Source organism: Gastrolobium bilobum, unplaced genomic scaffold, assembly GCF_033153095.1.
Source record: "Gastrolobium bilobum isolate Gb01-03AN ecotype WA unplaced genomic scaffold, APGP_CSIRO_Gbil_v1 utg909, whole genome shotgun sequence".
NCBI lineage: Eukaryota > Viridiplantae > Streptophyta > Magnoliopsida > Fabales > Fabaceae > Gastrolobium > Gastrolobium bilobum.
Genome location: NW_026895707.1, coordinates 355786 through 484590, shown reverse-complemented (window position 1 = coordinate 484590; position 128805 = coordinate 355786). Strand labels below are relative to the sequence as shown.

The 128805-nt window shown below is 33.3% G+C and overlaps 11 protein-coding genes and 1 non-coding gene across 16 annotated transcripts; 5 read left to right on the top strand and 7 right to left on the bottom strand.

The window, feature by feature from the left end:
* Positions 1-12636: 12636 nt before the first annotated feature.
* LOC133292736 (probable acyl-activating enzyme 6) lies at positions 12637-14331 on the bottom strand. Its single transcript, XM_061491182.1, has one exon. It carries the CDS (start codon positions 14329-14331, stop codon positions 12637-12639), a length of 1695 nt encoding a protein of 564 aa, XP_061347166.1.
* Positions 14332-21749: 7418 nt separating this feature from the next.
* Positions 21750-23765, bottom strand: LOC133292464 (2-methylpropanoate--CoA ligase CCL4-like). The gene has a single exon (XM_061490875.1). The coding sequence runs from the start codon at positions 23678-23680 to the stop codon at positions 22022-22024; it is 1659 nt and encodes a 552-aa protein (XP_061346859.1). The 5' UTR covers positions 23681-23765; the 3' UTR covers positions 21750-22021.
* A 16418-nt stretch (positions 23766-40183) lies between these two features.
* LOC133293072 (protein LEAD-SENSITIVE 1-like) lies at positions 40184-43091 on the bottom strand. The gene is made up of 2 exons (XM_061491595.1): positions 42940-43091; positions 40184-41035 (listed from the first exon to the last, which is right to left on the bottom strand). The coding sequence occupies exons 1-2, from the start codon at positions 43031-43033 to the stop codon at positions 40365-40367; spliced, it is 765 nt and encodes a 254-aa protein (XP_061347579.1). The 5' UTR covers positions 43034-43091; the 3' UTR covers positions 40184-40364.
* A 7816-nt stretch (positions 43092-50907) lies between these two features.
* Positions 50908-51779, top strand: LOC133293507 (uncharacterized). The gene has a single exon (XM_061492085.1). It carries the CDS (start codon positions 51011-51013, stop codon positions 51443-51445), a length of 435 nt encoding a protein of 144 aa, XP_061348069.1. The 5' UTR covers positions 50908-51010; the 3' UTR covers positions 51446-51779.
* Positions 51780-52925: 1146 nt separating this feature from the next.
* On the bottom strand, positions 52926-64009 carry LOC133293434 (auxin response factor 8-like). 4 transcript variants are annotated; one of them, XM_061492004.1, is made up of 15 exons: positions 63656-64009; positions 63333-63511; positions 62996-63111; positions 62723-62821; positions 62570-62626; positions 62321-62476; positions 62160-62244; positions 58271-58361; positions 58010-58174; positions 57802-57924; positions 57155-57230; positions 55996-56143; positions 54043-55049; positions 53764-53954; positions 52926-53580 (listed from the first exon to the last, which is right to left on the bottom strand). In XM_061492004.1, exons 2-15 carry the CDS (start codon positions 63373-63375, stop codon positions 53403-53405), a joined length of 2535 nt encoding a protein of 844 aa, XP_061347988.1. In that variant the 5' UTR covers positions 63376-63511; positions 63656-64009; the 3' UTR covers positions 52926-53402. The 4 variants fall into 4 exon arrangements, with proteins under 4 accessions (XP_061347988.1, XP_061347991.1, XP_061347999.1 ...); XM_061492007.1 differs by having other exon boundaries at positions 62996-63108; positions 63333-64009; XM_061492015.1 differs by lacking the exons at positions 62996-63111; positions 63333-63511; positions 63656-64009 and having other exon boundaries at positions 62719-62771.
* A 12587-nt stretch (positions 64010-76596) lies between these two features.
* On the top strand, positions 76597-76678 carry TRNAS-AGA (transfer RNA serine (anticodon AGA)). The gene has a single exon. It is a non-coding gene; the product is annotated as a tRNA-Ser (tRNA).
* Positions 76679-82378: 5700 nt separating this feature from the next.
* LOC133293515 (helicase sen1-like) lies at positions 82379-85858 on the bottom strand. Its single transcript, XM_061492091.1, has 6 exons — positions 85775-85858; positions 85023-85580; positions 83510-84793; positions 83081-83405; positions 82683-82941; positions 82379-82619 (listed from the first exon to the last, which is right to left on the bottom strand). The coding sequence occupies exons 1-6, from the start codon at positions 85856-85858 to the stop codon at positions 82379-82381; spliced, it is 2751 nt and encodes a 916-aa protein (XP_061348075.1).
* Positions 85859-87308: 1450 nt separating this feature from the next.
* LOC133292729 (beta-glucosidase 13-like) lies at positions 87309-90263 on the top strand. The gene is made up of 6 exons (XM_061491170.1): positions 87309-87328; positions 88944-89130; positions 89443-89558; positions 89707-89921; positions 89981-90051; positions 90198-90263. Exons 1-6 carry the CDS (start codon positions 87309-87311, stop codon positions 90261-90263), a joined length of 675 nt encoding a protein of 224 aa, XP_061347154.1.
* Positions 90264-97842: 7579 nt separating this feature from the next.
* Positions 97843-101534, bottom strand: LOC133292722 (helicase SEN1-like). Its single transcript, XM_061491157.1, has 6 exons — positions 101421-101534; positions 100483-101037; positions 99002-100252; positions 98595-98919; positions 98193-98451; positions 97843-98083 (listed from the first exon to the last, which is right to left on the bottom strand). Exons 1-6 carry the CDS (start codon positions 101532-101534, stop codon positions 97843-97845), a joined length of 2745 nt encoding a protein of 914 aa, XP_061347141.1.
* A 13060-nt stretch (positions 101535-114594) lies between these two features.
* LOC133293328 (uncharacterized) lies at positions 114595-115918 on the top strand. Its single transcript, XM_061491877.1, has 4 exons — positions 114595-114796; positions 114894-114969; positions 115111-115283; positions 115462-115918. Exons 1-4 carry the CDS (start codon positions 114681-114683, stop codon positions 115547-115549), a joined length of 453 nt encoding a protein of 150 aa, XP_061347861.1. The 5' UTR covers positions 114595-114680; the 3' UTR covers positions 115550-115918.
* Positions 115919-122799: 6881 nt separating this feature from the next.
* LOC133293383 (uncharacterized) lies at positions 122800-124093 on the top strand. 2 transcript variants are annotated; one of them, XM_061491962.1, is made up of 4 exons: positions 122800-123000; positions 123098-123173; positions 123327-123499; positions 123712-124093. In XM_061491962.1, the coding sequence occupies exons 1-4, from the start codon at positions 122885-122887 to the stop codon at positions 123797-123799; spliced, it is 453 nt and encodes a 150-aa protein (XP_061347946.1). In that variant the 5' UTR covers positions 122800-122884; the 3' UTR covers positions 123800-124093. The 2 variants fall into 2 exon arrangements, with proteins under 2 accessions (XP_061347946.1, XP_061347942.1); XM_061491958.1 differs by having other exon boundaries at positions 123056-123173.
* Positions 124094-124987: 894 nt separating this feature from the next.
* On the bottom strand, positions 124988-128440 carry LOC133292997 (CASP-like protein 2A2). The gene is made up of 3 exons (XM_061491510.1): positions 128019-128440; positions 127390-127507; positions 124988-125514 (listed from the first exon to the last, which is right to left on the bottom strand). The coding sequence occupies exons 1-3, from the start codon at positions 128339-128341 to the stop codon at positions 125242-125244; spliced, it is 714 nt and encodes a 237-aa protein (XP_061347494.1). The 5' UTR covers positions 128342-128440; the 3' UTR covers positions 124988-125241.
* Positions 128441-128805: the final 365 nt, after the last annotated feature.

Genomic DNA, 128805 nt, shown 5'->3' with positions numbered 1-128805 from the left:
TTGGGCACTCACATAATTGAACTTTAGTCATTTCAGTTAAAGACTACACATTCTTTTATATCTATCTATGCAAAAGCCCACAAAGGTTTGAGTATATTTTTTCGAAGAACCCACAAAAGTTTGGGTAGAACCCACAATTGTTTGGGTATATTTTAAAAAAAACTCACATAGGTCTAGGCTTATGTTTATTATTTATGTTATTATTTTCTTATTATAAATATCTTTTGTGAGAATGATATTTTTCAGTATTGATTTTAGTTCAAAAATTTTAATATTGAGATTTATCTCACTTGCGTTTATGTTTATGCTAACATTTTCAGAAAGTAAGCATATCAATATGTGTAGCTTTAGAATAGGATAAAACACTGGATAATGACTTTGAAGACTTAATCAAGTAACTGATAGAATAAAAGCGTTTATTTTCAGTTAAATGATGATGTAATATAGTCCATTTCAGATGTAACAGTCAACTTGACTTTTGTTTCATGTATAATTTTAAGAATATTTTGTTATATGCCTTATTTAATATATGCTGCGTTAGAATGTGATATTTCATTAAAATAAAATAAGAACTAAAAAGTAATGTGATATCATCTATATTAGTCAATAATAGGGAATGTTACAGTATTGCAAAGTAATTTTTGTCTATAAGGTAGATATTTGGAAGAATTAGGGTGGCTCTCCACAAATTGGCTTGATACACCAAGTTTTGTCATTTTTTTAGGTAAGTTCACTTATTTTCTCTTTTAGTTAATAATTTCTTACTTTTGAATATTTTTGTGCTCTTTGTTTGTTTTATTAGAAATTTTCTTATATAGTTTAGAAACTTAATTAAGGATTAAATTAGACGTGACGACTTATTAATCTCATAGTTTTTTGGATCATTTTAGTTGTGACAACTTGATGATTCAAAATACATTTTAATAAAATTTATATTAATATAATGACATCAAAATTAATTTATGTATAAATGAGTAATTTAGCTGTGACAGCTTGATGATCTAAAATTTATATATATCTATCATAAATTGTAATGGTACCATTAATAACATTAAAATCATTTTATTCTGAGGTTGATTTAACTGCGACGACTTGTCAATCCCGCACATACTTTATTTGAGTCGTTTTGGCTGAGACAACTTGATGATTCGATTTTCCCAAGTTTAAAGAAATTTCATAAAAAGTGAGATTATTTCAAAACGTTATAAAAATAAAAATTAACATATATTTTTAAAGAACGACATAGCTTTAAATTTCTCATTGCACCAGAGGATATGCCGGAGCGAGATTTTTCCTATCAAGCCAAAAATAAATTTTAATAATTTAATTTTCCTTCTTCCAAAATAATCATATTTTTTTTTACGAGATAAAGTAAATAATTTTGATAGCTATTAATAATTTGCATAATTAATTAAAGATAACTGTTTTTAAACTGATGTATTGAATGTGCAGTGAGAATAAATTTCCACCCGCGAAAGGAAACTGAGTCTAATAACTACACTTTGTGCTATGAGGATGCCAGACGACATCTAAGCTGCAATGGGTGAAACTCTGTTCAAGCTCAGCTCGGTAGAAATTGGAGAGTCGTCCTGAAAAAGGATATAAGCCTTGAATGGCGAAGAAGAAAGAAACAATGAAACCCTGGCCATAGAGCTGGACCTATTAGACAAGGAGAAAGTTATGGTACATTGCCGAGATATAGTAACCAAGCAATTGATTGCGACCAAGTACAATAGAAAAGTCAGGCCAAGGTCGTTTGAGAAAGGCAACTTGGTACTCAGAAGAACGGATATCAAAAATAAAAATGCCAAAGACGAAAAGCTAGCTACGAATTAAAAAGGACCTTACCGAATAAAGGAAAAATTTGGAGCATACATCTTAGAAACCATGGAAAAAAAAGCATAGCAAAAGAATCTAGAATCCTGACAAGTTGAAGCAATATTACAGCTAAGCTGCAACCAAAGAGCGCACTGTTATTTTTATCGTACTTAGGCGGTTTTTTGCTTTTTACAAGGACAAATTAAAAGTCGACTATCTCAACAAGTTCATGTTAAATTTTCTCTTTTTCAAATAAACGAGGAACTACTCACTAAATTTCTCATTTGCAATGTCAGCTAATATGCTGGCTTAGGAAGCCACCACGAACGAAACTAAAATTAAGATGTGTTTGATATATATATTAAAATTTATAAGATTTGTTTGATGTAGATCAGATTTAGATTTATATTTGTAAGGACCCGAAATTTAAAAAATTAAAACAAAGAAGTCGCCACCAGTTTTATTTACTTTGAAAAAAATTGAAAAACCTTTTATTGCAAACTGTAACACCCCGTATATATCCGGTAATGTTATCATACTATCGTATTAAGCAGCGCTTAATTAAAAATGCGGAATATCTTTTTCTTTTCGATTATGATGTCATTATCATTACCAACTTGCTTATTAATCAATTAATAAAACATCGCCCGTATGTAATTGCAATAAAACAGCTAACTGAAATACCTCCACATAGATAATAAAAGTATGTCTCTAGAAATCACGGAACTACCGCAAGTAGGCCGGACCAACTAGCAGGTTATACAACTCCAATCTAAAGGTACTAACATAAAGTGTTATAGACAATCTTCATGCTCACTCAAATAAGGCAACAAGCCCAACATCAGTCTCAACAACAACATAATCATAAATAGCGGGAAACATAAACAACATCCAAATCCAATCATTGCAACAATACAACATAATATCATAATCAGCTAAGCTCTGGCCTCCTGCCGCCAGAGGCATCAGTCACCATACTACCTGAACCTGAAATAAGCATTCCCCAAACGTGGGGTGAGATCTCTAAATAAGAAATCTCAGTAAGACAAGGAGTCTTCAAGGATCTTCCACCCCAAGCTCACTTACATGTGCAATATAAGTTTAAAAGCAGTTCATCAATATCATTTCTAAAACAGTGCAATGCAGCAGATAATAATGTCATGTGTGTCAATTCTATTCTACTGGCCAGAGAAATGCAGGATTTATATACGCCAAATACCCACACATAGTGCAAGACGCTACTTGCATTCACCCCGGATCACCATATCGTATGACGCCACATACTCAGGCTTACCGTCAAGATGAAACAACACATGCATATTAAAAGCCATTACACATAAAGCTCAACAGCATTTCGAATATTCAAAGCATGTAACACAAGGACTCAGCCCCAAACCTTGACTCAAACCAGCTCCCACAACTCATAAGATAGGACCTCAACCTCCCAAGACACTCACCCAAGTGTTTACTTAACCAAAGAGAAGAAGAAATGGAGCAAAGGTGGCAACTTGGCTCACAAATGGAGAAGAAAGGATGACAAAAGGGTGGCTGACTTCAAGCTCAGCAACACTCACCTAGAGAAAATAGTGGCACCTAGGGTTTAATGCCCACTAAGGCTTATATAGGCGGTTAAGTCACTTAACACACAATATTAACTTTAATTGCTACGCTTAGCATTTTAATCCCAAACTTTGGAATCTGAAACTACACATTTTTCCAAGAATTATCATATTTTTCTTATAATTTTCGGAGCACCTTTTCGGTACGCGCTTTTCAAAGCCAGTACCGGTTTCTAGCACCAGTTCTCATTATTTGGACATGAAACTCGTTTTGCAAGTCCTAAATATTATTCTAGTAATTATCATGCACTTATTATAATTTTTCGGGATACTCTTTCGGTACGCATTTATACTGACTAGCAGAATCAGTATCTGCACTTTTCTTCCGAAAAGCGACTTTCAGCATTATTACTCACTTACTATAATTATTAAAGTCTCATAATAATTGTTAAGGTCAATTATGGAATCATTTCCTAATTTTTCATAATTAATTAATTAAAATTCCTTAATTAACGGTGCGGGTTCTTACACAAACTGGTCTTTAAAATTATAGATCAAAAGTTCGAGAGTCTAATTATGCGCAAGGAAGGGTGAAACTTAATCTCACTGCACCCCTGACACATCCGTTTTAAAATGGTTACATTAAATTAATTGTGCGAATTATTAATAGGCTTTTAGAAATATTTGCTTTTTCCCATAAAATATAAATGTGATTAAGAAGAGAAATAATTTATTGAACTTTATTTTAGCTTGACAGAAAGAGTTCTGCGCCGACGTATCTTCAGGTGCAGTGAGGAATTCAAAGTTACGTCGTTTTTAAAAAATATTTGTGTGTTTTATTGATTTTAATTTTGGAAAAAATCATTTGATTATATTCGATGTTCCTAGATCACCAAGTTGTCCCAATCAAAATGATCCGAGCAAGATGTAAGATTAACAAGCTGTCTCAACTCAGCTAATCCGTAATTTTAAAATTATAATTTTATTATGAGTTATGGATCACAAGCTGTCGCAGCCAAAATGACCCAAAACACAAAAACTTCGGCTAACAAGTCGTCACAACTCAGTTGACTCCCATTTTATTTATAGATAAATTCTTCTTCTTTATTCTTAATGTTCTAAATTAATCCAAAATCAATAAAAAATTAAGATTATTTGTTTATTATTACTAAGATATTTTAAAATCATCAGACTGCTACAATCGAAATCACTGGCGGACCCACGTTGGGTCACATTATTATTTATCTCTTAGTTCAATATTTATAGTAGGAGTAAATATCATTTTAAGTCCTTAACAAAAAATATGGTCTCCATTTTAGTCCCTTACTAAAAATTAGTCTCGAGGAGGTTTATAAGAAATTCAAAGTTGATCAATTTAATTAAAACCGTGGTCCCTCACAAATTCAAAAAAGACTTATATTAGTTTCAAAAAGACTAAAATAGGTCCACTTTAAATTTCATAGGGACCAGGTGACTATTTTTTTTTTATAATGGACTAAAGTGGGGACGAATTTTTTGTTAGGGACCAAAAATGATATTTATTCTTATATTAGTTAGCAACGTACGAAGATAATTAAAACAACGTAGCAACTCAAATTGATTAAAGAGAAAACTTATTCTTCCTTCCCTATCACATACTTATTTTCATGATTTCTTCCTCCTTTGTTATGAAAACAACTAGATTATGAGTGAGTTCAAGTGTTAATTTAAACTTTTTTTACAAAAATAAAAATTCGGGGGCAACCCACTAAATGTATGGACATAATTTTTTTTTTCTGAGTACGCCACTGGTCAAAATAATTCCATAATTAACGAAATTAACAAGCTGTTACAACTCAGCTAATCCTTCTTTTCACTACAAATATATCTCGTGTTTTGTTTTCGTGATCGACTACATGATTGATAATTAAATAATAATAAAATTATAAATCAGATTGCCTAATCGCATAAATACATTGTCACACCACAACCTCTTTTAATCAAATCTTTTTTTTTTATACGGAACATTTAATAAATTTTTCAACACTTAAAGCTTTTGATAATTCCATAAGAATATTGCACTCTAAGTGATTTTATCCCATATCACAAGACAACAAAAACGTAAAAAAAATAAAAATAAAAAAATCATGCTCCAACACCAATATGTGGACAGATTTCATCTTGAATAAGGACAACAAACTATAAGGTACAATATTCAAAATGATTGGTTCAAGGTCAATGATACATCACAGGTGTTTAACCAAATGAATTAAAAAAACGATTTATCTTTCCACGTTGCACGATTTAATCCATACATTTCAATCCAATACAAATCATTCTATCCACAGTATGAGACAAGATATTATAAACATTAAGATCAAAGCTCTAAACAAGGGGAGTTCTATCAAGCTTTCCGTCGAATAGGAAGTGGGCAATAATGGGTGCGAAGACCATATTGAAAATCGAATGGAACTACGCAGACTCAAGGAACAGCATACAAATGGTCACCATAATCAGTACACATTATTTTCAAGAGCTCAGTTTTCTTATCATGATAAAAATCTCAAGATGGAAGATAAAGAAAGATAAATACCGAATGGAACTTTCAACAGCTTTAATTCCAACAGTGATGGCTTTTATTCCTCTCTTCGACAGCTCCACTTGACAATAAATCCCACTAAAACTTATGAATTTGGTAAGGAGCCCAGATTTGTTTTTTTTTTTTTACCTTTCCATGTGTATTTCTTTTTTGTATCACAATCTCTTTTTTCGTTTCCTTCCTGGCACTCCACTCTCCCTTTGATGTTTTCTTTTTTGGACTTGAAGTTAGCTAACCGAAAAAAACTCCTCCTTCTTCTCCAAACTCCATTTTAGTGCACTGCTCCTCTGTTAAGATTGTGATTAGAGAATAATATTAGTTAGATATAACTTTATTCTTATCTTTCTTTTTCTGTTGTAACAAACCACGTGAAGTAGTGGTGCCTTTTTCTTTGGTTCAATTTGTTACAGTTTGTTGTGAGATTCTTTTTGCATTTCACTCTCTTATGTATATATATCAGAGATACCTTCTGTAATCAACAAAATGAATATACAGTTTTTAATTCTTTCTTCTAATATGGTATCAAGAGCGTCTAGGTTCTTTCCATTTTTTCTCCGATTTTTTGCCATGGCCAAGGGCCAGCAACCTCCGAAACCCACCACCACAAATCCGGTTGAGGACACAAACAGTCCATATTTTCTGCACAATGCCGATCATCCAGGTCTTGTGCTTGTCACTCATCTTCTCACTGGAACGAACTACCACACATGGAACAGAGCTATGTCCATGGCTCTCACTGCTAAGAACAAATACCAATTCGTTGATGGATCTCTTCCTCAACCAGAGTCAGATGATTTACTTTCTTCTTTTTGGATTCGATGCAACAACATGGTCACTTCTTGGTTATTGAATTCCATTGCTCGTGAGATTGCTGATAGTCTCCTATATATACCCACTGCAGCAGGGATCTGGGTGGATCTCAAGGAACGCTTTCAGCAAGGGAATGGTCCCAGGATTTTTCAGTTGAAATCCCAAATCACCACACTCACTCAAGGAGCTCTTGATGTGAACACCTATTATACACGATTAAAGACACTATGGGATGAGTTAAAGGAATTTGAACCTCTGCCTTCCTGCACTTGTGGTGGATTGAAGGCTTGGACTCTGTACAGAGAACAGGAACGTTCCCTTCAATTTCTAATGGGTCTTAATGACTCCTTCTCCTCTACATGAGCACAGATCTTGCTTATGGACCCATTACCATCTCTTGGTAGGGTTTTCTCACTTGTTGTGCAAGAAGAACGTCAGAGAAACATTCATTGCCACAATTCAGTTGGGTTCCCTTCATCTATGCCTACTGTCAACGCCACTCAGATGCCGGGAAAACCTCGCTGTCCATTTTGCACTCATTGTTCCATGACAGGGCACACCATCGAAAAATGCTTCCGCCTTCATGGATACCCACCTGGTTTCAAGGGAAGGATGAAGAACAATCCTGGTCAGGGGAATACTAGTCCCATTTCGGGCCACAACTACACTGCTTCTGTTTCAGCAGATGGGCCATTTTCTACTTGTGGTCCAATAGGCCCAAACCCAAATCTCACCCCAAATCAAGTCTCTCAACTCCTAGCATTGCTCCACTCTTCAGGCACTACTTCACCAGCCCATAACACCGTGTCAATGTCTCCATCTCACACAACTCACATATCTTCCACCTTCGTTGAGTCACCTCCAGTAGATTCCGCTTCTGTCTCCTCTGTTGCACACGTGTCCGGTGAGTCACCTTCATTTTCTTCTTCAGCCTGGATCTTAGATACAGGTGCAACACATCATGTATGTTGCGACCTCAAGCAATTTCTTTCCTCTTCTCCTATTAATGATTTCTTTGTCAATCTACCCAACGATACTTCTATTTCAGTGCCACGATTGGGTTCTGTCCGCATTTCTCCCAATTTAATTTTACCATCCGTGTTGTATGTGCCAGATTTTACATATAATCTTTTATCTGTCAGTTGTTTGACATCTGTCTTCAAACTCAATATCTCTTTTTCATCCTCTTCGTGTGTTTTGCAGGATCTTACCACGGGCCACACGATTGGGACGGCTGAGAGACAAGGTAATTTGTATGTCCTACATGCCGTCTCCAATGGTCCTGAAGCACAGGTCTCATCCACAAAATTATCCTCTCTCTGGCACATGCGTTTGGGTCATCCCTCTTTTTCCCGTTTACATGTTTTACAGCATATGTTGCATCTGTCTTCAATTCCAAACACCTTTTGTAATGTGTGTCCTTTGTCTAAACAGAGGCGTTTGCCTTTTGTTTCAAATAATAACATGAGTTCTTCACCTTTTGATTTGGTTCATTTGGATATATGGGGTCCTTTTTCACCTGTCTCTGTTGATGGTTTTCGTTATTTCTTAACCATTGTTGATGATTGCAACAGGTATACTTGGCTTTATTTCTTACGATCCAAATCTGATGTTTTACAAATTTTTCCTGAGTTTCATACTATGATTAACACTCAGTTCCATGTGAATATTAAGGCTGTCCGGTCTGATAATGCTCCGGAATTTAATTTCTCTGAATTTTTCAAAATGAAAGGTATTATGTCTTATCATTCCTGTGTTGATAGGCCCCAGCAAAATGCTGTGGTAGAACGTAAGCATCAACACTTGCTTAATGTGGCAAGGTCTCTCCAATTCCAGTCAAATGTACCTTTTGGTTACTGGGCAGACTGTGTACAAACGGCTGTGTATTTAATCAACCGCTTGCCATCTACATTGTTGACTGACAAATCCCCTTTTGAGGTGCTGATGGGGAAGCCTCCTTCCTATTCACATCTTCGGACATTTGGGTGTCTATGTTATGTATCTACATTGCCTCGTGATCGTCACAAATTTTCTCACGAGCTTTTCCTGGTGTGTTTCTTGGATATCCGCAAGGATACAAAGCCTACAAGGTGTTGAATGTGGCAACCAACAAAGTCTTCATATCAAGGGATGTTGTTTTTCATGAGCATGAGTTCCCTTTCAAGCATCTACCTGATTCTTCTCCTACTGTATTTGATGATTCTGTTTTGCCTATGCAAGTACCTTCCACCCTTCCTATCATGGACGTGACTTCTGCATTGCCTTCACAGCCACTTGTTACTCGCAGAACCTCCACTAGAGATGTTCATCCTCTTTCTCATTTAAGAGACTATCATTGCTACTCTGTACCATCTTCTACACAGCATCCTCTTGAGTCTGTTCTCTCAAGTTCTCGCCTCTCTGCTTCTTATGCATCTTTCATTGGCTCGGTCACATTACATCCAGAGCCCTCCTCTTTCTATGAAGCTGTTAAAGTTCCCTCATGGCAGCAAGCAATGCAATTGGAGATTAATGCTTTGGAAACAAATGGAACTTGGTCTCTTGTTCCATTGCCACCTAATAAAAGGGCCATCGGTTGCAAATGGGTCTACAAAGTAAAGCTTCATGCAGATGGTACCCTGGAACGTTATAAAGCTCGTTTAGTGGCTCAAGGTTTCAATCAACAAGAGGGAGTGGATTTTTTTGATACATTCTCTCCAGTAGCAAAAGTAACATTTGTTCGTTTATTGCTTGCTTTGGCCTCCTTGCGTGGCTGGTCCCTTACTCATTTAGACATCAATAACGCTTTTCTCCATGGTGAGTTAACTGAAGAAGTGTACATGGTTCCACCTCTCGGTTATCTCCATGAGGGGGAGCCTGCATCATCAAATATGGTTTGTAAGTTACATAAGTCCTTGTATGGACTTAAACAGGCATCAAGGCAGTGGTTCCATAAATTTTCTCAGGTTTTAATTACTCATGGTTTCAAACAATCCATTGGAGATTCTTCTCTCTTTGTTAAGAACAAAAGCGGATGTTTTCTTGCTGTTTTGGTGTATGTAGATGACATCATAGTGGCTGGAAATAATGATTCAGAAGTGCAGCAACTGAAAGATTACTTGAACAATCAATTTAAATTGAAAGACCTTGGTGATTTGAAGTATTTCCTTGGATTAGAAGTTGAACGTTCATGCAAAGGGATTTCCATTTGCCAAAGAGGATATGCACTACAGATTTTAAAAGATGCTGGAGTTACTGGTTGTAAATCCAAAGCTACTCCAATGGAACCAAATATCAAGTTGTCTCAAGAGGAGGGTGACTTGTTAGATGATCCAGTTTCTTACAGGAGACTAATTGGACGGTTGTTATTCTTAACCATTAGTAGACCAGATTTGTCATATGCTGTAAATAAACTTAGCCAGTTTCTTGCTCATCCGAGGGTACCACATCTTCATGCAGTTCATAGGTTACTGCAATATGTCAAAGGGACAGTTGGACAAGGCATTTTTTACCCTACTTCTGGACAATTGAAGTTAAGAGCTTTTTCTGACTCATATTGGGGATCATGCACAGACACTAGAAGATCAATTACTGGTTTTTGTGTTTTTATAGGAGACTCATTGATAAGTTGGAAGTCAAAGAAACAACCAACAGTGGCTAGATCATCAGCTGAGGCCGAGTATAGAGCAATGGCTAATGTGACATGTGAATTAATTTGGCTACGATCTCTTTTGCTTGATTTTGGCATACTGCATCAAGAACCTTGCTTGATTTTTTGTGATAATCAAGCAGCCCTACACATTGCAGAAAATTCAGTTTTTCATGAGAGGACTAAACACATAGAGATAGATTGTCACTTGGTTAGAGAAAAGGTATCAAAAGGGGAGGTAAAGGTGATGTATATTCCTTCTCAGCTGCAGCAGGCAGATTTGCTTACCAAGCCATTATTTCCTGGACAATTTCAAACATTGCTTGACAAGATGGGAGTGTTGAATATACACTCTCCATCTTGAGGGGGAGTGTTAAGATTGTGATTAGAGAATAATATTAGTTAGATATAGCTTTATTCTTATCTTTCTTTTTCTGTTGTAACAAACCACGTGAAGTAGTGGTGCCTTTTTCTTTGGTTCAATTTGTTACAGTTTGTTAGGAGATTCTTTTTGCATTTCACTCTCTTATGTATATATATCAGAGATACCTTCTGTAATCAACATAATGAATATACAGTTTTTAATTCTTTCTTCTAATAGCTTCTATGTATCCATCTCTGAACCATTCTTATTTTGTCTACCTGATATCTTACTTTTCAGCAAAGTATGCAACGTACACCAGTGAAGTAGCTTTGTGCCCAAAACGTAAGCCAGTGGAGAACTCTTTTGCAGTGGCGGTCTCTTGTGCAGAGCTTTTCCTCTTGAAACGACAATATGACTAGCTTAGGAAAAGAGAGAAATGTAGTTGCTCTGCTCACGATGCAAGTAATAGTTAGGGGTAGTTTTCTTCTTTTGTTCATTTTTTATTTTTTATTTTATTATTTAATTACTACTTTTATTTTTTTATTTTTTATTTTTAAAATAGGAGTTCACAATAAAAAATATGTTTTTTTTAAGGTAGTGTTTGGTTCGGGAGAAATTTTTTTTTACTAGGAAAATGTAATTGATAGGGAAATTGTTGGAAAGTGAGTTTGGTAGGAAAATGTAAATAAAGTTGTTTGGTTGACCCAAATATTACCAGAAAAATTTATTTAAATATGCAAAATCTATGTTCGAGAGAAACTTTGCACCTGTTTTTTCACTTCCCCAGTTATCTCAAAATACCACATTTCAAGTGGTATTCTGTAACAATGAATTTCATCCAAAAATCAACATAAAAGTCATTTTTCCATCTATCCTATTTGCCTAGTATTTCTTGAAAAAACCTGAACCAAACATGTTATTTTTCAATATCCACTTATACTTTTTCATCAATCCCAAAATAAACCTTCAACAAAACACTACCTAAGAGATCTGGGACAAAATCCGGTGTTCACAATATTTATAATCAAATCGGTCAAATGATATATAAAACTACCCAATTAGGTCAACTCAGTCGGCCCACTGTGGATGGGTTGACCTTTAAAGTGAGCAAACCCAATCCGGATCACTTTAGTAGTAATCTAAAAATTATTAATCCGATTCAAACCACTTAAGCGAATGGATTAAATGAGTTGGCCTATCTTAATTTTTAAAAATAATAATAAAATGTTAAAAGAGCAGAAAAATATCAAAAAAACAAAAGAATGTAGAAAAAATACCATACTTTAAATGAAATAGATGGGAGTGGATATTCTCGTGTGTTAGTTAAATAATTATATTATATGAGAAGATTCTAATTATTTATGGGCAAATTAATAATGATAAAAAATAAGAGAAAAAAATATATTAGAATATAAAATAATAAAGTTTTGACAATTGATTTATCTATAAAAGATTAATTTTTTCACATGATATGATCGTGATAAAGGAGATCCAGGAAAATGGATCATTCCGTGTAACTATGTGTTACTTAACATGAGAGATTTAATGTGCTGACCAAAATATCACGTTTCAATTCGTAAAACATGGTTTAAACCCATTTGTGAGCCAAAAATGAGAGAGAAATATTCTTGGTTGAAACACAAGTAACCACCAATTTAATAGCTGCAAATTAAAGTCTTTCTTTCTCTATAAACAAAGGGTTTATCATCTATTATTTAATGTGATCATAAAAAGTTTTTTACATACACAATATTTTGTAGGACCCGCAGCAAAAAAAAAACTTCAGCAAAAACAAATCTATATACCATAACACAATCACTTTTAATACAAGATAACTCTTAACTCTTGTATAAACAAAACAATATATAGTTGATCATTATTACGTGCGACTAGGTGGTGGTGTTGGCGGTGGCAAAGACCCCATAGCTTGGGCATCCGTTCTAAGTATATTTTTCCGAACCTTCCCCGTGGAAGTCCTCGGCAGCTCCTCCATAAACACCACCGTCTTCGGGACCATAAAATGTGGCAACCTCTCCCTACAAAACTCCATCAGCTCCTTCTCCGAAGGCTTCTTCGTCAACCCAGTACCACCCTTCAAGGTCACAAACGCACACGGCGTCTCCCCCCAGAAATGATCTGGCCTCGCCACCACAGCCACCTCGTTAACCGCAGGGTGAGTATACAGCACCGCCTCAACCTCCACGCTGCTGAGGTTCTCTCCGCCACTTATTATGACGTCTTTAGACCTATCCTTGATCTCCAAATACCCATCCTGGTGCATCACCCCAACGTCCCCCGTGTAGAACCACCCATTCCCTCTTCTCATGCACTTTGACGTCGCTTCTTCGTCTTTCAGGTAACCCAGCATCACGCACCCTCCTCTCACCACTATCTCGCCCACCGTTGATCCGTCCCGCTTCACGCTCAATCCTGACTCAGCCTCCACCACGTCCACCTCCGTCACTCCCACCGTCCTCACTCCCTGCCTCGCCTTCAGCCTCGCCCTCTCCCTCGCCGGAAACTCATTCCACTCCCTCTTCCACGTGCACGACACTATCACACCGCACGTCTCCGTCATCCCGTACCCGTGGCTCACCACCAAACCCAGCGACTCTGCCCGGGACAGAACCGTCGCCGGAGGAGGCGAACCGCCAGTCAGGACGTGAACCGGGTTCTTAAGCGGTTCTGTTCTGTCGAAGCTCGTTAGCATGTTGAGCACCACAGGCGCAGCGCACATGTGGGTTACCCCGTGCGATTCAATCAGGCGGAAGATCGTCTGGGCGTCGATCCTACGCGCGCAAACGTTGGTTCCACCGACGGCAGCGATTCCCCACGGGAAGCTCCATCCGTTAGAGTGGAACATGGGCAGAGTCCACAGGTAAACCGGCTGTTTCGGCACGGACCAGTCAATCAAGGAATCAAGGGCCACGATGAAGGTTCCTCTGTGGCAATGCACCACGCCTTTGGGAGACGACGTCGTACCTGAAGTGTAGTTTAAAGTTATTGGGTCCCACTCGGAGTTGGGTCTGACCCACTTGAAGCCAGGATCGCCCTTGCTCATGAGACCCTCGTAGGAGTCCAGGAACTCAACGGCTGGGAAAAGGTCTTGGTGCACCGCGACCGCATCATCGGTGATGAGGACGAGATGGGGACGCGAGGTGGTGTTTGGCGGGAAGGAGGAGAGGGCGTTGAGGATGAGAGAGAGGGAGAGAACGTCGACGAACACGAGCTTGGATTCGCTGTGGAGGAGGAGGACGGAGAGGGTGCGGTGGTCGAGGCGGAGGTTGAGGTTGTTGAGGGTGGCGCCGGTCATGGGGACGGCGAAGTGGAGCTCGTACATGGGGGGAGTGTTTGGGGAGAGTACGGAAACGACGTCGCCCCTGCGGATGCCGAGGGAGGAGAGGGAGGAGGCGAGTTGGAGGCATCGACGGTGGGTTTGGGACCAGGTGAAGGAGGTGCTGTTGTAGAGAATAGAATGGGAATCACCGTAGACAACAGCAGCTCTGTCCAAGAAGCTGAGTGGGGTGAGTGGTGGCGAGTTAGCAGAGTTTGGGCATAGGTTGAGCTGATCCATCGTCCGTCAATAACACAAAACTGTGCAGCCTATGGAATGATCCGTCTGTTTATTAAATAAACATGGGGATGGGATACACACGCACCACTACATATCCGTACATCACCACATGTGCAAGAGAAGAAGAGAAGAGTGTGTATCATTATATAAAATTGTGTCATTTTAAATGAGAGAAAACGATAGATAAAGAAGAAGAGAAAATAGACAGAAAAATATAAAGGTGTAAATCTCACCTCTTTATGAAAATGAAAAAAATATAAATTGTGTCATTTAAAAAGATAAACACTTTTCTTACCACAAGCTAAATGGTAAACCTCATGTCTTGATATTTTTTTCTGGCTGTGTGAAGTACAATTGAAATTCATGCAAAGAGAGATATTGTTGGATGTGAAGCATATAGCAGAGCAGTAAATTCACTAGATTGTGTGGTTAGTTATTAATGGAGCACCACTTTATGACACTGCAGTTTGAGTGGTTGTGTTACTGAGAACCAACAAATATTACTCGCCTCTGTTGTAAGTAGTTTTTTTCACCAATAACTTTTTTTCTCTTTAATTTTTTTGAAATACTATTATCATATTACATGAGATTACTTTTTCGTATGACGTACAAAAATTAAGGGAGACCTATCATTAAAAAGTAAAAAAAAATAAAAAAATGTAATTTTCGAAGTGAAATACTATGAAATAATAATTTCTTTTTTTGGGCTACCGTTTTAGTAAAGGTAGGTGTCGCAGGCATTTAAGGGCGAAGACTATATGTCCATCGTGTACCAAAAAAAAAAAAAAAGACTCTATGTCCATTGTCCAATCAGTAAAATATTTTCAGTGTTAAGAGTATCTTTATGCATTCTCTACTATATATATATATATATATATATATATAGGGAAATCATTATCTCCATCTACATGAGATAAGAATTTTTTCCTACACAAATTCGTTTTCCGTGCCAATTAATTTTTCTTTTCTTTTTTAATTTAAAATGTGGGACCCACATTTAACTTATCTCTACTTTTTTTCTCTCCTACTATCCTACAACATAAGAAAATATGCACCCATATATATATATATATATATATATATATATATTATTTTTATTTTTATGATCATTTTTTTAAAATTAATATTTTTATCTATTATATATAAATAAAAATATGTGAGACTCATTTTATTATTTTCTCTTTTTTTACTTCACATGAATTCCACATACTTTTATATATATATAATAGATAAAATTATCTCTTATTACATTGAAAACAATAATACCTTATTTTATTTTTCTATTTTTCCTTTCTTTAACAACTCATTTTGGCATAATATATTCCTTCTTCAGAAACTGCATTATTCTAACCTCGTCAAATTAATCGAATTCTCTGAACCCACCACATGGTAGTGCACCACAGGAAATAAATCCTTGTTAAATTTACAATTTTTTTCGTGTATTCTTATCCCGCGTCAAAATTTTATCTCTATTTTTTAATTATATAAATATTTACAAATAAATTTAGTATTTATTGTTTGACAAAATATCATAAAATTTTATTTATTTATTTAATATCTAACAAAGATAATAAGTACAAAAAATTTACATAAAAAAATTATATAAAATTTTAACACGAACAAATTGTTCTTCATACATAATATAAGTTTGTATTCCATGGAACATCTCCTTCTCTGGCTTGGTTCCTTTTCCATCATCTCCTGGTCCATAGCATTAACTTCTTTCACCCCTCCTTTTGGCTTCTTCATATTATGAGCTCGTTGGGATGATTTTTAAAAAACATAATCTTTTATTGGTTTTTTTTATAATGACTTTTTATAAAAGTTAAAATTATTTTACACTTGGATGAAATACATAAAAAATATTTTTAAATAAAAAAATATTTGTAGGTTAAATTAGTAAATATTTTTTATATATAGAGTTATTAAAATACTGTTGACGAAAATAAAAAATCCCAAAATAGCTTTTTTTAAATAAATAAAAATTCTTTCATAAAAAAAGCCCATCCAAAAATCTTCCTCCTATGTGTCACCGGCACTACCAGCCCCCCTCAATGCCCTCATAAGTAGTTTTCACCTATAACTTTTTCTATCTTTTATTTTTTGGGCTCCTGTTTTAGTAAGGGTAGGTGTCGCAAGTATTTGAGGGCGAAGACTCTGTCCAAATCACGAAAATATTTCCGGTGATAAGAGAGTATTAAATATTCAGTGCATCTTTTTTTGGTAATCTATATTCAATGCATATTTACTAAATATAAAAGAAAATAATATATTTTATATATATATCTATGTCTTTATAATTATTTTCTGTCATATTCTTTTTTTTTTAATAACAGAGTACTCCCATACCACACAAAATGGTACGAGAGTAACAAAAAATCCATCCGATAAGTAGGAGAAGAAAGTGTTGCGAGAAGTTTTTTTTTTTTTTTTCACTCAACAGTTGACGCTGAGTAAAATCTGGTATTAACAATCATATATTTGTTCGATCTGTTGAAATATATAGTCTCACATTGCTCTTGTGTGAGGGGACGTGTTGAGATATATAGTCCCACATTGATTGAATGAGCAACTAATATGGCCTTTATAAGGCCTTCGGCACTCCCACCCCTTGAGCTAGCTTTTGGGGTGGTGACCTCAAGTTCTTAATATGGTATCAGAACCTCACCGTCCCCCGCTTTAAAAAGTGGAATTAAAATAAATAAATAAAACACAAAAAAGGTAAACCAAAAATAAGCATGTGCAATTTTCACCCTTCTAACCTAAAGGGCTCTTGCGTGATGGGACGTGTTGAGATATATAATCTCACATTGCTCTTGCGTGAGGGGACGTGTTGGGACGTGTTGAGATATATAATCTCACATTGCTCTTGCGTGAGGGGACGTGTTGAGATATATAATCTCACATTGATTGGATGGGCAACTAATATAACCTTTATAAGACTTTGAGCACTCTCACCCCTTGAGCTAGCTTTTGGAGTAGTCACCTCAAGTTCTTAACATTTTCATCTCATTAAGAAAATGTTTAACTCATGTGCAAGGGACATTTCCGTTTTGATTATCTCTACTATATTTTCATATTAAGGTAGGAAGCGGTAACCTACGAACCAATAATTCCAATCAAAACAAATTAGGTAGGGCAGCTTGTCTTGACTCTTTTTAGAGTTCTTTGATCTCACTTCTCCCTGTTCGACACCAAGCCCCACCCCATAGTTGTACGAGTGACACACGCATCGGATGGTGGTGCAATCCACTCATTTCCCAGTTTAAAAACAAAATTAGGTGGATTTTATTAATGTACTTCAACTGTCCGATGATGATAATTGAGAAGAATCGAGAATTTTTTTTTTATAGGCAAAAGTGGCAAAGCCCCAAGAATCGAGAATATCTTAATACTGGGTAACTCTTAATGACAATAATAAAATTATAAGATGATGATGAAAGAGAAAGGGGGTGTGTGTGTGTTCAACAGTCAAGGTAATTTTCCAATTAAACACTAACAACTCATGATATATTAGATTGCTACCTCTTTTTGTAATGGAGAGATGTATTTATAGGTCATATTTAGCATTTAATGTGATGAGACTAGCATTTAATAATTAATATGACGAGGGAGAGTGAGATGAGATAATTTTATTGTTGTCGGTTTGTCACTGCATGAATCTGGGACCATAATTAAATTGTCACTTAGCTAAAATATTATCATAATATCATAACCCAATTTTTTTTACCAAAGTGCTATGTCATCAGTCTCGCTATGTAACGTGGCAAATTAAGATTGACCACGTGGCAGCATCTCGTTGGCACGTAACTAGCTGAGCTGTGCAGCGACTCTGCGTGACAACCCATATGTGACACGTGTCACACTACGGTAAACCCAAGTAAGTTAAATTATTTTATAATTATCATTTGTTAATTTTAGGAGTGTTAATTACTTTAATTTATTATAAATTAAAATATGCTAATTACAACAACTTGTAACGGCTAAAAAATTTAATATCATTGAGTACTGTTAAAGAATTAAATTAAATTAATGTTTGTTAATTATTTTATTTTAGTTTAGTGTATATTAATTTAAACTAATTTAAAATAATTAATTAGTTATTTTTAGGGGTTTTAACTAAATTCATTTAATTTAATTTATGTCTGTTAATTAATTTAAATTAATATAGGACTATTAATTTAATTTAGGTTATGTAAGTTAAATTATTTTCGACTTTTAAGGTATTTAATATAAGTTATGAGTGTTAATGAATTTAGTGAAATTTATCTTTGTTAATTAATGTAGTTTAAATTTGTATAATTTAATTTAAATTATTTTACAATTATCATTTGTTAATCTTTAGTAGTGTTAATTATATTAATTTATTAAAAATTAAAATATGCTAATTACAACTACTTGTAACAGTTAAAAAATTTAATATCATTGAGTACTGTTAAAGAATTAAATTAAATTAATGTTTGTTAATCATCTTATTTTAGTTTAGTGTATATTAATTTAAACTAATTTAGAATAATTAATTAGTTATTTTTAGAGGTTTAACTAAATTTATTTAATTTAATTTATGTGTGTTAATTAATTTAAATTAATATAGGACTATTACTTTAATTTAGGTTATGTAAGTTAAATTATTTTAGGCCTTTAAGGTATTTAATATAAGTTATGAGTGCTAATGAATTTAGTGAATTTTATCTTTGTTGATTAATGTAGTTTAAATTTGTATAATTTAATTTAAATTATTTTACAATTATCATTTGTTAATTATATTAATTTATATTATTTAAATACACGCAGACTAGCTATGCAGAATCGGTAGCTTTACACTTAAACTAGCTATGCAGCATAGCTAGTTTAACAAGTGCTACGTAACCAGTTATGTTGTGTAGCGAGTTACACACGTGTCAGCCACGGTGGCAACGGTTGTCTGTCACCTAGACTCGCTGCACTGCGCAGTTAGTTACGTGGCTAACGAAGTGTTGTCATATAGCAAATCCTAACTTGCCTTGTGTTGTAGTGAGACTACTGACGTGACACTTTGATAAAAGGGTTTTATAAGAGTTATGTTGTAGGAAAAGTGATTGTGTAATGTTATAGAGATTCGTTTTGCGTGCCTTAATTTTTTATTTATTTTTTTGTTTTAAAAAGTGTGGGCCCCACAAAATGTTATGAAGGTAGGAAAATTTGTTGTGTTATGTTAAAGGATAAAATGAAAACCCTTGATAAAATATTTCAAGATCATACCATTTTGATAATAATTTGTATAAACAGTAACAATTTAATCGTTGTCCCATCAACCTGAGATTGAAAGGAAAAAATACCAAGAGAAATGACCCGTGACGCGTGGACTAGATCATTGGGCCTAAGTTTAGGATCAGTCATTTTAATAGTACTGTTTATGGACAATTAATTGGCATATGCACATATACACAAATTATTTTATGCGTATTTTCAAAGTGATAAACTTTTGAGAAATTGTGACCTCTATGTGAGGGATATACATTATTGTTATTTAAAATCTTTTTGGGCACAAATAGAATAGTTATATTTTGTTTCCGTCATCCCGCGATAAAAATATCATTGTCAACATTTTTTTTTATTTTTTTTTTTAAACTCTCATAGACCCGCATTTTTTTTTAGTGTAGAAAAAAGATTTCCTCTTTCGGTAACATAACAAATATTTTCTCCTTTATATAATAAAAGCGTACGGGGGATGCTTCTTCTCGTTATTCTTCTCTATTTAAATAACGAGGTAGGATATTCATATTATTAAAAAAATTTACAACTATTTTACTATTGCTCTGATCACCATTGGATTAGAGAAAAAGTTGAAAGAATATTCTACCTCTTAAACAAATGCATTTAAGATTGGGATGACTTAAGATAAGCATATTCTTTCATGCTTGTGTACTAGTTGTGCTCGACAAAAAAATTAATTTATTATTTTTTTAATAAAAATTTACGAAAATGTAGTCGTTTTGAAATTAATTACGAAAATATAGCAGTCAAACACGTCCACATGGGGACGTGTTCCAGTAAAGAAACACGCCCATGTGGGGCATGACCTAAGCGTGAGTCACGCCCACATGGGGCGTGGCCAAGTTGGAGAGAGACACACCCCATCTGGGCGTGTTTCACCGGGTGTTGCCACGTGTCACAAAAGTCAATAATTTGATCGTAAAACTTTGAAAGTCCATAACTTTTGACTCGGGTATCCGAATTAGGTAATTTTTTTTTGATTTCACATAACTTTTCGAGATCTACGTAATGACACCTCATTTGGCATATTTTGTCTCTCACAAAAAAAATTGAATTTACAACAATAATACCATAATTATTAAAAATGACATGACTTTGTTACCTTATAATTATTATTAAAAATAATCTAACATTTTTATAATCATGAACAAAAACTTAAAAATCAAAATAAAACAAAAAGCACTCACTTAACTTTTTAATATAAATTATTCGATATTCAGTCACCGACAGATGTTAACCGAATAAAGTTATAAATTTCATAAAATTCTTCATTCAAATTTCTAATATATATCTCAATAACATACATAATTAACCTTATCATAACTTACCATAATCATAAAGATCTTTATTATGAATGTTTCTAATCATAACAGTGGTTTTCTGCTTATTAATTTGAGTTTAAACGTTCTTATGGTATCATTATTGTAAATTCATTTTTTTTTGTGAGAGAAGAAATATACCAAATGATGTGTCATTACGCAGATCTCGAAAAGTTATATGAAATTAAAAAAAAAATTACCTAATTCGTACCCGAGTCAAAAGTTATGGACTTCTAAAGTTTTACGATCAAATTGTTGACTTTTGTGACACGTGGCAACACTTGGTGAAACAAGCTCAGATATGGGGGTGTCTCTCTCCAACCAGTCACGCCCCTATGGGACATGTTTCACTTCTATATTTTCGTAATTAATTTCAAAACGACTATTTATTCGTGATTTTTTTATTAAAAAAGAAATAAATTAATTTTTTTTTGCCACTTATGTTGCATCATTTATCTTTCAAAATGTCATTGTCAAATGAACAGAGTAAATATGTGAAAAAATTTCCTAGCTTTTCAGGAGGAAAAGGACTTGAAAACAATTCTACCAGAAAGATAAGAGGGAAACTCAACTTTTTTTTTTACCCTTGCTTACGAAAATAAATACAAATTAAAATCAGAATTATATTCTGTACCAAAAAATAATTCAGTCAACTTCAACAATTTATTTTTAATAAGTACCCGCTTAAGTTAATTAATTTTCATCTATACCTTTCTAAATAAAATTAAACAAATAATGTAATTGCAAAGCCACCATCAAATAAAGATGATAAATTAAATGGAAAAGATAGTTACAAAGATATTTTAAAATCAGAAATTGCATAAACAAGAAAGGAGCTGTTAATCGGAAGAGGAAAAATAAGAGAAGTAAATAATTGTAGTGGGATGGTATAAAAGTAAATAATCTAGGTTCTTATTCTGTAAGTAGAATTTATTGAAGGAGATACACAGTCAAGTCAACAATATAAAATGATATGTTATTATATTAGTTAATAAATTCAACAATTAATATCATTGAGTGTGATGGGTTTCGGACTCTCTAATTTTTCATAGTTAGATAACGATATGGATTTTGGACTGACGAGAGTTGACGTTGACTGTTTGAATGAGTTTCACTCACATACGACTGTGACTGTGGGAGAGCGGTCCCATGTCCTTTGCAATTTGCCTGAGCAAAAATTTCTGAATTTTGCCCGTAGATGTCTTGGGAAGTTCATCCTTGAAAACCACCGTCTTAGGAACCATATAACGGGGCATGTTCTCCTTGCAAAACTCCATGATGTCCTTCTCACTCGGTTTATCCTTCAATCCAACCTTCAAGCTCACGAAAGCACACGGCGTCTCACCCCAGAACTCATCGGCTCTCGCCACCACCGCCGCCTCGTTCACCGCCGGATGCCCATACAGCACCGACTCAACCTCGATGCTGCTCAGGTTCTCACCACCACTAATAATAACGTCCTTGGACCTGTCCTTAATCTCAAGGTACCCATCCTCATGCATAACCCCAACATCACCCGTGTAGAACCACCCGTTCTTGAAGCAATTCGCTGTTCCCTCAGGGTCCTTCAGGTAACCCAGCATGAGGCACCCACCTTTCATGACCACCTCCCCAAGTGTTGCGCCGTCGCTCTTCACGCTCTCCCCGGACTCACCCACCGCGTCCACCTCCGTCATCCCAACCGTCCTCACCCCCTGCCGCGCCTTCAGCTTCGCCCTCTCCGTCGCAGGCAGCCGGTTCCACTTATCCTTCCACGCACACGACACCACCAATCCCCCCGTCTCCGTCAGCCCGTAACCGTGGCTCACCACGAACCCCAGGGATTCCGTCCGGAACAGAACCGTAGCCGGCGGAGGTGCTCCGGCGGTGAGGATATGGACAGGTCTCCGGAGCGGTTTGTTGTCGGGGGAGTTGGTTAGCATGTTGAGAACCACCGGAGCGCAACACATGTGAGTGACGCGGTGGCGCTTGATGAGATCGTACACGATTCCAGCGTCGAATTTGCGGACACAGATGTTGGTGCCACCCACGGCCGCGATCCCCCACGGAAAGCTCCACCCGTTAGCGTGGAACATAGGGAGCGTCCAGAGGTAAATTGGTTGCTTCGGAACCGACCAATCAATCAGCGTATCAACGGTGATGATGAAGGCTCCCCTGTGGCAGTGCACGACGCCCTTTGGGGACGACGTCGTCCCTGACGTGTAGTTGAGTAACATCGGGTCCCACTCGCTGTTAGGCTGGACCCACTTGAACTCGGGATCACGATCGCCCTTCTTCATCAGCCCCTCGTACGTGTCCGCGAAATCAAAGTCATCAACCTCAGCCTCAACTGTATCATCCGTGATAAGGATGAGGAGTGGGCGTTGACTCCGGGAAGGGAACAAGGATAAGGCTTCGAGGACGAGATCGCGTGAGGCGCAGTCCACGAAGATGAGCCTGGACTCGGCGTGGCGGAAGATGACGGAGATGGTGCGGGCGTCGAGGCGGGTGTTGATGTTGTTGAGGGTGGCGCCGGCGAAGGGGACGGCGAAGTGGAGCTCGTACATGGCGGGGATGTTGGGGGCGACGACGGAGACGACGTGGCCTTGACGGATGCCGAGGGAGGAGAGGGCGGAGGCGAGGTGGAGGCATCGTCGACGGGTTTGGGACCAGGTGTAGGTGGTGTGGTTGTAGATGATGGAAGGAGTGTCGCCGTAAACGGTGGCTGCTCTGTCCAAGAAGCCAAGTGGGGTGAGAGGGGATGAGTTTGCAGGACTTGGCTTCAGTTGTTCCATTGGTCTCACTCACAACGAAAAACGAAGACTACGCACACCACTGTGTCGTGATTGAATAATATATCATAAATAGTGATTGGAGATAAGAGAGAGTAGCTGGCACGAAATGGGAGCAACTTATTGTATGTCATTTTTCTATGCAGGTTCCTCTGTCGTGTTCCTATCATGACTCACGATCGACATTTTTCTATCCAAGTTCCTCGAATATAATAGTAGAATACTATATTAACACATTTTTAAATATATTTTATTGAAAATAGATTATTTCACGTTAAATAATACACGACATGATAACGTGAGAAGTTTATAATCATAAATTAAATCGATGGTAATAATTTTATAACTACTTATTTTACTACATTTTTTTTATTGTCATTAATTCACTTTTGTATAATTACGATTTTTTCATATAATCATGTCATGCTTTATTTAACACGATAAAATTTACTTCTTATTTTATCACCTTGGATTTTTTTTCTTTTATATGGATTGCTTAGTGAGTGTTTGACTTGTCTTATTTTTATCTTCTATTTTTTTTTTCTAAACAGAAGTTTAGTTAAATATATTTTTTTTTATAAAAACTCCAATCAAACACGGACTTCAGAAACCCCCAATATTAACACCACACCCGTAATTCTTTAACTGTCAGAAAGGAATTATTTTTTCACGCAAAAAGTAAAGGAGAGGAAATTCAACCAAGGGAGGAGAGAGAAAGAAAAGGGGAAAAAAATTTATTTTATTTCGCAAATATCTACCGCTGGATGAGATTATAATCGAACGGTATTGAAAGGGTAGACAAAATATGAGTAGGCAAAATAACTTATCCCATTATAAAATGAGTGTTTTTTTATAATGAAAAAAAAAGCAAAAACTAAAAGCTCTTAATAAGAGTTTTTTTTTTTTTAAGATATAAGCTAGTTTTTATGAGTCTTCATATTTATTGTATAATTTTATCCTCATTTCAAATTTGTATTTATAATTTTTTCTATCCTAATAATTTATCCTAATAATAAATTATTTTATCTTCCCTCTTTTTTAAACCATCAAAATAATTTTATATAATTATCAAACAATTTTTTTTTAAGCTTTTTATTTTTTAACTTTAGTTTAAAATTAGCTTTTGTTTACCAAAAAAAATAAAAAAAATTAGCTTTTAACTTATAAAAAATATATGTCAAACAAGCTTTTAATGCTTTAATGTGCCTTCTTTGAATGACAATCTGGGATCACATTTGGTAAAACTATCATTTTATCACCATTTGACATATATTTTAGGGTTCATGTTTTCTTACGTTGCAGTATAACGTGAGAGAAAAAAAGCAGAAACAAATCGGTTTCACACTTTATAAAAAAAATGTGAAACAAGTTAGTGTTGGAGATGTTACACCAAGTATTAATGTTGATGTTGAAGATCCAATTTCCTTCTCTCTTTTGCAACCGTTAGCTTTTTAGATCAGTGATGTCAGGCAATGGGGTAAATTTGTTGTTGCACCATAGACCCCATCGACCCATGCGAGTGCTAGTACTCAAGTTGAACTTCTAACATGGGAGGAGGCCTCCTCATCCAAATAGAATCAGATTAGTGTGGGAGATGTTACGCCAGGTATTAACGTTGATGTTGAAGACCCAGTTTCTTCCTTCTCCTTTCCACCTGGTTGATTCTGAGATGATGTTAGGCCTGTAGGAAATCTTAGATTTATGCGGAAGCGGTTTAGGACCCAGTACATTGGTATGCTTACCGAATCATCCTTGTTTCACAATTACCTCTCGGTGCGCAGGTCTCGTGTAGAATCTTCCCTTGTAGGATTCCTCCTCACGAACAGCTCACCTCAGCGCCGCAACACGAACAACCTCCTTGAAGCTGGACTGTGGCAGATCTTCCAGACTATCTCTCGAGGAGGATGAGATGGTTGTGTGGGCAACCGTTCAGATGATGAACGTCTGCCTCTTGGGGTTTGTTTCTGATGATCTGTTCACCTTGGAGGCACAAGAGGAGAAAACTATGAATATATACGCTTAGGTCTTAGACATAACTCAACCCTAAGCCTCATGGGCTCAAGTTTCACTGAAGCCCAATAGGACTTTAGTGACCAAAAGAGCATATATCCAACAAGGCCATGGGATAATTTTGCTATTGTACCATTGACCCCATCGACCTATGAGAGTCAAGTTGATCTTCTAATAAGGGAGTGAGCCTCCTCGTCATCACAGAATCAGGTTAGTGTTGGAGATGTTACACCACGTATTAATGTACGGGTGTTAGTGATGTCACAAATCATGTTCAAGATTAAGATAAATATCCTGATGAGGAGTTTATTGAAATTGATATTCGAACGGGGAAGATTATTCATTACTAGCTCGTTTTTTAAAGGGTAGACTTTTTTTTACATTGACAAGCTTGAATGTAGGATATAAATAGACCAGATGATTGTGTCTTGCTGTATGTAAGACACAAATAATAAAGTAATAAGATTGTTGTTAATTGCATTTCATCAAAATATTCATTTTTACAAGTCTGTGTTACATTGTCGTTTCTTCGATAGTTAATTGCATTTCATCAAAATATTCATTTTTAAAGTAATAAGATTGTTGTTATTTTAACAAATAATAAATATTTATTTAAAATTTAAAATATAATTAAATTAGTAAAGAAAGTACAAATTATATGTATATATACATATAGGTTATTATACCTACCTTTTTTTTTTCTGCTTACATTTGCTTACCACTCTAAAATATCGTTAAATCAGAATCTCAAGAGGAGAGAGAAAGATAAAGATTAGTTAAGATTCTGATCTAATGATATTTTAGAGTGGTAGGCAAAGGTAGACAGAAAAAATGATAGGCAGAAAACCTATCCCATATACATATATGAAATTTTCATGTGATTTTCATGAACATTTTTATATGATCTTTATGAACATTATTTCATGTGATGTTAATGAAAATTTATTTCATGTGATCTTTATGAATTAATTTTTTTATCTTTTATATTAAATTGGTTTGGCCTATAAACTTTAGTTTGCAACTTGGTAGGCCTTACGGGTCGTATTAAGTCTTTAATAGGCTAATAGGTCAGTATAGGCTCTAAATATTTTACGTAGATTTAGGCTATCAAAGCCAAAGTCTGGCCTAACTTGGCCCATTTATACCCTTAGACGTGACCTGTGAAGAATATCAACATAGAGGGACAACAAACGTCACAATTAAAAAGAAACATGGAACAATCGGCGATAAAATGTCTAAAATCATTTAAATGACATTATATCCATTGGGGGTGTCAATATAGGTTATGACACGTGGGTCGACCCGCGTCACGACACGAAAATTCGTGTTCGTGTTGACCCGTATTTTTATTTAATTATTTTTCTATTATTTTTTTAAAAAAATAATTTTGAACCATTTTTTTTACAATTTTTTGTCAATTGCCATTTTGACCCCTATTTTGCGTGTTATTCGTGTTGTGTCGTGTCAACCCGCAAAAAATCTATGTCGTGTCAGTGTTGAAGATTTTGACACGAATAAAAATTTGTGTCGTGTTAGTGTTGATGTATTTGTGTCGTGTCAACCCGTTTTGACACCACTAATATCCACATAAATCATTTAATCAATGTTTAGATATTTTAAAATTTTTAAAAATACAAAATAAACAAAGAAGTTGTTAATGAATATTACAAGAAATTTCTATACTCCATGTATAGACATCTATCTTCATTGATTTTTCTTTTTAACAGTTTTCACTGATTAATAGCCAAAATTCCCATTCATGTTGTGAAATCAAATACAAATATCACCAAGAAACAATTCAATTCCATTATCAATAGAAACTGTAGCTCTACATTAAAATAATTTAAAAAAAAAAAGATAAACGTAAAACAACACTCCATTTTACAATAGAAATAAAATGAATAAATACAACTACACAAAAAAATGTTGTAAATAAAAAAATGGAGCATAGATTTCACTCATGTTAAAAACACCCAATAAACAATTATGGTCAGCAAAGACAAAGAATTTCTCTTTTACAAGGTTCAAAAATATAAATCAATTTTTTCCCCGAGCGGACAATATAATTACCCATGCATATTCCAATAACATGTATTCATAAATTTTTGAAAAAGGAACAAAACATCATACCTTGTCGCAGAATGGCTGGGTTTTGGGTGGTCAGTGCGAACAAGAAAAAAAAGGTTAGAAGAAAATCCTAATTGGAAAAAGATGAAAGAAGAAGAAGAAGAAATTAAGAAGAAAACAATATGTTATATGGTCATACAGGCAAAGCAACTCCAAATCTTCGTCTGTTACCATTGTTAAAATTTTAGTTAGTGCCAACTTACAATTTTAGTTATGGCCCAATTATAATTACTTATATAATTATATATAATACAAACAGAGAAAAAAAATCATACAAGCATTTTTTATTTTTTTAAAACATAAATTTTTTAAATATATATGTATAAACCAATATAATAATTTTAAATTAAAAGATAAAAAATTAGACACTCCATTGTTGAAGTTAAATGTGGTAATTGAAAAGATCATTCATTACTTAATTGAAAAAAATGCGGCGATATACTTTTACGGTTTGCATTAGTTTTTACGAGAGAGACAAATCGATTTCTTTTTTACCCCGAGCATCGCACGGGTAATACACAAATATATATATATATATATATATATATATATATATATATATGACTTTAATATTTCTACAGTGAATGTAGATAAGTTATCTACATTCTCTCCCAAAATGACACCATTTTGGATTGAAAGATTAAAAAATTAAAATGTGAAAGACTATTATAACCCTGACATAAATTATAATTACAAAATACATTGATTTCCGTTTCAAAACGACATCATTTTAAACTCAATGTAGATAATTTATCTACATTGACTGCAGAAAAAATGAACCTTATATATATATATATATATATATATATATATATATATATATATATAGGAAAATAGTGACATGTTCTTTCTTTTAGAAATTAATCAACGACAAAAATTTTGATCTTTTTTCTCAGTGCATTACAGTTATGTACTAGTAGAATATAAATAGACAAGATGATTTTTATCCTCTGTGCATCGCACGAGTAATGCATGAGAGTGCTAGTACTCAAGTTGATCTTCTTATAGGGGAGGAGACCTCTTCATCCTCACAGAATCAGGTTAGTGTTGGAGATGATACACCAGGTATTAAAGTTGATGTTGAAGACCCAGTTTCCTACTTCTCCTTTCCACCCGTTGATTTTGAGATCAGTGATCTTGTTGGGAATGGAACGAGGGAGCCCGAAACCCTTTGCAAAGGGTACATCCACCACTGGGTTAAATGACAAACCATAATAAGTGGGCCGACACCACATCTCAACCCAAAACCTTAAGGCTGTAGGTTTATGGGTCTTTTTGCACTTATATAGTTATCACTTGGTCTATGTCTAGTCGTTGTGGTACTTTCTTATAACTCATACGTGAATACTTCCAACATCTTCCCCTCAAGTGTGAGACCCAATATCATGCTCCCCCTTAAGGGCAACTTCTGCGGAAGTCTTTTTTCTTTAAGTATTGGAGTCACACTAAGCCTTCTACGGAGGCCTTGAAACATCACCATCTCTAAATACCTGGCCCAGCACCTTTGGCTCTGATACCACTGTTGGGAATGGAACGAGGGAGCCCGAAACCCTTTGCAAAGGGTACATCCACCAATGGGTTAAATGACAAACCATAATAAGTGGGCCGACACCACATCTCAACCCAAAACCTTAAGGCTGTAGGTTTATGGGTCTTTTTGCACTTATATAGTTATCACTTGGTCTATGTCTAGTCGTTGTGGTACTTTCTTATAACTCATACTTGAATACTTCCAACAGATCTTAAGCGATGGGGTAATTTTGCTTTTGTTCCATCGATCCATGAGAGTGCTAGTACTCAAATTGATATTCGAACAGGAGAGGAGGCCTCCTCATCCTCACAGAATCAGGTCAGTGTTGGAGATGTTACACCAGGTATTAATGTACCGGGTGTGAGTGATGTCACAAATCATGTTCAAGATGAAGACGAATATCATGATGAGGAGTTTATTGAAATCGATATTCGAACAGGGGAGGTTATTCATTACTAGCTCATTCTTCATTGAAAGAAAGGGTAGACTTTTGTTTACATTGACAAGCTTGAATATCTATATCTATTCTAAAAAATAAGAAATGACATTTTTATACTATAAAAGAAAATTAATGAAAATTTCAATTTAATAATATAATACAAAAAGAGAAAAAAAATACAAGTATTTTTTATTTTTTTTAAACATAAACATTTTAAATATATATGTATAACAAATATAATAATTTTAAATTAAAAGATAAAAAATTAAACACTGCATTGTTGAAGTTAAATGTGGTAATTCAAAAGATCATTCATTATCGTAATTGAAAAAAATGCGGCGATATACTTTTACGGTTTGCATTAATTTTTATGAGACAGACAAGTCGATTTCTTTTTTACCCCTTGCATCGCACGGGTAATACACTAATATATATATATATATATATATATATATATATATATATATATATATATGGCATTAATATTTCTACAGTGAATGTAGATAAGTTGTCTACATTCTCTCCCAAATCGACATCATTTTGGATTGAAAGATTAAAAAACTATAATGTGAAAGACTATTATAACCCTGACATAAATTATAATTACAAAAATAACTTGATTTTTGCTCCAAAACGACGTCATTTTAAACTCAACGTAGATATCTACATCGACTGCAGAAAAATAAACCCTATATATATATATATATATATATATATAAAAGAAAATAGTGACATGTTCTTTCTTTTAGAAATTAAGCAACGACGATCACCGAATTTTTTTTCCTCCGTGCATAGCACGAGTAATGCACTAGTAGGATATAAGTAGACAAGATGATCTTTTTCCTTCGTGCATCACACGAGTAATGCATGAGAGTGCTAGTACTCAAGTTGATCTTCTTACAGGGGAGGAGACCTCTTCATCCTCACAGAATCAGGTTAGTGTTGGAGATGATACACCAGGTATTAAAGTTGATTTTGAAGACCCAGTTTCCTCCTTTTCCTTTCCACCCGTTGACTTTGAGATCAGTGATGTTAGGCGATGGGGTAATTTTGCTTTTGTACCATCGACCCATGAGAGTGCTAGTACTCAAATTGATCTTCTAACAGGGGAGGAGGCCTCCTCATCCTCACAGAATGAGGTCAGTGTTGGAGATGCTACACCAGGTATTAATGTACCGGGTGTCAGTGATGTCACGAATCATGTTCAAGATGAAGTCAAATATCCTGAAGAGGAGTTTATTGAAATCGATATTCGAACAGGAAAGGTTATTCATTACTAGCTCGTTCTTCATTGAATGAAAGGGTAGACTTTTGTTTACATTGACAAGCTTGAATATCTATATCTATTCTAAAATATAAGATATGGCATTGTACTGTTAGTGGTACATAGATGTCTCCCGTGAGGGTAAGTATGTTGATATAAGGGGTGTCCATAGTGGCAATGGTAGAGACCAAGCACTAGTGGAGCTTCCCATGGTGCATAAAGGGGGTGTGTGGAAGTGGCTAAGGTGGCTCTCCATGGTTACAGCCGTAGAGGCTGAGTGGAGAAGAAGAGGTCCCTTCCCTCAATGTGAGATGGGGTATTTAGAGCAAGAACCCTAGCCTACCTAGCCAGCCTAGCCTTTTCAGGCTAGGCATGCTGAACCCCTGCCCTTGTGCAGGGGCAGCTGGTGTGCATGGGGAAGAGGGGGCATCCTATGATGCCTTCTAGAAGGTGGGCTTTGAGAGGTAGGGCCCATCTGGTGGGCCTCATGTAAGTTGTATCCAGAACAGGAGCCCCCCAGCTTGGTAGCTTTGCGAAGCAAGGGTGCCAAGATGTATGGCAGCTCAAGCTGGTTGCTTGTAGTGTGCAATGTTCTAAGAAGGATATAATGTAACCGATCGTTAATACGTCGACCTTCATGCGTTGTTTACTTGTTGTCGTCGAGTATGAATTGTCTGATTGGCGATGCTTGAGTACTTCAAGAGAATCTTCTATTATGACCAGCGATAATGTGCTGAACTTTTGTTGTCTTCAAAGATGTGTTCTGTTGTTGAGGAAGGTCTTCAAATGTTGTTGAAGTGGTAATAATTTTAATTGTAAGTGTAAGCTGGCGAGCTCATGTTGAATCAAATAGCCTGAAGATGTTGACAACTGGAATAAGAATGTCTTGATGATCTAATAAAATAAAGTCAACAGGATTGCAGATCCGAACTTCGTGAGATAAATAAAGTAGTAGATGAGATCTTCTGGAGAGGATGATGTGTTCCAAAATAGAGAGTCATGATTCTCATGATAAATAAATATACTCCCTTCTTCAGAAATTAAACTTGCTGGTGACAAATAATGTCGTAGATAAAAGCTCCTGGAGAGAATAATGCGTTCCAAGAGAGAAAGAGGTTGGTAGTCTTCATAAATGATAAATGTGTATATTCCTTTCTTTAACAACAAAGCTCGGCGATATGAATGTATAATAAGTAATGCCCAGTGACTTGGGTCTTTGATGTCTGGTTGCTCAAATATGTTGCTCCCTGATCATGTTTAATAACTGAAATAAAGATGTCTTGACTGTCTGACAATAATGAAATAATGTGGTAGATGAAAGCTTTTGAGGAGGATAATTGTTCCAAGAGAGATGTGATGAAGATCCTGACGATAAATATATATGCTCCTTTCTTCAGAAATAAAACTCGCTGATGACAAATAATGTAGCGGATGAAAGCTTCTCGAGAAGAGAATGTGTTCCAAAAGAGAAAGAGACTGGGATTCTTCATAGATGATAAATATGTATATTCCTTTCTCTAACAACAAAGCACGGCGATATGAACGTATAATAAATAATGCCCAGTGACTTGGGTCTTTGATGTCTGGTTGCTCCAATTTAAATCCTGCAACAACTGGTATAGTAGTGTATGAATGGCGATAAAAATGTGCCTAGGTGGGGCGTTGGCCAGGCGCCGGCCATCTAGGACTTTTGCCGAGGGGTAGCACATCTCGGACTTTATTAACCGATGGTGAGAACCATCTCGGCCTTCATAGTGTACCGGGGGTGAGAACCGTCCCGACCTTCGTAATTACCGGGGGTGAGAACCGTCCCGGCCTTCATAGTATACCGGGGGTGAGAACCGTCCCGGCCTTCGTAATTACCGGGGGTGAGAACCGTCCCGGCCTTCATAGTAATTACCGGGGGTGAGAACCGTCCCAGCCTTCGTAGATTGTTTAAGAAATTCATATGGAATTTATAATCATATGAAATTTATAAAGATGCGGTAGAATAGAAACATATATATGCTAGTGAAGATATGTTGTTGCCTGGTGTTGAAAATAAAACCTGACCATGTGAGCGTCGTTGGGCACTTGGCATACAAGTGTTGGTTGTATAGCTTTGAATATGTTTGTTGATGAATGTCGACCTTCATGTTAGCGGGATGAAAATACTGGTCTCCCTGTTGGCGAGATGAGAGCTTGGTCTCCATGTTGGGAGAGCTGAAATGCTGGCCTCCCTGTTGGGCGTGATGAAATGCTGGTCTCCCTGTTGGGCGTGATGAAATGCTGGTCTCCCTGTTGGGCGTGATGAAATGCTGACCTCCCTGTTGGGCGCGATGAAATGCTGGACTCCCTGTTGGGCGTGATGAAATGCTGACCTCCCTGTTAGGCGTGATGAAATGCTGGTCTCCCTGTTGGGCGTGATGGAAAGCTGGACTCCCTGTTGGGCGTGATGGAAAGTTGGACTCCCTGTTGGGCGTGATGAAAAGCTGACCTCCCTGTTAGTGTTGGAGATGATACACCAGGTATTAAAGTTGATTTTGAAGACCCAGTTTCCTTCTTTTCCTTTCCACCAGTTGATTTTGAGATCAGTGATGTTAGGCGATGGGGTAATTTTTCTTTTGTACCATCGTCCCATGAGAGTGCTAGTACTCAAATTGATCTTCTAACAGGGGAGGAGGCCTCCTTATCCTCACAGAATGAGGTCAGTGTTGGAGATGTTACACCAGGTATTAATGTACTGGGTGTCAGTGATGTCACGAATCATGTTCAAGATGAAGACGAATATCCTGACGAGGAGTTTATTGAAATCGACATTCAAACAGGGAAGGTTATTCATTATTAGATCGTTCTTCATTGAATGAAAGGGTAGACTTTTGTTTACATTGACAAGCTTGAATATCTATATCTATTCTAAAAAATAAGATATGGCGTTTTTATACTATAAAAGAAAATAAATTAAAATTTTATTTTAAAAATATAATGCAAAAAGAGAAAAAAAATTCATACAAGTATTTTTTTTTTTAAATATAAACATTTTAAATATATATGTATAACCAATATAATAATTTTAAATTAAAAGATAAAAAATTAAACACTGCACTGTTGAAGTTAAATGTGGTAATTCAAAAGATCATTCATTATCTTAAATGAAAAAAATGCGGCGATATAATTTTACAGTTTGCATTAATTTTTACGATACAGACAAATCGAATTCTTTTTTACCCTGTGTATTATATATGTTATCTACATTTTATTGCACGGGTAATACAATAATATCTTAATATTTCTATAGTGAATGTAGATAAGTTATCTACATTCTCTCCCAAAACGACGTCATTTTGGATTGAACGATTAAAAAACTATAATGTAAAAGACTATTATAAACCTGACATAAGCTATAATTACAAAAATAACTTGATTTTTGCCCCAAAATGACTTCATTTTAAACTCAATGTAGATAACTTATCTACATCGACTGCAGAAAAATGAACCTATATATATATATATATATAAGAAAATAGTGACATGTTCTTTCTTTTAGAAATTAATCAACCACGGTCACCGACAAATTTTTTGATTTTTTTCCTCCGTGCATTGCACGAGTAATGCACTAGTAGGATATAAATAGACAAGATGATCTTTTTCCTCCGAGCATCGCATAAGTAATGCATGAGAGTGCTAGTACTCAAGTTGATCTTCTAACAGGGGATGAGACCTCTTCATCCTCACAGAATCAGGTTAGTGTTGGAGATGATACACCAGGTATTAAAGTTGATGTTGAAGACCCAGTCTCCTCCTTCTCCTTTCCACCCGTTGATTTTGATATCAGTGATGTTAGGCGATGGGCTAATTTTGCTTTTGTGCCATCGACCCATGAGAGTGCTAGTACTCAAATTGATCTTCTAACAGTGGAGGAGGCTTCCTCATCCTTACAGAATGAGGTCAGTGTTGGAGATGTTACACCAGGCATTAATGTACCGGGTGTCAGTGATGTCAAGAATCATGTTCAAGATGAAGGCGAATATCCTGATGAGGAGTTTATTGAAATCGATTTTCGAACAGGGTTATTCATTACTAGCTCGTTCTTCATCGAATTAAAGGGTAGACTTTTGTTTACATTGACAAGCTTGAATATCTATATATATTCTAAAAAATAAGATATGTCCTTTTTATACTATAAAAGAAAATAAATTAAAATTTTAATTTAAAAATATAATACAAAAAGAGAAAAAAATTCATACAAGTATTTTTTATTTTTTTAAACATAAATATTTTAAATATATATGTATAACCAATATAATAATTTTAAATTAAAAGATAAAAAATTAAACACTGCATTGTTGAAGTTAAATGTGGTAATTCAAAAGATCATTCATTATCTTAATTGAAAAAAATGCGGCGATATACTTTTACGGTTTGCATTAATTTATACGAAACAGACAAATCGATCACGGGTAATACGCTAATATATATATATATACATATATGTATATATATATATATGTATATATATATATATAAAAGAAAATAGTGACACATTCTTTCTTTTAGAAATTATTCTACGACGGTCACCGACAAAAAAATTGATCTTTTTTTTCCGTGCATCGCACGAGTAATGCACTAGTAGAATATAAATAGACAGGATGATCGTGTCCTGTTATATGTAACCCAAGCAGGATTATAGAAACAGTTTTGATCCGTTGTGGTTTCTATCCCCCATTTATTTTCGTTTTTACAAGTCTATGTTATATTGTCGTTTCTTCGATAGTTAATTGCATTTCATCAAAATACTCTAATTGTCGAATTTTGTTTTCCCTTCTTATATGCACAACTTCTACTTTTAAATCGTTTCTCTTCTCTACTTTGTTTACCGGCTTGTCTGATGGAATTTTCTCATTTTTTTTACTGTTGGTTATGCTATCACCAATTTGCATCCTTCACTTGCTTGTTTGAACTAGGCTTTTTTACTTATTTTCTTTCTTGGTTCTGAAATGTAAAGTATGTTGTAACATTCTATTCATTCATTTATTTATTTTTGAGTTATACACGAGTTCACCCAAAAAGGTGCTACTTTTTATAATAGACAGCATAGCGAAAATCACAAACAAAGAAATATGAAGTATTAAGCTGTATATAACTCATTAGAAAAATAAATTCTTTTAAGTAATGAAGTCACATTCTTTTATTTACTTTGGAGCTTCAAACAAAGCTTGATCAAAATATGAACAAAATACTCTGTCTTGTCTCTCCCACTAAAGTGTCACTGTTCGAAAAAAAAAAACATTAAAATGTCACGTCAACAGTAAATTTTGCTAAAATGTCACGCGACATATTTCGCTACACTGTGTAGCGAAATATGTGTGCGAAAAATTTGCTACACGGTGTAGCGAAATATGTCGCGTCAGAATGCACAGAACTAAAAATGTCACGTGTCAGACATGGAGAATTTTGTTACACCGTGTAGCGAAATTCTCCCTGTCTGACACGTGACATTTTTGATTCTGACGTAGCATATTTCGCTACACCGTATAGCGAATTATTTGTACACATATTTTGTTACACAATGTAACAAAATATGCCGCGTGATATTTTAACAAAATTTATTGTTGACGTGATATTTTAGTGTTTTTTTTTCCGAACAGTGACACTTTAACCACTGTCCAAGAAACTGAATATCTGGCAAAACATATTGGCCCTCACGCATTGAATTCCAATGTCGACTGCAACCTTCCACGTTCTTGTACAATCCCACATCTGCCTCCATTAAAGTTTTGAAATGTCTTTTTTCTTCATAGAGTTTATGAAATTTTTTATATCTTCTTAAAACATCAATATAACGAGAAAGAAAAAGGTTTTATTATTGTTTTTAGATACTATTTTCATCGAATAAGTTCATAGTTTTATATATTTTAAATTTTTTTATAATTTAAAAATAATAATTTATACTTATAATTTTTTTTCTCACCTTCTCTTGCAACCAATTTTATTATTGTTAAATAAAAAATAAATCATCACTTAAAAAAATCAAGTAAGAGAGCTAGATATTTTATTTTGATTTAACCATAACAAAATTAATAATAACAATAGGTGGTAAGAAAAGAAGATAATAAATATAACTTTCATTTTAAAAATTGTTTAGTTGATGTTTTAAGAAAATTTAATAATTTTTTATAATTTGCGGGCATGTTTCAGGTTCTAGACCCATCAAGGCAAATGAAATTTTTAAAACTAACCAATTAATTGACTCATCGTTGTATATAAATATAAAATGTTTGGCGCACAAATTTATCTAATTATTTAAGAGAAGAATTACGTTTTTTTTTTTTACAATTTTTACAATCTCAACTATGTATTCCAGTAAATACACTGGGAGTATATAATTGAAATTGTAAACAACAAAAGTTGTAAGCTTTGCCCCATTATTTAATATAAAATGATACCTAACGTATTTATTTAGTTTACACAAATTAGTAAATAAGAATTTCTCTTAATAGACTATATCTTTATATATTACATAAATTATTATATTACATATGTAAATAAAAATTATTTAATCTTTTGAACAAACTTGGATTCATATTTGAAAATACTAATTTCATTATACTGAAGAAATCAAAACAATTATTAAGTATCTTATGCATGAAATCTAAAATATATAAATTAAAAATAGGTATTTGAATTTTAAGAATTGAAATTAAATAAATAAATATATCCTTCATTAAAAAATACTGTGAATTAAATCATTTAAAAAAATATACTTTAGTTGATGTATATACCACCACTGAATAGTAGGGAAATGAGATAGATAGAGAAATGATTGGAAAGATAGATAAAGTGAAATAGGTAGAAAAATGTAAAAAAAAAGTTGTTTGGTGGGGAAAAACTTTACTGGGAAAATTAGATAGCTTTATGAAATCAACAGTGCATTAAAAGTCAGATAACCGGTTTTCCGAAAAATCTAACTTTCAAATTGGGTTTCTAAACAGTGCAGATATTTATGTTTCTCATAAATCCAGACAAATTGGATTGATGGGTTTTTGGTGAAAAACATTGAAACAAACATGTTGTTTCTAAAAGTCATACTTGAGAAAGATAAATATCCACTGAAAAGCTCCCAACCAAACACCACTTGAGCTGACCGGAAGAAATCCGGATTTCTACTAAAAAAAAAGTTTACAACTTCAAGAAACCTCTTCCCCGTACCATGAGTCTATCATGAGTCTACCATAGCACAGAGAAAGCAAGGTGGGACTGGGAGATGCAAAACGAGAATTTGTGTGTGACAGTCACGCGAAGCAGTGTTCACGTCAAATTTTATAAACATATTTTCAACAAATTTAAGCGTGTCGTGCGGAACTCTGTCACTCAAACTGGGATTCGATCGTTTACTTTTTTTTGGGACAGTGGCCAAAGCGTCACTGTTGCAAAAAAAAAAAAAAAAATAATAAAATGTCACGTCAACAGTAAATTTTGTCATAATGTCACGTGACATATTTTGTTACACTGTGTAGCAAAATACGTGTGCAAATAATTCGCTACACGGTGTAGCGAAATATACCACGTCAGAACCAAAAATGCCACGTGTTAAACAGGGAAAATTTTGTTTCGCTATATAGTGTAGCGAAATTCTTCATGTCTGACACGTGGCATTTTTGGTTCTGTGCATTCTGACGCGGCATATTTCGCTACACCGTGTAGCGAATTATTTGCACACATATTTTGTTACACAGTGTAGCGAAATATGTCACATGATATTTTGGTAAAATTTACTGTTGACGTGACATTTTGATATTTTTTTTGCCAACAGTGTCACTTTGGCCGGTGTTCCACTTTTTTTTCTTTTGTACAGATCGTTTACTTTCTTTCTTTAGATTCTGAGAGATAATACAACATGTTCGATAATATAAGAGATCATTTACTTTCTTATATTATAATATAAATAATAAGCAAAAGCTTACGTTTGCTGGAGGTAGAGAAGAATTTTGAATTCTGATTTTGTTTGAGTAACCTAAAGTAAGATTATTTTTTTCATTTTAATTTAAGTGATATTTCTGAGAAATTACTTAGTGTTACTTATTAAAATTGATTTTGTAATGTTGAATATGTAAGGATTTTATTTATTTTGGTAAAAACTTGCCCTTCTTGTATTGGTTGTGACTGGATCTTATATTGAGATGATTTTATTCATCAATAGACAAATCAACACTTGTTTTTTCATTTTTTTTTTAATTTTGTATCATAATGTTGTTTTCATTACTGTTGATATGCTTATGAACAGTAATCTTTCTATTTATTTTTTTTTGAAAACACTAACATACTAATTTCACACACTAATCTTTCTCTGAATCTGCTCATTTGCGGGAGGCAACTTTATATCTCTGGCCAAGTATCGATGCAATCCACATGGAAAGTGTGCTTACAATTGGGAAGCAACCTCACCATTTCTTCATCCTCCAGAGCACTCAAGCACACGGCACATGCCATCACAGAGCAGTGACGGAGCCCTGTGTTGGGTGGTTCCCTGGATCAGTCACGACTCATGAGCATGAGCCATGGTGAGCACGCAGATGATGATTCCTTTTTCTGCTTAACACGAACATGTTTGGCAGCCACAAGAGCTAATTGAATATATACTCAATTAAGAGTTAATATTATATTGAATTAAAATCTTTCGTGCTTGAGATTATAATATTTTATATCATTCTATGATTTTCTTTACGCATTTTGTAGCATCAGTTAAATTATCAATGAAACCGTTGCCCTTAAATAACCAATCACATTCTTTTCATCCTTAACCTTGTCAATTGCTGCAAATTGGGATTATTATTATTATTATTATTATTATTAGGATATACTATAAAATATGCTAGTCTATGTAACGTTTTGCAGAAAGAAAGAAAAAATTATGGCATGCTTCTTGCAGACGTGGCGTGTTACTACACCTTCTCTGTGAAAGGCAAATTTCCTTTCAATATTTCATTTTGCACATCATGCAATGTTTCCAGACCAAGAATGCACCTGTGTTGAGTTGCTCTATTCAATTGAGAACAATGTTGTTACGGTTAAGGGAATGTAATTTGGGTCCCAATCATTGCACCAGACGTTACAGTTGGGAGTGTTGTTTGATAACAGAAATTAGCTATGTGGCCAATCCAAGCTTTATATATCAACTAGGTAGCATGCAGAGAACTGCTGCGGGTTACCAAATATTCAAATGACAGTATCGTTTAAATTAATAGAAAACAGCATACATAGTAGGAAGGAGATGAATGGAACTTCATTCAAGAAAGAAGGAATTAACAAACATTACATTAATCAAGCTTAACCAACTCTAATCTTCCTTGGGCATATCAGCTATCTTCTCTGGTTCATCTAAGGCAGGTGAAGATATGAGTCTTTCCACTGGAACTTTAGACACATCACGACGTACTCCAATATCAGAAACCAATCGGCTAACACAGTACATGCCATAACCAACCAATGCTAAACCACTAAAACTGGTGGTCAGAAAGCGAAGCGGTGTAGAAACTACGGCACTAGCAGCAGCCAAGTACGATGTCGCTTGCCCACTCCTGCCTACACTGATGCTTGTGAATACAAGCAGACCTGTTTTGCAGTAAATTGCAAAATCTTCACAGTTATTCTTGAAAAGATTGTAGCCACCAAATCCATTTTCCAGAAGAAACGAAGCACGGCGAAGAACATCTTCAGTTGGATCAGAAGGAGCAAGTGTGCAGGTACCTCCTCGAGTTTTGGCTAGAAAAAATGCAGGTGAGACACCATACTCAAAGAGGTATAGATTACCACCATAAAGAAAACAATCCAAACAGGAAGAGATGACACCATCAGTCCTACTTTGGTCACCACATCTCGGGCATGGATTGTCATTATCATGAGAGGGAGATGAACTGAAAATGAGACGGTCCAACACAGTTCCTGTTCCAATTTCATGGCCTGCTCCCCTGGTAAAGTGGATCACCATTCCATCACCCACGTATATTCCTGGTGTTGTGCACGAAGGCAGTTGAAAAAAACCAAGATATCAATTTCACTACCAATACCATACATAAAATAACACAGACTATAGGTTCAGAGTCTAATTAAAACTGAAGTCTCCAAATCTCATATATGGAAGAGAACTAAAGCATGCAAAAAGATCAATGGCATCTTACTATACATGAATCTGGCCAAAATGCTTATTAATCCTAGAATTCTTGTGAATGATATTTTTCTGGTCCTGAGGTTCTCTTTATGCACAAAGAGTTTTAGTTAGTTTTGCTTTACTTCCCCCTGCCCAAAACGTGCCACATGCACACACACACACAAAGATTGCCAGCCTATAGTTTCTCACCCCTATGAATCAGTCCTTTGACAAAAAATTAACTGACCTTGCAAAGCATTCAACCTCAACATTATCTCTCCTCATTGATGTTTAATATTATTCCTTAATGTCAATAGGTTACAAAATCCATGTCGCTAGAAGGGTTAATTTCCAAAATAATTAAATATCAAATACCACGTTGGATTGCATTAATGTCTAAAAGTTCAAGTATTTAATTTGTATGATATGTTTGTTCATATTTAGAAGTCTTGAAAATCCTATTACCCAATAGTTCCATACTTCCATTACATTTAAGGAACAACAGCACAATAAAACTACAAGCACTGAAAGTTTTCACCCACAACTGATCATACCAATCAATAAGTCACACACAGTTCATCTAAATACATCCAGGAACCGTGACATTTATTATAAAGAATCCACAAGATTGCCTTCAGAGTCCAAGGTTTATTTTGTTTAAATACCAAATTGCAAGCCACATCCAAGTGGCCTCTAGGAGAAAACTAAGACAGTAGACAATTAATTGCATAGGAGTTAAACTTTCTAAACCATGGGACATAACTGGAATGGAAGGCTTTCTTTAAAGAGATAATGGGCCAAACATACAGACTTAAAAAATAAACACGAGCACTAGGGCCTAGGCAAAAAACAGAGTTGGTGGGTTTTTGCATTAGCTTTTTCCTATGGTTAAAGCAGAGATTTTATTCCAGCTTCATAGGTGCTCAATCGTGATTCGTGAACAATGATAAGTGCCATCAGTGGTGGAGTCAGGGAGGGCTTAGGAGGGCCTATCGCCTGGCTAGGAGGGGTGGTTGTCCCCCTCAATTTCAACAAATCTTTTTGTCCTAGCTTACATTCAGATTTAAAAAACTTGAAAGTAGTGTAGCATAAGTCCCCCCCCCCCTTTGGTCCTTATTATTCCTCATGTATGAAAGAAAACTTGGAGATTTCTTCAAATCTGGGAGCATCGACCCAGTATCAGATTGGCCGGTCTAATTTAGTATGAATTTTGCTTTCGTCGCCCCTCTCACAAAATTTTCTAGCTCTGCGATTGAGTGGCATCAAACACTGTAATTTTGGGAACCAACTCTCTCCCACTAAAATTTGGTGAAATTTACACATTCGAACATATAAGCATTGTTGTTATCCCTTTACATCTCTCATGGTTTGATTTATGACCAATTTCTCTTGATTCAGGAACGATGTTTAGCAAATAATTAAGTGACTAAACTTGATCCAACACATGACCTTTGTGCATCTTTCTAAACTGAATAAATCTCAACCCCACATCCATTTGAAACTTTCTAATACAATAACAGAAGCATGAAAACAAAACGAAACAGTTATTACCACTACAAACTGACTTAAAAAACATGTATTGGGACTCAAAGATGATGACGGAGAGGAAATAAAAACAAGATCCGAACCTGAAAATGAATGATTTGCAAGAACAAAGGAAAAAAAATCCCAAAATATGTGGTGTAAAAGCAAATACAAGAACAATGAATGAACAGCAAGAAAGAGAAACCATAAAAAGATGATAAATTTAAAAAGAAGAAAAGACCGTGATGTGCGTAGATGTAAGCCTCCCTCCAGGAATAAATGTGATCACCGGGCTTCAGATGTTCCCGATCGATCTTATTGGAAAGCAATCCCATTTCTCTCTCTCTCTCTGAAGTCTGAACCCAAGCACAATGGAAATGGCTTCCTTTGAGTTCAAGGTATAAAAGCGAAGAGACTCTCAGATTATTCTTCTGATATATGCTATTGCGATGGCATTCCTCCGCTTCCACCCTGTCACTTTCAAATATTTAAGAAATTATTAATTATTTTACGGGAAGGATCCTTTTAAAGTGAAATTAAAAATCAAATCTTAATAGTTATTTTTGTGAATATAAATTATAATTTATTGAATCATATTTATTAATTTATAATAAATTATAACTATTAAATTGATGAAAATTAATTGTTAAGATTTAATATCAATTTTTTTTATTTGACAACAATATCAAATGACTCTGTCCCTTAATTTAAAATTTTATTAACTAGAATAAAATAAAATAAATATAGTATTGTATAATTAAGTAAATTACTATGTCCTCCTATTGTATATTTGCAAATAAAATTATCAGTTACGATTTCAAAAATATTATTTATTTTAGAGTTGAAGAGATAGTTTTATCTAACATGAAAAATACTTTTCCATTTTTTAAAATGTAAAAATATTTAATGATTTTAAGAATTTTTGAAAAATGTTTAAAAAAATTCAATATTTTCTTCTGAACCACTTATCCCATTATGATTTTTTTAATTACTTTTTCTTTATCCATACTCATCTGTATCACCGTTATAAACATAACTAATCTATTTATTTTATCTTTGAAAAAAAAAAAGCTAACGACAAAAAATAAAAAAAAATAAGATACAATATGTTGAAAACTTACAACATTTACATAAAAGATTAAAAGTAGAAGAAAATGAAAATAGAAGAAAAAATAATAAATATGTCTAAATCAAGAAGAAGAAAATTGATGGAGAAAAAAAGGAAAAGAAAAATAAGACCACATATATTAAAAACTTACAACAATGATAGAAAAGACTAAAAATTTAAAAATTAAAATAATCTTAATAAAAAAGAAGACAAAAAAAAAGAAACCACTATTGAAATTTTCCAATATCTTTGGTCTTAATTTTTCTCTATTTTTTTTATCCTCAAATTATTTTCTTTGTTTTGATTTAGATATATTTGTTCTTTGTTTATTCTTTTTTTTTTTCACTTTTAATCTTTTCTATCACTGTTAAAAGAAATAAGAAAAAATAATATAAATAAGAAATAGAAAGAAAAAAAATAATTTAGTAAATTTATAATATATTCGATTTCATTTTTTCTTCTATTTTTTATTTTTTTTATTTAGACATATTTGATCTTATTTTTTCTTCAATTTTTTTGGTAGAATTTTTTCTTTTATTTTTTTTCTCAAATTTTTGTCTTCATTCTATTTTCTTTTTTATTTATACTCTTTTTATTTTTATTTTTACTTTTACTTTTAGCTTTTGTTACTATTGCAAGTTTTCAACATATTTGGTATTTTCTTTTACTTAATTAATTTTTTTATTTATACATATTTGATATTTTTTATGGGTTTAAAGTTTCTAAAATTACTTTAGATAATTTTACTTAATGTTCACCAAAATAAACACATAAAAGTGTGTGAAGTTCATGTTTTCTTTCTTCTCTTCATATGGGTCCACATGGACCCCACATACTTTTTTTTATGTATTTTGGTGAATATGAGATAAAGTTATCTAAAATAACTTTAAAAACTTTAAACTAATTTTTTATTCCATTTTTTTTTAATTTTAGTCTTTTATATAAGTGGTGTACGTGTCTAACATATTTGATCTTATTTTTCTTTTATTTTTTCTCAATTTCTTTCTTCTTTTAAAAAGAGTAAAATACATAGATGAATTTGGATAAAAAAAATCATAGGGGTTACGTGATTGAAAAAACGTGGAATAAGTGATTTAAAGCAAAATTATAGAAAGACTTTTAAACTTTTCCCTTAATTTTTTATAGTTTGTTTTATTAAACTTTTCTTCTTTTTTATAGTTTGGTGATAATTGTTTTTGGGTTGGTTATATTGTCTACTTCTTTAAATTTTTTTACCCTTCTTATTTTTTTTTCATCATTAGATTAAATTCAAATAAACCCAAACACAATAAATTAAAAAAAATATATCTACACATATGGTTTTGACAAATATTATATCTTTGTTTCTCTTTTAATATTTTGCTTATGTCTTCTGTTCTCTCCCCTTGTATCTTTATCTTATATTGATTTGGTTTCTTTCTCTCATTCTCTATCCTTATCATATTTTTTGTGCAGCAACATCCCTTTCCCTCAGATAAATTTATGTAACACTTCTAATATATAAAATTAAAATATTATTTTAATAAAGTTAGAAGCTGGTAAATATGTATAGACTGTGAGGTAAAAATAATATAACTATATCTGATTGCCACTTTTTGGACAAAAATTTACTTGATTGCAACGCCTGAATTTTTTTTTCTCAAAATGCCACATCACAATCTCGCTGGTCTGACAAGCGGGAATGAATTAGACACGTGTCAGCGTCTGAATGGTCAACCATTCTCGCTGGACTGCCCAGCTAGAATGACAGAATGCTGACACGTGGCAAAAGTACAGACATCCAGAGAATGCCTGTACTTTTGCCACGTGTCAGCATTCTGTCATTCTAGCTGGGCAGCCCAGCGAGAATGGTTGACCATTCAGACGCTAACACGTGTCCAATCCATTCTCGCTTGTCAGACCAGCGGGATTGTGACGTGGTATTTTGGCAAAAAAAATTTCAGGCGTGGCAATCAGGTAAACTTTTATTAAATGAGTGGCACAATGGTCAATGTCCCCGATAGATTTAGGTGGGTGCAATGATCTAAAGGTGTAAAGGAGAGTAAAGGAAGGAAGGAGAAGAACACGATACTGTTGATGGAAAGTTGTTTATCAAGATAAATCGTTTAGGGTTAGTTTGGAGCACCTGATAAAGAGGATATGATATGATAACTTATCATATCCTACTTTTATCTCTTGTTTGGTGGGTCAATAGGATATGATTAGCTTATCCTATTGTCTCATTTTATCCTATCCAATACATGGTTTCTTATTCTATGAGAGGAGCTGAGTTAGGATTCAATAGGATAGGATACCAATATTATTAATAACTGTGGCTAAAGAAGAGCTAAATTAATAAAGTTTTCATACATAATTAGCCACATTATTTTACTGTGGCAAACTATATAATTTAACCACATTTATAAAGTGGCTAAATTAATAATAACTGTGGCTAAAGAAGAGCTATCACACTCAGTCAAAATGTAGCTAAATTATTGCAACGCCACTTTTAACTAGGGGTATTCATCAACCGATCCAAACCGATTCAAACCGCGATAACCGAACCGAAAAACCGAGAACCGAATAAACCGAAAACTGAAAAACCGAGAACCGAATAAAAACCGCAAATTTTAATTGGATTGGATCGGTTTTCGGATGGGTTGATGAAAACCGATCCAATCCAATATATTAATTCCCCTCTACCTACTTGGGTCTTTCCTCCCATCATAGCCCAAAATTTTTTAAACTCAAGACCTATTAACCCATCAACTAAACCCAAGAAAAAACCTAGTCACATCTCATCAACAAAAATTTATTTGTGTAAAGCTTCATATCTCATTGCCAAAAAAAAAAACTATATTATCATTTACTTTTCTGTTTAATTTTTTTTTTACAAAGCCTATAATACAAAAAATGTTATTTGCACAATAACCATAAAACAAATTTTAAGATTTTCAAAAAACCGAAAACCGATCCAATCCAAACCGAAAAAAATTGGATTGGATCGGATCGGATTTGAAAAAAAATCCAAACCGAATGGATGATGGCATGATCAAACCGAAGAGATTGGATCAAATGATTTTTTCTTCCAAAACCGATCCAATCCAGACCGCGAACACCCCTACTTTTAACCACATTTAATCAAAATGTGGTAAAATTTGTTAGCCACATTTTTTATTAATGTTTGCCACGTTTCTGAATGTGGCTAAATAACACTTTTTTTGTAGTGAAATGTAATCTTATGATAATCTATATTATTGTAAAAGTGATATGAAACTTTAAGTTATATTTCTTTTTGGGTATAACTTAGAGCCTAGAGGTATCCTCATTCAATCTCTTGCGGTCACCTTGTTTTTGGAGTACGACCCTGAAGGCTCACCTCATTGAAACAATGAGTGCATTGAACTTCGCCATTGAAAGAATGATGAGATTAATCTCTCATTCGAAGAGAGAGGCACCTCCTCTGGTCCCAAAAATTTTACAAAAATTTATTTGAGATAAGGTTTAAATCCCTGTCTCAAAAAAACTCTTATAAGCTCAGCTGCCAACTGAGCTACTTTTAGAGGTTTAAGTTATATCTTTTAGATCATATGATAAATAACAAGTTAAGAAATCAGCTGACCACAATTCAAGAAAAAGTTACGGGTCAAAATAAACACTTAAATTACAAAATGTCCGTTTGAAACAAAAATATCATTAATTGAATTCTTCACAAAAAAAAAAATCATTAATCGAATTTAATATTAATTTTCAAATAAGTAAATTTCATTTCGAGCCTAAATCTTATTTAATAATGTTTCTTAATAATTATGCACTCAATTAATTGTTAAAATATGATAGTATTTGAAATAATTTAGTTATAGTTATTAAAAGATAATTTCAAGAATAATTTTTTTTAACGAAAAATGATATTATCATGACAGAATATTTAATATTTTAAAAAATATTATCATATTCTATTCTTAAATAATCATTTTCCAACTAATATAAAATATAAATAGATAATAATACAAAAGTATAAATAAAAATGTTTAACTTTGAAACCTTTTAAGAATAATAGAGAAAATAAAAGTTAAAAAAATTATGAAAAAATTTAATAGTCCAGTGTTTTCCCTTTGGGGTAAATTTAAAGAGCTAATAGCTATGATGCACCGACACTTCAAAAATTCTAATGTTTCGTATCTGATACTTCCGACAGTTCGACACTCCAACACGCATTGCAGAGACTCAAAAAAAGGGTTCACATGTTGCATTATTTTTTTAGTTCAAACTATTAGATTCAACGGATTACAATTACTATTTTATTGAGTTTAATATAAACATTTGTGATATCTTATGTTTCTTTACAAAATTGATAGGTATTATAAGTTTAGTTTCATTTTTTGTTAAAATATTAAATATTAAATATAATATACACTACATATATTAAAAATAGTATTTAATATCAAAATGTGCTCTAACGTGTCAAAATCTAGCATTTTTTAAAATTGATGTGTCAGAGTGTCGTGTCGTATCATCTCTCGTGTCCTGTGTCAGTGACGATGTAACATAGGCTAAGAGTATGCATACGGAAGATCTGTGTCTAATACAATCAAGTAATCCAAACAGGTGGGTAAAAGCACACTCCGAAACAAATAAGATCATAAGAGACATCCACAACAAACAACCAGCTATGCTAGGCAAAAAAATTAATTAATTGCAATTTAAATAAAAAATTATAAATTTATTGTTATTTTGAAACTATATATGCGTGTATTACAATGTGTCACGCTCTGATTGGGCTTGACCACTCAGGCCTAAGTTGGACGTGACCCATAAGGCAATCATGCCTAGATTAGGCGTGACTCTTCTGGTTTGACACGTAGTACAAAAAGTTAACAGTTTAACTGTAAAATTTTGAAAAGCCATAACTTTTGATTCGGGTATCCAAATCAGGTATTGTTTTTATTCCATATAACTTTTTGAGATCTATACAATGACACCTCATTGACATATTTTATCTCTCACAAATACAGTTCGAATTTGCAACAATGGTATTACTATAAAAGTGCTACAATATAAAACTGTGAGAGAGATTAGTGAGAATATAATGTTCTTTAAGTTGCATTAAAAAATTAAAAACTTTTAATGTATTGCATTAAAAATATGTTCTTATGATGTGAAACATGCTTTGATAAGAGGGTTTGAGGTAAATTATACTATTATAGACGTTGAAGAATGCATTATTATAAACATATATAGCACCTCAAACCCTCTTATCAAAGCATGTTTCAGTGCAAAAAGTCCACAAGAAAAATCTAGGAGTCCCATGAAAAGCCTACAACTGGATGCCCTTTTGACATATTTTATCTTTGTAAATGATGTTATTTAAATTTTTACTTCCCAACATTAACAAATAATTCTCCAAAAAAATTTCAATGTGTAAATATAAAAAAGATACGTGGAATAAAAAAAATCACTTGAGTAGGACTTTCGAGCCCAAAAAATTACCTGTTAATTTTTGTTTTAAAAAGGGACTACTCGAACGAGACCACATTATGTTATAGGAAAAAATGTGTATCATTCTAAAGAACACAAAATTATGTCATTTTAAGTGAGAGAAAGAGATAGATCATCGGAGAGATAGTTGGGGGGAAATTTTTAAAGGTGGGGTCCTATCTATTTGTGAGAGTGAAAGGACACAAGGTGTGTCATTTAAATTGACACACCATTTTCTCTTATATTATATTTTTAAAAACTTTTTTTAAATACTACATCCCGCTCATGCTCTCTTCCACTTCTATTGTTGTAAATTTGAACTGTATTTGTTAGAGATAAAACATATCAAATGAGGTGTCATTGCATAAATCTCGAAAAATTATGTGAAATAAACATTTTTTTTTAATCTGATTCGGATACTCGAGTCAAATATTATGACCTTTCGAATGCTACCATTATATTAAAAATGTTACTTTTTTTACCCTGACTTAAGCAAACATTTGGAGACTCAGTTGGCAAGGGGAGTGGATCCTCTCATGTGCTAATTAACATGACCATATCATGTGGGGCAATCATAACTATACATAGGTGAGTTAATGGTGATAAGAGAGGAGAGAAAAAAAATATAAGGATAGAAAGTTACACAATCATCACTGTTGATTTAATTATTAATGATTAAGATCCTCTCACATAATATGATCATGTTAAATTACACATGAGATGATCTATTTCTCGTGAACTACGCTTGTTACCATTAAATTTTAAGACTTTAAGTATTTGAGTCTCACTAAATCCGATGGCGAATACTGAATAACAACACCACTTAATATCAAACCTCCTCCTTCTTAATATAATCACCATATTTTTATCTCACGTTTTATGTTTACTCGAATGATTTCATTATTTTGAGTCCTTATCAACGAAATGCACGCCTTCCCAGTTTTTTAAAAAATAAATAAATAAACAAAATTCCACCTTTAGAATCTAGCCGCAACGTATGCTCATGCTCATGCCAAGGAGAGATTCTTGATTAAAATTGCATAATTTAATACATTAAGCTAGTAAAATATTGACGTGCTATTAATTTTTATTCAATACAATAGTGTAAACCCCGTAATCTTTCCATCATATAAAATATTCCAAACTTATACGGAGAAGGATATTATAACAAACAAGTTATATTATTACTATGTTAATACCAATCAATCTCACCGTTAGATCGCTTATGTTGATCCAACAATTATATTTATTTCTATTTTTGTATGGTTATGATTCCCCGTATTTAAAGTGAAAGCATTAAATATGAGAAATCATAACCATACAAAGGTAGAAATAAATATAAAGTATTAAATTTGAAAAATCATGATCATACAACGATGAAAATAAATATAACCGTTGAATCAATATAAAGAAACTAACGGTGAGATTGATTAATAATAAATGATAATAACACAACTTGGTTGTTACAATATCATTCCCGAAGTTATATATGCTTTTCCATCGTATAAATGAAAAGCAGGGTATTTCTCTTTATTGTTCATGACAACACGAAGAAGCAGCCAAAACGTTAGAAATATATTGGAAATAAGAATTTTAAGATTATATTCGATAATGAATAGGGGTTAAAATGGAAACTCATATTTGACCACTAGCAAACTTACAGTTCTCACTACGCACGCACACTCTTTATTCCTCTCTCTCTCTCTCTCTCTCTCTCTCTCTATATCTATATATTTGTTTCTCTCTCATGGCCGTGCTCCTCCGCGTGCAGATCGCCGTCCTCTACGGCCTTCTCGCCCTCTCCATAGCCGCCACCGCAAGGCCCTGCCGAACCTTCCTCATATCCTCTTACTCTTTCTCCTTAGCCGCCGAGATCTTCGCCGATCGCGGCCATCCGATCGAAATCGAGGGCCGTCCTTCGCCGGTTATCAACTCCTTCGGACTCTCCGCCTACGACTTCAGCTCCCTACGCGACCGCACGAAGGACATTCTCAGCGTCGTCGTCGCCTTGCTCTTCGGCGTGGGCTGCGGCGCCATCATAGCCGCCACTATGTACTTGCTGTGGTCCGCGTTCTCCAGCCGCTACGATCACAGTGGATCTTACGATGAGGAGGATGATAAGATCGAGAGCCTTAAGAAAACGGGGTACGTGAAGATTCCGGCGAAGGAAGCATCCATATGATAAATGCTTTATCCTATGAATGTTGTGGATTGTTTGTTTATAATAATGATAGTGGAATTGAACGCAAAATGCTTATATCAGTGTTTGTACTTTGTCAATTTCATTCTGTTTAATGTATTTGGGGGTTTTATATTTGATTTAATATCAGCACAGTTATATCGGTATCTTATTGTCGAGATCTATCATCATCATATTTAGGATTATGCTCTTGTTAGTTAAGAGCTTGAATTGTATGAAAATAGCAATTTTGAGATCGAGAGAGAGAGAGAGGAGGGTTGTTTGGATATACATATATACTTGCTGTTTGTTTTTTGGTTGTCCCATTAAATATTAACAAAGGAATTTTGGTTTTCTGCGAGTCAGTTTGCATTCTGCAGTTTCTTGATAGCAGAAGGCTAATCAATGCGTCGTCTTATAAAAAGAGACAAATTGTGGGTTGCAAAGATGAAGAGTAAAAGACACGTACGTCTAGGTAAATAACTACTATTATGATTATGATTTTTTGCAGTAAATGTTTGACATGACCACTTATTAATGGTCTATATTGGTGTTAGAAAGTCTTGTTGACCCTGAGGACACAATACATAAATGTCTTGAGGATCGCAAAAATTTGAGAAAAAAATTGAAGAGGTTTGCTGTACATCACACGGATGACTTTTGGGAAATCCCTTACGAATAAGATGTGTATAGTTATAAGCTCCTTTATTTATATTCACTCAATAACAAAATCAAAAAGAAAAATGAAAAAAAAATCATTTAAATCACTTAAGGTGTTCGTGCTCCTTTTACAAAAACACACACACACACACACAAAAAACGAAAAATGGAAACATCCATAAATTTCCTTAATTGAATAATAACAAAAACCGCCTCTAGATCAGATTTAAGAAAGAAAGAAACAATTATAATATTGTACAAAGTGTGATTACTTAGATGAATTTGGATTTTCTTTGAAATTGAAGATATATTTTGGGCTTTTCTTGGGTAGAATAACATTATCCACCCAATTGCTGAGATGAAGCAACAAGATGCACAAGAGTCCATTATAAAATAAGATCATAAAATATCGTGGACGTGAATGAATTTTAGTTAGAGCAAAGGAAAAGAAATACTCCCACGTGGATCCATTTGAGATGAACTTCACTCTTAAGTAAAATTAAAAATCAGAATTACAACCCTGTCAATATCATTGCTTAAACTTGTCTCCAAGGTTAACGAAATTCATACTACCAAGTGCTTAATACCACTCACGTATGCAACTACAAGTTGCAAATTACATAACTCTTAACGAAACTCTAGTAACTTAGGTAAAGCTTGAAATTAAAAGTAGCAAACTGTTTTCCAAATTTTGTAACTATGTTTGGTTAAAAACAAATCCAGTATTCTCCTAGCAGCTAAATACGGAATAATTTGGAACATTAAAGACCATAAAAATTATTACCGAAAACAAATACAAACAGTAAATGGGACAAGATACCAGATCGTTTGAGAAGCTGCCACAACTAAATGGTAAATACTAGCGGCAATTGAAATAATTAGTGAATTCCTACAGTGAGGTGAAAGTTCAACCACTAAACTTGTAAGCAATGTCACCATTGGTAAGCGTGAAAATATGCGCATAAATACAGCATTCTCTAGATTTCTTTCTAGTGTACAGTTCATGCAAGCGGTAAATCAAATGCTACAACTGCAGTAGCACTATATTTCCAGCTTTCAGTACATACACACGTTACAAATTGGCACAAGAATATGTCCTAAGTTTCTCATCATAATTTTCTTTTTAAGAATCTCAACAGTCCTCATAGAAATAATAACAATGGCGAAAGTGGAACAGACAATACAGAATATTATATTCAGATATGCAAGGTAGGTCGATAGGTAGTGTTCAAACAGAAGTAATAAACATGCAGAAGTCATCTTGACCGTGGGACCTGATGGAATACATTTTCAAATTATCTCAGTATTCAAGTGAGCCTATTGATGGTAGTCCAGAAACAATGTCATGAGATTCTGCACCAGTGCTGTTCAGCCTTTCTCCTGAACTTGGACCAAGGGATTCTATGGCTTGTTCTCCCATTTTCTGCATTTCTTCTGGTGAAAGTATTTTGATATACCAAACATTATTGACGAATGATCTACAAGAGTTTATATAGGAAATCAACACACCAAAAAACAAAATGTCAACAAACATTAGCCAAGTGAAATAAATAATTATAGCATGTTTTACTTATTTAAAGGGTTGGGGGATAGAATATAAATATTTAGATCACAAGACAAATTCAGTAAAACACTATTATGTAATATCGACTCATACTTACTCCCACGGATCGTCTCCAAGGAGAAGAACATCATTCTCCCTGTCGACAAATACAAGCTGCCAGCCTGATCTAAGAGGGTCTTCAAATTTACCCTCAATTCCAAACATCTGAGCCAACTCCTCTCGCAGTTCATGATAGCTGCTGAACCGGGAGATGTCAAGTGAGCGCCCTACTGAACCTGCTTTGTAAACCTGTGAAAAAATAAATAAATTAAACCACCATATTACATAAAACAAGGGGTCACAAAGCTGCAGCTAAGACTAATATTTATGTCTCAACCTTGACATATGTTCGTGTCTGGTTTTGGGGGTCATCTTGCCCTGCACTTTGCAACAACTCTGATGAATCTTGCATGCAAGCATATAGAGGACCCTGGAATCCAGACTCCCCTAATGACATCGTTGATGCATCAGTATCGGCTGATGCAGTAGCATAACGAGGGACAGTGGTAGGGAGCAGAAGGCCAGATGAATCGATATTGACACCGAATATAGTAGGATTTTGGTTATCTGAGTTACAATGTGGTGGAACCATTGCAGTATCTTTTCCGGAATATTGCACATTTGACATTGAGTTGCCAAAGGCATTGACCTGCAAAGATGAATACTTTGGGGCCCATGATGGTTGGGGTAACTGTTCAGTCAGCATGGACTGACCACTTCTGGATAAATTCAAGAGATTGCCACTCCCCTCTGGACAAAGTGAACCAAGCATGTTTTGCCCTGGCGAAACTGAAGCAGAGAACTTTAAGCTTGAATCTAAGAAATCTGGTTTTGAATATGATGGTGAAGGCAAGCTAGAGTGTTGCCTCTGATGGAGCTGATCATTTTGAATTAAAAGCGTATCTTGATAAGTGTGCTGCTGCTGTTGTGTTTGGTCTTCTCGATTGTTGTGTGATTTATGAAGGAGGTGCTGAGACAGGTTCTCTGCCAATACTTGGGCTTGTGGCTGCAGGATATTAGAAGATACGGATTGCTGGATTGCTTGCTGCTGCTGAAGTTGCAGAGGAGGATTGGGGTTTCCTGATTGTTGAAGATAATTGAAAGGCTGTTGAAAATTCATCATTTGTTGCCTCAAGAGATCTCCACTCCCTAGGTTCTGCAAACCAGCAGCCAACATGGCTTGGTACTGCTGCTGATTATGATCATTTCCAAGCAAAGTTGGATCCAGTCTCTGCTGCATCCAGGGCAACAAACCAGCACCTTGAAAATTCAGGGAATTGAGTCCTTGGTCTCCAGGTCCACCTCTCAGCCACATTAGCCCATTAGTTGCTTCATCTCTGCCATCTGTAACAAGATCCTTTGTAAAGAAAGGAGACAGAAGAAGTGTCCTCAAAACCACCACAGCACCTTTTGTAATGAGGGCCCAGGAGATAATAGGGCAACTAAATTCAGATAAACACAAGGAAATATAATCCCCTTGTGTTTTGGACATGAAGAATGGGTGAAATATGAATAATAGAAACCTAATGTGGCTAACTTGATTTCCATTTATAAATCAATTGTTAGAAAGAATAATTTGAGCTTTCAAAATTCAACTAATATAATTTTTTATAAAAAGTTTACATTATTGATTGCAAGAAAGACAAAAAGAGAGGATTTCAAGATCCTTTGTAAAGAAAGGAGACAGAAGAAGTGTCCTCAAAACCACCACAGCACCTTTTGTAATGAGGGCCCAGGAGATAATAGGGCAACTAAATTCAGATAAACACAAGGAAATATAATCCCCTTGTGTTTTGGACATGAAGAATGGGTGAAATATGAATAATAGAAACCTAATGTGGCTAACTTGATTTCCATTTATAAATCAATTGTTAGAAAGAATAATTTGAGCTTTCAAAATTCAACTAATATAATTTTTTATAAAAAGTTTACATTATTGATTGCAAGAAAGACAAAAAGAGAGGGTTTGGGGGGGTGGATTTATTTGAAAATCTGTAAATTTTCCTTTTTTGAAATAAAGAGAAAAAGGAGAAATGTAAATATGAACACAATTGCAAAATCTCATTTTTTCTTCACTTCAAAAATGAAAAAAAAAAAAAAATCCTTTCTTTCATCCAATCATAGCATTCTTGCTTTTATATGGGTTCGTTATTGCCCATCCCAACTAGATTGGGATAAAGGAAATGTTGATGTATAGCATTAGTGTCATCATACCATTGTTTCTACAACGTACATCACAATTAGAAGGAAGATAAACAACCAAAAAATTAGTGTCGAGAAAAATATGTACCATGAAAAGATGAGGTGCCAGGATGCCATGGGCGTTTCAATCTGAGGGGAAATAGTGATGGATACATTGGAAATGTTGTTAAAGGTTCAATTTCCCATAAAGATACCCGTGGCTGTCTCTCTCCGGCTGTTGATTCATCCCAACCAACCTATCAACAAAGGATGAAAAAACAGGGTCAAGAAAAGTACGAAAAGATGACCCATAAAGATGCCAGGTTATGAGCTTCTTCAAACATCGAATGAAATTTTCCCCTCACTTTTAAGGCATGGAATACAAATTAAAAAACCTGGACCCATTAAAACCCTGTCACTATCTTTTCTGGACAGGCACAAAGAAACAGTGTATTATACCTATTACCTTCTGCTTATTTACATATTACTAATAATAAGCATCAGCAGAACCAAAAAGCTGCAGAACAAGGATAAGGTGCAGCTATCAAATTTGAATAGTTCAGGGGGTGAGTTTTTTGGCATTGGGACGAAGGTGATATCAATATTGAATATGATGAGCTCTGCTGTATCATGTATTAAGGCTACAAAAGTCAGCTACTTGATCAAGAAATTTGAATAGTCTTGAAAAGTTAATTTACTTTGAGGAGATCGTCCTCGTTATACACAATGTTTCCACTTCCCAACATTGTCAAATTAGGGCCTCTGGGCAACGGAGAGCTGGAGAGGCTACTTCTCAACTAGAATCTATGGTCACAAGCAGCAACCTTAGCATAATACCAAGGTTCACCCTCTTATAGTTATGTCTATAATTGCAAAGGGGCATTAAATTTCATTCAGCAGAAGGCATCATATAAACTGCTACCCAATCTTATGCATTACTGTTACGAACTCACAAACGCTAACAAAAAAATCATTCCAAAGATAGAAAAAGAGCAAATCTTTGTTGATAATTGAATATCAATCAGAAAAGGCGAGAGATCTCGTCCGAGGGTTGGGTTTCTCCCATACAACTGAGCCACTGCTCTGTTTTCTTAATGCTAACAATTCTGCATGCACTCCCTTCTACCCCTCCTCCTATTTAAGTTAAACCCCTGGCCTTCCAACCTCTCCAACTAACTAATTGTTCTAACTATTTATACCCTAATGTAACTTTTATCTAACTGTTGATATTTGAGAATCTTTAACAATTAGATTATGAACTTATTTACCTTAACAGATCGCCAATGAGAATTCGGCCAACGAACAGGATCCAGGTCACATATGCCAGTTATTGTACCCATGTACCTGCAAGACAAAGGTGAAAACTTATGCATAAGTAAAGGCAAAATAGTATGGTGCCACACCACACTATCAAAGAATAATATTTGGCCCTCAATTTCCACCGTCTTTAGATTGGAATTCTCACCTCCCAAAATCAAAACACATGTAAGCATAGGCAAAAGAAACAGTACCAGACTACCACAGAATAGCACTTAACAAGTTGGTTTCCACTGCCTTCAGATTGCAGCTGCTAACTTTTTTTTCTCTCAAATCCCAAAATTTAAAGCTGTAAAAAGAAAGAAAAAAGGCAATTGACCCATTTCCAATTGCTCTGGAGCCTGGTAGATCTATTTTATAACCATAAATTCAGCTATCAATAAACTTGCCTCCGTAGATATCACAGATGTAGATGCCATATCAACCTCATTATAGATAAGGTATTTTAATAGATACAGCTTCTGTCATACACATTCATAACCATATTTAGCCTTGCAAAATACAATAGATAGATCCAAGAGCTGCAGGAAATATGTCTACAGTTTTTACCAAAAAATCAATATATGCTTAAGAAAAGATAATTGATGACTACGGGTACCTGCGGACACTTGATTCTTCAGTCTCAAAAAGCATCCTGAAACGCATACCAACAGAAACACGTGTATGGTACACAGCTTTGATATATTTTGAAAGTGGTATGACAAACTCAGATGGACTAGCCCTGCCAATGATGTAGGTGTCAAAAGAAGCACTATAATTTCTAATAAATAAGTATCATAAGTGGAAATGAAGACAGCAAACACAACCTTGGATTATAGAACACAGTAAAACAGCTATTAGTTGCTGCAGCATGGGCAGCAGCTGCAAGAAGGCCAATGTGCATACTATCACTGGATAGAACTGATGATGGCAAAACAGTTTGTGGTCGATTGGCACGACGTATTCCCAAAAGTAGCTGATTCTTTTCATTCCTAACAATTAAAATGCATATAGAAAGGATAATCAAGAAGTTTGCATCATCCAAAGGGAAGAAAAGGTAGCCAAAAAAGGTAAAAAGAAATAAATACCATATGAAAAGCACAGAATCTCCAGCCACGAGTCTTTTGGCACTAACAAATACACTCCACCCCGTTGTAAGAAGGTGTCGTTTTGGCTGTCCTGAGATGATAAACAAGTAATAGACATATCATATTGCGCAGAAGATACAACTAGGCTAACAATCTTAAGTCAAATATAAGAGTGTATTTCAATTAGTTTATTTTGTATTCAAAACAACTTATAATGAGAATCTTTTCTGAGAGCTTTAAATTTTTTTTTTACTTTTCCAAAAAATTAATCAAAACGAAAAATATTGCACAAAATCTAGACTTCCAAGAGTGGGCCAAGCATGTAGAAATTATTTGCCACTTTATTTGTTAATTCTACTGATCAGCTTGCTGATATCCTCTTAAAGTCACTACAGGGACCTTGAATACACTTCATTTGAAACAAACTTGATGCATGTAATTTATATGCTCCACCTTGTACGGGAGTGTTGGAAAGTATCTCCTATTCAGAGAATGTATGCACTGTAAATAATTACGATTTGATTTGTATTATTTTTCTTAATTCCCTGATATCCTTGTTTTCCTTGTTTCCTAAAATTAAAGATTGTAAATCATAAATAAATAGAAGGTTCTTCTGAGAACTTCCTCAAGAAATTCACAAATCCCTCTTCTATAGATACCAAAGGGTCATTTGAAAGTAAGTAGTTAAAGAATCAGATAGGCTCCTCTCTTTTCTAAAACATTTGCAAATCACATCCTACCAAATATTGGAAGAAAATTAATAGAAAGAAGTTACCCTAACAAGGTACAAAATCAAAATCTACAGCAAAGAGGCCCAGTGGAAGACTGATGGCATAATTTTTGGAACTTCATTTTCAGAAGCTAATGCTCCTTGTCAGAAGGTAATTAAGCTGGCTGCCATTTCTGTAAAATGTCTTATTTTAAGGAGTCAAATAAAAGTGTACATAAATGAACTAATATACAGATTCACCAGCAATCTTTGATGTATTTGCCATGGCAAATAGTTGTGTTTGCTCAATTGTTCTATTTGTGATTTCATTTGTGTGACCTAGAAGCTTTTTGGGCATTTTGCAAAAGAAAATACAGCTTTTAGAGGAAAATTAATATAAGGTTAGCCAAGAAGAGGCAAAGCCAGAACCTTAACTACCTGGGTATGCTTTATCCATTGACAGATTTTTTCACCCCAAAAGGATTTGACTCAATCCCTTCATTTAAAGCAAAAGATAGATTCCTAACAGAACCATTTCATTTCCTATTGGATAAAATTCAGATTCAAATGATTCAAAAGTTGTTTAGACCTTCTTCAATAAAGTAATGAAACTAAACGGACCCAAAAGACTGTAATTTCTACAACTGCAAAGTCTCCTATTAAACCTATCAACTTGGTTACAATCTACATTTAGATCGCCAAAGTTTGGGAATTAGTCATGTTCCTCATGGGATGAACACTAGAGTGATCTGATTTTGCTACACTGTATCATTTGTTCATTAACAGTTCAATTGATACTTGATACAACAGATGACAACCACTACTGGAGATGGTCAGTATTTAAGATCAGCTGATTCTGAGCTAGTTGATAACTTGATATTACATACAATTTTGAAGCTAATGAATTTTCCATACACATTCATGGAATTCATGAAAGGCGAAGAAGAAAAATGCTAATTAGTAAACCAATATATATCTGAATCTGATGCATCTACAAAAAGGAGTTTTTCTAGATATTCAAGTCATTTAAGTTATAGCAGACACCAGTGATTAATTAGGATTATAAGGTGCCTTAATTAGTTGTCTCAAGATTCTGGCATGATCCGTATTACTATCATGCCAGAATCTTGAGACAACTACTCAAGATAGTCAAGATTGAGATCCTACCCAGGATTGGGAAAGGGGTTTAGACACGTAAAACATGTGATAGTAATACGGATCATAAGACCTTACCTAAAATATATATATATATAACATACATAGGAAAAATAACCTTAAAACCACAACTAACATCTAATTAAACTTCAATTCAAATGCATAAGAAAGTCACAAGTCATAACTCAACTCAAGTTGAAGTTACAACTCATAATATAAAAAAATAAGTTTTTTGACAACACAACACAGCCCATCTGCTGAATCATCACCACACTACACACGCATGCCATCATCCAACATCAAATAACCATCAAACTCCACCAAGACAAACAGCACCCAACCAGAAACACAGCTGCACACCCTCTGCATGCTGACTAGCCAGGAGGCATTAGGATACCACAACCTGCACCGCTGCCAACTGTGGAGGATGTCTGTATTTCCAGTTGAGAAACTGAATACTGTCAGAGTAAACTACAAACCAGCAGATTGAAGAAGAGAAGCTCAGAAGAGGTAGTAAGAGAGAAGCACCACCATCATCCACAGACATGCAGCAAGCCTCTCAACTGTCACCCACAGATAAAACAGCAAGTCACTCAACCATAAGCACCCACAGATCGAATCAGATCTCAAAGTCAAGCACTGACAGTCCACAATCAAAGCTGAGTTTTAGGGAAAGGATCAAATGAATGGGTCTTCCTAGGGCTTGGTTCTCTACATTTTGGGTGGGCTCTTGGGTTTTAGGTTTCAGAGATGGGCAACTCAGCCAGCAGAGGGACCTTGTTGGATCCCACAGATTTCACAACCCAGCATGTCAATCCTATGCGATCTCATAATAACAAGTTCTTGAATGTGATCAGGACCAGGGCAGTTTGCAAAAATCATAAAACCAAACAATACTATGATCCAACACACAATTTTGACGTCATTGGTAAAGATAATTAATGCAAATATTCATATTGCCAGACCTCTAAGGATTTCATAAATGCCAAAGAAAACATATGTTTCTGAAGATATGCTTGATGAATAGCATGTTCCACAGGAACAAAATTCATACCAATTCTTAGAACTTAACAAAAGATCTTGTCACATGGCAGCGCAATTATCAATTCTCTAGACAATCTATGGATTACTACTTCAGTTTTTCACCAACTGTGGTTTCTTTGAGAGGGATCAAGAGTTAAGGCCCAAAAAGAATATAAAATTTAATTTTCCACCATAATTATCCAGTTGATTCCAGAGGATTGCTATCTTCCACAATTGTTTCCAAGGTCATTAATAGAGAGCGAGACATTTCTTAAATAGTAAATTTTAGTTTCAAATATTTCCATCGGGATGTATTAATAAGCAGTTAATAAGTCAGTCAAAATATGTCCAAAGCATCTGTCTATTTAAGGATTCCTGCAAGTATGGAAAAAGGATTATTTAAATGCAGTTTAACAACAATAAAGGAAACGTTTATCTACTAATCTGCCTGGCATTCGAGGAAAATATCAGACAATAAACTCTTCAGAATAGAGTCAGATTTTGTCAGGGGTGGTGAACTACCTTAATGCACATCCTTCTTTCTTAAATGTTATTCACTTAAAAAATACAATTTCAAACTCTCACACCAAAGAACCTTCAGTCCATTCTAAAATACAATTATTTCTTCGGGGGTATATTTCCCTAGGAAGCAACACAAGCTCTAATCTAAAAAATGTTTAGAAAGTTAGAAAAAAAAATGCAAAACATAAATCAAATCATTTAACTGTTAATTAAGAGGAAACTTACGGAGACAAGGCAAAGTACCATCATACAACAAGACTTAGCTGACCTAATGCCACAAGAACGTTTCATCCCTGTCAACTACTATAGCATAAAGCAGAGATTTCAATCTCTGTATGATGCTAGCTTTTTTGTTATGTAAAGCAGGCCATTACAATAAAGAGAACAAGAAATCTTATTATAATCGTCTTCAACATAATGAAACTCATTATAAAATAACATCATAATAAGAATGGAGTCAACAAAGAATTAGAATCTTACCCCGAAAAATATGTCGAAACTTCCACTCAACATCATGGAGATCCCTAGCAATTAGTTCTTGGGCAGGTGGCTGCTGCGAAAAATCCTGTACAACACAAATAGAACAGAAATAAATCTATATCTAACCAGAATGAAATACAAAGGAAAAATGTGGACACTACCAGTGGAGGGAAAACTTTTTCAGCTGCACGACGAGGAACAGAGAACCCTCCATGTGTGCTGGTGTCACTTGCAGTTAATGTCTTGCAAAAATAATTTGAGGGCTGCTTACTTGGAATGCCCAATTCCATAGGAAGAAACGTATCCTTCTGCTCTTGCTACACGCACAATTATGAACACAAATTTCAACTCCAGTGACAAGAAACACGATCATTACAAATAAAACAAGCTGTCAAAGAAGAGCAGGATACCGGAGTCAATGGCTGCAGTGTCATTTGAGCATAAACTTCATCTGTTTCAACATCTGCCTGAAAATTAATGCATGTTTTAGTTCACTGAGTTTACTCAAATGGGAGGTAAAAGTAACTCAACTATCTGAACTACATGGAAGATATACTACCCACATGCATTGTAACGTTGTGAAGTTGGCAAATCAACTGGGGTGGCAAGCTCGGGTAATTGGGTATGTGCCCATCAATTTCTCTGTTAGTTGTGGCAGCAACCTAGAATCATTGTTTCGTACACGATCAGTTCAATTTCCATTTATAAAATCTACCATACGTAATTAGATTGAATTGTTTCCAATCCCAAGTTTGCAAGAAAAGTTATCTATCTTCCATACCATACAAAATAGACAAAATTGAAACCATAGTAGAGTAGGGAATATAGAAAAGCACCTGCTCGCTATGACCCTGAGGGAAGTAAACCACACGAGTCCCTGCAGTTGGTAGGGACACCAAGGGACCCGCGCATGCATGCCATAGCTCAGAATTCAAACATTTCTTCTCCCCTCCTTTCATCATTCGACGAATCAAATTATCAAAAAAAGAAAAAAAAAGAAAAAAAGAAGGAAAGAACACTCACAAGGATGTTGAAGCAAACACAAAAGAGCTTTGAAAGGGACACAAAATATTAATTTACATATGTATAACTTGAAGCCCGCCCCAACAAAGAGCAAAGAGTAGGGTGCTAAATGATTTTTTTTAAGGAAAAGAGAGAAAATGGGGTGCATACCTTCATGTCCCTGCTGACCCAACCCTGATGTTGAAAGCTTCATATCAAGCTTTACCCTTTTTTCCTCCTTTTGAAGACACAGTATTTAGCAATCACAGAAACACGTGGAACCCTAGCTCAGAGCCCCAATCCTCAATTAGCTCAAAGCCATTATTGCATTCCCCCACATCTCCCTCCGACTTGCCAATGCAATCCATGCCCACAAAAAAAAAAAAAAAAAAAAAAAACCAACTTCAAATATCAAAGAGAACCCCCAAAACTAGTAGGAGGGGATCCAGGAGTTACAACATGAAGAGAAGAGAAGAGAGAACTCAGAACCCCACCACAGCATAGACCCAGAAAAGAATTAACCCTGAACAGCAGCAAAAGGGGTAGGTGGGATTAGAAGAATCTGGTAGTAAGAAAAAGCAGGGCCCGTTGTTTTGTAAAATATCAAGCAAACCCATAGCCATCATGAGCCAGAAGTGGAACCCAATTGGAGACAACTGACAAGCTACAACAACAACAAGGGTGGCACGTTGTTCGAGATCGCCATGAAAGGAACACAAGGGAAAGAAAGCATGAATATCAATATGAATGAAGCGGCCACAAGTGACTGTTGAAGTAAAGGCTCTCTTTTGTGGCCTATCACTTTCGGATTGAGACCCAAGTGAGGATTTTTGGGTTTGAAATGCACAGTGAAGAGAGAGAGAAAGTAAAGGCAGGGTCTTTGGCTCTTTGCCATATATAAGGGGGTCCCGACCAACCTGGACATGGGTGCAGGAGAGAGATAGAGAGAGAGAGAGAGTGTATTCGACAGAACGAATCTGAACCGTTGGATAATCCGTACATGTGAATCTTGACCGTTGGTTGGTGCATGATGTGACAGCAGGCATGTGCCACCATCCTTCAGTGGTCGTTGTCAGAGTACGGAGTATTGAGAGAAAAATATTACCACAAATAATAATAAAAATAAATTATTATTAAAAGAAATTAAAATATCTAATAAAGAGAGAAAAAATAATAATAATGATAAATGTTAATGCAGTTTAATTTTTGTCAAGAGAAAAATTATTCTTATGTTACATGATATAAATTTTTTTTCTTTCACATTCTTCAATAATTGTGTCATTTTTTTTTTCAGGTGGTGGAGTTCACTAATTTATTTCTATGACATGAGATAACTATCTCTTTTAACATGAGATTAATAAAATTTTATCAAATATATTTTTGAACTGAATTAAAAAGTTCTAATTACGATTAAAATTCAATTCAACATTAGTTTTATAGTTTTTTTTTTTGAAAATTATTTCAAAGATATCTTCCGGCCGAAAGTCAAAAACTAATTTTCTCGAAACAAAGAGATAACGCGATCGTGATTATAGCATATCCTAATAAAATCTTTTCTATATCCATCACCAGAAATCGAAGTCAACATAATAATTTAAAGAATCAAAGTTTGTAAAAATATTTGGAATCAATTCACTTCAAAAAAAAAATAATTAATATCAATATATATTAAAAAAAAATAATAAGTGGGAGAGAAGGATAGAGAGTACCACGCAAATGGATGGGCAGGGAAGAGAGTGTGTGCGAGGCGTGATAAGTAGCCAGAAAAAGTTAAAAGCAGAGAGATTGTCATTGATGGTTATGTTATGTGTATCCCTTCCCTTCTCTCTTTCTCAGTTTCTCTTTCCTCTCCCATTTGCATCCAAATCCTACCATTCAGATAATAATGAATAATTCAATGAAATCTGAAATTCCTTATACAATAACGTAGTAATGCCACTGTGCAGATACTAGTGACACAGCTAAAGTGAGAAAGATATGAAAGAAATTAAAAATTGTCTCACAATTGGCACTTGATGGTAAGAATTTAAAATATATATATATATATATATATATATATATATATATATATATATATATCGACTTTATTTTTGATTTCAGCAATCTCACTCTCTTCAGTTAAAAATACCTGTATTCACCCACACTCTCAATATGTGTATTTTTTTTTTTGTAAATCAATATGTGTAATTTTGTTATGTTAATTGCCTTATAATCTATTTTATACCAACATGTCTGTTAAATAAAGTAACATTACATTAATAGTTATCATCTAAATTTTCAAACAAACCTAATTACCTGGCCAAATCATATTTAAGGCCATTGCACTTATGAGAAGAATCATTAATGTATAGGCAACCCCAAAATCATAGTGAAGTATTGGCATTTATAGACCCAATTTAACCTTAGGGAGAAGAAAGGGAGAGTATGAATTGGAGCAGGGTAGAGATTTTTACGCTGGTGTGCATCTTCTTTGGGCCTATAATATGGTAGAGCAGTCAAATAGAGGGTAAATAATTCATTCTAAGTATTGAGAATGAGAACCCAATTGAACTTTATTGATGGAGGATGAATTGAATTTTTGGAATTTCACCCGTTATCAAAAGCAAAGAGTTAGTAATTAAACCATTAAAGATCTTCCGTTCTATGTTTTCAAAAAAAAAAAAAAAAATCTTCCGTTCTTTTGAGTTTTAATAACACAGAATATTTGATGGGTTACCCTACAGCTACAATTATATGGCTTCAAAAGTTCAAATTTCAGATCACCAAAATTAAATTCAAACACAATGTTGTCATGTAGTCCAATCTCAGTAAAAGATGTTCCAGAGTTTAAACGCTTTCACATACAGTACAAGTAATTTTATTTATTTTATGACAAAAATGGTTCAAATTAGAGAAAGATACTCCCCCTCATAAAATCAAGGAAAATCATCAATCTCTTTGAGAATTATAAGTAACTAATTAATATATTAATTACTTGTACTTTTTGTTAGCATTGTCACATGAACAAGGCATACACTTGATAAAATAAATGATATAATAAAGTGGGACAGAAAATAATGCATTCGTTTTGGTACGAAGTATTTTTTCGGATTTTCGAAAAATTGAATTTTTTTAAATTTTAAATTTTCAGATATTATCGTAAACGGAATGTAAAAATCATATTTTTGAAACAAATGGCCTCTCTTTTACTATATTAAGCAACTTGTTTTTTATTTTATTTTTTGGATAAATCGCATGTATCCTTTATGGAAAACTATTTTGTTCAGTGCAGTTTAAATAATTTTTGGATCGAACATATGCTCTCATTCCATCGGCTCACCTCTCATGCTCCAACTGAACTATCATCATTTGATAGCAACTTAGTTATTTAAAATACAAGTAAACCGATCCAAAAATTATTTAATTCTAATGCAATATATATTTTCATACTAGCTATTGTTTTCAGGATCCCATTTCTTATGAAAATTAACTTATTTTTAAAAATAATTTTATGTTCACTGTTTATTTCGTATGTAAAGTGAAACCAGCTCTTTTTACTAAAAAAAAAGGGCTTTTAGTTTGTTATGTTACCGGAAAATGAACAGTAGTCCTGCAGAGAAGAGATTTTGGTGGGCCACTTTAAAAGAAGAAAAATAAAAATAAAAATAAAAAAAGTGAGATTTTTGATGTATCAGCAGGAATGATAAATAGTATTTATGTAACATGATAAACTAAAATCCCAAAAAAAAAGTGAAACCAGCTCAAAATTTCGAAAGGCAAATCCTGATTAATGCAATTCTTATGGGTAGCATCACTTTTATTCTAGATGAATAAAGAGATGTTTATTGTTGAAAAGAAAATCAAACAACTAAATCATTCCAAGCACAAGATTCTAAAATGATGAATAATAGTGTGAGCGAGAATAAAATATATTTATATTTGTATCATGTTGTTTTGTAACCTTAAAATGAGCATTTGAGTTTCAGTTATGACAAAATCAATGATTACATAAGCAATTATAAAAGTAACGACAATAATAACGATAACAAAATTAAAAATATGTCTTTACAAAAAAAATAAAAAAGTTTAACAGCAGAATATACCATTGCAAACCTTAAACACATTTGAAAAACAAAACTATATTATAAACATGGTGTATAAGCATGACATCACAATTTATAAAAGACTAATATGAGTCAATTTCGAAATCTAATTCAAGGAAAAGAATTATTTAAGTCATCATAATATAAGAAGTATTTTGTACATATATTTAACGGAGAAGGATCTGTTTACAATTTTTTTTTACAAATTACAATAAGTATGACTGGTCATACACTCTTGATTAAAGTATGATCGGTCATACTTAGTGTAGTTTATAAGAATCTGTAAACAAAAAATTTATAAATATAATATTTCCCATATTCAATTGATATATAATGTTAACACATTTATTGTTAAGGATCCATATAATAAGTCTTAGAGGTTCTAAAGTATAAGAGCTCAAGTCAATTATATTTCACCCTTATCCATTAAAGAGTTTGTGTCCTCCCACGAAATTCTTTCAACTTTTTTAAATATTCTTTATAAATAAAGAGTTAAACTTTATGTATATACATTTATATTAGGGAAAACTTCAAAAAAAACCTTTACGGGTTTTCTTAATTATCACTTACCCCTCACAAATTTTTTCAATCATTTACATCTTTATTTAGATTTTTTTTATCATTTATTCCCTTAACTTAAAATTTCTTTATCACTTATCCCCCTCACTTAGGGGGTAAATGATAAAAAAACTTTAAGTCAGAGGATAAATGATTCAAAATTTTAGAGATAGGGTAAATGATTATGAAAAAAGTGACAGGGATGATTTTGTACACAATAATCTGCCACTATTTACAGTTATTTCTTCCATAGATATCACCGGTCTTCAGATCCTATATCAATCACGGGGATGGAACACATATTATAGTTAGCATTTGACATCTAAAATATACTATTTGCAATGGACTGAAATTAATATGTCTGAATATAATTCAACTTGGAAATCTAACTCAAAAGAAAATAAAAATTCAACTAGTATAAGAACTTCTGATGTTATAACTTTGATTAAAGAGGAATGATCCGTTTACAAATTTTTTGTACAAATTTTTACAAATTATACTATCTTCTCCCGGGAAAAAATAGTATAATTTGTAAACAAATTTTTTTGTAAATATAACCTACCCCTTGATTAAAAGTTATAACTTTTGATTTAGTAAACCCTGATCAATCCAATATTTCGTATTAGAGTTGAGGTTGTGGGCTCGATTTTCCAAATGATACTTTAGGCTACCCTAACTATTAATTTGAATATATATTTTATATTTATATATTATAATAGAACCATTTTTTGTGACAAAATAAATCTAAATTTATTATAATAATTCTAGTTATAGTAGAATTTTCTGAGTTCTTTAGGGGGAGTTTGGTATAGGAGATATTTTTTTTTACTGAGAAATTTTTTTTCTACGAATATGGTGGTAAACATTTTTGCCCAGATAAATTATGAAAAAGTGTTTGGTATGCCAAAATTATACCAAGAAAGTTGAGTTAATCTTACTGATGTTGTTTGGTTGGTGATAAAATATTGATGTGATTTTGAAGCAAAATGACGATTTTGTGTTTCTTGCAACAAATTTTTAAGACATCTGAAGCGCAATTTTGTCTAAAAAAGGTAAAATGCTTTTCATGGTTTTGGGTAAAAAATAATACTACCTTTCAAATGAGATTTTTTTTCCCCATGTCATGTTGAAAAATAGATTCACGGGAACAAAATTATTCTTGCATTTTATCATATTCTCCATACCAAACATAGTAAACAAAAATTGAAACCTCACATTCCCAAGATTTCTATCATATTCTACATACCAAACACCCCCTTAGGCTTTGTTTGGGAGTTTGGACGAGAAGAGAAGGAAGGGGATCCAAGGGAGAGGGAGGGGAAGGAAGGGAAGGAAATTTGAGGGTATTCCCTTCCTTTCTTTGGGAGTTAAAAAAATGGTAAAGGAGAAATTAGAGGGTCAATGAGATATTTTTACACTTTTACCATTTTTTTAAATTAATATCATTTTTATATTTTATAGATAAATTTAAATTTAAAATTTTTAAACAAAATTATTTATGTATTTTTTACACTACTAAAAAAGATCATATTTTCAACGAAAATTCTACGTTGCAAATGACAAAAATTCCGTCAAAAAAATATTTTTTTCGTAAGAATACTTTTCATCGAAAGGCGACAGAATTTTTATCCGATGAAATTTTTAAAAAAAATATATTTTCTATCAAATTTTTTGACGGAAGACGAAAATGATTTGTTAAATATTTTCGACGAAAAAATTCCATCAAAAGTTTTGACGCAAAAAAGAATTACTTCAAAAATTTTGACATAATATTTTTCGTCCAAAATCTTCGATGAAAATATGTCCCAATGAAAATTTCAATAGAAATATTTTTTTCAAAAAATTTGAGGGAAATGTTTCTGTGTTTTGAGGGAAATGTTTTCTGTGAAACTTTCGACGGAATTTAGATTCCGTAAATAATTTTGACTAAATTATTTTTTCGTCGAATTTTTTTACGGAAATAATTTTCGTCAAAATTTTTTGACGAAAGTGTGTTCTGTTGAAAATTTTGATAGAAATATTTTTATTGGAAATTTTTCGTCAAAAATTTTCGATGGAAATATGTTTCGTCGAAAATTTTGACGGTAATATTTTTTCTCAAAAAGTATGACGAAAAATTTTCGTCGAAAACTTTTGACGTAATTTAGATTCTGTAAAGAATTTTGACGAATTTTTTATAGAAATGTTTTCAGTCAAATTTTTTTACGAAAATTTTTCAATGGAAATGTGTTTCGTTAAAAATTTAGAGTGAAATATTCTTCGTCACAAATTTCGACGAATATGTTTTTTTGTCAAATATTTTAACAGAATTTAGATTCTGTAAAGAAATTTGACAAAAAAGAATTTCTATCAGAATTTTTTATAAAAATATTTTTCGTCACAATTTTTTACGGAAATGTTTTGTTGGAAATGTTTAGATTCCGTTAAAAATTTTGATGGAAATATTTTCCGTAAAAAAATTTGACGAAAATATTTTCGACAAATTTATTTAAAAAATTGTTTTATGTCAAAAAATTTCGATGGAAATATTGCTGTTGAAAGTTTTAACAGAATTCAGATTCTATCAAGAATTTTTTTCTAAAAAAATTTATGTTAGTGATTTTGGCCAAATCTTGTTTTGTCTCTATTTTCGACGTAATGTGATTTTTGTTAAAAATTTCGTTACTATTTTCGACGAAATATGTTTCATCGATAAATTCGGTCAGTATTTGAGACTTTTCTAATAATATCACATTTAAAAATGATTCATATTTATGTAATTTTTATATTTTAATGCTAAGGATAGATAAGTAATTTTCAATATTTTCACCCTTAAACCCCCCAAATTGGGGGAACTTTAATTTTAAGGGTGAAAAAGGTTTTGGAGGATTTTACAAAAATCTCCAATTCCCTCCCCCATTCATTTTTTTAAACTCACAAACAAGGAAAGAGATTAATAAAATCTTCTCTTTCCTTTTCTTCCCCTCTAAAAATCAACTCCCAAACAAAGCCTTAGTGTTTTATAGCTATCTCTATCTATCTAATTGTGATTGTAAGGAAGGGGTTGCGCTTTGTGTTTCCTTACGGTGGCCTCCTCTCTAAAAAGCTCCCTTTAAAAAAAAAACCAAAAAAAAAAAACAAAGGTATGAGGATGACCCTCCGAAGTCCTAACTATGAAATTTTATCTGCCCCGTCTTATTAGCTCCTCCACTAAAAATTATCGAAATGGCGTTATCTTTAGTCTCCATTTTCTTACTAGAAAACAAAACAAATAAAGATTGGAGGGTATAAGCAATAAAAAGTCGAAATGGAGGACTGGGGCCCACATGCATCTTTCTCTTGTGGGGCACTATCCTTCTAAATGCCTTGAACTCCATCATAGAAGCCAAGCAACCACATTCTGGAATGTTTTTGTTTCAAGTTGTTAGAAAAAAAATAAAAATGAAAACAAAAAAAGGGATTGTTTCAAACAGAGTATAAATTGATGGTAACTTTTCTTACAAGTTACCCGAGCAGATTAAACTGTGGAAGTTTCAAGACCAAGCATGGTAAGTGGTAACAATAAAAGTTGTCGTTCCTGCGTGAGACATTATTAAGTTGATCTTGTTGGCCAACAAATTAGTTTGTTCTTTTTAATTTATTGTTTATTTTGACACTGTTTCAATGTTCCCACGGCATTAACAGATTAATCAGACTATTTGAGGTCTTGTACTTTATAATGTCTTTTGTCTTATCGTTTGCGCTAAAGATAACGCCATAACAAATTATTTAAGAGATTAAAATGTTAAAATGTCCAATTGATAATAGGAATAGTTTTACTATCTTTCTTTTTTTCATCTAGTTTTGATATATTACTATCGTTTAATCGAATGTAACTAATAAATTATTAAGGCACTCTTCCTCGGTATAAATTTTTTTTATTGTTATGATCTTCCCCAACATGCAATGCAACATTCACCAAACAGTCTCATGAGATTAATTACAGTATAAAATTTCTATCAGCGCGGATGTCAGCCCTTTAATTCACCCAAGGTAGTGTTATATTTATAAATTTTTTATTTACAAACTACAATATATATTTATGGGGATTACAAACACTTTTATTTATGGGTTTTATAATTCTCATTCAATATGAGAATTAAAATTTTCCTACACATCCTTCGATTTTCGTGCTGACATGGGTCCTACATATAATTTTTTCTAACAATGGGTCCCACATATTTTTTATCTCTACAACATAAGATTTCAATTCTCCTTCAACATGAGAATTATAAAACCCTTTATTTATATTTATATGAAAGTTTATGGGAAGGCTAAGTTGCTCCATCATAACATAAAAAATACCATAAATTATGGGACTCGATAAAGAGATAATTAAAATCGGTATATCAAAAAAAAAAAAAAAAATTGTAACGAGGACTTACTGTGATGTTTCCAATAACCTACCAGTGCGAACTACCCACATATATAATTAAGGAAAAAATATTTATCCTTTTAAATGACACAACTTATATTCTTTCACACAAAGATGTGAGACTCACACCTTTATTTTTTTTGTCAACTCTCTCTTATCCTTTATGTATCTCTTTCTTTCTTAAAATAACACAATTTTACATCCTTTCAAGTAACACACACTTTACCCTATAATTAAAGCTTAAATTTTTTGTTCTCAATTAGCCACTGCTTATTGACTGGGAAAACTGGCTGGTGCATGTTGTTTTATCTTGTGTGTGAGTAATACGATGGGGGGATGCTCACTTCAAATGTATCTGACAAACTGAGACTCGATGTCTTACAACTTTGACCGACAAGTTTGCCGTTAAGAAATTATCAGGTGATTCTTTTGGATGCTACTGGACCCTTGAAAACTACTTTTCTTACTATTATGCATGGCTATTTACAAGGGGACACCTTTTTTGGGTTGATTTTGCTGTCATGATCGATATCATGCTTTATCTTTTTTGAACTGTGTAAGTTGCAAATAGGAGAACAAATTCCAAGGTAATGAATGTGCTGAGCATGTGTATTGCTTAACAATTATCCGCTGAATATTTGAAATGGATAGTGGAAATTTTGGATTTATATTTGTAGACTTATCAGTTGTCCCTGTCACTTTTGAGTGTTATTGTGAAAAGAAGGCCTGGATGGAGCTTAGTGGATGTGTAGCTGGGAGTCTTGAAAAGATTAATTATGAATCCAAGAATTGGAAGTTGAGCTGGAAAAAGAAATGGTTGAAAAATGATCAAGAGATCAAAGTGTTCAAAGAGAGACATCACATTTTTGGCGAACATTATGTCATGGAAAGACATCACATCTTGATCCAAGCTAGTTAGCACTTAAAAGAGAATATATATATATATATAATTTGAGAGAGAAAGCGTTTCTACTCTCTCCGCCTGAACTTTCCTGAAATTGACAAAGCTATTTTCTTCCCCTCATTTTGCTATAAATAAAGTTACTTAGCGATAAGATACACGTTCAAAGATATGAAGATATCTAACCATACTAAACATTATAAAACAGTATACATTTCCTTTAAAGTACAAGTTAGGACCACATTCAGCTTCACAGCCCCGTAAGCAGTACATTTCCTTCCCTGTCAATGAAATATGACATTGCGTGAGTGTATTAATTTCAGATATCTCCTAACTTGAGCACTGGCCTCCAAATTCCGCTAAGAGTTTAAAAGATCATTCAATCTCAACTCCAAATTCCAACTCCCCCACCCCACTTGCCTAGACAGTTACTTTCTCATGAACAAATCAAGACATATAAGTACATAGCAGCTATTTCTCTTCTCTTCACCAATCAATACAATACAATTTCAATTTCCCTATTTTAATGTAATTTTCATTATTTCTAATAAAACTGATTGAATGATCCACCTTCCATAGATCTAAACATCCTTGACTTTAGCATCCACAATCCAGCAGCTCAGACTAAATGAATCTACTTGTTAACAATTGATCATCATAGCAAGACAATTGAATCAAGAATCAGAGAGCCGCACTTTATGCCCATAGGAAGGAGAGAGAAGCAGCACAAAGAGAAAAGGTTCTTAGCATGTCATCTGCCTCTAAATATTCACTTCCTAATTTCCAATGTCATTGTTTTGACTTTACTTCAAACCAAGGTCAACTTGGTAACCTAACTATACGATCTTAACCATTGTTCGAGAATATGCATAAACCTTTTTGGCCTTACGCGCAACTCAGAGATGATTTATATCGTAATTCATTACTATGACAGCATATAATGAATCATGCACAACCAATCATGCATCAAACAATCTTGATGCCTGATAGGATTGGGTTTTATCACCACCACCAATTAGATCAATCTGCTTATTTTTCTATGCAAGGAGAAAGATCACAAAGTTCACGGCAACAACAACAGTCGTACCTTAGTTTATTTGATTTTGAGAATTTTTGTTAACTAAATAGTTCTTCAAAAAGATCGGAGCTTAACCCCGGAGGAACATGATTTTATTAGCAAGTTTGCACATAATAAAAAAATTTCTAATCAAGCGAGCAGTTTTTCTTGGCAAAAAAATTTATTTATTGCAATTTAATTAAATAATTACACAAATATGACAGTTTGGAAAATATTTAAGCATCTATTGCACACTGCGACGCTCTTTTTGGACGTCACATGTGACGCCCCACTGGGGCGTCTCTCATGAGGGGAAGACGCCCAAATGAGGCGTCTCTCATTAGGTGATGACACGTGTCACTTGTTTTTCCAAAAAAAAAAATGTAATTTAATCATAAAACTTCTAAAGGCCATAACTTATGACTCGAGTATCCAAATCAGGTAATTCTTTTTTTGATTCCACATAACTTTTCGAGATCTACGCAATGACATCTCATTTGATATATTTTATTTCTCACCAACATAATTTAATTAAAATCAGGTAATCCTTCTTCCTTAGATATTTAGAATATTTATTTAATTATTTCCTTTATTAATACAGATTTTTCAAAAAAAATTTTGAGTTTAAATCACAAATCAAATCTTTATTTTGTTTTCCTTATTAATAATAATTGTTACTTTTAATTTAAATCACAAACCAAATTTTTTTATAATAAAAAAAAATTATTATTATAAATTTAAATCACACATCAAATCTTGATTTATTTTTTGTATTAAATCCCAAACGCAGAACTCAGAGGCTTCTGAGTTTAAAAATGTGACACGTGTCAACACTTGTCAAAACCTAACACATTACCAATCACGTCTAAATTGGGTTTCAATCAAGAGGAAATCACGCCTAATTTAGGTAATTTTATTTTTGAAAAACATTCATAAGCCATCATTAATTTCAGACCACGAATAATAACCCAGAAGCTTATAGCATTAATCATTAATTTTAAAAATAATATCCTTCTTCCTTAGAAATTTAGAATATTTATTTAATTATTTTCTTTATTTCTACAGATTTTTCAAATTGATTTTTTAGTTCAAATCACAAATCAAATCTTTATTTTGTTTTCCTTATTAATAATAATTTTTTTATTTTGAATTTAAATCACAAACCAAACTCAGAGGCTTCTGGGTTTAACCGCTCTTATAATACCATTCTTGTAAATTAAAATTGTGTTTGTGAGAAATAAAATATGTCAAATGAGATGTCATTGCGTAGATCTCGAAAAGTTATGTGGAATCAAAAAAAGAATTACCTGATTTGGATACTCGAGTCAAAAGTTATGGCCTTTAGAAGTTTTATGATTAAATTAATTTTTTTTTTGGAAAAACAAGTGACACGTGTCACCACCTCATGAGAGACGCCCTATTTGGGCGTCTTCCCCTCCTGAGAGACGCCCCAGTGGGGCGTCACAGTGTGCAATAAATGCGTAAATATTTCCCAAACTGTGATATTTGCGTAATTATTTAATTAAATTACAATAAATAAATTTTTTTGCCGTTTTTCTAAGAGGCCTCATAATGAAAATATAGAGATGATTGATTTAACTCCACTTTGAAGTCCTAAAGTAGTTCTAGCTAGGTCAATCGAGAGAAATTATCTTTAGTTTATCCATTGTTTTTTATTTGGAGGGTAATTAGGATTTTGTTTTGTTTTTTTATGTTTAATGTTTGTGTTGGCGTACTCTTCTTAATAATTTTTGTCGCATATGTTTAATTCCTTTCGTATATATATATTTCAGTTATTTTTCTTTTCTTTTACATTTATTTGATACTATACATTTAATTTGATTGTTACAGTAGGATCCAAGACAAACTAATTTGGATACATGTATTATTAAGAGTATCAATTAATTTGATTTTAAAGTAGGATCCAAGAATATAGCCCGTCGTTTATAATTGGACTGAGAAAACAGAGAATTAGTTGAAACTCTTTTAATAGCGAAGCGATGTTCATGAGAAGCGTTATTTTTCAAAAAGTAAAAGGAACATGAAATAGGATCTAATTAGACTCCATGAGACCATGACTCACACGATTCAGGTTTTCTGAGTAAAGAAGTTTCTTGACAGAATATACAGAATCCAAAATAAAGTTGAGGCCAAGTGCTGATTGTGGTAAAAACTTTTTGTCTTAATTACCCTTATTAGGGCTTAGAAGAAAGGATTAGGATTTAGGGAAAAGTCCCACCCACCATTTTCTCTTAAGCTTTGAACGACAACAACTACCTACCTACCTACCAATAATACTATGAAATCAAATTCTTGAATATTTGCCACCGTTAATTCGAATCATTAAATAAAAACGACTTATCATTAAATAATTTGAACTATGTTCAAAAATAAATTAAAATATAGCATAGAATTATCTCAAATCTCACAGATTTGACATCAAAGTGGACGTGCCGGAGTGGTTATCGGGCATGACTAGAAATCATGTGGGCTCTGCCCGCGCAGGTTCGAATCCTGCCGTCCACGGTCTTTATTTTAGTTTATGATTTTGTTTGTCCTTTTCATTCAAATCATCCACGGTCTCTGCATGGTGAAGCAGCGCATATGTACACAAGTTTTATTGAAAGGCAGACGATGGAAACTAAAAGGATTAGGATTGGGAAAATTCCAACAGACATGAAATGCAATTACTATTGAAGAAACGACAATTAACAAAATTCAAGTTTAGGAGCGGCAATGGCGGAGCCACATTATGCTTAGAGCTACATTTTAGTAAATTTAATTTATTATATATAATTATATAAGTAACTATAATTGGGTTCTATCTCAAATTGTAAGTTGGCCCTACCTAAATTTATAACAGTGGTAACGGACGAATATTTTGAGCTGCTTTGTGTGTGTGTGACCAGATAATGCTTTCTTCTTAATTTCTTATTCTTCTTTCATCTTTTTCTAATTAGATTTTTCTTCTAACCTTTTTTTTTTATTCGTACTCACCACTTGGAACCCAGCCATTCTGCGACAATGTACGATGTTTCGTTCCTTTATCAAGATTTTACGGATACATGTTCTTAGAATATGCATGAGTAATTATATTATCCGATAGGAAAAAAATTGATTTACATTTTTGAACATTGTAAAAGAGAATTTTTTTTTCTTTGGTGACTATAATTGTTTATTGGGTGTTTCAAACATGAGTGAAATTTATGCCCTTTTTTCTATTTACAATTTTTGTGCGTGGTTGTTTTATTGATTTTATTTCTTTTGAAAAATTGAGTGTTGTTTTACGTTTATTTTTTATTTTTAAAATTAGTTAAATGTAGAGCTACTGTTGTTATTGGTAATGAAATTAAATTGTTTCTTGGTGTTATTTGTATTTGATTTCACAACAGGAATAAAATTTTTGGCGATTAATCAGTGAAAACTATTAAAGAGAAAATTTAATGAAGATATATGTATATATATGTAGTATGAAAATTTCTTGTACATACCCATTAATAAATTCTTTGTTTTTTTTTAATTTTTTTTTTAAATATTAAAATATTGATTAAATGATTTATGTGGATCCAATGTCATTTAAATGATTTTAGACATTTATCGCTGATTGTTCCATGTTTCTTTTTAATTGTGAAGTTTGCTCTGTCCCTCTATGTTCATGTTCTTCACATGTTACGACTAAGAGTGTAAATAGGACAGGTTAAGCCTTCAGGCTTTGGCTTTAATAGCCTAAACTTATCTAAAATATTTAGAGCCTATACTGACTTATTAGCATATTAAAGACTTGATTTATTGGTTTGACCTGACCTATTATAAAAAATGAAAAAACCTAATGCAGCCTGTAAGGCCTACCAAGTTGCAAATCAAGGGGTGTACTGGATTAGGATTTTAGTGGATTATTTTGGACAAAAAAATTCATTGGTATTAAATTAGAATTTTAAGGATTGAAAAAAAAGCCATGTGGTATTCAATTAGAATTTTAAAATATTAATTTAGACTTAGTCCAAATCCGTTACTATTCAATCAGGATTTTAAACAAAGGAAAAACGATATTGTGGTATTCAAAAAATCTGACGATTTTAATGGATTTTCCATTGGTGTGGATTTCGTGAGACTTTTTAGTGAGAAATATAAATAAGATGTCTCTCTCACAATCTCACCCTAACCCCTAGGATTTCTTGAGATTTCTCTACTGCAGTGTCTCACAATCTACTCTAGTATTTTCTCAAAGCCAAGGTATGTTCTTTTTTGACTCTCATATATTTTCTCAGGTTTGGGTATTCCTCTTCATGATTAATGATTATGTTTGTTGTAAGAACCCGCATCATTAATTAAGGAAGTTAATTAATTAAATGCGTGAAATTAGGAAATAATTCCATAATTGACCCTAATAATTATTATGAGTCTCTAATAATTATAGTAAGTGAGTTATAATGTTGAAAGTCGATTTTCTGACGAAAAGTGCAGATACCAGTTCTGCTAGTCGGTATAAATGCGTACCGAAAAAGTATTCCGGAAAATTATAAAAAGTACATGATAATTTCTAGAATAATATATAGGACTTGTAAAACGAGTTTCAAGTTAAAATAATGAGAACTGATGCCAGAAACTGATACTGGCTATGGAAAAGCGCGTATTAGAAAGGTGCTTCGAAAAATATAATAAAAATATGATAATTCTTGTAAAATTGAGTAGGTTAAGAATGCCTGAGCTTAGTTGATGATATTACTGTTTATATGCTGGCATGACTGGATTTGGATGCTATTTATGTTTCCTGCATATTATATTGTTGCTATGTTGAGACTTGTTGGGCTTTGTTGCCTTATTTGGGTGAGCATGGGAGTTGTCCATGCCACTATATTGTTAGTACTTTTAGCTTGAGTTGTATAAACTGCTAGTTGGTTCGGTCTACGTGTTGTAGTTCCGTGACTAGAGACATATATCGGTTATTTTAATTAATGAGGTATTTCAGTTAGCTGTCTTTTGCAATTTACATACAGACAATGTTTTGAAAATGAACTAAGTATTCAACTTGGCTAAGTATAATGACGTCATAATTGAAAAGAAAAAGATATTCCGCAATTTTAATTAAGCGCAGCTTAATACGATGATATGATAATTTTACCGGATATATACATGGTGTTACATTTGTCGTATGTATTTACCAGGTTTTGGTATTCTTCCTTCATGATTAATGATGTGCTTCATTTATTTTTTACCAGAGGTGTATAGAGTTGACGATAAACATGTATCTAATCTCTAAAATTGAACTAATAAGCTTACCACATACTTTCTTTGTCGACCTTCTTCTTTTGTATATTGTTTGGATTATAATGAGCATAAAATCCTAATATTCTTCGTGTTTGACAATGATACATATTAAAAATCTTAATAATCCAGTGGCAAGCTCTATTAAAATTCCTAATATTCTTTGTGTTCAATCTTTGTCATGCATCATTGAAAAATGTAACTGAGAGGATATTTGGCATATTTAAATCACGGTTCACAATTTTTAAGTGAGCACCTCCATTTCCATTTAAAACACAAGCAGAGCTTGTGCTAGTTAGCATGTGTAGCACTATATAACTTTTTTGCAAAGAATGTCGTTCAGATAAATTTTCAATTGAATCAGTAGATGCATCTTCATCTTCGGTATCACCTCATGTGTAGCACTACATAACTTTCTTCGCAAAGAATGTCGTTCAGATAAATTTTTAATTGAATCAGTAGATGCATCTTCATCTTCAGTATCATCTGTTAATGAAGAAGATAATTTTTAACTCATTAGTCAAACCCAAGATCAGGAATAAGAAGACGCTGATGCGTGAAGGCTAATATAGTTTTAGATATGTGAAGAGCTTATGCGTAGTAATTTTGAATGTTTGTTAAAAATTATATTAAGTTTTACTGATTGAAAAAATTATATTAGGTTTTACTTTTTTATTAATATCATTGCATTTATTCATTATTAATTTTATTGACTCTTGTAATTTTGAATATTTGTTAAAAATTTATATGGTTTTTTAAAATCGTATAAATCCATATTGTCCTTTCAAATCTTATAAATTTTATTAAAATTTATAAGATTTTTTATCTTAATTTTTTTTTAAAATCATAATTTAATACACCCCTTAAAGTTTATAGGCCCAAACCAAATTGAAATGTAAAAGATAAAAAAAATTATTCACAAAAATCACATGAAATAAATTTTCATTAACTTCACATGAAATAAAGTTCATAAAGATTACATCAAAATGTTCATAAAAATCACATTAAAATTTCATATATGTATATATACATATAATTTGCACTTTCTTTATTAATTGAATTTTATATTATATTTTAAATTTTAAATAAATATTTATTATTTATTAATATAATATTAATCTTATTACTTTGAAAATTAATGTAACAAGTTATGATTTCAGAATATGTTTTTAAATGAATTATATATATCATAAATATATTATATTATTAAAAAAATAAAAAGTATGTGTAATTATAAAAAATATTTTAATATGTCAAATTTTTTGAACTCGACTAAAATTAAATAAATTCTGGCTCCGCTTGGAAAGGAGAGGGAGGAATCCCTTTTAAGGAGATCAGAATCAACATTAATGACTGGTGTAAGATCTCTAAGGCAAACGTGATTCTGTGAAGATGAGGATCTGTTCCAAGATCAACTTGAACTCTCATGGGTCGATGGTACAACAACAGATTTACCCCATGGCCCAACAATATCACTGGTCTCAAAAGCAAAGGTTGCAAAGGATAGGGAGGAAACAGAGTCTTCAACCCTTTTAATGGGATCAAAATCAATATTAATAACATCTCCACCACCACTAACCTGATTTTGTGAGGAAGTTATCACTGATCTCATGGGTCGATGATGGTGCAACTTCGCGCTCGCTCTCAATATCAAAATAAGCGGCACTTGCTGAATCACTTCTTCTTCTCCATAAGATGAACATGAGCCGACAAATGAAAAGCTCACCAATTAGAAAAGCAGCCATGGCCGCAACAACAAGAATTGTAATGTTCCTTGGCATTACTTCGTGTGTGTAGAAGGTATGAATGTTAAGTGGCTAGGAATTCAAAGAGAAAAAAAAAAAAAAACGATAACATGAAAAGTTTAAAAGAGTTGTTTTTTCATTATTAGTCTGCCATGTGTTTGCTAAAGTGTTCTATGTGTGTTTTTTTCCTTCTATTTCTTTCCAGATTTACTTAGCTTCGCCTTCTCACTAACCCAACAGAAATCGACGATTCGAGTAAAAGTGTGTGATATATGGCTTATATATTACTAAAGAAAAAAAACCAAAAATAAAGCTAAAAAGCTCTACGGATAAACACATCGATAATCATTAGAAAATTTTGTCACTATACTGCTGTGAAAGAACCAGAAATAAAGCTAAAAAGCTCTGCTAAATTTTTTTGTCACTACTCCTGTAAAGAGGAAAAACATTGCCACCTAACTCGAGTCACTTTAGCAACTCTTTTATCATTAATACCAAATGAATCCTACTTACTTTTTATCAATATAAATGGAAATAAAATTGTCATTTCCAACAATGAAACGCTTGCCAAAAGTAAGAATATGAAATGGCATTTGAAATTAGGATTCTTCCCTTTTTGCATTTTCAGCCATAAAAGTGAGCATTATTTTAATTAAATTAAATTTAAAAGGAGAACTCATATACAAAGAATTATATGCGCCAAGAGATTTACTTACAATGATTTGGCTAACTTCAGAAATGACTGTATATCAAAACTTTTGCATCTCAAATATTCTCTTCCTTCTAATTAAAGCCACTTTTTAGATTTTACACAAACAAAAGGTCTATTAGAAGGAACATCAACGGGCATGATGCCTTTAATTTTGAAGTCGTCTCTTGCCAAACAGAAGCCACAATGACTATAAGAAAATCAATTGTACGCTTGTAAGAAAATCTTTAGCGACTCAAGTTTTTTCTCTCTCCTATTATTCATGCATTTTCTTTTGTAAGAAAAAAGAAGAAGTAACAGCGCCATAAATGGAAAACGTTCACAAAATTAGATGGATAAAATGAAATTCTCCCAAGTTCAACAAAGTGATATATTCATATAACTACCATATGCAAATTTAAGTTCCTAATAATAAGTAAGGAATTTCAAACTTGAAAAGTTGCTTGCTTCTTCTTCCCCCCAACATGTCGATCGTAGCAACATAGGAAGAATTATGTCTCCAATTAACTACCTGGATGATGTAGCAGCTGTCTCTGGCTTGTTCCCTAGACTGAGTTTCTTAAATGGGGTCTCATACTCGTCTAGTAGTTCAAGCTCAAGCAAGGCATCCCCAATAGCCCGAGCCAATCCCTTATCATCATCAGCATTATGGAAACAATCTCTTTTCTTTGCATCAACAACTACTTTTCTCCATACAGAGTCACTATTCCTTAAAGTTGCTGCATTTCCTATTATCCAAAGACAATATCTGCACAAAATAAACCCGTTAATTTCCATTCAAGTAAAAGTAATGAATAAACAAGTAACATACCTAGCTCTAGTCAGAGCCACATTTGCTCTTCGTCTATCCGAAAGAAAACCCACTTTCCCTCTCCCATTAGATCTCACAAGAGAGATTATTATGATATCTTCTTCGCCACCTTGAAATCCATCGACAGACCGAACACTAATAGAGAAGTTAGGATCAGAAACCGAACAGTACTGCTTAACTTTCTCCTGGATTTCATAAACTTGAGCCTTATATGGAGATATGATTCCTATGCTGGTTTTCTTCCTTGTCCTCACAAACTCTAGCAAAAAAAAAAGGATCATGTTAATTTATATGGTATATTATAAATATAACGTATAGCTAAAGATTTCTTTGCTTAAGAACTGTCAATGCAGGACATGATTAACACACACGAGATGTTGGAAGAGAAAGTAATTAACCTTTTCTAATGCTTCCAATAATCTGGGAGATAGCAGCAGCCTCAACCATGTTCTTCAAACTGTTTTCATGATTAAGCTGCTCTTTACCCTTAGATATGTTTATAAAAGAATAGGAAGCATACATTTTACCATCAAGGAAACGCTTATTATAGCTTATTTCTCTTACAATGGGGGCATCAGAAAGTTGCTCACCATAGAACTCCTTACTTGGGAATATACTAATGGATGGATGCATTCTATATTGAATATCAAGCATGTGCCTCTCGTGCCCCAACGATACCAACCTCTCAAACAAACTTCTTCCAAATTCAGCCTTGTCAGCAATCTAAAATTTTATCACTTCAGACTTATTAGACAACAATCTTTGGTAGTCACAATCAAAATCACATAAAGAAAAAGCAAAAGACTAACTCCTATAACTATAAGTACCTTGCTTTTGACCAATGCAGGAAGTTGTCTCTCATCACCTATGAGGATACAACGCTGGAGGCCTGGTAGCTGCAATGGAATGGTTGATTCACATTCTTTTAGCTGGGCTGCTTCATCAATTACTAAAAATCGCACATTTTTCATTCCTTCAGCGTACAATTTAGAGGAACTTGATGCTGTGCAAAAAACAAGGCGCGCATTCATCAAGCAAAATTCTGATATGGAACTTTTGGTTCTGAGGTTGGGAAGTGAAATTGACTGAGAAAACGAACTTAGGGTGCGAAGGCACTCTTCTCTTTCGATGCTTAACCATCCCAAGCAGTCAAGAATGCCTTGTCCATCTTCACAACCATGGAGAGCATGCTTGGACTTGGTTTGACGCAAGGAAATTTCAAGAGATTTCAGCAAGTCCAGAGCTCTAAACATGTTCTTCACCACCATAAATGGAATGAGATATGTTGGTAAGTGCGCATATAAGGTTCGCATGAATAACTTGAGCTTCTCCCCAACGAAACTGAATCTCTGCTTTACAAATTGCTCTATTGTCATACCATTACTCATCTTTTCATCATGCTTGTAAATATCATATTGTTCTACAATATAAACATATTTCTTCTTCAGAAATTGCTCCAATGTCATAGGACCATATTTCTTACCACGTTTCTTGAACGTACGATATGCACATTCTACATTTATGTAACTTCGCTTAACAAATTCTTCTAATGACATAAGATCCTCTCCCAAACCACGCTTGTATAGGTCATATTGCTTTTTGGGATCCCTTAGCAACATGATCATTGATTCCAAGTAATGTTTCCATCCCGTCAAAGGAGAAAAACATTTCAACAGAAGATCCACTCGATAATCAAGAAAGACATCCTCAAGACCACGATGACAATCAATTTTCATTCTAGAACTATTGCCAAATAGCACAATGTCACCAAGGCCATATTTATCAAACTCAAGTGAATCTTTAACTATACCGTGAAGACGAGCAGCCACTGCCAACACTGCAGTATTAGTGGGAGCACATGTCAACGTTCTGGTTTTCAACTTTAGCAGGGAAAACAACATGGAAGCAACCGTTTTTGTTTTGCCAGTTCCTGGTGGTCCCCATATAATTTTTATAGTGTCATTATGATGACATTTCCTCATAGTAACACAGCTTAAAATCGCATCTTTCTGCGATTCGTTCAGATTCTGAGCACGGATTATCTTTTGTACGCTAAAATAGGCTCGACTGTGATTTTCTTCAGACAAGCAAATGTGGCATTTTTCTCCGCTCTGTAAAATATAAAGAAAACATGAAACGTGTTTCCTAGGTAATATTGAAGGAAGGCCCAGTTTTACAAGGATTTAAACCAAGCATAAATTGTATCTTGTCATTTGCTAAAGACAATGCAAAAAATGTTCATGTTTGTAAAATGTTAATTAGTACGTAGATAGAATTATTACAACATGTTCTTAAATAGCAGAAAAGCTTATCACGAATAAATGATTTGATGATTCTTACCGTTGAATCAGCTTGCAGCACTGTTTTAATAATGTTCATGTTTGCACCCTCGAACTGTGATTTCAAGGCTTTCCAAATACGAACATTTGTTGTCATGTTCAAAAGATAGACGGCATAAAGCTTTTGTGCTTTGTTATTGCTTAAGTGAGATTTCATATCCATCTCCATGTACTTGGATGATAGTACAGGGATCTCGTCAGTGATTACATCTTTTGAACTATGAACATAAGCTATATGGTAGTATCTTTTGGGCCTGTTCAAGTCATGTATGCTTCTCGGTCTAATATTTGTGAATGCAATGAGATCACCAACCTCAGGTTCATACTTTCCAACCTCTTTCACAGCATCAGTAGTGCTCTTCAATGTAATCTGGTAGAGCAAGTCCTTGGGAGGTCTGAAGTCCCTGGATCTTTCAATTGTCAAGATTTCACAATAAGGAGCTTGAGACACTCCTATCAAGCTTGAAAACAGATCACTGTGTGTTTCTTCAATCAATGAAGGAATGAAAGACTTCATGTAATGTTTCGTTGACAAGAATGTCTGAGGGATCTTCTGCACCTGGGAAAAAAAACAATGTTTCAAGCTACCATTACAGTGATCTTCTGATTAATTATATGTAAACAATAAGTACTACAAATATATTTTAGTTCACTTATCAAATCAGAAAAATTAATAAAGCATTTTGAGGCATATAAGAAAACTGGTACAATTAATGTGGTTTCACGTTAGAGTATTAAAAAGTGGAAAACAACCTTGTGTTTGAAAAGATTTTCGTTGAGAACATCGTTGATAGTCCAAGAGAATACAATATCTAACAAGCTGGCATGCTTCTCCATCGTCTTCGTTCCTTACTGGTCACTTTTTGCTCAGTCAGTAGCTAGCACAAGCAATATCGTTCACTTTTTCTCTTTAGTTTGTTCAACAGCCAAACCAAACTTACATATCCATGATTGATGAAAGTGACAAGAGAATAACAAAAGATTATCATGAGTTGTAATAATAAAATGCAACTTCACCTAAACAAAAATGTCAAAAAATTAAAATCACTAATACATCAGCCGCCCCCTAAACTAACCTATTATTAGTCTACTAGTATGGGTAATAAATTTAGGATAAATGTGGTATTTAAGTAAAGGAATACAAAGAGACCTGTTTAGAGAAAAATACTAAAATAGCCCTAAACAGAAACAAGCACAAGAGTATCTATAATTAATTAAGGTGCATGAGGTACTTGAAGTGGAAAGTAAAGAAAGATGTCAGGCTGTTCTTGGAAAATGTTAGTAACCCGTTGAATTGGAGTCACATTATCTATTTATTTATATCATTAATTTTTTTATTTTATTTTTTTGGTTTTTGTATATCTTATACTCGTCTCCACATATAACGGGGCCTTGGAAATGAACGGATTGAGCAAACATATATCTAGGCGACTTTTGGTGTCACCAACGTGTGATTTTATGTAACCTCGTGGCTTGCAGGGTATTACATGTTCACGCCAGTTTTGGTTTTTGTTACAAAAATTTTACATAGAAAATCGTAAACTTATACTTATTTGACAAAAAAAAATTATTTTAATAAACAATTCCGCGTATTTTATTTTAGGAAAAAATTCAAAAAATTTGCTGTAAGTTTTTTCAGAATCACTTACACTCCTCCTCAAATACACTCCTACTTAAATTTTTTTTATTACTTACCCTCTTAACTTGATTTTCCATCCAAGTTGAAGTTAACGGAGTTAGTCTTTTTAAAAAATATCAAAACTACTCTTAAAACAAAAAAAAAAAGAATTGTTGAATTGTTGAATTTGCGAGTTCAGTTATGCGAGTTCCACACCATTTGCGAGTTCAAATTGATTTGCAAGTTCTTGATTCATTCAATATATATATATATATATATATATATATATATATATATATATATATATATATATATATATATATATATATATATATTATATATTTGAATACAATTGATTTCATATCAAGTTTGTGATATGAAACTTTAATTATGTTATATAGAGAGAATACAAATCACTCAAGTACAACCGAATAGAATAGAGATTTACCAGTCCAAATCTTTGAGTGTTGTGTATTTCTTCAGAATCTGAATTATATAAGCATTTACCGGCTAATCAGAAGCAGGGGCAGTGGAGCGTAAGAACAATTAGGGCTTCACTCCTCAATGACTATCTCTTGCCAGCAATAAGATCCAGTGTTGTGTGTTACTTTTCTTTAAGGGTAGTTTTGATATTTTTTAAAAAGACTAACTCCGTTAACTTTAATTCGGATGGAAAATCAAGTTAGGGGGTAAGTGATAAAAAAGTTTTAAATAAGGGTGTAAATGATTAAATTTTTTGGAGAAGGGGGTAAGTGATTCTGAAGAAACTTACAGGAATTTTTGAAATTATAAAGAAAGATAATATGATCTTATTATTAATATCATTTATTTTAAAATTTTATTAAAACATGTAATGACATTCAAAATATATGATGATAAAAAAAAATAAAACATATAAAATAAGTTATAATTATGTCTAAATTGATTTGAGCATGGGCAAATCTGGTTTCTAGGTGGCTAAGTTGGAAAGATATCATATATGCACTGGAGGTGGACGTAAGGGCTTGTTTGGTGTGATGTATAAAGTGTGATAGTATAAATTTATATTATACGTTATGATATTTTTAGTTGTTTGGTGTGACCATCGTATAGTATAAGCTTATACAGCATGATCCCTTTATACATCAAAATGATGTATAACTTAATCCGGCCTAGGAAGGTAGGATTAGACCTGATAAGGGGTTGATATATTAACCAATGCAATTCTCAAGAATTAATATATTATTTAATATATTAATATATTAAAATAAAAAATAATTTTTCAATATATAATTTTTGAGATTTTTATTTTTATAAAAATTAATATATTTTTTGGACACACTGATCAACATATTTCTATAAAAAATAATATCATCTGAAATATTTGGAAGAATTATGTAAATTCATTATTAAAAGGTATTTTTGACAAAAATATTTATTTTTAACGTATCTAGTATTATACAGTATATTAGCAAACATTACATGATATTATCTTATATATTATCTTATACAATATCATGCCAAACTTGGATAGTATAAAAATTTAATCAAATTTTATACAATTAGATATTATATTATCAGGCCTTATCCTATACTATGTACTAAACATAGGGCTTAGGGTTGGCAATCGCGCCCCCTAAAATTTGAATATGGGATTTCCTTTCCTCCTTTTACATAAGAATTGTCAAATTTCCTGCTCACACAAAGAAATAATGGGTCCCGCCATTTTATAAAATAAAAAAGAGTAAATACCCTTTTTCGTCCCTGGAAATATTTGCGAAGCACAATTTAGTCCCTCGGTTTAAAAAAGTCACATTTCAGTGTTTCATCTTTGAAAAAAAGGGCCATGTTCGTCCTTCCGTTAGTTGGCATCTAACGGCCCAACTAACGGTGCACACGTGGACCGTTACTTTGCTGAGTCACCGTTAAGTATGCCAGCTTGGAAGTAAAACGACGCCGTTTTGAAGGTGCCTTATGTCTTGTTGGAGTTTTGAACAGCTGAAGGTCCTATTTGGTCCCTGACAAATTTATCGAGGCCCTATTTGGTCCTTAACACTAAAAAATCACCATTGCAGCAAACCTTTCAAATCACCATTGCAGCAAACCAAGGCTTATGCTATTGGCCAAGGCTTATGCTATTCGATCAGATTTCCCATTGTCAACAACCACCTGAAACCAAAAAAAGGATTACAACAATCTTGTACAATATATAACGAGCTTTCTACAGTACATATGAAGTGCCAATATGGATACAACCTTACCCAATAAAGCAGTAACCAACCCCTTTGAACGTCTAGGACATCCAACATAAGTCCTATTTAAAAGTACTTATGAGCCACTCACCTTCACTACTCAGGGTTATGCAAATGGATTATTTGCACCAGGAAGATGCTCCAAGTGGTTGCCCTTGAACTGCAGTGCAGGGGATTCAAGTACTGAGCCCTACATGGTCACTCACCACCAGATTCTTGCTCATGCAGCTGCTGTCAAAGTCTATAGGAACAAGTACCAGGTTACTATATAAACTATAATTAGATTATGGAGAATATATTGATTGAGTCTTTTGATTTTATTCAAACAACCAGTGCACAATATATAGCCAAACAGAAAGCTGAAAAAGGAAAAATTAACTACAACCCCCACTGTTGATATGTCAATAAATGATTGAGATTGTTCACATGACATGATCATGAGATTGCTTTCCAACATAAACCATATTTGTAATGCACTACAGATTAGAATAAATTGAACGGAGAGTCATCAAATTAGTTGTTGGTAAATTGGTAGAGATAAATTTAACTAAGAGTGACTTTATTTCATTTAGAATTATCAAAAGGGACAAGTTGGGATAACATTGAACTCTCCATGGGTAATGCCACTTTCCCAGTCAAAGGCAGATATAGAAGCAGCATCTAGAGCCCTTGCTTTCCTATATGATTGGTAATTTTTCCTACTTATTCTTCTTTTGGCATCACATTAATTGCGGTGGTTATGGTTTATATGGACTTAATAAAACATCATAATATTTTTCTGGTAACGTGCCTAATGGATAAACAGACCTAACTCAAATTATTTCCTGACTTCCGAGGTTTATGGAGCCACTGAATTCAGGATCATACCCTGCTGAAATGGTTGATAATGCTGGTGAAAGATTGCCAAAGTTTTCAAGGGAGCAGTCCTTGATGGTTAAAGGATCTTTTGATTTCATAGGACTTAACTATTACACCGCAAATTATGCAGCCAATGTCCCTTGTACAAGTGAAAACCAAACTATTTTCTCAGATGTTTGTGCTATTCTCACAAGTAAGACACAATAAGTGAAATATATTTTTTGGTTTCAGTTTGATCTTTCTTATATTTAGAAAGCATTTGCTTACTTGAGATCTTAATTGTTGCATCAGCAACGAGAGATGGAGTTCAGATTGGTCCAAAGGTAAATGCATATTTTGGGATAACTGCTAAACACATTCAGTTAATAATAAAATTTTAATTTCATTGTTTAGCTAGAAAAGGTTTGCTGCAATGGTGGTTTGAAAGGTTTGCTGCAATGGTGATTTTTTAGTGTTAAGGACCAAATAGGGCCTCGATAAATTTTTCAGGGACCAAATAGGACCTTCAGCTGTTCAAAACTCCAACAAGATATAAGGCACCTTCAAAACGGCGTCGTTTTACTTCCAAGCTGGCATACTTAACAGTGACTCAGCAAAGTAACGGTCCACGAGTGCACCGTTAGTTGGGCCGTTAGATGCCAACTAACGGAAGGACGAACGTGGCCCTTTTTTTCAAAGATGAAACACTAAAATGTGACTTTTTTAAACCGAGGGACTAAATTGTGCTTCGCAAATATTTCCAGGGACGAAAAAGGGTATTTACTCAATAAAAAATAAGAAAAAAATAAGGCACAATTGCCTATGTTAGTGGAGGAAGAAGAATTCACTTTGCTGTTACATAACAAAAAGTTTACCGTTTGAATATATATATAAATATACGCACACGCGCATGCAAAAGAGTTGGAGCATCTTCAAACATGGGAATTTTAGCATACAACTTCAAGCAACAATTAGCAACATAACTAAAGCTGAAACATATAACGTGCAACATAACTAGTGAAGATTTTTCAGGACATTTTTTTTAATTGGTAAAGATTTTGCAGGAATTTTCTTAACTAGCAAATTAATTAACACGATCTAAGCCCCTCGCATAAAAAAAGATTAAATGCAAAGAAGATAACCACATGAACAAAAAATTTGACTTCAACGAAACTGAACAAGAAACAAGCATTGTTTCAAAACCCACCATCCCTAAAGCCTTCAATACACAGAAAAAAAATATCCTTTATCTACTACCGCAGCACAACACCAAAGGTTTCGACTTACGTACAGCCAAACGAACCTTGGTTCTTGACAGAACGCAAAAACTGGAGCCAACCCAGATGCTCAAAAACAAAGAAGATGATGTAGAAACGCTTACATTTGCTCCCTAACTTCCTTGCAGCTCACTTCTTCTTCGAGGCATCTCAGGTTCCATGAAAAGAGCTCAATTTTGGGTTCTTAAACAAAGAGAAATGGGAAAGTGAGACATACCAATGGGAAAGTGAGAAGCACCCGTTTGGCCCCCATTCATATAATTCTTGGGTCCGCCATGCACTCGATTAATGCATGTTAGGCAAAAGCAGCATACTAAGAACCTTTTTGTAAAAGATTTGCCCAAAGCACATTTGATAAGTTGTGCGATATAATGCAGTCAATATCGTAGGTAGTAGATACGAGATCAGTCCAGTATATATGGGTTGCGGGATCAGTGTCTGCGTCACCCAATATCAGAGAGTCCCGCATGTTTTTCATGTGACCCCGACCTAACCCGCATGCTATGTAGCACCGATACAACACGCGACACATGACACGATACGACACGACACTCCGACACGTCAATCCTAAAAAATTATGAATTTTGACACGTTTTAATATTAAATAATATTTTTAATTTATATAGTATATATTTCATTTAATATTTAATAATTTAACAAAAAAATGAAACTAAATTAATAATACCCATCAACACATTATAAAGATGGAAGCTTTAATAAAAAAAATAAGAACTGGGATGAGAGAGATATACAATATCATATAGAGAGATCAAATCATATTAGAGAGATCAGAGAGAAGAAGATACAACAAGAGCGTGATAGGAATTGACAACAATGATGCTGAGATGATCTCTTATCTACTTAAGGGGAAAAAAGACAAAAGATAAAATTGATATGATCAGGTGGAAGCTTTATTAATATATTTTAAGTTAAAAAAAATTAAAAAAAATTAAAAAAAAATTACGAAAATGTCATTTGACCGTGTCGGACACGGTCAAATTCGCGTGTCGGAATGGTCAACGTGTCGGAAAAAGTCAACCGCGTGTCCGACACCGTGTCGGAGCGTGTCGCCGTGTCGGAGCGTGTCGGACCCGACTCTTCCTGTTTTTACAAGTGTCCGTGCTTCCTTGCCCGCATGTAATTTGAAAAAGATGATTTGGATTTTTTGGGTATGACTCGTACTTCGCATGCTGATGATGATCTAGTTGTTGGGATTAGCACAAAGGTAAATGGGTCCCGCTCTCTTCTAATCCTATTTATATATTTTTTGTAAGCTGAGTGATTTGTAACGAGTGGTCGTGAGAAGAATATAGCTTGATGTAGTCTATAGTGGATGAACCAGGATAAATCATCGTGTCAATCTCTTTTCTCTTTACTTTTTTTCTGTTTTCTCGATTTTGTGTGATTGTCGATTTCCAACAAGGTTAGGGTTGGCTCGGAAAAAAAAAATGAGTTATTGGGTTAATGGATATTTCAATATTATTATTGTAACTAGCCCATTGTGATCATATTGAATTAGGCTTCTGGCATCTGTTGTTATAGGGCCTAGTTAGGCAGCTATGTAGGCTTTAGGGTGACCCTGGTTTTCCATGATGGGTGGACCCAGTGACATAGACTCTTTTATGGGTTATTGGCTAGGTCCCCTCTCTGGCGTATTTATATTGGAGTTAAACTCCATGAGCTATCATGCTCCCATCACTGAGGCTGCCTTTATGGAATAGGTGATAGAGAAGAAGATCTGGCATGTAGTCCCTTCTTTCTTTAGGCTTTATGACGATCCAACAAGGTACGCACAATCCCAACTTTGATTTCATATTGTTTGGTATTTTATAATTATATACATGATTTAGGGTTAAAATATTTTTAACAGAATATAGCTGGATGTATCCTATATTGGGTGAACCATGATAAATCACCGTGTCAATCTCTCTTATCTTTTCTCTTTTTCTGTTTTTTCGATTTTGTGTGATTGTCGATTTCCAACAGGGTTAGGGTTGGCTCGAAAAAAAATGAGACAGAAAATCCAACCGACCCGAGTCGGGTTATTGTTGGTTCAAAAATATGGCTCGTGGGTTGACTTGAAAAAATAACTCGCGAGGTGGCTCAAAAATTGGCTCGCGGGTTAGCTCAAAAATTGTCTCGCGGGTTGGCTCGTTTCCAACCTATTTAAATGAACTTGTAGTAATAATGCACGAACTATGTGGCTTCCACTAGCTTAAACAAAGGGTTACAAAATGAGAAATAAAAGCAAAATATTCTAGTTTTGAATTTTCTTCACAAGAAATTTGAACCAACATCAAGAAACAATCAGAACCACTTGCTACCAAGTGGGTAAGATATTTGAACCAAACAGAGCCAGCACAGCCTAACAATATAAAAATGGCAGGGATGTGAGAAGATTAGGGACTTAGGTTTAGAGAAGGAAGGAAGACGATGATAGCATGTGTGAGTTTTGTCCATTTTTGTATATTATATTTTGTATTATTTAATAAAATAAAAAAACTCAACCCACGAGCTCGCCCGTTTGACCCGCGTGTTGGCTCGTTTTTTCTCGAGCTGGCTCGGCTCGGGTTGGCTCGTTTCCAACCTATTTAAATGAACCTGTAGTAATAATGCACGAACTATGTGGCTTCCATCAGCTTAAACAAAGGGTTACAAAATGAGAAATAAAAGCAAAATATTCTAGTTTTGAATTTTCTTCACAAGAAATTTGAACCAACATCAAGAAACAATCAGAACCACTTGCTACCAAGTGAGTAAGATATTTGAACCAAACAGAGCCAGCACAACCTAACAACATAAAAATGGCAGGGATGTGAGAAGATTAGAGACTTAGGTTTAGAGAAGGAAGGAAGACGATGATAGCATGTGTGGGTTTTGTTCATTTTTGTATATTATATTTTGTATTATTTTATAAAATAAAAAAAACTCAACCCACGAGCTAGCCCGTTTGACCCGCGGGTTGGCTCGTTTTCCCCCGAGCTGGCTCGGGTTGGCAGCTCATTTTTGCCAACCCGACTCATTTTTGACGAGTCACGAGTCAACCCAACATTTCGATATTATCTGACACTCTAATATAGGCTTGGCAAAAAGGAGCCAACCCATCCGGTTGGTTTGTAACCCGACTAAAATGAGTTGGGTTGGGTTAGGAAAAATGAGTTAGTAACTCGAGTCAGTCTGACTCTTTTCAACTCGAAAAAAATCGAGCCAACTCACGGGTCAAATGGGTTGGCTCGCGGGTTATGTTTTTTTTTTAATATAAAAGTATAAAAATTAAAGAAGGTAAAGTCGAAAGCTAAAACCTAAAATCTCAATTCCAAAGACCCATGAAAATACCTTGCAGCTGTCAATAAGTCCAAAACCGTGCATTAAGGACCTTTTTTATAGTATGTGTGACAGTGTGAATGTGGTGTCAATTGTCAATTAGTCCAAGTCCAGATGCAAAAGGAACTTTCTATGGTTTATCTGTATAATGTCTTTGTATTGAATGAATTAATAATTTAGAAAAAAAATTAGAAGTTATAGCATCAATGCAATTTTATTTTTCTATTTTTTCGAGCCAACCCTAACCCTACTCGGGTCGGGTTGGGTTGAGTTTTCTGGCTCGTTTATTTTTCGAGTCAACCCTAACCCGACTCGTTTTTTTCGGGTTGAACGCAGGTTGAGCCGGGTTGGCCTGTTTTGCCAACCCGACTCCAATATTCATGGAAAGACTCAAAAAAAGAATTTAAAAATTGTGTTGCGTTACGTTTTTAGTTGATTTGTTAGATTATGAGTATCATTTTATTAAGTTTAGTATAAATATTTATAATATCTTATATTTCGTTGTAAAATTATTGATGGATATTATAAATTTATCTTTTTTTTTTATTAAATTATTGAATATTAAATATAATATATGCACTATATAAATTAAAAATATTATTCAATATCAAAATATATCTTAACATATCAAATTCTAATATTTTTTAAAATTAATATGTTAAATATTATATCCTATCATGTCGCATGTCGGTGTACAACTCAGACAAGTGCCGTAATGATATATTACGGGATACTTTTCTTCCTAGGCACGTACGAGAATTGGAAACTATTTACTCACCGAGGGCCTTTGAATAGATTGATGTGCAGGATAGAGGAAATTTGACAAGAAGACAAAGGGCGTCTTAGGCACTAATTAGGAAAGAAAGAGAAGGACCGCTATGAAAGAATTAAATTTTACAAATTTAAATAATTTAATAGCATTGAATTTTTTAAGAAAAAATTACGTAGAATAGAAAAAATATTAGTTGCACATGCTTGTGTTTTATATCTTTCAGTTTCACATTTAAAATTACGTTGCAAAATGAAAATGTATATAAATGATAAAAAATTATACAATAAAAAATAATACATATGTCAAATATGCAGGTAATAATATCACTTGTAATGCATCTTTTCAAGGTGACAAAGAAAGTATAAAAAAAAAAAACAGAATTATGTGGAACTGTTCAGTTGTTTTGGCACTATCTGCATGTTGTCATTGATTGATGAAACTTATTATTTAAGAATAAAAGATAAAGAGGTTAAGAAAAACCAACTAATGAGAAATACGCCAGTTGATACGTATACCAAAAAGTAAAGTAAAGAAAAGAAAAGAAAAGAAAAGAAAGGCTACTCAATGAGGAAGTCAGTCAAAAAGCAAGAGTACAATATCAAGATCCATTAATTACAGCTTAACGAGGAAGTCAGTCAAAAAGCAAGAATACAATATAGCTGTAAGTGGGAAAACTTAAGCTATAGGAAAATATTTTTCATCTTTCGCATAATTTATCTCATATAAGATATAAAAAAGTGGATGAGATATAATATCAATAGCTATTTATTATATTTAATAATCATCGTATTTATAACCTATTATTAGCTATTAGATATTTATTTTTATTTTTATTTTTGGAGAAAGCTATTAGATATTTATTAACTTAACCTTAACAAATCCTAACAGTATGTTGGTAAGATTAGTTTTTTTATTTTATTTTAAATTACTAATGGTTCCCAAAAATGTAACTAAAGAAGCTTTGAAACCTTGCCTTTTCGCTTCACCACTTATCAACTTATCATTTACAGCATTGACTACATTACTATGACTAAGCTTTGTTACAAAAGGTTTTGGTGAGCATATAACATTGACTCATGAGCAATTCTCTCAGCATCAGATGAAACACCAAAAAGCCCTCTCTTTGTGAACCCAACAACAAAACGTAGGATCAATACTTTTGAGGTTAAAACTTTAGGGGCTAGGACGGGATGATGTGGAAGTTGAGCACCTTGCCTTGATCATATGAAATATGCTTAAAACCCGAAGCTGTATCAGAAAGTCCTCCTTATATCAAAATATTTTTATTTTTGTACTAAAAAACATATATATTTTTATTTTGATAATATCTACAATTATAACAGTGTTATGCACACTTTTCGCTATTGTTCTCACATCGATAGTCCTTCTCTGAGTTGAAGCTTCTTCAGATAAAAAAATTCTTAACCGGACTTTTAAAAAAAAAAAAAATTTGTTATTTAAATGCATTGTTTGTCTGATTTTGATAAAGCGTTGAAACTTATATTTTCAATTTACAAAGCAAAATCCATGGCTCAATAGTTTTTGCATATTACCTGTATGATAAAAAAACCTGAACGATGAATTACACTACAGCTTGCTGAATGTGCTACTGTTTGTTTACCAGGACACTTTTGATTTGAACCTGATTTGGTGTGATGAAAGATTGAATTTCTTTTTAAATTACATTGGTGTTAATGAGAAATAGTGATAGCTGAGAATATGTTTTATTTGTCACTAGTAAGGAAATCAATGAAATTAAATCTGTACAACTAAAAGGGTGCCTGCATGTAAGCTTAAAAGTAAATATTGTTATGAATTTATGACACTTGTATTTGAATTAATTTATTTTAAAATTACAAAAACTATTTATTACAGTTTTTGAGAAAGTTTTTATAAAAATTAATTTTTTCAGAAAATGTTTTTCTTAACATAACAAAAAAATAAAACTGTTTGTTTTATGTTTTTGCTTTTTATTTTCAAAAAATATTTAATTTTTATATAAAAAAATTTAAATGCTGATTACAACATTTTTCTTCTTTTAAAAAAAAAAAGCAGAATTTTAGACAGTGTAACATTAGTACGAAGTAAATTTGAATTTATAAATGGTAAATCTGCTTAAAATTCGATGGATAAAACAAATTCTCCACAAGTTCAACCATGTGATGCAACTGTTATACTAGCACGAAGATTGTAACGAGAAATCAGGTTCGAATAGTTATTAAGAAATTGCAAACACAGTAAAGTCGCTTTGCTGATACACAAATTCAAGATACAATAAAGTCCTTGAGGATTGCATTTCCAATGTCTTCACACTTATCAACAGTGCTGATACCCGCCACAGTTAATTACATCGGTCATTCATCTTTCCCCATTTATCACCACCTTCCCTTCATTTGCTTTGCCCTCGAAAAACGTCTGCTACACATTTATATATATAAATATTAGCAATGACACCAAACAAACATCTTCAATATGCTTCTCATGATTGTTAAAACTTTACTTAATTTTACTTCATTTTCGATTGTGATATTCAGTTTATGGATATATTATATATTTATAGGGAAATTATACTCTTATGCTACATAAGAGTCCTATCTCATTTTACACTCACATAAAAAGACGTGCCTTTTTTTTCTTTCTTTTTTCTTTTTTTAAAAATTGATGGGTCCCACTTAATTTATCTCACAACATGAGATAGCTTCTCTCATACAACATGATAGAAGTAAAACCCATATTTATATGAAGAGTAATGACACCACCAATTACCTGGAGGAAATAACACCTGTCTCTGGCTTGTTCCCTAGACTGAGTTTCTTAAATGGGGTCTCGAATTCGTCAAGTAGTTCAAGCTCAAGCAAGGCATCCTCAATAGCCCGAGCCAACTCCTTATCATCATCAGCATTGTGGAAACAGTCCCTTTTCTTAGCATCAAGAACTACTTTTCCCCATACAGAGTCGCTATTGCTCAAAGTTGATGCATTTCCTATTATCCAAAGACAATATCTACACAAAATAAAACGAGTTTTCAATCCAGTGATGCATATTTTCACAAGTTCAAAGCAGCACAGCAGAATAACCATCATTATCAAGTAACATATATATATATATATACCTGGCCCTTGTTAGAGCCACATTTGTTCTACGCCTATTGGAAAGGAAACCCACTTTCCCACTTCCATTAGATCTAACAGTGGAGATTATTATAATATCTTCTTCAGCACCTTGAAAGCCATCAACGGAACGAACACTGACAGAGAAGTCAGGATCAGAAACCGAACTGTAGTGCTTAACTTTCTCCTGGATTTCATAAACTTGAGCCTTATATGGAGATATAATTCCTATGCTTACTTTCTCCCTTGTCCTCATAAATTCTGGGGGAAGAACAAAAAAAATATCATGTTAATAATGTATATGGTATATTCTAAATAAACCGTATAGCTAAAGATTTCCTTACTTAATATCTGTCAATGCAGGACATAAATTAACACACGAGAAGTTGAAAGAGAAAGGTAACCTTTTTTAAGGCTTCCAATTATGTGGGAGATAGCAGCAGCCTCAATCAAGTTCTTCGAACTGTTTCCACGATTGAACTGCTCTTTACCCTTAGATATGTTTATGAAAGAATAGGAAGAATACATTTCACCTTTAAGAAAACCCTTATTATAGAATATTTCTCTGACAATGGGGGCATCAGAAAGTTGTTCACCATAGAATTCTTTACTTGGGAATGAACTAATGGAGGGATGCATTCTATATTGGACATTAAGCATATGCTTCTCGTAACCCAACGATACCAGCCTCTCGAACAAACTTCTCCCAAATTCAGCCTTGTCAGCAATCTAAAATTTGATCAAATTTTTTAATAGCAACAATAAAAATTAAGGGGAAAAAAATAAAAATCTTTTAAACTCTTTTAAGTACCTTGCTTTTGACCAATGCAGGAAGCTGTTTCTCATCCCCTATGAGGATACAATGACGGAGGCCTGGTAGCAGTAACGGAATTGTTGATTCACATTCTTTCAGTTGTGCTGCTTCATCAATTACTAAAAATTGCACTTGCGTCATTCCTTCGGTGTACAATTTAGAAGAACTTGATGCCGTACAAAAAACAAGGCACGCATTCATCAAACAAAATTTTGATATTTCGGCTTTGCTTGAAAGGTTGGGAAGTGAAATCGACAGAGAAAATGAACTCAGGGTGCTAAGGCACTCTTCTCTTTCTAAGCTTGACCATCCAAAGCAGTCAAGAAAACATTGTTCATCTTCACACTCATGTAGATCTCGTTTGAACTTGGTTCGACGCATGGAAATTTCCAGAGAATTTAGTAAATCAAGAGCTCTAAGCATGTTCTTCACCACCATAATTGAAATGAAAGATGTTGGTAAGTGCGTATATAAGGTTCGCATTAATAACTTAATGAAACTGAAGTTCTGCTTTACAAACTGCTCCATTGTTACATTCCTTTTCTTCTTATCATGCTTGTACATATCGTATTGCTCTAGAATATAATCGAATTTCAGCTTCACAAATTGTTCTAATGTCATAGGATAACGACTCTTCTCAGTCTCACGTTGCTTGTACGAACGATATGCATGTTCTAATTCACTGCAACTTCGCTTCGCAAATTCTTCTAATGACATAAGATCCTCCTCCTCTTCATTCACATTATATCGAGCATATTCATTTACGGGATCCGTTAGTAACCTGATCACTGATTCCAAGTGATGTTTCCAACCAGTGAAAGGAGAAAAACATTTAAACAGATGATCCACTCGAAAATCTAGAAAGATATCCTCAAGACCAGGATGACAACCTATTTTCATTCTAGAACTATTGCCAAATAGCACAATGTCACCAAGCCCATATTTATCAAACTCAAGTGAATCCTTGACCATGCCGTGAAGGCGAACAGCCACTGTCACCACTGCAGTATTAGTTGGAGCACATGTCAATGTTCTGTTTTTTAACTTCAGCAGGGAAAACAGCATGGAAGCAACCGTCTTTGTTTTGCCGGTCCCCGGTGGTCCCCATATAAGCTTAATAGTGTCATTATGATGACATTTACTCATACTAACACAATTCAAAACCGCATCTTTTTGTGATTCATTCAGACTCTGATCCCGGATACTGTGATTTTCTCCAGAAAAACAAATGCGACATTGTTCTCCGCTCTGTAAAATGTAAAGAAAACATGAAACGTTTCTTTGGTAACTAAAGAAAAAGAGAAACTCATAAACAGAAGTATTCGGATGATACGCATATTGAAGCAAAGATATTACCATGCAGAAAATGTTAGTAGCATTACAGTATGTATGTCTATACCTGATCATATCATATCTGCTTGTTCTCATTTTCTTAAATAACAAAATAAGCATATCAAGAATAAATGATTTATTCTGACCTTTGAATAAGCTTGCAGCACTTTTTTAACAATGTTCGAGCTTGCATCCTCAAACTCTGAGTTCAAGGCTTTCCAGATACGATTATTTGTGGTCATGTTCAAAAGATAGACAGCATAAAGCTTTTGTGTTTTGTTTTTCAAGTCATGTTCAATATCCTTGCCCATGTACTTGGATGACAGTACGGGGATCTCGTCACTAAATCCATCTTTTGACTTATGAACATAAGCGAAATGGAAGAACCTTTTGGGCTTGTTCAAGTCATGAATGCTTCTCGGTCTAATATTTGTGAAGGCAATGAGATCTCCTCCCTCAGGCTCATATTTTCCTACATCTTCCACATTATTAGTCGTTCTCTTCAATGTAATCTGATAGAGCAAGTCTTTGGGATATTCGAAGTCCTTGGACCTTTCGATTGACAAGATCTCACAATAAGGAGCATGAGACACTCCTATCAAGCTTGACCACAGATCACTGTGTGTTTCCTCAATCAATGAAGGAATGAATGACTCCATGTAATCATTTGTTGACGAAAATGTCTGAGGGATTTTCGGCACCTGGATAAGAACAATGTTTAAAGCTACCTTAAAACATTGACATAAACGCTTATCCTAGGATTATGTATGGTAGAGACTTCCCTAATTGTATCTAAAACTATTTCAATTACTGCAAAATTTATTTCAGTTCAGATGTCGAAACAGAAAAATGAAGATAACATTTGAGGCATAAGAAAGCTAGTAAACAAGTAATTTTCAATTAGATAACATTTGAGACACAAATAAGCTTCTAACAGTAATTTCCAATAAAAAAAAGTGATAACGACAAAAGAATTAATGTGTAAAAAAAATGAAGGCATCAGCGATTGAAAAATATGTAAACAATTGCGTTCATAGTAGTCTAATATGCTTTCATGTTAGAGTTTTGAAAAGTGGAAAACAACCTCGTGTTTGAAAAGATTTTCGTTGAGAACATCATTTAGAGTCCAAGAGAATACAACATCTAACAAGCTGGGATTGTCTTGACGCTTTTCCCTTGCGTTACAAGTTTTCTCCATCCTTTGCTCCTTGCCGATCACTTTTAACTCTTAATCAATCTGTAGCACGAGCAATATCACTCACGGTTTCTCTTTGTTTAGTGCACATAACATAAATATACAGACAGATATAGAGAGTCGCTTACCAGTTAAGCTACTAAACTGTTTGCACAAAACTTGTTCAACAGCTAAACTACATTTACATATCCATGTTCGATGAAAGTGATAACAAGAGAAAAATATTGTCATTAGTTGTAGTAATAGTAGGCAACTCTACCAAAATAAAGACACAACAAAAGGTACAAAGATGGTAAAGGTGTGAAGTGGTTATCTGCTTTCCTCACCCTTTCAGATACATTGAAGACAAGTCAATTGCAGTTCATTACATCCCAGCACATTAAAGAGTTTGGCATTGTATAACAAATTTTTTTTATATATATAACAAAAAAAAAAAAAAGATTTCAGTTTTATGTACATGACGGTTGAAGAATTTTGCTAGTTTCATTCTATGAATAATTTTAAAATTGCTAGAAGCTTAACTTTTAAATAAATATGAAAATTTATTATCACATAATCATAAATAACTAGCAAGTTAAACAACAAACGGTAAGAGAAATACAATAGAATATCAATCCCCGGTTGAGATAAGCAGAGTACATACATATTATAACTTTCTCAGTGATGGAGTAAGTCCTCAGAGAGCACCACAATTTGGGGAAATGTTTGTGGAAAGAAGGTTGTATATATAAGTTGGGTAGACGAAAGCAATTAGTAATTATAGTCACATTACTATGTGGCTCAAATATCTATGTGTTTATTTATTATAAAGTAATAGCGTGTTTGTTGTTGATTAATTTATTCTATATATCCGATTTATATAAATAAAAACCTTAAAAAATACTAATACATTTAGAGCCCCCTAATTTTTTTTATTTTTTATTTTTTATTTTTATTAAAAGCGTCCCCTTAATTAACCTACTACTAATACGGGTAATAAATTTAAAATAAATGTGGGATTTAAGTAGAGGAATCCAAATAGACCTACGTAAAACAAGCGCGAGTATCTATAAGCTGCATGGGTTACTTGAATTGAAAAGTAAAAGATGCGTGCAGCTGTACTTTTTGTGGACTTTTAAAAGTCCATTTTCTTTTCATGCATGAACTGTCTTATGGTGCATCAGCTCAGTTGTGCACTCTAGTTTTGTGTAATAAATGTATAGAATTAACGTATATGGTGTTTAATCAAAGGAATATCAATAGATGTGAACAAAAATGACTCTTAAAAGCCACTAAAATTGATACGAGGGATTTGGATAGTTTGTATTAGATTATGTGTTTAATTCTCATCATTATATCCAAAAAAAAAATTGACTCTTAATAAATTCATCAGAAAGAGCTTAAATAGCGAGTAAGATATTAATCTTTCATTATATAGTCAAGTTAACTCCTCCCAATATAATAAGGTTATATTCGTATAAGATTATATGTCCAAAACATCGATGCCTCCAACATTTAAAAGGGAGAAAGATGCCTGCTGCCTCGTTTCCTCCCTTTAAGTTTTAACAATTCCTTTTGTTTTTAATATATGGACTGCATTACCGTGCATCTAGATCAGTTGCCCCAAGCTAATGGCACTGTTCATATTATATATATAGTTAGAATGTAAAGGGCAAATCGTTGAGATGATATGCTTTAAATAAGTACTTAATTACATAAATTAGTATAATGAAAGATCTTTCATGTAATCAATAGAGGGTAGTGTTAATAATGCACAATATTTGATGTGTAAATCTAAATGTTTTATTTCAATATAGAACTAGGCTTTGCTAAATATCAAACAAATCGACATGATGGTTGATTTCCAGCGCTGACGCAACGGATCATGTTTGTGCAATAAATCTCTTAATGAAAAAAGAAATTAAAAGTCATGAACAGAATTATGTGGAATGATTTCAGCTGCGTATTTAAGCTTAGGCTAATTTATTGGAAAATGTTAGTTTTTATTTATTTTTTTGGTAACCTGGAATATGTAAGTTACACATTGAATTGGTGTCACTATTTATTTGCTTTTATCAATTTTTTGGTTTCTGTAAATCGTCTACTCATCTTACACATAATGGTGCTTTGGGGGAATGAACAGATTGAGCATAATAGGCGACTTTTGGTGACTTTATACAACCTTGCGGTTTGCAGGTTATAATACTTCCGCACCACTTATAGTTTTAATTATAGAATTTTTACATGGAGATCGCAAGGGATTAAAGTCTCTGCTGTCACTTCAGATAAATATATTTACTGTGCACTCAAACTACACCGTTTTTGTCTTTTTATAATTAAAATGAATTACATCGTTATAATCATATCGTGCTATTACACTGTTTTCATTCACCTTCTCTGTTTCTTCCTTCATAAACTATATTCATCCCATCGCTATTTTTTCTTGCGATTCCTTATTCTAGCCTTGGGTTTTCTTGCGATTTCTTCTCTGTTTCTTGCTATTGTTTGGGGTTTTTGTATGTGAAATTATAGTGCTCCAATTACCGTTGTTTCCCTACTATATAATCTTATGTGCAGATTTGTGATTTGGGTGGTTGCTGTAATTACCAGTGTTTTTCCCAAGTTAATTGATTTGTTGGTCCAAATACTCATTACTGTCGAACATAATATTTTTTAAACATGGCATTGAAAAACGAAACAATAGTACACATAAGAAAAGAACGTTTGATCCACCAAAAAAGAAAAAAGGAAAAAAAGAACCTTTGTATAAAATCTTGACCTCTAATTAACATCAAATAGAAGAAAGAATGATATCAATGGTCCCCATTCCCATAGCAGGGCCAACAGAATCAGAAGCGCATGCTCCGGCTGCGACGATGGCTTCGCCATGAGAGTGGTAGTACTTGCGCTCTGTTTGAGGACAGTTAAAATGAAACCTTGCTACAATTATAGCGATGTAATTCGTTTTAATTATAAAAAGGGAAAAACGGTGTCGTTTGAGGGCACAGCAGGTATATTTATCTGATGTGACAGCAGAGACTTTAATCCCATAAACTAATTAAGATTTTAGTCATTTACAATTATACTTATTAGATAAAAAATAAAAAATTAATTTTAAAAATGCGTATTTTTTGCAAGGAAAGATAATATGATCTTATTATTAATTTTATTTATTATTATTTTCGTTAAATAAAAATATACAAATAAAAATAAAAAATTAATTTTTGGAATAAAAAGTCATGTTCTAATTGTTTTATGCAAAATTTATTATTTTGTTATTTTATATTTTTAGCGATTTTAATTTTAATTTAATAAAACTCATACATTAAATATTTTTACAAATCTTAATATATTTGAATAATTAAAAAATAATTAATATAATTAATGGCAAAGTCAAATTCTCTCTTGTCATTAAAAATCAATTTGAAATTTCTTATTAGAATAAAATAATGTATTAAATAAAGATACTATATTACTGTTAAATAATGATATTAATGAAAAACAATACTCATATTAAAATAAAACTATTAATAATTAAATAAATATGAAAAAATAACGCCAGTTAGCCATTCAACCTAACTAGTTTAACTAATATTAGTTAAATAAATGTGAACGCGCACGTATACTTTACATGAGTTCTAATATACAAGATTTTTTCGTTAATAAGGAGAAAAATAAAATTTTCAATCTATTATCCAATATAATTTTTTCATTCCATTTTTTCAAACATATCAACAGTACACTGAAGAGGCATAATAATTAGAAGGGAAAATTTCAAAACTTTTCATATGATTTTCTTTTAAATCACTTATTTCCTATGTTTTTTTAATCATTTATTCCAATGAATTTTTCATTCAAACCCATTCTTAATATTATTATAAGGGATAACAACTTCTTGGTGGAGAAGTTGTTATTTCGCAGTGACACAATAATTAGAAAAGAGAGAATGAAAAGAAGTGAGAAAAAAAAAATTGAAATGGACTCTGCCATTTAATGTATATATAACATGAAAAGTCTATTTTTCTTTGAAAGGAGAAGTATAAATCTTTTTTTATAAACTTAACTAATCTGTCTATTTTACCTTTCTTAGAGAAGAAAATTAAATGATCACCAAAAAGAAAAAAAAACCAAATATTGAAAAACTTACGACACTTACAGAAAAGTAAATAAAAAAAATAGAAGAAATTAAAAAGTTCAAAAAAAAATTTGTCTTATTTTGTCTTCTATTTTTTTTATCCTCAATTTATTTTCTCTTTTTTGATTTAAACATATTAAATATTTTTTTTATTGTTTTCACCTTTAGTCTCTTTTATCATTATTAAAAGAAATAGAAGCAAAAATAAGAAGGAAAAAATAGAATAAAATGAAATCAACGTTATACATTTTTAACATATTTGGTGTTACTTTTTCTTCTATTTTTTCTTTTTGATTTAGACATATTTAGTTTTTTTTTTTAAATCTTTTTTAGCATTGTTAAAAGAAATGTAAGAATGTATAAAAAAAGAAATAAAAGAAAAAAATAAGATAAGAAATAAATAAAAGGAAAACAATCAGTATTATAAGTTTCCAACATCTTTAATTTTATTTTTTTATTCTAAGTCTATTTTTTCTTTTTGACTTAAAGATATGTATGTCATTTTTTATTCTGTTTTTTTTCAGACTATTTTAATTTTTTTTTTTTACTTTTAGTCCTTTTAATTAGTGTTGTAAGTTTTTAACATATTTTTATTTTATTTCTTCTTCTTATTTTTAGTCCTCAATTTATTTTCATCTTTTTGATTTAGGCATATTTGGTAGGGGTGGCAAAATAAGTCGGCCCGCCCCGCCGCCAACCCGCTAAAAGGGGGTTGGTCCGCCTCGCCCCGCCTCTTGAATTTGGGTTGAAAACCCCAACCCGTCTCGTTTTATAGTTGGTTGGCGGGTTAACCTGCTAAAAAAATAAAAAATAATTAAAAATAAAAAATATATTATATTTTATTAATATTATAATATTACTTATTTTCATATAACATTCCTCTTAGTTTTTTTTTCAATTTTAAGTCTAAATGTATGTTAATATTTAGTCAGATATTCTTTACAAACTTGTTTTTATCTCCATACATAAATTACTTTTGTCATAAATAAAGTTTTTCTTCTATATTTTTTCTAGAGAGTACTAAGATAACAAAAAATTGGATATCATAAAAGCTTACAATCAAATAAAATACTAATTAATAGTAAAAAATTAAAAAAAAATAATAATTTTGACCCGACGGGCCCATCCGCCGCCAACCCGTTTTGACCCACAACCCAACAGAACGGGTTGAGGCGGATTGGTGGGTTGAAATATGTAACCAACCCGTCCCGTTTTGGCAGGTTGGCGGATTTACCCGTCGGGTTCAACCCATATTTTCACCTCTAATATTTGGACCCTTTTTTTTTGCTTTTAAGTGTTGTAAGTTTATAACATATTTAATTTTGTTCCCTTTTTGTTATCATCTATTTATTCTTTTAAGAAGGGTAAAATAGATAGATAATTAGGTTTGTAACGGTGTTAAATGTTAATAATGAATTTATATGGAAAAACCATAGATAGATAAGTGATTAAAAAAATGAAATTATTCTTTTATTTTATATAAGATAATTATCTCACGTTCTTCTCATTTAAAAAAACTATGTCACCACTTTTTTTTTTCTTTTTTTAGTCGATGATGGACACCATCACGTCATGTGTCTATGGTAGAAGATGCGTATCCCCAACTAATTAGAAAATAGAATCCCTTAAAAAATATAGAAAAAAGTAATTCAAAGCAAAACTATATGAGAATTTTAAAAAAATTCCCTGTATCAGCAATCAACAAAACAATTTATCATAATATATATTAGCAATGACGTTATAATACTATACTAAATTAACTTCCATTAACAACGATGTCATTATTAAGAAATACCAGAACCTGCACCCATCGTTGCACTCATTTAAAACAATGTAATATTAATTTGCAAAATGAATATTCTGGAACATCGCACACAATGACTGGAATGATAATATTATATGTATATAATGACGCATTGACGCATGGTGCCAAAATTGCGCGAAGTCTTCTTCCTCTCTCGGGGCTGGGTGCATCAATCTTGCGGCCTAAGAAATAAAAAACGATAGCAAATACTATATAGCCAAATATTAACAAGAGAGTGAGAGACTACTAAGCAAAATACCAAAACCGATTATTTTAAAAATAAGCTAAACATTAATGTAAAAAAATTTAAAATATGTAAGTTCAACTAAACATTAAAATAAAATATGTCAAGATCCTTACTTCACGGTAGTCACCGATCGGTTCATTTGTTCTTTATAAAACTTTTTAATTCTCGCCATACTTTTTATTATTAGAAAATCATAATAATATTTCTGCAGTTACTGCATATAAGTTATCTATATTTATTTTTAAAATGACATTATTTTAGGATTAAAAAATTAAAAAATTATAATTATAAAGATTATAATTATCCTTAAATAAATTAAAATTATAAAATCACCATGATTTTCGTCCCAAAACAACGTCGTATTTAACTTACTGCAGCAGATAACTTATCTGCAATAACTGCAGAAAAAGCGAACTTTTATAAAATTGTACAAAAATTTGTGTAAGAAGCGCAAAATTGTTAATGTGCTTTTCTTTATAAGTTGTAATTATTTATCAGAAAAATATTTCTGCAGTTATTGCAGATAAGTTATATGTATTTATTTCCAAAATGACGTTGTTTTGGAATTGAAAAATTAAAAAATTAAAATTATAAAGACTATAATAACCTGAAATAAATTAAAATTACAAAAATACCATAATTTCCTTCCCAAAACGACGTTGTATTAGATTTATTGCAGATAATTTGTCTGCAATAACTGCAGAAAAAATGAACCCATTATTTATACGAAAAAATATACTCATAGTTAAAAAAGTTATGAGAGGGGAAACATAAATATTAATATAATAAAAAAATTACCTTCAACCATTAAAGATTTGTATGCGCTTAAGATGATTTCCTATTCTAACCTCCCCCTCACTGTCATTACTTTTAAACACTCCCATTCTCACTGTTGAATATAAATGCTAATGAAAAATACTTTTTGCGTTAAAATAATGTAAAACATATAATTACATAGAGTTTATTATATAATATCGTGTTTTACTTTAATAACTTAAATCATTTTATTTCACAATCATTTAATAAAACTCATCAATGTACTTCGACTTGAACATAAAAAAGAAGTCACAAGAAAAGCTCACGTATTTCCTCTCCCCTCTCTCTCTCTCTCTCTCTCTCTCTCTCTCTCTCTCTCTCTCTCTCTCTCTCTCTCTCTGGTATCCTCACGTATTTTCCTCACGTATTTAGGAAGCTTTTAGAAAGCATTCGGTGCAACCACTAGCAACATGGCAGATGGAGAGCTCCCCCTATCGTGAGAGGTAATAATAGGAGACAAATGAGAAGAATTAGCATCAGTATTCTCGGAAGAGGAAGGCACATCCACCGCTTCGCAAACTGTTGGGGATACCAATACCGCGTCGGAAGCTGAAGTCACCGCGTCAGAAGCTGCAGGAGATGCAACCACCACGTCGGAAGCTGTTGAAGTCGAACTCACCACGTTAGAAACTGGTTCGGGTAAATTGACACATGGTGGTTCATAAATTTTCGGATTTGCATGCGGTATACCAGTTTGAGAAAAAGAAAGCCTGTTGTGTAGAGCAAAAGGAAATTTATCCTCATGAAAATTAACATCGCGAGAAATAAATACCTCATTTGATTCCAAATCAAAAAGCTTCCAACCCAGCTTATTGAATGGATAACCAAGGAGAATGCAGCATTTCAATCTAGCAGCAAATTTGTCTGATGGTTTAGGCACTACAGTAGCATAACATAGACATCCAATAACTCGCAAGTGATCATATGATGGAGCTTTTCCATGAAGAGCTTCAAAAGGAGTTTTTCCATCAAGAAGTTTTGTGGGAGTTCAATTTATGAGATGAGCAGCGTTGAGAATGCAATCACTCCAAAAATGAAGAGGTAGATTACCATCAAATCGTAGTGCACAAGCTACATTAAGAATGTGACGATGTTTTCTTTCCACACGTCCATTTTGTTAGGGTGTGTAAGTACATGATTGCTTATGAAGAATACCAAAATCTGCCAATAAAGTTTGCATCATAGATGACATAAATTCACTTTCATTATCTGTTTGAATGCTTTTTACTGATGTTTGAAACTGAGTGGAAACCATGTTAAGAAAAAATCGAAAATGTGAATATGTTTCTCCTTTATTTTGCATTAAAAATACCCACACATTTCGACTGTAATCGTCCACAATAGTCAAAAAATATTTATCACCAGTGAAGGAGACAGTAGCATAAGGACCCCAGAGATCACAGTGAAATAAATCAAAGGCATGCAAGCTGCGTTTTTTATTTATTGGAAATGGACTACGAGCCTGTTTAGCTCTAGAACATACATCACAAAAACCAACATTATTTGAGCTTGAAATAAAAGGAAGCAGTGAAAGATAATGTCGAGAAGGATGACCAAGTCTTCTATGCCACAAAGAGGAAGAATCCGAAATTTGTATTGCATTAGTGAAAATTGACGAATTCCTCAAGACATACACCCCTTCCTGCGCATCACCCCATCCAATCGTTGTCCTCAAGTGTTGGTCCTGTAAGATGCAATTTTTGTCAGTAAAAATTACGTAGCATGTATTTGACTTTATTAAAAGAGAGACTGAAATCAGGTTGCAGGTGAGAGATGGAACATATAGCACATTAGTTAGAACTAATGAAGAAGTTAATGAAACAGTGCCACTCTTTACTGCAGTTGTTCGATTTCGATTAGGCAAACCCACGGTACAAGGGGATATGGATCGAATATCAGATAAAAAAACAATGTTACCATTCATGTGTTGGGATGCACCACTATCAATAAGCCATGAAATAGAAGTATGCGTGTTACCAGAAAGCTTGTCAGATGACTGTTTAGAAGAATCAACCAGAGCCAGCAATTGTTGAAGCACTTCCGGTGTAAGGCTCGGCAAAGAGGCAATACCGGTTGTGGAATTTTCTGGTTAGGTGGTGATGTTGTGCGCGGCTTGGGCAGAAGAGGCAGCATGACCGCGTCTAGTAAGAAGAATTCCGGGATTATCGGAAGGATAAGTGTAAAAGGGAGAACGGGGATCAGTAATTTTGAAATTTTTGCTTGAAGCAGCCGTGGTTCTGGCTAGCAAAGCAAGGAAGAAGAAAGGCCTAGATCTTTTGGCTCTGATACCATAACAAGAATATTTGAAATGTGTGACTTAATTGATTGAACAGGTAAAGGCTTGTTTAAATAAAGCCACGATACAAAGGAAAACCAAAACAACCTAACTAAAATCTTATCAGAATATTTAAACTATCCTAAAAATAATACAAAAGATTTACACTTATCAAGAATATTAGCTAACAACTCATATCAGCTAACAAACAAAAGAATAACAAATTAATCTATACAATCTTATCTCAATATGATCGCATTTTAATTTTATTGGGATTTTAAAAGATTTTTCAAAGTATGTGAGAAAATTATTAAAATAAAATCTGTGCAAATTGTCATATATATATATATATGTGTGGGAAAATATTTTCTCTTTTTAAAGGAGAAAAATTTTCTCCTACTAATGACTCATAGTATAAGTTGGGAACATAGTGTAACCTAGTGTTCTCCCGGGAGAAGATAGTATAGTTTGTAAGAATTTATAAATAAAAAAGTTTGTAAATATAACCCTCCCTATATATATATATATATATATATATATATATATATATATATAAATTTACACCTTATTTGAAAATTGTTGATTTTGTCTTAATTTAACGACTCTAATTTATAAACACTTGATGTCGTTACCAGTCTTGATCTAAAATCAATGTTATTAAACCTGATCCGGTTATTGGCCCGGTCGAGGTACTAGGTTATTGGTTCAACCAGTGGGTCTCTGGTTCTACAGCATGACCCGGTAAGTATATATAAATCTACAATTTATATTAAAAATTATAAATATACTTAAATACTTGTAAAAAAAATATATCAATTTCAAATATTTTAATATGCAAATAATAAATTATACATCATTGTCCAACAAAAGATCAACTCAAATATATAATATTTGTGATACTAGTGTTTCAGGGTCAGTAAACGATATCTCTGACTATAAATCAAATCAAAATTCCCTGCATATTACATAATCAAGATAATATTAGTGTTGTAAGTACATAATCTATGTAAGTTAATAAGCTACAAATCACTCAAATATTTCAAAAGAATACAAACAATTTGAGTTTGAGAGTAAAAATAAAGAAGACATTAATTTATGAAAATAAATTAGTTTTTTTATTTATTGACCGGGCCGGGCCACCGGTTGAACCGACCGCACTGGCGGACCCACCGCAAGTGCGGACATAAAATTTTTGATTTCAGTTTTTTTTTTTTCTTTTCTTGGTTGCAGGTTTTTATTTGTCTCTTGGTTCAATATATATATTAGGAGTAAATACCATTTTATGTCCCTAACAAAAAATATGATCCTCATTTTAGTCCTTTACAAAAAAAAAAATAATCTCGAGGTCACTAAAAAATTTAAAGTAGATCAATTTAGTTAAAATCGTGGTCCCTCATAAATTTTAAAAAGACCTACATTAGTCCCTCAAAAAGACCAAAATAGGTCCACTTTGAATTTCATAGAGACTAGGTGACTAATTTTTTTTTATAATGGACTAAAGTGAGGACCGAATTTTTTGTTAGAGACCAAAAATGATATTTATTCTTATATTAGTTAGCAACGTACGCGTAGCAACGCAAATTGATTAGAGAGAAAACTTATTCTTTCTCCATGTCACGCACCCATTCTCATGCTCTTTTCATCATTTGTTTCTTTTTTCATTTTTATAAAAAGAGAGGATTGATTGTAGGTCTGACATTCTCAAATAAGTTAATATCTAGAGACGAGGCCTTCACTGTGATTTTGCTTGCCTTCTGTATAGGTATTCTTGACTTTTTTATTCACCACTATAAAATAGAATGATGATGTATGGATGTACTGGAGTATATTTTCATATTTGTTTTGGAGGATTGGTAAGATTTAGGGGAGAGAAATAATTGGTCAAACTATTGCCTACAGCTTGTTATGGAAGCAACTAGATTATGAGCAGGTTCAAGCGTTGATTTAAACTTTCTTTACAACATAAAATTTTTGGGGGCAGCGCAGACATAAATTTTTTTCCTGGGTCCGCCAGTGACCGATCGGGTCACCGATTTTTATGAAAATCGGTCGGGTCACACTGGTTCTATAACATGGCTAGTCCCATATGAAAATTGGACCAGTTATATGACCGGTTCACCGGTTTCCGGATTGGTCCAATTTTTCTAACATTGTCTAAAACTCTAAGATGAGGTGTTAAATTTTTTATTTGACACCAGTAAAAATTATTAGTTATTTTATATATATATATATAGTTTGATTGATGGTTGATTGACTTTAAAATTTGATTTCACCCTTCAATTTCCAATTTGGCCTTGTGGTTGAATTATTTATCGAAGGGTAATTAGTGTTGCCCACCCACTTTGGGCAGTATTTTGTCTTTTTACTATAATATTGAATAATTAGTCTCTTTTTTGTGTGTGGAATAATTACGGATAAAATTACAGAATAATAATAATAATAGTCATTAATATAGTATAAAAATTATTTTTTACTATAAATAATAATTATTAAAATTAATATTAACTATGTAAATTACAAATAACTAATTAAGACAAGTATTAATTAATAATTACTATTACTAAAATTAATTTTGAATAACTAAATTACAAATCACTAGTTAGAGCAATTCTAGTAATTTGTTATTTGTAATTTATTTATTGAATTTTAATTTTATTAATTAGTAATCGTTGATTAATAATTAATAATTATATTCATAAGTTATAATTTTGTAATTAAATAGTCATGAATATTGAATAGTAATAATTATTTACTATATTAATATTGATTAATTAATTACTAATTGTTATAACAAATAATAAATAAAATTGATAGTAAATAATTTAAATACAAAATACTAATTAATAAAATTAATAATTACTTATTTTAATAATTAATAATTAATAATTACAAAAATTAATTTTCAATAACTAAATTACACATAAAGATGGAGGTATTTTATAAAAAGTAAAATGAAAAAAATAATTGGGCCAACTAGATTTCACCATTGGCATAATTCGATTGGATCGTTCCATTATATTTTTGTAGAAAAATGAAAATATTAATAATACCGCAAGGGAGGTGGGGCAACAGTAACCAAACCGGTTTGATAAACAGTTATGCAGCAAAGCCAAATTGGGAATTAAATGGTGAAATAAGCCCATCTGCACTTCCATCCTCAGCACACAGTAAGGTAGTGTTTATTTGGGGAGAAATTTTTTTTAGTAGGGAAATATAATTGATAAGGAAATAGTTGGAAAATGAGTTTGGTAGGAAAATGTAAAAAATTTATTTGGTTGACCCAAAAATTACCAGAAAAATTTATTTAAATATGCAAAATCTATGTTCGGGAGAAACTTTGTACCTGTTTTTTCACTTCCCCAGTTATTTCAAAATATCACATCTCAAGTGGTATTCTGTAACAGTGAATTTCATCCAAAAATCAACACAAAAATCATTTTCCCATCTATCCTATTTGCCTGGTATTTTTTGAAAAAATCTGAACCAAACGTGATATTTTCCAATATCATTTTTCCATCAACCCAAAATAAACCATCAACCAAACACTACCTAAATATCTGCGACTGCGAATCAATCAGGATTTGTGAATACCACTTTATTATTATTATTATTATTATTATTTATTTTAAAAATGTTTAATCCTCTATGGACCAAGTCACTTAAACCAAAGTCAACGCTTCTCGATTAAAAATTTAAAACATATATAACTTTGCCTTGGACAAGAAGCTTAAAAGCAGGACATAACGATAATATTTTAAAAAAATAATAATCAAACTGAATTCCGAAGCCATTGAGCCCATATTATATATCGCTTCGAAAACTTGCAACACACCGAACCGAACCCATTAAGCTTTATCTGATTCATTCAGAAATCACAACCCCATCAACCGAAAATGGCCGTACTCATAGAATTGCTGCCAAAAGAGTATGGCTTTGTGGCCATCGTTCTCGTTCTCTACTGTTTCCTCAATTTCTACATGGCCGGTCAAGTGGGTAGAGCTCGCAACAAGTAATTGCTTTTGTTTCGGTCCCATTTTTTTATTTATACATGTGTGCATTTAAGTGATGATTTTGTTAACAAGGTGTTTGTTGAAAAATATCCACAGGTACAAGGTGTATTATCCCACCCTTTATGCTTCAGAATCCGAAAACAAAGATGCCAAGCTCTTCAACTGCATTCAGGTCTCTCTCTATAGCTCAGCCCTGAAAGTTCCTGGCTTTTCATCGTTTCTGTTTTTCTTTCTCGTGGATTAGTTAATGAACGGAGTGTTTTTGTTTATTGGTTGGTCTATGTCTTGTGTGTGTGTGTTTTGGTGAGTGCAGAGAGGGCACCAAAACTCTCTTGAAACGATGCCCATCTTCTTCATGCTGATGATTTTGGGAGGGCTGAAGCACCCCTCCATTTGTGCTGCCCTTGGAATACTTTGCACCGTCGCTAGATATTTCTACTTCACAGGCTATGCAACGGGCGAACCCAAGAACCGTCTCACGATGGGGTTTGCTCTCTCTCTCTTGTTTAGACTTTAGAAAGAGAATAACAAGTTCAATTAAAAAAAAAAAATCATAAGAAAAAAAAGACCATATGAATTATCAAGTGTTTAAAATATATAATCAACCATAATAGTTTGATTTTTCTAAAACCATTAATGTGTAAATTAATCAATATGCTCGCAGGAGATCTTTTTTTCTGGCGCTGCTGGGTCTCATGCTGTGCACACTTTCATTTGGATGGACTCTTCTCAATCAGCCTGCTAGCCCCTGATTTGGTTGTTACTGTAACTTTTCTTTTGTCCTACCCTCTTGATCATGTAGCGTTTGTTGAATTATTAAACAACGTAGGCCAAAGGATTTGGAATGAATAATGTAGTTTCAACTTTCAAGTGTGTTTTGTTTTGTGTTTGATTTTCTCAATAGCCTTTGTATTACAATAAGGTCAAGTTTGGAGTTTCTGCCAGGGGGTTTGAATATGGATTACTGTTTTTGCCTATTCTAGTATTCTTCAATCAGATAGCTAGATCTATCATTCCTCTGTTTCTGGTTTTATAAAGTGGGTGGATTTTGGGTTTTAAATTCTCTTATTGGGCTCTGTTTCCCAACTGGGGCAAGTTGGATTGAAATGGGGAGCACTCATACCTGTCTTGTGACTCTTGATCAACAAGATATGCAATAAATACTAAATCATCCTCTGACTCTACTCTTAATTTGATGTGGAATTATGTTAAGGTTTTATTTATGTTATTTTATTATTTTTTGAATTATCATATTAAAATTAAATATTAGAATGAAAATTATCAGATTAAAAAAGTTATTCCAAAAGACACTTATGCAAGAGGTTAAGCTTATTCAGTAAAGTCATTTGAGGTCAGGCTTCGTTAATTTTTATTTATTTTGTTCGTAAGAGTTGGTTTGTATTTCCTGTGACATACCATAATGAACAAGAATAAAAACATTTGGTTCCTGTTTGGACATGAGAAGGAAACATATTACTTCTTATCATGCGGATGCAGTGTGGGCTACTGTATTAGTTACAATATGTCATGAAATTTGACAACTCTTCTGCTTTGCACCATAAAGATTAATGCTACTGCTACCTGCATGACCCAAACTAGTAAAGCAAATTCATCCTCTGATTTGATATCCTTCCTTTTTCATCCCAAAATCACTCTTTGAATTCATTTTGACTGATACGATACAATAAACAATGGGGGATGAGTCGCCCAAGAATAAAGTCAAGTACCTGTGCAGCCACGGCGGAAAGGTTCTTGGCCTCCTCAAGTATGTCGGCGGCGAGAGTCGTGTCATTTCTGTCCCTTGTGACATCACTTTCTCTGGTATTCTTTTCCTTTCCCTGGATTCCAACAACAACAACAACCAATGATTAAATAAATAAAGAAACAAATGTATATGGATTTGAAACAGATGAAGATCTGAAGCACGTGATTGAGGAACACGTTCGACATGAGAGTGGTGGACCCCTATGCTTTGGGCTTTCCTCTTTCCTTCCAAGCCACTTTTGGTTGAAAGGCAACCATTCGAACCTTATTTGTTAGAACAACCCTAAAACTTAATTTGGAGATTAACAAGGCTTTGGGTCACGCCCAAAACCAAAATTGGATTAGATCCAATCCCCTAATGTGTCTATTTTTTATTTTTTTTTGATACGAATGAAAATTGAATTCATAGCCTAATACAATTTATCCAAATAACATATCTTAGTGGTTTTAATGAGTCTACTTTTTTTTTTTTGGTGAAAAAATGAGTCTACTTTTAAGTTCAACTAACGGTGTGCGTGATAACTATGATGCACCGACACATGACACAACACGACACTCCGACACGTTAATTCTAAAAAATGTTAAATTTCGACACGTTAGGACACATTTTGATATTAAATAATATTTTTAATATATATAAAAATTTTATACTTAATACATATAACAAACTGATCATAAGAAACTAGTATTATTTTTGTAAGAGTAGAGGTGGGTTGTGATAATAAATGTCTCATACTATAAATTATTATGTGTATTCTATTTAAAATTATATAATTAATTTCTACAATCTACAACTCAACAATTGCTATAATATATAGTCTATAACTCATTATTATTTTCACTTTAAATAAAAAGTATGATCTTCTAAGCAGAGTCACAATAGAAACGTGGTGAGGCCAATTGAAGGCATATTTATTAGTCACATCTAACATCAAGTCGGTCAAGAATTTAACCATGGATTAGAACCAGGGTTAAAAAACAAGTGGTTAAGAATGAGACAACCACATAACTCAGATTTTTATTATCAACACTCATCCGTGAAAGCATCATCATCAACAGTCATCTCTCACAGCATCATGATTTTCCTTCTTCTTCTTCGCCTCCAAAGTAACCCATTTTTTTCCTCCCTTTTCATTATCACTTCTTTACAATCCAACCCTGAACATGATTCCGGCGAAGACGACAATGAAACATGAGATCCCGGCATAGACGAACCACCAGACCGATTTAAAGGGCATTTCTTCATGGCCGACGAGTCAGCAACCGAGTCACCACATTCATCGTCGTTGGCGTTCTTCTTCATTCTTCCTCTTTCTTACAATTTATTTTTTTATTTTATTTTAGAATTATTTTGATTTATAAAAATTTCAAAAAATTTACGTTTCTATCCTTTGACCGTGTCGGATACGGTCAAAATCGCGTGTCGGGATAGTCAACGTGTCCAAAAATATTGACCGCGTGTCAGAATATTGATACAACCGGGAAAAAAAATATATATACTCAATTTCTATTTGCATTGAATTGAATCAAATACTCAAATATTTAGGGGTGTTAATTAATGTAGGCACAGTTAGAGCACCGATGATATTTTATTCTTTATGCGAAAACATAATAGAAACTGTACTAAAAGTAAAGTAGATGTCTATATAAAGTAGATGTCTTATAGATAGAATATATTTCTATAATAACATCGAATCCAATTTTTTATTTCTTTTTGAAGAATAAAAAAATTCTTCAAATTTATATTATTCGATTTTCTTTATAAGAACGTGTCGGAGCGTGTCAGTCTCGGACACGCAATTTTCAAATAAAAGGTCGTGTCCGTGCTTCACAGCGTGATAATAGGTATTTCCTTGTTAGGATCTTACTTCACCGTCGTCGCCAATTGATTCTTTTTTTAGAGTAAATATCATTTTCGAACCTCAGCAAATTTTACGATGTCCGCTTTAGTCCCTAGCAAATAAAAAGGCTATTTGTGGTCCCTAAGAAATTCAAAGTGGATCCATTTTAGTCCTTTTGAGGGACTAATATGGGTCTTTTTGAATTTGTAATGGACCACGATTTCAACTAAATGGGTCCATTTTGAATTTCTTAGGGACTACAAATAGCCTTTTTATTTGCTTGGGACTAAAGCGGGTATCGTAAAATTTGACGAGCACCAAAAAGGATATTTACTCTTTTTTATTAAAAAATTGTACTAAAAATTTATGTAAGTAGGGAAAAATTATTAATGTATTTTGTTATAATTATTTATATGATAAAAATTAAAAATATACTGATAATTAAAAAATTTATGAGAGGGGAACTATAAGTCCATAAAATGTGACTTAAAACACATAATTGCTGACGGTAAAATGTAGAAAAAAAGAACACATTGTGTTATTTTAACCTCATTTACATTAAAGCTTATGTGTTGGTATATTGAAGTAATAGATTCTCTTTTGACACCACCAATTCAAGGTTAAAATTGATGTCCCAAGATAAAGAAAAAGATGAGCTGAAATGGGTCTTAAATTACAAATCAGAAATCAGCCCAAAATAACACTCTGGAAGGCAATATTGGAATACAACAATTTGGGGGAAAGCAAAAAGCATAAATGAAAAGAAAAAGGGTGAGATAAGGGCATCGTATTTGAGGTCCTATTCTTCTTCTTCTAATCCTCTTTGAACCCTAACCATCTCTCTCAATTACAGCTTGCCATTTCACACTTCTTACTCCAAATCCAGACCCACCAATACACACCTGGTCTATAATTTTTGTTTACCCATCGAGCCTTAAGCCTTCACCCATTGTCCCTTAAGCTGAGCATTCAACCCAAAAAGCTGACCCTAGCCATTTTCCTTTAAAAAGAAAATGTCAAACGCTACCCATAACTGATTAGGTGAGCTGGAGTTTGTTAGGATTATTAGTTGAAGCAGTTTTTGGAGTGTGGTTGCTGCCTTTGCAAGGGAATCACACGATTGGGAGGAGCGCGTACCACGTGCCAGCTAATGCATGAGTCGTCTCTGCATGTGGAAGCACCAGCTATAAAAGAGGAGAGCAAAGCTTTGTAGGGAACTTTTTTCTCTCCATCTTTTCTATTTTTCGTTGTGGTCTGTTTTGATTATCATCTTTACATTTTTCTCTTTGTTAGTTTCATGGCACTGTAGCAGAGCTATTTTGTGGTTATAGCTCCTGCATAGTAATTTTCCAATTGAGTTGTAATTCCTTTTTAATTTTCGTTTGCTATTTTTGTAGCTCAACTCTCATGAGTATGAGCTAAACTTTTGAAGGTTGGGTCTAGGTTACCCGAACCTCAGTGTTGAATGCTTGCTAATTACTGTTTGTAAATTTTAATTCTCAGTTGTTTAATCCCAAGCTGGTTATTCAAACATTTTGCATTTAGGTCTGATGTTAGATGTTTAATTAGGAAGAAGTTATCGAGAGGTGACTGATTCTGAAAAATGCATTAAACACATGGACTTGAATGATAGATTATTCAAGAGGATTCACTTCAGAGATGAAGGAACCTACCATGTAACTTTGGACTTGTGATTCAAGAGTCATCATTGTATTTAGCACAGAGACGTGTGAATAAAGGTTGTGGATAAAATAATTTTAAGAGATTAAAATCAACAAGAGTGATCAGTTAACTAAGAATTAAAATTAAGATATATGTAATTAGCATTTCTTTCACTGTTGTGGGAAGGGTAAACCGAAAGCTCAACCCGATTTTTTTTAATATTTTCTTCACCTATTTTTATCTCTTGATGTTTTTGATTTTAACTTTCAAGAATTTTCTTTCTTCAATGCATTTTAAAATGAACAACATACAGAATATTCCAGAAAGCCAAAAAGAAATTTTAGATTGAATTTAATTTTTTTAATCTTTATTTTCTTTACACATAATTCAACAGTTCACAAGTAACTTAGAAAAATCCAAAAAGAAGTTTATATTTTCCATTTTTGTTATTTTTCTTTTTTGTTCCTTTTGTGGATAATTTTTATTTTTCATCAGTTTAGCATTTATAATTTTTGCAATTAATTCACATTGCCAAGATCCTTGTGGGAATGATAACTGGGACTCAAAGATCCTATATTACTTGTGGTTGCGTTTACTTGCACAATTCTTGCATAAATATTAGCAAGGCCAACAGAAACCATCAATAATTATATAATAAAAAATAAAAATTACTTTTAGCAATAAAAGATTTGAGTCTAGGGGTCCTTCCTTATTATAACGTCTCCTTCACTTTATCATTGATTTTAAACACTTCCATTCTAGAGAGCACCCATGATGAATTATAGAGGCTTGTCACCGAGGTTTTTCCCATTCTCTATAACCTACTGTACATTATAAAGTGACTTATCTGCATGTCTTATCTCCTAGAACAGGATAAGGCTAGGCATCAACATTTTCTCTCCTATGCTTGGAGAGAGACTTCCTTTATAAATATCCATCTCTCACATTGAATGAGCATCTTCAGATCTATTTAACTCATGAGTTGTTACTCTGCATATTTGTGAAGGCATTCTAATCACTCACACCAGTGGCGGACGCAGAAATTTTTATAAGAGGGGGTGAAAATAAAAAATACTATATCATAAATAAAAGTACTTGAAATACAATACAAATTTAATATATAAAAAATTGGAAAAAATTTATTACAGAAATTAATATCACTTCACTTACTCTTGCTCTACGTGTTTTCATATTGTTAAACTCATATATAACTGAATCCGTGCTAAAATTCAAAATAATTTCTTTTTTAATGTATATAATCAAAGATAGTCTATGACAATATATACATGCAATGATCTTCGGAAGGTGGAATTTGATTTTGCCTGGCTTTAGGATTTTTTTTTTAATACACAGCCAAAATCGAATTTACACAGCCAAGATCGAAAGGCTAAAGAAGGAGGTTGGTAATGGACAGAACACGGAAAGGAGAGAGAGGATGATATGATGTTCTCAAGGAAAAATATGGGTAAGAGTGTGGGCAGAAACATGGGGAACTGAGGGGCCGTTTGGTACGAGGCATTTTTTAGGATTTCAGGAAAACTGAGAGTGGTAATCATATTTACCAATGTTTGGTACAATTTTTTTAAAATTTTCCCATAAATCTGATCTTCCCGAGATTTTATTTTGTGTGTAAATTTTTTTGAAAATACCATCCAGGGGTGGTATTCTAGATTTTCTATGGCAAGGGAAAATTTAATACAACTAAACATAACATTAAGAAAATTAACCCAATATTTCTGGGAATATTTTAGTCTACCAAACACTTTTTTCCTAACATTCCCAGAAAACTCATCTTCCTATCATATTCCTGGAAATCGTGATTCTCGGATAAAAAAAAATTTCTCCTCTACCAAACGCCCCTTGAAGGAAAAAACGTGTATAACACGGTAATTTCATCATCACATTTTCCTACTTATATTATAAAAATCAAATTTCAAATTTTAAATAGGGGCGGGGGCCTCCCTCGCCCCCCCCCACTGGGTCCGCCCGTGCTCACACGCACACACCCTTGCAGTATACTTGGCTTATATCATGGGAAGCTTTTACAATACTTTGGTCTCGTTACTAATAAGGATCCCTAAATTGATACATTTCACCTGTATGGGATGTATTTACGAACTCCGACAGTTCAAACAACAACATATTTGTTAATACCACTTTAATTATTATTTAAAAAAAAAACTGTTTTTTCCTCTATGGACCAAGTCACTCAAGCCAAATCCAATGCTTCTCCATTAAAACGAATATACACTTTGCCTTGGGGAGGAATAGAGGTGTCAAATGGGTTGACACGACAACGAATACATCAACACTAACACGACACAAATTTTTATTCATGTCAAAATCTTCAACACTGACACGACACGAATAACACGCAAAATAGGGGTCAAAACGGTAATTGACAAAAAAAATTAAAAAAATAGATCAAAATTAAAAAAAATTTAAAAAAATACGGGTCGCCACGAACACGAATACATCAACACGAACACGACAAGAATTATTTACATGTCATTTTATCCAACACGAACACGACACGAATTTTTTTGTGGGTCAACCCAAACATAAATTTTCGTGACGTGTCGCGGATTAACCCACGTGTCAAAACCTATATTGATACCACGTGAGAGAAAGCACAGAACCACAAGATAATATTTTACCATTTACTGATTTCTTTCCCTAAAAAAATAATAATAATCAAACCGAGTCCCGAATATATATATCGCTTCAAAAACTTGCAACACACCGAATCCATTACTGATTACTGCGTTTTCTCATCTTTACCTTATTCATTCCGAAACCACAACCCCCCATCAACCGAAAATGGCCGCACTCATAGAATTGCTGCCAAAAGAGTATGGCTTCGTGGCCATCGTTCTCGTTCTCTACTGTTTCCTCAATTTCTACATGGCCGGTCAAGTGGGTAGAGCTCGCAACAGGTAATAATTGCTTTTGTTTTGGCCCCATTTTTTTGTATACATGTATGCATTTAAGTGAGGATTTTGTTAACAAGGTGTTTGTTGAAATTCTCCACAGGTACAAGGTATTTTATCCCACCCTTTATGCTTCAGAATCCGAAAACAAAGATGCCAAGCTCTTCAACTGCATTCAGGTCTGTCTGTCTGTCTGTCTCTCTCTAGCTCAGCCCTGAAAGTTCCTGGCTTCTCATCTTTTCTGTTTTTGTTTCTCGTGGATTAGTTAATGAACGGAGTGTTTTTGCTTATTGGTTGATCTATGTCTTGGGTGTGTGTTTTGGTGAGTGCAGAGAGGGCACCAAAACTCTCTTGAAACGATGCCCATCTTCTTCATGCTGATGATTTTGGGAGGGCTGCGGCACCCCTCCATTTGTGCTGCCCTTGGAATACTTTACACCGTGGCTAGATATTTCTACTTCACAGGCTATGCAACGGGAGAACCCAAGAACCGTCTCACGATCGGGTTTGTTCTCTTCTCTTTGTTTTGCTTTTCTCTCTCTCTTCTTCTTGTTCAGACTTTAGAAAGAGAATAACGAGTTTAATTTAAAAAAAAAAAAAAAAAATCTTTAGGAAAAAGGACCGTATGAATCATCAAGTGGTTGAAATATATAATTAACCATAATTGTTTGATTGGTCTAAAACCATTAATGTGTAAATTAATCAATATGCTCGCAGGAAATTTTTTTTTCTGGCGCTGCTGGGTCTCATGCTGTGCACACTTTCATTTGGATGGACTCTTCTCAATCAGCCTGCTAGCCCCTGATATGGTTGTTACTGTAATTTTTCTTTTGTCCTACCCTTTTGGATAATGTAGCGTTTGTTGAATTATTAAATAACGTAGGCCAAAGGATTTGGAATGAATAATGTAGTTTCAACTTTCAAGTGTGTTTTGTGTTTGATTTTCTCAATAGCCTTTGATTTTCTGCCAGGGGGTTTGAATATGGATTACTGATTTTTGTGGTCCTGGCTATTCTTCAATCAGATAGCTGGATCTATTAGGTGGTGTTTGGTTCAGACTTTTGATTTGGTTCCCCATCCAAATGTAACTGGCATTCAACGATTCCTTTGTTTGGTAGATAGAATCCAAAAATTGTGTCATGCTTCTCTTTTCCCCTTCCTTTGACAAGCAAGTGAAAAACGAAAGGAAAATCATGTAGAATTTGACCGAGTGTGGTATTCCTTGAAAATGCTGGGCGGCCCCAAAAAGGTGAATGAACGTGTTACCATATTACCCTTGGTCAAGTATACAGATTCAAAAATTAAATTAGGGGTTGTTTTCGGTATTTCAACATATTTACCTATCATTATTTCACCCTCAACTAAATAAAGACTCATAATATTTAACTCAATTTTCTTTGTAAAAATTTAGCCAACCAAACAGTTTTTTGTTTAACTTTCCTACCAAACTCATTTTCCTTCCATATTATTATATTTACCTGATAAAAAAAATATCTTATCTACCAAACGTCTTTTATTGCTCTATTTCTGGTTTGATATAGTGGGTGGATTTAGGATGTTGAACTCTCTTATTGGGCTGTGTTTCTCAACAAGGGCAACTTGGATTGAAATGTGGAGCACTCATACCTGTCTTGTGACTCATGCTCAACAAGATATGCAATAAATACTAAATCATCCTCTGGCTCTACTCTTAATTTAATGTGGAACTATGGTTCGTATTTCCTATGACATACCAAAATGAACAAGATTACTGCTACTGTATTCGTTACAATCTGTCATGAAATTCGACAACTCTTCTGCTTTGCACCATAAAGATTACTGCTACTGCTACCTACAAACTTGGTTTTTCTCTTACTTTATCAATGTCTTTTTATTGTAAATTCAGATCGTTCACCAAACTCTGAAAGTTTACATGGAGAAGGCCTAAATTATTGAGTAATAATGAATGATCCTGCACTCGGGAAAAAATTTGCATAGAGCATTGCACTTACGAAATTATGAACGCGAAGGCCTAATCTTGTTTATTTCTCTTTTATGAAAAATTTAGTATAGAGCGTTGCACTTTGGACACTTCAAAAACATACGGCTGAAGTTATTTAGTTTATAAGCACTTCAAGATTGTGCTTCGCAGAGCAAACATGAGTGTCTTATTTTTGAGATTCAATAGAAGAAAATAAAAGCCAAGCATGGGAATGTTGTTATCCTCTAGCATAAAACGTACCCTATCACAAAGCATGAAGTTTAGGATCAGCCATGGAAAGCAGCAATATTAATGTTCTTAGTGGGGTTGCTGGCTGGTGCATCAAACTTGCTGAATAGATTGTAGGAGGAAATGAGGGAAAGCACGATATAGCAAACCACTGCGACAAAAGTGATAGCTATTGATGCAGTGACCTTGTGACAAAATGGACCAAAAGACCCACAAGCTGAGCTCCACATTGTTGCGGTGTTTCCCCTGTCGGCCAGGTACAGCACCTCCGTTGACACAGCTCCAGCAGCCAGGATTATGTAGGTTAGCACCTAGGAACACAAATGGAAAAATATTCAATTCTTCAAGTTGTCATGATATTGAAAATTTATTCCATTGTCTTAACACTTTATTTCTTTTATCATAAAAGTTTAAGGTCAGGAAGAGCTACCCCCATCCCAGATTCAGGGTTGTTCTTAACTCAACTATACTTCATATTACTAAATAGAAATCCAAAATATACAGAGATGTTATTTTTTGATAAAGTATATTCTTCTCTTTTGAAATATGTTTGGAGGGTTATTTTTTCTGCAGTTGTATGCAGTAAGTATGTCGTTTTGGGGCGAAAATCATGATATTTTTATAATTTTAATTTATCTCAGGTTATTATAGTCTTTATAATTATAATTTTTCAATCCCAAAACGACGTCGTTTTGGAAGTAAATGCAGATAACTTATCTGCATTAACTGTAGAAATATTTTTCTGATGTTTAAATTACAGAAAAAGTGTTTGTCATTTTAAATGACGTAAAGTTAAAGTTATGTCATTTGAAGAGAGAGATAGACACCTACTTTCTCTCCCATGATTTTCATTTCCTGTGTCTGTCTCTCTCTTAAAATGACATAATTTATATCATTTAAAATGACAAACATCAAATCCATAAATTATACATCGTATTCATTTATTTTAAAAATTATGCTTTTTTCTCTAAATGAAAATATGCTACACTTTAATTTATTTTAATATAACCTAACATCTAGACGGTTTGCGGCGATAAGTAATTATGAAGGAATCTCTCATAGTACCTTTTTTTTTTTTTTTTTTTGATAACAGATAGTACTTTTTTTTTCTCTGTGGTTTTTAATACCACCGATAACTATTTTTGAATATTCATATTATCATTTTTTGAATTTTAAAAGATAAAAATTAAATTTAAAATCCTATTGACTTTGAGATTTATCCTAAATGTTAATTTTATCTTTTAACATCTAAAAATTAATGATAGATATTCAAACTAGCCAGCGACACTAAAAAATTATGGGATTGTATATTCTCACATGAAAAAGTGGTCATGTAGTCATGTTATTTGATCACAACTACTCGTTAATAATGAGATAAGAGAGAAAAAAATGATTATGATCAAATAATATAATCATTTTTTCACATGAAATTATCCAAATCCAAAAATTATAGAGGGAAATTTGCATTTCAAAAGACTAATTTATATTAAAATGAATTAAAATATAGTATATATTAATCTCTCGTAAAAAAAAAAAAATTAAAGAAGAAAACCCCTCATATTCTTTTGAGAGAATAATCCTCATTTTCAATTTCAGTATTTTCATGCTTGGACTTATTCAGAAGACAAATTATACTAACAATATTTGTATAAATTTTTTTTATCAATGCTTAATAGCATCTATATCAACTGCTAATTATTGAACCATTTGAGTAATTTTTTGTTCATAGATTATAAAGCTAATTTCAGAAAGAAAAAAAATCTTGCATAGATACCGTTGCCCACAATAAACGCACCTACACAATGAAAAATCATTTAATGCTATGGAAAAAAAAAAATCATTTAATACTTTTACACAGATTCACATTGGTCCCACTCTCGCACACGGTTTCACAGATAGCACTAATTAAAATCATGTAATGCTATGAAAAAAAACTCAGGTATTCTAAAATCTAAATGCCCTTAATTCATGGTGGTTTATATGTAGTAATAACTAATAAGTATTTCAGATTAATGTTTAACAACCATTGGAGTGCTTCTTTTCTTTTCTTTTTTTCGTTTTTTTTTATATCGCGCGAAAGGTTTGAACAGGTGTGTCAAACCTAGTTGGTGGAGCAATTTATTTTTGTAATAAATCACTCTTGTCATTCATGCATAATTAGGAGGGAGAGGGGGGAGTGAGATGACCTGGTCAAGCAAAAAGAAAGTCCAAGCTCTAGGCATGGTGGAAGCGCGGGGCAAGGCAACAATGGCTGCTGAAAGTAATGAATACCCTGCACAAATTCCATTGGCATGCACCAAATACCTGCAGCAAGATACAAAAATCCACAGACCAAATTAAACTAAGAATTTTGGCTCATCATTTCTAATTACTGATGTTACTAATATTTAATAAAAAATGCCGAAACTATGTCAATATAGTACAAAAACCAAGGCTATGTTTGATAACTATTTTTAAAAACAGTTTTTGATTTTCAGAAAAAAAAATTAAAAATTGTTTTTTTTTTTTTTAAATCAACTTTAGAGAATATGTTTGTGTTATTTTTGTTTTCTGTTTTTATTTTTATCTTTCAAAACAAAAAAAAAAAAAAAACATAAAAAATACTTATTTTCATATTTATTCTACAAAACAGTTTTACTAAAAAAAAATAAAAAATCCAAACACATGCCCCAAAATTCTTGCTTCACAAACGACAACCTCAGCTCAAAACCAGTGAGTGATGTTTATGTATCTAGTTTCGATTTTGTCCAGTACAAAAACGTGGGGAAAAAAGAGGAAAGAAATTGTACGTGTGTGTGAAGCACTTGATTGGTACCTGAAAGCACCGAGATCTGTGTAGGCAATAGAGCCATAGTCGTTATCCTGAGAGTTCTTAAGCATAATGAGAAGGGATGTTACACAGAGACCAATGGGAAGCAAGCGCAGGAAAGTCTCCACAATCCGTAGAGTGGTGGCGTTGCCTTCTAATTCCTCATCATCAGATCTTGTAGCTTCAACTCCATTTCCTTTCTCCATAACTGTTGTGTTTTCCATGTAGCTGCTACCAAGGTTGTATTGTATTTGTAGGTGGCTCTTTGATTTTGCATCAATATATATGATATAGGCGAAAAAAGCAAGGTGCAAAGCCAACCGTAGCATTGAATGCGTTTAAGGGAAGCCACGCATTCCCAGGGCAAACTAAGTCAACTAGATAAGGCCATTCGTCTACACAACCAGCATTTGCCTTTTTCCATCAACGCCATCATCACTTTCCATCTCCATACCTCAATCTCGAGTTTAATCGCCTTTTTCAACTATGAAGAAAGAAAGGGTAGTCTAGCTGACGTGTGTGAGTAATTAAATTACGGACACGTCTCTGAAAGGGACATTACATCAAAAATCTTTAAACCGGAATGTGAGAGGCTCTTTCTTTTTCAATTTCCCAAACTGATTATTTGTTTTTTGCTTTTTAATTTATTTACAATTTTATATTTATGTACTGAAATATTATCTTAAAAGCTAAATTTGAAATTAATACCATATAAAATAAACCTTAAATTATCAAATAACAAATAATAAATAATGAGATAGGTTATATTTATCGCTTTTTTTACTACCTCTTA

What these genes read in the sequence shown, in the direction of transcription:
- LOC133292736 (XM_061491182.1), bottom strand. Translation starts at nt 14,331, where the DNA reads ATGGATCAGCTCAACCTATGCCCAAACTCTGCTAACTCGCCACCACTC.
- LOC133292464 (XM_061490875.1), bottom strand. Translation starts at nt 23,680, where the DNA reads ATGGAACAACTGAAGCCAAGTCCTGCAAACTCATCCCCTCTCACCCCA.
- LOC133293072 (XM_061491595.1), bottom strand. Translation starts at nt 43,033, where the DNA reads ATGGGATTGCTTTCCAATAAGATCGATCGGGAACATCTGAAGCCCGGT. An exon ending in TTACATCTACGCACATCACG is followed by an intron (nt 41,036 to 42,939) that starts GTCTTTTCTTCT and finishes GCACAACACCAG; the next exon opens with GAATATACGTGGGTGATGGA.
- LOC133293507 (XM_061492085.1), top strand. Translation starts at nt 51,011, where the DNA reads ATGGCCGTGCTCCTCCGCGTGCAGATCGCCGTCCTCTACGGCCTTCTC.
- LOC133293434 (XM_061492004.1), bottom strand. Translation starts at nt 63,375, where the DNA reads ATGAAGCTTTCAACATCAGGGTTGGGTCAGCAGGGACATGAAG. An exon ending in AAAAAGTTTTCCCTCCACTG is followed by an intron (nt 62,245 to 62,320) that starts GTAGTGTCCACA and finishes TGTGTTGTACAG; the next exon opens with GATTTTTCGCAGCAGCCACC. An exon ending in GAAGAATCAAGTGTCCGCAG is followed by an intron (nt 57,231 to 57,801) that starts GTACCCGTAGTC and finishes TTTGTCTTGCAG; the next exon opens with GTACATGGGTACAATAACTG.
- LOC133293515 (XM_061492091.1), bottom strand. Translation starts at nt 85,858, where the DNA reads ATGGAGAAGCATGCCAGCTTGTTAGATATTGTATTCTCTTGGACTATC. An exon ending in CTGCATTGGTCAAAAGCAAG is followed by an intron (nt 83,406 to 83,509) that starts GTACTTATAGTT and finishes ATAAAATTTTAG; the next exon opens with ATTGCTGACAAGGCTGAATT. An exon ending in TATTGGAAGCATTAGAAAAG is followed by an intron (nt 82,942 to 83,080) that starts GTTAATTACTTT and finishes TTTTTTTGCTAG; the next exon opens with AGTTTGTGAGGACAAGGAAG.
- LOC133292729 (XM_061491170.1), top strand. Translation starts at nt 87,309, where the DNA reads ATGGAAAATCAAGTTAGGGG. An exon ending in ATGGAAAATCAAGTTAGGGG is followed by an intron (nt 87,329 to 88,943) that starts GTAAGTGATAAA and finishes CCTATTTAAAAG; the next exon opens with TACTTATGAGCCACTCACCT. An exon ending in TGTTTGTGCTATTCTCACAA is followed by an intron (nt 89,922 to 89,980) that starts GTAAGACACAAT and finishes TCTTATATTTAG; the next exon opens with AAAGCATTTGCTTACTTGAG.
- LOC133292722 (XM_061491157.1), bottom strand. Translation starts at nt 101,534, where the DNA reads ATGGAGAAAACTTGTAACGCAAGGGAAAAGCGTCAAGACAATCCCAGC. An exon ending in AAAATCTTTTCAAACACGAG is followed by an intron (nt 101,038 to 101,420) that starts GTTGTTTTCCAC and finishes GTTCTTATCCAG; the next exon opens with GTGCCGAAAATCCCTCAGAC. An exon ending in GTGGCTCTAACAAGGGCCAG is followed by an intron (nt 98,084 to 98,192) that starts GTATATATATAT and finishes TATTTTGTGTAG; the next exon opens with ATATTGTCTTTGGATAATAG.
- LOC133293328 (XM_061491877.1), top strand. Translation starts at nt 114,681, where the DNA reads ATGGCCGTACTCATAGAATTGCTGCCAAAAGAGTATGGCTTTGTGGCC. An exon ending in AGCTCTTCAACTGCATTCAG is followed by an intron (nt 114,970 to 115,110) that starts GTCTCTCTCTAT and finishes TGGTGAGTGCAG; the next exon opens with AGAGGGCACCAAAACTCTCT. An exon ending in AAGAACCGTCTCACGATGGG is followed by an intron (nt 115,284 to 115,461) that starts GTTTGCTCTCTC and finishes ATATGCTCGCAG; the next exon opens with GAGATCTTTTTTTCTGGCGC.
- LOC133293383 (XM_061491958.1), top strand. Translation starts at nt 122,885, where the DNA reads ATGGCCGCACTCATAGAATTGCTGCCAAAAGAGTATGGCTTCGTGGCC. An exon ending in GTGGGTAGAGCTCGCAACAG is followed by an intron (nt 123,001 to 123,055) that starts GTAATAATTGCT and finishes TATGCATTTAAG; the next exon opens with TGAGGATTTTGTTAACAAGG. An exon ending in AGCTCTTCAACTGCATTCAG is followed by an intron (nt 123,174 to 123,326) that starts GTCTGTCTGTCT and finishes TGGTGAGTGCAG; the next exon opens with AGAGGGCACCAAAACTCTCT.
- LOC133292997 (XM_061491510.1), bottom strand. Translation starts at nt 128,341, where the DNA reads ATGCTACGGTTGGCTTTGCACCTTGCTTTTTTCGCCTATATCATATAT. An exon ending in ACAGATCTCGGTGCTTTCAG is followed by an intron (nt 127,508 to 128,018) that starts GTACCAATCAAG and finishes ATCTTGCTGCAG; the next exon opens with GTATTTGGTGCATGCCAATG. An exon ending in CTTTCTTTTTGCTTGACCAG is followed by an intron (nt 125,515 to 127,389) that starts GTCATCTCACTC and finishes TTGTGTTCCTAG; the next exon opens with GTGCTAACCTACATAATCCT.